The sequence below is a fragment of the Epinephelus lanceolatus genome, chromosome 4, assembly GCF_041903045.1.
Source record: "Epinephelus lanceolatus isolate andai-2023 chromosome 4, ASM4190304v1, whole genome shotgun sequence".
In the NCBI taxonomy this organism is placed as follows: Eukaryota; Metazoa; Chordata; class Actinopteri; order Perciformes; family Serranidae; genus Epinephelus; species Epinephelus lanceolatus.
The window spans coordinates 19,917,691-20,039,586 of record NC_135737.1 but is presented as its reverse complement, the minus strand read 5'-3'; the positions used below and the strand labels follow the sequence as shown (position 1 = coordinate 20,039,586).

The window sequence follows — 121,896 nt, the reverse complement described above, 5'->3', positions numbered from 1 at the left end:
GAAATTGGAGGCCAGATCGATGCCCTTAGCTTTTTGTCACATTCCTTAGGACATTCCTGAGCAGTTTCTGAAGTGTGGCATGGGGCATTTTCCTGCTGCCATTAGGAGCGAAACTTGATCTGCAGAGGTGTTTGGCTGAGTGGAGGGCGTCAAGTAGCATCCACATGAATGCCGTGACCAAAAGTCTCCCGGCAGAACGTTGCTTTGTAACAAAATGATCAGTGTTACTCACTTCACCCACCACTGGTTTAATGTTTTGGCTGATCGGTGAATATTTCAATGGCTTTTTGGCTGATAGGTTGGTACACTGTAAATGGTCAAAGAAAAGAGGTGAGTATACCCCGTGTATTTACATATACCTTCCACTACACTACTGCCCTACATGAAGTTGTGCAGGAGGTTTCTCCTACTTTACCATTTGTTGCAGCCGAGGTAGTTTCCTGTTGTGAACACTGAGTGGCAGCATAATCATAGGAATAGATCTGGTTTGACCCCAGACTTATCTTTTTGGAATTTGCGAATTTTAATATTAATGTGCCAGATAAAGCCTGTTAGATAAGCAAATCCCAAACATTTAATGAAATACAATGTCATTTTGAGTTGAAACCAAAATCCAGCTGCTTTTATTTCGAAATTTAAACAAGTTTGAGGATATAAAAAGTGTAAAGTCAGACATTACGATAATTAAACTGAATTTTCTATTCCTAACACATTAAAACCCCCCACAGAATATAGTGACAGAGAGTCATCTTTGTAAGTATAATAACCAGATGTCATGATGAAAGTGTGCTTTGGGGGAAAAGAGCGCAACCGCTGTTGCAGTCAGGGCGATTTAAGCGGAGCGCATTCCTGCACAGCGCTCACACCGGAGGACGAGTCGCGGTGAAACACAGACCGCAACGCCTCACAGGGGCTGGGAGCTCACCTAAAAACCTCACGTCTGAGGTGGAGGAAGTGCTGGGTGTCGCCTGAACATAGCGGTTACATGAGCAGCAGCCTCGGCTGAGGGAAACGTTGTGTGTTCGAGGACTGTACGCCGCGATGTCGGAGTTTCTGGTGAGTCTACTCGGGGAGCGGCTCGTCAACAGCGAGAAAGCCGAGGTGGACGTGCAGTCGCTGGGCGCCAAGCTCTCCTTGGTCGGGCTCTTCTTCGGATGCAGCCTGAACGCGCCGTGCAAGCAGTTCAACGGCAGCCTGTGCGAGTTTTACAGCAGGTTCAAAAAGGCGTCTGAACACAAGGACAAATTGGAAATCGTCTTCATCTCGTCTGATCAGGACCAGAAACACTGGCAAGACTTTTTGCAGGAGATGCCATGGCCTGCGTTACCTTTCAAAGACAGACACAAAAAGGTAAGATGGGCTGTGGTGATACAGAGGAACACCGACAAATCAGTGCTGACTCTCTGAGGAGCTTTTACTGTGTTTAGTGGGCTGGAAATGACTGAAAACCACCCTGTAGGCCATGTCTGCTTCTTCTGTCAGTGTACAGGTGTATATGCTTTAATTTGGGTCATTAAATTGGTTTCATTAACCTCCTTTTAATCAGATTCCCTTAAAGCTGACTTTAATCAGCTGGACTTGTGTCATCTTAAATTAATCTCTCTAAGTCAAATAAATCTAATTATTGATAAGACACACATTATGCAGAAAGTCAAATTTAATAAATCCAAGTGTTGTAAAAAAGCCAAATCCAATAGAGTAAAAAGGATCTGTTTACAGAGACAAACATATAAGAAATTTACTTTTTAAAATCTTCTTCCACCCTATGATAACAACACATGCAGCTGGCAAAGGCACAATTTGTCCTCAAGTTATTCAGACTTAATTTTATCAAAATAATCTAAGTGTGGCAGAGCAGACATTCCTAACTTATTACCAGCAGAGGAAACAGAAAGAAATACTTACTTTCCTTTTGTCTCCACTGACTAACATTTCTGCTCAGGGAATAGTTATTGGCACATAATACAGCCAGAGAGCACACCTCATATTATCCATGTTGCTGCATGTGTCATCTGCCCAGTGAAGGCCTTCTAGTTTGCCATTATCTCATCTATAGCTTTCCTAATGGTGTCAACAGTGCAGAGCTTGGAGGATTTTTAGTTCAGTACTTCGATGTATCTCACTTATTAAGCACCATTATGTTTATCTTTTTTTTTTTTTTTGTAAATCATAAGGCAGCTTGGATTTTTTTTTCTGTGATGCTTATTTAAAAAGAAGTGTAAATTTTCATTGGAAATAGGCAAAGAAAATATTTTTTAAATTTTATTTTAGGGTGTTAGTATATTAAATTGCATCATTTATCTCCTTATCAATTTGAGTGCAATCTAATATTTGATAATGTAGGAGTTTTAATAGGAATATTTACGACAGATGTTTCTTTGTTCATAGCTTAAACTGCCACAGAAAAAATATGAAGAAACGAGAAGTCACCCACAAACATTTTGTGGATTAAATTACGATTCTTTATGCTAAATAAAAAATGCATATTGCAGAGGTTTCCTTTACTGTTAGTAAGTGATATCGCAGCTGCATAAACACACAGTCTTTTCAAATGATAGAAAGGATGTAACATATGTTGTGTGTGCTGCAGGATGTCAGAGGGCCATCAAAGTGTCCTGATTGTAGCACAGGGTCTCTCTAAATCTAAATCAAAATGCAGATGTGACAAACAAAGATACTGTGCTCACTTGCATCGTATCAGTCATGCATGTCAGTGACTGAGTGAGGTAAAGTCGATGACTGTGAATTTAAAATACTCACAAAATGCTAAGGAGGATTCTGACCCCATTTTTTTTAGATAAGGCCTGATAACGCTTTTTAAGAGGAAGTAATATAAAAAAAGAAAAGAATAGCCTATAAGGCAAATGAAAATATTGTAACCTTGTTTACATCACACAATATGTGTGTAAACTCATACTGGCCAAAATGTTTAGTATCCTACAGACTGTATTTTGCCAGACAGGATGCATTTTTCCAGTCTCGCCACGTTCAACCCTCGCTGCTCTTTGTGTAGGTGAGGCATGACTTGGACTGCATCATTGTCTTGTAAATTCTTTCAGATTGCCAATGATGATTTCCGTTACACCTCATAATGAAGTCCAGGCGTGAATAAGGCACGGAGATGACAGGGGGAGTGGGGGGTTGTCTTGTTGTCGTCTGGGGCGGAGCACATCCATCGCCACGGTGCAGCGTTATTGTGTTTCTGTCTGCTTGTGGAAAATATCTGTGGCATCAACATAACCATTGTTCATGCTCTGGTCGGTGGTCTGTTGGCTGTCTTGGCCTTGTGAGAATAGAGGCAGCGCAGTTGTGCATCTGTTTTGCAGAGGCCTGCAGTTTTGGTTCAGTTTGGGCTTCATCCAACCTCTCGGCCTATTCTCTCTCAGCATTATAACACAGCAGTGGAAATACATGGGAGCACCAGCAGCTTAGTCGCTATGCTGTGAATGTGACATCTCCAAAGGCCTGCAGAGCGTGCCGTTACCCCTCATTATCCCCTAGTTAATTTATGATTTATGCATGTTGGCATTTCAATTTTATTATAATGGAACAGAGATATATGCTGGAGTCTGTGCATTAATATATACTGCAGCCCCTCTCCTGTCCAAATGGGTGGTGTTAATCTCCAGCGGACCTGATTATAATAGCTGATTCTTCCTTTTTCCTCTAGATGTGGTAAATTGTAAATGAACTGGCATCTATTTTGATAATCAGTTCAACATTTTAGTCATTTTTTTAAGCAGAAATGCCAAATATGTGCTCGTTCTGGCTTCTCAGATGTGATGATTAGATGCTTTTCTTTGCCATAGCTGATAGTAATCTTAATATATTTAGGTTTTGGACTGTGAGTTGAACAAAACAGGCTACATGAAAACATCAAATAGGAATGTGGGTATTTAAAGCTCATTTAGTCCACTAGATTCTGACATTATTTTTTTTTAGACGCAACAATGGATCGACTCATGGAAACATATGAATGCAATGATTAAGTGCCTATTGTGTGGGGAGTTATGTTTCTTGATAAAAGACAAGGTGCACACATTTTCATTTTTTGGTCACAATTAGATGTGTCTGCTTCAAGTATGAGGAGGTGTGATGTCAGATGGTGATAAAAAATGGATAAAATAAACTCTGGATGTGAACTTAACATTATCTAAAAAGGAGCTGCTGTCTATTTGTGTGCTACAGACAGACCTAATTGGTGAGTGATGTTGACCCAGTGGAAGGCCGTGGTGACGTTGTTGGTCCGCAGAAACTAAGTGGTCCTCTTACTTCTCCTCTCAGGCTCCGTTTGACTTGGTGCAAGCTGAGCTCATCACCCTGAAGGATGCAATCCCTCTTCAGTCGTGTCTTTCAGAGCCTCGCCGCCCACCTAGGAATCTCCGACTGTAACTCACCCCCTCCTCCCCCTTCATCTGCACTGCACTGACTTGGCTATCTGTCTCTCACTGGAGGCTGTCCTCTTTTCTTTTCAGTCAGGAGTTATCGAGGCCTTCCTGTTGCAGGAAATGTTTGTTATTTAATCCAGAAGGGATGATAATGTTGATTAAATACAGAGAGAAAATAAAGTCGACTGTTGTCAACTTAAAGTCAAGGCCAATCTTTATTTAATCTCTCCTTGGGAAAAGGTGAAAGCGGTCATGCCGTTCTCTGGTGGTTTTGCAACCAACATAAACAGACTGAAAGGTGTAATTGGCCTTTACAATTTGGTGCCAGTGGATTTAATTTTGTTATTTCCTCGTGTGTGTTTGACTGACATATTTTGTTTCTTGGGTCAGTTACAGACTGCTTAATGGGGTGGAAAATGTCAGTAGTCTTTCTTATTTGATATTTTCCATTCTGAGGTGGTTTTACTCCTAAAGCCAGGCAGACCAAGAGGTCAGAACACTGTTTGCGCACAGCATAGAGGATATCCACTAGTGTTTGTCTCGGGGAATCCTTGAATACCCTGTTCTCAGTGAGTGGACGTCTGCTTGTTGTCCTGGGACGGCCAGCTGTCGGCCTGTCTTGGCTTGCTGGCACTGCCTTACATGGACTTGTGCAGCAGGAGTGAGAGAGTTCCATGTAAATCAATTAAGGCCTCGGCCAACGCGATGTGACAACCCAACTTGACTGAAGGGGGGAGAACAAGCTGAGATGCTGCCAGTGCTGTTCTTGCAGGAGTCGAAGGGGGGAGGATCACATCGCGGAGAGAGAAAGGCCTCTTGTACAGGTGCTCCTGGTTGGCGGTTCTGCTCTGTAGCCAGCCCCCAGAGGCAGGACGCCCGCTCACTCGGCTCAAAGCCAGGGGCTAAGGGTGCAGGGGGCTTCGGAGAGGGGCTAAGGACGCCTTTCATCAATATGTCACTGATCTGCTGAAAACTGCAGTGTGCCCAGCCTATCATAGCTCCTTGCACTGTGACAGTAGAAATGCTTGAAAATGGGCCCTGACTGATATATATATGCAGGTGGTAATTCCCTCCTCTTGATCTGTCAGTGTTGCGTTTGGTTTTTGTGGGTCTGTATCGTTAGATGTTTTCCTCTTTGTTGTGTTCACTCGCACAGTGTGGGCTAATAACATCAACAGAATGTGACATTTTTGAGGCTTCTGTGATGTGGAACATCTGCAATTGAGAGCTTTAAAGTTAATTGTAGGATTCAGAGAGGATGTATTCGTCACCAGTTTCTGCTGAGCCAGCCTGTGTGCTTCAACTCATGGGAGCAGACTTCCTGGATTGTATCAGTTGGATATCAAACTGAGGTCTTAGATTACCATGTTTCTGACTGCCTCTGCTCCTAATTCAAAAACAGTCGTAATTCAAATTTGGTCATCCTAAAAACATGCAGAATTCACAAGACTGACCACCCCAAACAAGGTAAACCAAGGATGATGTATGCAGAGTGGAAACTAAATCACTCAAAACAACAACCCTACATTGGACACCAACATAAAGCAGATGAAAAAGCAGAACAAGGGCAGTCTAACATGGCCTAATCCACCAAATAAAGCTGTGAACTGGAAAACAGTGGCACTCTCTTTTAGATTCCTAATTCTGATCAAAGTACAGGGGCTTTAATAAGTAGCCTAATATGAAGTTGGCTCAGGGACTAAATGGAAAGTAAGATAATCCTTACTTCAAGGCGTTTGACCCCAGCAGATTAAACCCTGAAACGACAGTTAACCTAAAGTTTCATGCTGTGTGAATACTTAAAGAGGTATGATTTACAATTTTAATGACTACCGGGTATGAGGGAAAAAAGGTTATTAACCCCCTAGAAACATTTAAACAGTACTTTGTTCTATATACATGCAGACCTTTAGAATAATTTATTCTGTACGCTTTACTGAAGTTTCTAATTGCCAAACTCAACTGTGATGCAGGGGTTTTCTGCCTTAGATTTAGCCAACGGAAGCAGTGTGTGGGCATAATACCTCTAACTACATACTAATTTTGTTTAAATTGCATATTGTGACTTTTTTTTACAGCAAAAAGTACAGGAAGTACTTTATTTAATTAAGATTTGCATTTTGCACTTCAGGTATGATTGTGTGGGTTTATTTTTTTAAATAGCTGCCTGGATATTTTGTGGATAATGTTTGTTTTGCCAGCCTCAACACTGGCTGTGTGAATATTATTTACTCCAGCAACAGTATATAATTTGTTTCCTATGTATAAAGTGATGAGAACAGAGATTTTATATCAGCTAATGTGTTATTATTGAAATGCAAATACTAATATTTACGCATTCTAGTTCACAACATTGGGTTTTGTGTTTAAGTTTTGTTGAGGTGACCTTGTAGAAACGGTTACCTTGACTCCGGCTTGAAGTGCGCATGCCAGGCTGCAGTGCTGTAGTTTAATGTGACTCCATTGTCCTGCAGCTGTGAGGCCTTGTTGCTGTGCGCCATGTTTGACAAGAGCTTATGTAAAGAATGTGGGCAGACACCTGCTCCGCTGAAGCCGCTCAGGGCCAGAGGGCATGGAAACAGTGTGTGTTTGTGAAGGCTCAGGATACTTGGCAATGCCAACTGTTACATCTCACACCAGCAAGCTTGTGTTACTGTCTCCTTTCACTGCCCATTATGTCCTCTTTACTGGGAGATCTGTAATATTGTGAGAGGCGACAATAGGGATCTCATCAGAGGTGAAGTTCGGTGGCTTAAGTTACCCAAGTGAGAGTTTAGGGAACAGTCGCACAGTGTGTCTCGTAAAACCCATTCCCTCTTGCAACTCAATCTGTTTTTACTTCCGTTATCTACCCGTTAAAAGACAACACACAATAGCTGTAAGGCTTCGACCCCTTGTCTGTGGTCCACGAACCACTGAAACGATACTCTGGGATTGACTTTTCTTCTTTGTCCCTGCGTTCTTCAGCTGGACTGCCCCTGCACTCTGTGGTTTTCAGTCAGGACTTTCCAAAGCAGAGTGACGTTAAAGATAATAGACATGGCTAATGTGTTCACCGCAGTGTCTGCAGTAGCTCTCGATGAGAACAACAGATGATTCATCCGCTTGCGCACATTATCCCAAACCAGCCCAATTGTCACATACTTGCCAGTCAAATCATCCAAACCAGTGCAGCATAAAGTCCAGAATGCAATCGCTTGATATTAATTTTGGATTCTACTGATGACAGGAAAGCAGCTTACCAAGCTTCTTTCCATGGAAATAAGCAGATGGTTGTTATTTCAATTCATAAATCCACCATCATCTGCTATTTCTTGCTTTATTTATTTTTTTCAGTGCTACTGCTGCCGTATTCAGGAGGTTTGTTCTTGCTTTTCTCTAAGCTGAGATCACTTCACGGACTGGTTGTTGTGCCTGGACCCTCCCCCACTCAATCCTCCGGTCTCTAATTGCCCCACACCGCAGCTCAGCAGCCCCCTCCAACATAATAACAGCATAGTCGCCCCAGGGGCATCCTGCCATCCAGAGCTGTCTTTCGTCTTCCTTTTGTTATCTCTCCTAGATTGAATGTTGGCTCTTTGTGATTGCCCAGTTTCCCCCCTCATCATCAGCACTGATCATATTTCTTAAGCTAAATGAAAAGGACAGAGTGATGGATGCACACTTTAGACTGTCCACACTCACTGCAGATTTTTTTACCTTTATCTCTGACACTCGATGAAACCTATCTCCTTCAGGAAATCTGCTCTATCAGTGAGTGGCAGCGCTGATTTGATGTAAATTTATTCATAGTATGAAAATTTCTGGCATGACAAGTTTCCCCTTGGACGATAACCCTTTCCCTTCCATGTGACCACCACCCCGCTCCCAGGATGGAGGCACTGTTGTGTATATGCAAGCTGTAAACCCCCCTCACTGTGGTGTTTTCATCCAAGTGTAAGTGCTCCTGCAGCTCCTGCTCCTGTCTGAAAAGAAGCACGCCGTACAAAGAGACCCACTGTCTCAGCATGTAGCATGGCACACTGGCACCAGCCCCGCTGTCTTGCCTACAGTTGAGCTGTTGCATGTGGTGAACTGATTTTTATCCAGCAACTGACAAGCATGCACTCCCGACAAAATGAGTAAAGGGGTAGCTTGATTTCTTAGAGTGCAAAGCTGTTTTCTGTAATGTTGCTGAAATGATTGTATTCTGTCCAAGATCTGAACATCTTGTCTTTGTCCTTTGCTTCAGTACACTTGAATTCTTGACAGTGGTGCTTCCTAACCACTTACCCAGGGGACCTCTGCAGTTGTGGAAAGATTGTGGAGTAGCTCAACTAATGAAAATTAAAAGACATATTCATGTATTCATGTTTTAGAGAGGGAAAAAAGGCATCCAGTTTGGATTAAAACTGATGAAAGTAATGTAACGAATAAACAGCTAAAATACTTAGCTAAAGTAATGGATAAATGGTTGGAAGAGTTTGCTGAAATTAATTCAATTCAATTTGATTCGTGTAGCCCAACACCAGGGGGCTAACAACAACCACTTTAACTATAATAATAGACATAAATAATAATAAGTGTATGTATATGATGTAACAATATTAGCAGAAGCAGTAGGCATCAGGTAGGACCACCACCCAACTATGACCTGCAATCCAGGTGAAACCCCAATCTGTGTGAACCTGCGAAACGAGAAAGCACAAAAGCTCAAGGGAAGTAGCCAGGTTAGTAACATGCATGTTACTAACATGCATGTGACATGAATGTTTGTAAACTGACAAAGGACAAAGAGAGGAGCTAAGTGTATCATGGGAAGTTTCCTGACACACTAGGCCTGTAGCCTGACTAGGGGCTGGTTCAAGGCAAGCCTGAGCCAGCCCTAACTATACACTTCATCAAAGAGGAAAGTCTTAAATGGATAAACGGTTGGAGTAGTTAGCAAAAACTAATGGATAAATGGTTGAAAGATCCAGATGGTGCCACTCTGAGAGTTGCAGAAATGTAAACTTGACCAAACCTTAACAGTTGAACTAAACACAACTGTATGAAAAAGTGATTGTAACAGAATTATATGTAGGGTTACAGCGTTACAACGTGTAATGTATTATTGTAGCACGTTTCTGCAGTGTGACTTAACAACCACACTGAAGCCAGCTAAAATGAACACATGGTCGTTGATGAAGTGTTGATAGGGATGCGGTTGGATATCAGAGCCACTGATGTGGTGTGTACATGTGTGGCTGGGAACCACTGATGTTCATTATCTGTTGTGCTGTGTTTGAGGGTAGGACCAGTAGGTGTGTGTGTGTGTGTGTGTGTGTGTGTGTGTGTGTCTGTCTGTGTGTGTGTGTGTGTCTGTCTGTGTGTCTGTGTGTGTGTGTATTCAAAGACAGACAGGAAAAAGAGAAGTGGTAGTCACTCCCTCACGCTAAAAGACCATGTGGAAGGAGAAATGCTTCGCTCTGCTCTGATGGGCTTTGTGGGCAGCCCACATCTTCTTGAAATTAAAAGGATAAATTTAATGTAGTACGCAGGGGCAGTGCAGTCTATCTTATTCATTGTCTGCCACTGTAATCACATTGTGGAATTTTAATATTGTGAATCGATCTGTTAGACAACTTTATGTGATTTTTCCACACCTTAACATTTATCAGGATATTCTGTTTAAGGGTGAAGATCATCTGGCTTTCATTTTATTTTTTTCAACTTATCCAAGTTTGTAAATGGCATGAGTGGATAAGGATGAAAAGAGTTATAAAGCTGCAATATCTTCAGTATGAAGGATGCATATAAGCATATTTCCGCAAAATGTTAAGCTTTTTCTTTAATGAAGTATTGACAGTATAACTGAATAGTATTTCTCAATATTCTCATCAGTGACATCCTGTGTCAATCTGTCAGCATGTGTACGGTGTGGACTCACACACCCGCCAACCCCAGTCACTCAGCAACAGACAGACTGAAGATGTTCACTGAGCACCAGAGGAAACCGAGCGATATTAAAATCCAGAAATAGCACTTTGTCACAGTGTTTTTGACAGTTGAAAGAAACTTGCACTCAAGCACAGAGTCTCCACTGGGAGATCAGCCCAAGTCACCCATTCTTCTTTTTAATTTTAACTCTCTAGTTCACATATGCCCTTTGTCATACTGTTTCAAGGAATTTATGCACATATAAAAACATTTTTCCACATTGCTGATTTTACGTAATTCAGATTAGTTGGACCTAACTGTTGGCTGATTCTCACTTTGCTCCTAGGCAGATGCTATGGTGCGCTGTTAATCTGCTACAGGATAATGAGCCAGCTGAGGATATATCATATGTCTAATAAGGTCACAGACAGCTACGCAGAGAAATATTTTCCATAATATCGAATCAGCTCTTTCTCGTTTTCATGACATAGCATGGTAGCAAGTTCGGAGTTTTAACAGAGAGAGCCCAGAATTATAAGTAAGCATCTTCAAATGCACTTTTTGTTGGAGCTCAGCAACTCAAGAATTGTGTACCTAATTTAAATGCTGTTGGCATGTTGCGTTGAGAAAAAGTGGAGAGAATTGTGGGAAGTCTGGCTGAAGCAGATCTCATGGCCTGTAGTTAGCTCATTATTTTTGTAATAACCAGAGAGTCACTTGGAATCATTTCCAGGCGCACCCATCCCCTGCTCCTCCAGGAGATTGCAAACAAACAGGCATTGTTGAATTCAGATCATTTAAATGTGTTTCTATTTTGATTATTAATCTAAATCACCAAAACCGTCTGCACCCAGGTTTACTGAGTTTACTGCGCCTGTGTGTGTCATTTGACACCACTGCAACAACACGCTCCCCACATAATTGCACATTATATCTACTTGGACAAATGGATATGTTGATATTCCCTGTTGGTATCTGTCATGGCGTGTGTGTGCACGCCCAAGTCACATGATTCTTTAGAATACATTTGCGAGCTATTACTCAAGGTCACTGGTGGGCAAGCTAATCTGGAAAACAAATAATGGTGCTGCAGCGTTGCCAATAAATTGATTCATGCTGTTGTATTATCAGTAACATTACATTAACAATATGAAGCTGGGCTTACTTTTTAACGGGCTGCAAAATATTTACTGGCACTGAAAGCCTATGGCGGAGTACAATAATGATAGGTTAGAGAATGTCCTCCCTGCTTATGCCAGTTACTTACTATAGGTAATAATTAGTGATTTTAGTTTCAGTAATTTTAAAGTCAAGTCACATTAATTGTAGTTACATTGCCCAATGTCACAAATCATATATTTGCCTCCAGGGGCTTTACCGTCTTACAGAATTCTACACCCTGTCTTTTGATCCTTTACTCGGATAAGGAAAAACTCCCCAACAAACCCTTTCATGGGAAAACATTGGTAGAAACGTCAAGAAGAACAATGGAGGGATTCCTCTCCCTGGACAAGCAGGCATCCGATAGATGCTGTGTGTACAGAATAGACCAACATAGTAAATCTGTAGTATAGACAATCAGGATGACAAAATTATAGATAGATGATCAACATATAAAGAATGGATCTGGCAGGATGTCTATTTGTAGATGTTTCATCCAATTATGTGCTATTTTTGTTTTGTAGAAAGAAATTTGCCATCCTGGGGTGAAATTAGTCTCTGTATCATCTCTGTGTCTGCAGTAGTACCCATTTTGATGCTAGGTCTGGGCGCACTATATACGTACATATCTTGATTCTATAAATATCGGCTTTAACAGTAACCTTTTTTTTTTTTGTTTTGTTTATAAGCTGTAAACAAAACACTGTCATATTATTACCTTAAAAAAGATGACATGGCAAGGCAAACATATTAGCAAAACAGTCTGTGCGTTCCAATACTCATACTACTCAAATACTAACAAAAGGAATATTAATTAGTTAAGTGAAAAAAATGGTCATAAAGATAACCAACAACAGAAAGACATAGGATATTAAGAGATAAGGTTAATCAAGAAGGTTAAAGTTCAGGGTGCACGTGGTGTGTCCCAATTTTATGCATCGTCCATGCAACAGTACTAACATTATAAGGGCATCAGTATGCACTGATAGTAAAAAGAAAATGTGATTAGGAATACAGGGAATTAAGTATTTACACATCCAGGAGACATTAAGCAACATTACGCTATTGGAGTTGTATTTCTGACCACCTAATGAGTCCAATGTTTACTCTGTTTTTTGCTCTGTTTTGGTCTCCACCAGCTCCTTAAGAAAGTATGTGGCTCCTGAGCTGCTAAATGTTCCACTCTGTTCATCAGCAAGTTGCTAACGTCTGTGTGCTACATGGTGGGCAGGTTAAAACAATAAGCGAAGACACTACAGAGCTCTGTATAGCTAAGAGGGTTTTCAGAGGTGGGTGATAATTCCCTGAGGGTATTGCACACTTCACATTACATGATGTCATTTGATCTGTTGTTTGTATGGAAATACTGCTTAGTGATTAGATTTAAATACTTAGGTTTAAAAAAATACACAATTTGTAGCATGAATCTGTTTCTAGAAAAGTTAAGACTCTGTAACTTAAAGCTTTGAGACTGTGTATATATTTTTATAGTAGTTGTACAGAATGTAGGGGATGTAGAAGTCCGGCTTGTTTGTTCACTTCAGCTGCAGCAAGTTAAGTAAACAAGCACAGAACCTGACCTTGCTGCAGAGAAACACATGGAGTCTGTATAACATACCAGAGCAACAGGCCAGATGATGTACGGGTGGTAGCCCATATGGAGGTATTGGCAATGTTGTTGGCTGTAACAAGGGGAAAAATCAGAGGGAAGAGTCAATGAAAGGCTGGATAACACTACCTATGACAGGAAGCAAGGGTGTTGTGGGAGCTGCTGGTTATCTGAAAGAGAGGCTTTCTCATTGAATAACCCTCTAAGTGAAGAAGTAGCCTTGGATTTTAAGTAGTGGGACTGGAGTGTTTTCCGTCTCTGGAGGCTTGCTTGTCTGCATTTCTACAGCCATCACATCCAGTTTTAAAATTAACCACGCTACGTCTTTGTTCAATAAAAACCCCACCACATGCATTCCACACATATTCCAGCTCATGTAGTGGCACTAAGGAACGTGCTTGTCCGAAAAGCCTTGCACAAATCATCAGACACTTTTAGTGTTTGAGGGAGTGGACCCCCTGTTGAGGCTCCACCGTGGCTTAGCTCTGCCTCTGTGTTGGGGGCTAATCGCTGTTTTGATTAGTCTTTTTTTACCCAATCTGTTTGCATGGAGCACCGATCCCACGGCCATGTTGAATGAAAGGGTTTATCAGCTTAAGCCTGTTGTAAGGAGCACGAGAGGTCTCATCTTTTCACTGAGGAAAGAGAGCGGCCCTCGGACACAAGTGTCCAGGCAATTAGAGACGCCGGGGCCTCAAAGAGAGATTACTGGCACACAGTTGTGGCCGGCGTCTTTCTTGTCCGGCACATTGTTCATGCAGTGTTTAGACCAGGGCTGCAACTAATGGCTATTTTCACTTTTGATTAATCTGTGTATTATTTTATCGATGTTTGGCCTATAAAATGTCCAAAAAAGGGTGAAAATATCGATCAGTGTTTCCCAAAGCCCAAGATGACATCCTCAAATGTCTTGTTCAGTCCACAACCCAAAGATAGCCAGTTATTGTCATAGAGGAGGAAATAAACCAGCAAATATTTACATTTAAGAAGCTGGAATCAGAGATTTTGGACTTTTTTTCTTATAAATTACTCAAACCAATTAAGTGATTATCAGCTTTGTAGGCGAGACGTCTCAAAGGGCAGAGGAGGAAATAACTGACCACAGTCATGGAGCTCTAATCTTGGGGGGATTCTTTGAATTCAGTGTCAAATTAAAGACTTTAAAACTGTAAATTGTTTCCTTAGGGTGATGCCAATCATGTTGTCATGATACTGGAATATCTTACTTCGATACAACGGTGAAAAATATCTATCCGATAACATAATTGATACCACAGGGACAAACTGACATAAAGGTATGATAAAGGTAAAACATGAGACTTTTCTTGGTAGCAGAGAACAGCAGAATGACAGTAGTCAACATTAACAATAAGAGAGGAAGGCGCAGCTGGTATGGTACTGAAACTATTTAAAACATTTACAATTCACAATCAATTTATCAAAAAATGTATATCTTTGACAACATAATGGCAATGGTCAGTCTTTCATCCTAACGTAGGAGCATTAGCCACATTTTCAGAGGCAGTATAGTACCTCTTCTGTCTTGTTTTTGTCTTAAGACCTAATCAGCATAATCTTATAAACATTTGCTACTGTAATGTAAACATATCCTAATAAGAAGTTAAATTTGGTGCAGCCTCCATCATGCTTTGTTTTGATTTGGCTAATTACATGGAAACATAACATCAAGATAGCGTTGCAAAGCTGTTTGCATGCTAATTAGTGGTAAGGCGAAGTGTAACCATTGCTGGTGAGCCTCAGGGTGCCAGGCGCCCATGTCTGATTGCTGTGCCCACCCAAATGAAAATTACACTAACAAATAATGAAGGCTCTTTAATGGACCTCTCTGGATTCACTTATTTGCCCCTGTGGCAGCTAGATTAGCTTTGTGTTCGCATAGAGTCGTACCAGCATTACTGAACCAGTGCGAATGTCGAACCGGGCTGACTGCATTGGTGCCCATTAGGGTTGGGGCGGTGTAAAAAATTTCAAACCGGTTTGACTGGACCAGACTGGTATACCGATTCTTACCAGGTGTGACACTTAACTTAGCAGCTGCTCTGTGGAGCGTGGAGAATATCGTGGAAAATAATGACACCATGTCCACCGTGTCAGCTGTTTGCTGGAGATCAGACTTGAGACATAACATCTTAATAAATGGTTGAGTAGGCTTCTTCCTACATTTGTAATGTTACTTTTTTAAACAAAAAATCTGTTATATATTGTGATATTTACCCTACTGAAAAAGACATAGCCTACAATATAGCCAACAAAAAGTAGCCCAGCTTTTCATTAGTGAGGGTCTTTTAGCTCACCAGAAACCTTCAGCTCCCTGGTGATCTTTCTCCAGTCAGCCTCGACCTTATTTTGGCTTTTGTAGTGAAATAAGAGTGTTTTATGTAGATAACTCCCTGTCTTAACTTTATGTATCAGCCATTCCTAGTCCACTGTGGCACTTTCAAAGTGAGCGACAGAGAAACAGGCCGTCCGATGAAAGTTGAGCTCACAACAGCAGTGTGGCATCACTCGCGATTATTTTGGACACCTTTTTCATCAGCTTCAAATCCTAAATGTTGCTTTATTGGTGCAGTTTTAGTTTTCTTGCTATGTCTCCTCATTTCACCCAAAAACACATTAGGTTGTAAACATACACTGTTTGTGCCGCTCTGCCCCTCCCATCTCCTGAAATGTGTTCTCCTTTATATTGCCAACACCACCTCGTCTCACAGCCAGTCAGACACTTGTGGCTCCATTAGTCCATTTACAAACTACAAAATATTATGTTGATCAGCCATCATATTGCTTATAACTGATGCAATACATGTTGGATTTAGTGCCGTGATGCCATCAGGGTGCTGATTTAGACTACTTTATAATTTGCAGAACTTGTTACAATGACAAATAATGGTTCAGTTGGTTTGCATATAATCAAACTGGTTTAAGCTTGAACAGCGGACCCATCCAGTAAAACATTCTAGTGCCCATGGACCACAAGCCAAAGGGACCTCTAAATCCTGATAATATCTAGTGTATTCTTTTGTGAGCAAAATGGCAGGAAGATACAAATATTGACTTAATCTGTGCCTGTTTTGCTTTTAATCCGGTGTGCTGCTTTGACTGGTATTAGTCATCCTGATTGTGATATTAGTAACGGTTGTTAATATGGGCAACAATGATTGGTTACATAGGGTTCTGTGATATGTCTATGTACTGTGAGAAGAACTCCCTTTAATATCTCTGTTTGTATTGGACCTGACATTAATAAGCATGACTACAGAATTGGAATAACTTAATTTGTGAGGTATTTAATTTGCTGGTTTTTCCAAAACAGACATTCCCATCTGGTTATTTTAGTCATAGAATAGCAAATGGAGCCGTCAGCTGAGGAAAGCCTTTGGCTGAAACATGTCTGTCGTCCTCTTCTGCCATACACCATGAAAGTATCATATACTCATGTGAGCACTGATGACCTTATGCGGCATTTTGTGATTTAAAAAAAAAAAAAAAAAAAAAGATTTTTTGGGTGGCACCCATTATACTTGGAACATATTTGAGTTGAGCACGCCAGCTCTTTTGTTTGAGTTATTTCAGTCATAAACAGTTTCTCACTTGATTCACTACATTGATATTCTATTGAGCGATATAAAATTACACACCCACTTCGAGTTTGAGCTTTAACCAAAAAATGTACATCATAAAAATGGTGCATTATGATTCCGCAGATGCAGTGAACCTTCATAATATTTATGTTAGCTATAACTCAGCATTTGATGTCTGAATTTCATCCAACAGCCTGACTGAAGTGAAATAAAAATGTAGCATTTTTATGCACTTTATTTATAATTTTCAGCTTACACCCACGTACTTCACTTTTTATGATTTGAAAAAATAAGTCTTCAAATCAAATTTTGGTAGAGTTACTCCTTTTTTGGCACCAGGAGTAATTGTCACTTACAGTTTCATGACTTCCTTTCTTATGGCAACCTTTTTAAAGAGCATCTCAAGAGATAGAAGAGTTATGATATTAGCACATAAACCCTGTGGTGTTCACCTGAAGGTTAAAGCTTAAAACCTTTGGAAGGCCATAAACTTATAATGTGCCATTGTTGCTCAAGCATTCACACCGTGTTTGCAATGATGTACATTTTGTCTTTATATCCAAAAAAGTTCTCTCTCCAAAAAAAATGTTGTAATGTTTAATGTCCTCACAAGAAGACAAACCGATTACATTTTTCTAGTCATCCTAGATGTGAAGAAAACTTCTTTTATGGTTTATACCTCTGGAGGAAATGAACTCGCAGAAAGCACACAAGCTTTAAAGTGAGACCCTTCCTGCTGATGCGACTCGTAGCCTGTGAGGTGTTAAATTGAGTCCGGAGACCGTGCGAGTGCAGGGAGTGGGTAAACACAGACAAAATACTTAACCCTCCCTCTGCTCTGCAGCTCACCAGTATGTCACTCGCCACCTGCTCATTTGACAGCGCTGCTGGTTTTGAAAGCAGCAGGTGTGCTCTTTAAGTCCAATGGTAGCAAGTTCCACTCTGACAACCTCAGTCTCTGTGTTGTGGTCAGTAAACCTGCTTTTTCCAAAGGTGGAATATAGACTGGGATCACTTGGTGTTGGTTGTGTAGCCGCATTAGAAGCAAAGTGTTTGTTTGCACACGGTCCCCCATAGAAGCTTACAAATCTGAACTGAAGCAGAAAGAAAATCCAGATGATGAAGGTTTCATGTCAGGAATGTGAATGTCGTTCTGCCAAGTCATATACCTTTTCCCCCTCTCTCTTTTCATCTATCATATAATTATGGTGAGCTGCGAGAGCCAGAGGTATGTACTATGTTTTTAAAAGGCAGGGGGGAATAAAACTAAAGAATTATTGTTGTAAATGAAAATATGACTGCAGGTTTTTCTGGTATGAATGAAACCAGGCTCAAAGAGAAAGGTGAGACCAGTTTTGATTTGTGCTCCTTACTCAAGAGTGCAAAGAGTAGCTCGCTGTGGCTGAAAAACCCTACATGTGGAATCATTTCTCTCCTGTCCGCCGAGTTCTGCTGTGTTGCCGAACCCCTTGAGAAACAAAGGCATCTCCATCACTTCATCGCTTCCCCCTCAACGCTTTGTTGCTCCAGGTGTTCGCTGTCCGAGCAGTCGAGATGAACTGCAGATAGAAGCACTGAGCAGAGATACAGTTTAAAAAGGGGGGAAAAAAAGGCAGCCAGAAGTTTCTGCAAGGCTGTCAAAATTCTCACAGGTACTTAATGAAACTCTGCTTTCCCTCAGTTAGGCTTCTTTAAGCGTGAGAGGCTGAGTGAGTGCGAGGAAATCTTCTTAACTTTGTTGTGGTGAGAGGAAAAATCTGGGTAGGGATCTGCCACTGGGGTGGAGATACGGTATGTTTTTAATGTATACTGTAATTACACTCTCTAATTACTGGCATCAGAGCAGAATCACAAAATATGAAAGCAGTATTTGACATCAGTCGTGCTAACAGGCTATTATTGGTTGTCTTGTTCTGTTTTCTAAGGTACAGCCATTCCCACAAGGCAGAGCAGAAGGATTTGACAGTTTGAAGTACAGAACAATGTCTAATGCTTTGGGAATAAAACTGCGGCTGCCTGTACATTCTCCTGCTTTCAAGGCCCCCTTTAACATGTTCTTCCTTTATCCATTCTCAGAAAGTGAAAGCAGAGCCAAGTTAAATACCTGGCATGGCCTCAAAGCTCTGAATATTTCTGCGGAAAGCAGAGCAGTTTGTGTAAGTTCGTGGATAGAGATAACAGATTGCATGTCTTCTGTGGCCGGTTGGTTGCCAGTTTTTGAGAAATGGGTGTACCACACACTGCCCTGGAATATTAGGTAATAATACACTGGGGTTTCTCAAGTGTGACCACTTTGAACTTGGTAATATCACAGTAGTGCTGTGAATCTCGACAAAATGGAGCAATTTGTTTATTAGACCAGTGGTTCTCAACCTTTTTCATGTCAAAGACCTCTACATTAATGTAAATTAGGTCATGGACCCCCATTTGATAAGAATTCACCACCAAGACATCCATCTGAAAAGATTTTGGTTGTTAGATGTGATTTAAGACCAGAAATTTATAGCTGTCAAGCAGAGCCGAGACGAGTAGTCGATTAATCTTTTAAATACTCTAGCAACAGAAAATTATTTGGCATCTATTTTGATTTTCAAGTAATCTTTTTATTATTTTAAGCCAAACATTTGCTGGTCTTATGCTGCTCAAATGCATAAACTGTAAAAAAAAAAATGGATGTGGCTACCATGACGTCACCCATTGGTTTGTGGACTCCCGTTTTGAAGTGTCAAGTTCGGCATTTCAGTAATCTCTATCTTAGTATTTTTTGTAGTCAGAAGTGACCGTATTTGGATAAGAGGCTGGAGCCGTGGAGATGGGAGGGGTGGATCTGACTGAGAAGGACAAACAATTCTATTGGCAGACAGCCTGTCACTCAAAGTGGCCCATCCTTAATTATGCATAACGTTATGTCTTAATAAAATGCAAACGGTTGAATTATATAAACATTCACCCCTGCACAGATGTCATGACATGGGAAATTAGCTATAGAGACCTAAACTGTTTTTGTATCAGGCTGTTTATTTGTGCTGTTAAGTTGGGAATTTTAACATGGACGTCTATGCGGAGTGATTGGCTTCTAGAGCCAGCCTCAAGTGGTCATTCGAGGAACTGCAGTTTTTGGCACTTCCATCTTAGTTGGATAGAACAAACCATTCAAAGATGTTACCTTGAGCTCAGAGACATTATACAGGGCATGTTTCACTATTTCCTGAAGTTTTATTAATAAAGTGATTTTTCTATTCATGGAGAAAACAAGGGGCAAATTAATTGATATTGTCAATAATATTTGCCCCGTTGTTAACAGCTGAGGAAATAGCCATGAAGGAAGTGAAACATATGACCAGAATAGTCACTGTCATGACTCTTATTCACACTGGGATCCCTTCTTTTGTGAATTACATTGTAAAAATACACTCTTACTCTTTTTTCTGGGGACCCTGTGGAACTCCCTAAAGGACACTTGGAGACCCCTGGTTGAAAACCCCTGTATTAGACAATATATTAAGAGTAGTATTGTTTTTGTAATAGTGAGGTGTGAGCTTCAGATTGGTCTGATTTTATTGTGCTTCAGTTAGATGTCACTTCTATAATTTCTTGCTCCTGACAGCCTCCTGTCAAGGGTTGTCTTTTTTTCTCCCTCTTTTATCCCTTCAGCTTCCCCTCCATTGTGAGACCCTTGAGTTATTTTGGCCCCGAAAGCCAAACCTGCTGTCCTAGAATCATCTTTTAATTAGGCTGCCTCCCCTTCATTGATGATTCCTGTTTTACAGTATAGCCCACAGGACGTCAGAATAAGCCAAGAGAGTCAGAAGCAGCCCTGCAACCCTTTTTGCCTTTAGCTGAAAGACAGCGATGAAAAGGAGGAAGGAAATGGTGCGTTTTCAATGATCTGCACCATCTTTGATCTCCAAATTGCTGCCATTACGTGTCATAATATTCCATGTAAAATTCCTCAGATTACCATGCTTTTGATGTTCATTCAGACTCGGCTTTGATATCAGCCTGCTGTGATTATGAATGTAACTTCTGATTTTGTGCAGCATTTATGCCATACAATAACACAACTGCTTCTCATTATGCAAACACCCAGATAACACTTCTTTATCTGAATGATGGAAATCTGTTCCAGTCACAGTCTGTTTGTATAGATGCCAGGGGGGAAATATGTTGGTGGTTTTGGGGTTTAGCGATGCAGTCGACGGTTGGTACAGTTTGTGTTCTTGGCACTGAGAGAAAAGCAACAAGAGCAAGGCTTCGGCCACGATCCTAGGCCTGCTTTTGTGTTTGCCAGTGGTGCAGCGTGAGCAGCTGTAGGAGGATGCCAGCATGAGGACTGAAATAATTACTGCAGTATGCTAGTTTAGTCAACACTGTTCAACTGCAGCTGTTTCCTTTTGCGGTTGAAAGAATTTCAAAGGATGTAATGTAGCTTCAGGATTTTTTTTTTCTGGAAAGCAGAGTCATAACTACCTAGCAGGGATTTGCTGGACTTTGGTGCCATTTTGAAAAGTAAATATACTTAAAGTTTAATGGTCACAGCCTGTGACACGGAGTGGGAGCAGACACTTAAGTGTGGACAGGACCACTCCGAAGATTTATTATCAACCTGATGGGCTTGGACACACACTTGTGCACTCACACCATTTCGCTATGTTGTTTTTTTATAGACTCCACCCCCACAGCAGTGTCCTCTTCCCACCGACACAAAAGAGAGCAGGACGAGCAAACTGGGTCAGGTTCCTTTCTATTTATGCCATGTACGTGTTTTTTTTTCCTTCCTGATGACACCGTCTTCAGTGGTCGTTAAACATTTGGACAGTTTGTTTCATTTTCTATGAGGTGCGGAGGTGTGAAGAGCTCTTAAAGGGGAACACCACCTAGATTAAGAATTCCAGTATGTTATTCCCATGGCCTGGTAAAGTTTGATCAATGTTCGTGAGCATGAGCTACTCTCTCAGAAGAAATTAAGTCTTAAACTTGTGATGTCATAGGTTATAAAGTCTGGAGTCGCTCCATAGACAATAAATGGGACCCATAAAATGTTTTTCTTTTTTATACACAAATGAGTATGTTCTCAGTTCTGAAACAGAAAATGTCCCCATATACTCAGAACATCAACCTGGGTGCTCTCATTGTCATCCCAATTCATTGTCTGTAGAGCAGCTCCAGATATTATTCTTAATGACATCACAAATTTGAGTTTTAGCACTCTAGCTTTTGGATTAGGGAGAGAGTTTACGAAATTCTTTGTACTGTCTTAGACCATAGGAATAACATGTATGAATTTTAAAAATGGGTGTACTTCCCTTTACACTATTATCAATCCTTAAAGTCCCTGAAAACTTGGTTTCAAAACATTTCTCCATTACATCATGGCCCAAAGGGATACTTTGTGAGTTTTCAACCAGCTTTGTATCATAACAGTGTGGGTCGTATGTGTAAATGAACTATAGTTAAATTTCTCTCCATCTTGCCATCGTTCAGATCTTCCTGGACATTTTTGCTGTCTCTCGGGCTGTAGCTCACACTACAGATTGTAAATGCACATTATCGAATCCCTGCCACCACAGACACAGAGTATAGAAGCGGATTGAGAGAGGGGATCCACCTCTCTCTGTGTCTATCTCAAGCTTGGATCAAACCATAAAACTAGATAGTGCTGCGCAAATATAAACCAGGTTTCAGTTACTGTATTGCCCATTTCTCTCCTAAACACATTAACACATTTTAGTGTACTGTTTGGCTGTAATATGAGACTTTGTGAACAGGAAGTGGGCACCATACTGTTTTCTGTATTGTAAAAACAGGCTGAAAACTCTGAGATCAAATGGAAACTAAACAAAGCATTGCTGATCAAATATGAACCAAGATTCTGTTACCGTGTTGCCTAGTTTACTAACTGTAATTCAAGACTGTTACCAGCTGGCCGCCATATTGTTTCCTGTGTCAAAAAGGACAAGGACGCATTTTGTCTCCCACCAGCAGGAGCGTTTATTGGTCTGGTGTGGCTCAGTGCATTCTTCAGTTTGAGGTTTTCTACCTCTTGAGCAAAAGCAAATACCACAGCCATTTCCATCTGTTTTTTCTGGTCATGTAGCACCAATTTCAGAAGTATTGTGTCTGTCTACTGCATGAACAGCCCAGTTTTATGAAAAGACATCCTCAGTTAAGATTTATTAAGCATTATTTATAAAGGGTGTAACACTCAAAAACAGGACTGTGTGAGTGTGGTTTGATCATATTTGACTGACAATGGCCCAGCAGCATAAGAAAACAACCCCACACCTGTTTTCATATTTTCATTTAAATCCGTGCATGGAAGTATGTCATGTCCCCTTTTCCCACCTGAGCCCAGCCCACTTTAGACTAGTGTGAAGAGGTGAAAGAAATCAGCACGGGCAGAAATCCCTCATGTAAAATGATCAGAATCATTATCACTAGTGCAGATAAGTGTGTGTTCTTGTAGGACCCCGTCGTTCACAATAGGAAGATAACTGAAAAAAATATGTTCTCAGGGCCTTTTATGTCTAATAAAAACAAAATTTGTCAGAAATTTGTAGTGCTTTAATGCAAGCACATATTCATCATTCATGGCCCCAGCTCAAGGTCTTTTTGATAATTGCATTTACAGACATGGTGGGTTTCGCCTCTCAGCAACATCCTCCTGCCCAGCCATTTCCCAGATGAGCAGCACTCTGTCATCTCTGCCTGCCAAACGCAGCCGCTGAAAAATGGAAACACTCCAACAAGCAATCGCTTTGGTCAAAATTATGCTAAAAAGGCAGTTCGCTCACATACTGCATTGCTCCCATGATATGTATAATTTTTTTATGCGCAACACATCTTGCAGATTGCCCATCTTCATAAATTTTTCTGTGCACAGACAGAGACGTGAACATTAAAGTCATTTCAGTGATTATGAGTGAGGAGTGTGTGCATTATTGTGCAGACCTGCATGTTACAGTTTCCTGTTATTCATCGGGGAGGCCAGAGTTTCAAGTTTGTTTCCAGAGTGTGTGCCACTCTCCCTGCACACTTTCTCAGGCTCCAACAATAGTCCCCTCGTCGTTGGCCCCTCGTAATCCTCTTTACCGCCCCCCTCCTCCCTCTTCCAACCTTTTCCTCTCTCCCCTCATAGGCCAGGCACCCCGCTGTGTTGTCAACATCAGCCAATCATGCTGAGAGCTGCTGCAGATTTTAAATGTTTGGAAATACCACAAAGCTGCTAATATGGAAGTTAAATACTTTGACTTTGAAATCTTGAATTCTTTTAGATGTTTAACTGAACTTTGTACATGAACACTAGAGGATGCTGAATTGTACTTATGAGCTGGATTTCCCAGTGTGTGGAGTGTGCCATTCTTGCTCACATAAGTACTTTATTTGTACACCTTGATGGCAGCTGGCATATTCGACAGCTGATCACAGCTATAACTCCACTACTTCCCAGGTTTTTTATGTTGTTGTTTGAATGTTTTATTAATATTGTATGGCAACAAGATAGCCATCACTGTCGGCTCCACTTCAGGATGTAGTATGTTTGTCATGCATTGTTTATCACCTGACTGCCTTGATATTGCTCACCGCGTTCTTTGTGTTGAGAATCCATGCTGAACAGAGAGAATGCTGAGAGGAAGAAAAAGAGGAAGTGCACGTTCCTCATTTGTTGCCTTTGTTTACGCAGAGTCCGTTTTTGTCCTAAAAATCAATACAGGTTTTTTTGTGTGCAGCATGTATTCCATCTGTGTTTGCATGACTCAGCAGAGATACACTTACATGGATATTTATTGGCTTTACAGAAGCACTTTAAGGTTAGGCATCTCAATACAGTTAAAGCTTCTTATCACTAATGTTTGCTGCTTTACAATGAAAAGTTAAACTACATCCAAACAGCATCATAGGACATGATCACAGTCTGAGTCTCAAATCTCATATTGTTGCTAGGCTAGTTTGATTTCGGGACTAGGGCAGGCCAGTCCTCTCTTAGGCAGCCTGAAGATGTGTTTTAAGGAGAGGATAGGGAGGAACTGTTGGGGTGGAATCAGGAAAATGCATAACTTTTAGGGAAGTTCGTAGTATTAGATCACATCTTGATTGCAATCCAGAGGTGATTTTAGTCAAAAACTGTGGCCAATGAGCCGTGGCATTGGCCTTAATATATGGCGAAAAACATAATGAGAATACTATTAATATGTAGTTTGTAATTAACTATATAAAGTACATGACCCAAAGTAGTTAACCACTGAAAAAGCAACTGAGATTTCAATGTAAAAACTGCCACCCTACTGCTGGTAAGCAAACTACATGGAGCTAACACTGCTTATCACACAGGGGGGTCTTCAGATCTTTTATTTTTCCTTCCAAAGGAGCACATCTCTCCTCTCGTCATCACTCTTCCTTGTTTTATTGCTGAAGCAATTCTTTCAGCATGATTCTAAATGCAATCATTCACCCATTTATCCCTTTATGCATCAAACTGCCTTTTTGCTTTAATGGAATGGCGAGTGACGGGTGGTAATTGTAGATCAAGGTCGGCCGGCTGGGGGGCTGGCGCTCAGTTTCTGGCTTTGGCGGCCGGCAGCCCCTGGACCACCGATATGTTGCTCGTGGTGGGAACTAAAAACACTGCTGCTTATGAAGTCAGCCGCTGTGGCGGTTTCCCCCGTGCCAACCGTACAAGGGCTGCTCTTTTCATTCCAGCCCTCACCAAGTGATTCCTGCCCTCTGCCCCAGGCCACAACAAGCGTCGTCGTCACTCAAGTTGAGTGAGTGCGAGCGCTTCAGGAGGGCCTGAAAGCCAGTGACACTCCAGAAATCCACTTCAAACAAACAATTAGAGCATGCTGATACATGGGGCTAATAGGCTTTTATGAGTATACTTAGAGGTAGCTTTGCTGTTGAGATCATATTAATTACTAGCAGGGTGTAGGGTGCTGCAAGTGAAATCCATTTAGCTTTTTACAGGTGATGCATAAAAAGTAGTTTCTCACTGTGGATATGTGTGTGTTTGAATATACTAGTGGAATGTGAACCCTGTTCTTCCTGACTGCTGGAGCGCTGCCTCATCAGCTCCCACAATGCTGCTCAATATATGCAAAGCCGTCTCTTGACAGGGCTTGTTAAGCATCAATACTACACTCCTGCTCCAGAGATTTATTTCAATATGGGCCATTACTGTTGATAAAGTCCCCGCTCAACCCGACTGCTCACTCCCTTTGTGACTTCAGGATCTTTAAAGGAGCCATGTTTTTTACAGCTGCAAAGGTGGATAGTTTTGCCATTTCTCCTTAAAACCAAACAATCTGGCGTTGTCACACTTTCATAGACTGCTGTGGGATGCTAGAGATGACGTGATGTTAAACATTAAACCACAGCATTACACAAAGTGTGGCGTGGATGTCTCATTTCATCATTCAGCAGATGGAAAAACATTAATGTATTTGCGAAAGAGCACAAACAGCAATGACATAAATTAATTCATTACGTGCATAACTTTATCACTATCTTTTGTTTTGGTGTGTGTGCGTTTGTGTGTATGTAGCAGAGTAAGGAGAAATCTGAACTGCAAAATGATCATCTCTCTAAAATATGCAGAGATAAGTGTCCAAGTGCTCAAGAATCAGCAGTTAGCCAAAGGAACCCAATAAAGTCCATTTTAACTAATTTAATGTGCATATTACCTTGCAATGTTCTTAATTTATTCATTTAAAGACTACAGTATTGATGAGTTAAGCAGAGCTTCATATAGAAATACAGCAAACAGTAGCTGTTACTCTTCTGCTTCCACCGATCTCTTCAAAGTTTCTTTTTTTCCTCCCCTCCAGGCAGACGCCTTTAGAGTTTAGAGATATCATTAGTACAATGAAAGGGATCTTTGACCAGGATGTCTGCCTTATTTTTCACTCCTCTAAAGCTCGGCTCTGTGCTGCTCATCACGCTCTAATGGAACACAACTCTGCAGCAATTAAGCAGCTGTTTGGAATTAATCAAATAAACCTCCCGATGCTTTTTTTCTAGATGTTTCCCAGAGAGGAAAAAGGGGGATGGAGACGCAGACGTTTTGCAGTGCTTTAAGGTTCTTCGAATTAGGAGCATAGGTCGTGGTTTTCAACTGATGAGTGCCTGCAACGTGTTTTTATTTCCTGCTGTCCAGTGGCTGTGCTAAGAGGTTTATGTTGGACACAACAGTCTGAAAGAGGGATGGGTTTAAAAGTTAAAATATGTATACAAATAAGCATTGTTGTCCTAAAACATGATGTGAACTGTTGGTGTTTTACTCAATCCACAAACTGTACTCCAAGTCAAAGGGCTGTATAGCTCTAGTGGATATGCTCTCATAATGGATAAAACTCTGTGATTGCAATTTGACTGACACAGGAAATCATCTTCAGGCTGCAGATCTCTGTTGCTAAGGGACCAGACTGGTGGGCTCCTAATGGCTGAGTGGACCCTGAGCAATCTTGGGCAATTACTTCACTTAATCATTAAGATCTGAAACAGGGAGGGGCGCTGCACTGCGCTTCGCTGTGAATTCATTACGGGGTTGAAGCACGAGATGAGCTGTAGTTGTAGAGACATAAGGAAAAACTGACAGAGTGTGAAGGACATGGAGTCATTACGAGCCAAGTGCTCATGTTTGGAGGAGCAATTAGTGGTTATTGGATTTCTGTAGACCATTATGGAATGGTCTGTGGAAGAAAATCAATTATTAAAGCATCATGTCCCTTTTGTCTTCATTCCACTGTAATTCCATGTAGGCCTGAGTGGGTTTTTTTTTTTGTTGTTGTGTGATGTATGAAAATTGCTGACTGAATCTTATTGTGGAAACAGTAAGGCAATTCAGGATGTTTGTGAGCTCATTAAAAATGGGGAAAAAATGGCATCATTGTCAGGTCTGTCATTTCACAGGAGAGAAATGCGTTGGAGGGAAAAAGAAAGTGTCCCATACAAAAGTCCAGTCTGGGCTGAACCAGCCTAGGCCGGTCCGTTTGCTTCCCTCTTGGCTGGACCACCCAGATGGATCTGGTGGGCTACACAAGTGAACATTGTATTCCTCTGGGGAAAAGATCATGTAGCAGAACTGCTTCCCAGATTCATCTCTGGCCAGAGACAAAAGGATTAATCAACAAAAAGATGAATACAGTGTCAAGACACGTAATTGCCTCTCATGTCAAATGATTGTGACGAGTAATTATAAAGTAAGATAATGGATATGTTTTAAACTGCTGGCCAGGTCTCCAGATGATGACTCTTGCTTGACCAACATTTTGGGACATGAAATGATGTCTTAAATTTTCTGTAGATGCTCATGGTCTCCAGACAAGGAATGCCACACTTTTGCTCACCCCTTGTTCTTTCACAGATACCCATTTTCCACCACATTAGCTTTGGTTATTGAACTGTTTCCATTCAGGATTCTTGGAACCTTGATGCTACTTAGCAAACCAGCTCACACTTCTACTAGTTTTGCATGGAACCATTGTAATCAAGGGTGTGTCGCCAACATAGGGCGTTTCACAATGCACAACGTAAGTAAACAGAAGTAGCAAAACCTGGATCACCTTGATTAACTACGAACTTTTGTTCTGTTGTTACAGATGTTTGTTTTTACCCAAAAAACAAGCCTTCTGATTTCTCACTTGACTTCTCCATTGTTTCCTTCTCTATCCTCTCTGTCCAATCCGTAGAATATGAGAAGCCCACTGATGTTGTCATTGTTCACACTTAATCCTAGGTGCACAACCTAACGCATTGATGGATTGACGCTGACCGGAAGTCATTCATTCCAATAGAGGTGAAAATGATGGATAGTAACGAACTAGCGCGCAGCACGACAGCAGTTCCATGACTATCAGACCGTGGAGGCGTTGGATTTTTCCTACTCGGGCGTTGACAACATGGGAGAAACGAAGAATTACGGTGCCGAAAGTAGGAAATAAATTGCAATCGCAGTTGTAAACAAACAATACCTCATTTATTTATGCAAAAGAAAAATAAGCATAAGATTTTTTTTCCATTATTAAAAGTATTTGTTGACCATAGGTTGATTTCTTTGTGGTTGATAATTAATCTATGTTTTCGAATTTTGCGCTCATTTCCATAGCCCATTTCGCATCAGCTCTTTCAGTAGTACACTACTCAACTCGTCTCAGTTCAGTTGGTACAGTGACAGTCAACATGAGAGATCTTCACAGGAAGATACTGCTAGCTCTTCTGCTAGATGACTTCTCTAACAGCTCTCGCTGACAGCATGCTAGCTAGCCGCCCGCATCTGGCCAGGTCCTCGCGGCGTTGTTCTGGGGGTGGGGAATGCGTTGGGGAAACGCTCCGTTAAAACAGGAAAAATAGGTTGTGCACCCGGCGTAAGGATAAGAAAACTGAAAACCAACTTTTCAGGGTCTGAACCAATTTATTCATGGTCAAAATGCTCTGAACGTTTACATCCGGAACGGAGCCTGTTCCATTTTGGCAGATAAGGGCAAATAGTGTCACCATCTGGCCCAAACAGTCTGGCTGAACACAGAGTTAATCTGCTGGTCACACAGCAATAAAACCTGGTGAAGACACTCATGCCCCCCAGAGGGTGACCCTCATTTTTTACAAAGACTTGTTAACTTTCGTCTTCGGCCACCCTCAGGCCAACATGCCTTTACACACAAAGCAAATCCTTGCTGTGAAATTTCTCTTTTCTTGGCTCTTGAGGCTCTCTCCTTTAGTCCCACAGTAAAGACTTGCACAGCATGATGCTGTGCACAGTTTTGCAAAGTCCAGTTTGTTTACTCTGGAATGCGAGTGAATCATCTCTCCAAACATCCTGGGAAAGCAGGTGACACAGGACTGACCAGAGAAAGTTGAAAAAATGGAACTTTATGCAAATTAGGACGCAGTTTCCCTGGAAGCTTTGCAGTAATTTGCACAAAAAGTATAGCCTTTCAATATGAAGATGAATGTTTCTGAGGAAGAGATTATTGTTAGTTTTTTGGGTTCCCTTTTCTGTATGTTCTTAGCTTCCAAGAATACAGATGCTTACAAAATTAAAATGCTTGTTGGCATAAAAGCTTCATTTATTACACAGTGTTTGCTCACAGGGAAGTGAGACGTTACGGAAGCTCTAATACTCATAAACAAGCAAGCCACTAGTATTTTTGTGGCATATATTATGATAACATTATGTCTAAATTAGGATCTATATGGGCTACATCTTGGCCTTTTTAGTCTCATCTAGTCTTCTGATAGAGAAAATGCCAACAAACCACCCATTTATTTATGTATTTATGGTAACTTGGTAACTGCATGGATTCGGTTTGTTTGTTTTTACTCAGCACACTCATTATGGTTTACTTGAGGCATGCCTAAGGGTGCACATTACAGTCATTGCAGTGATACGTAAAAATAATACAGACATCATTAATGTCAGGACCTTAAGGCCATTTCCTTTACGTATCTCGTTCTGGTCACCCCAGGAGATTCAGAGTGAACTCAAGCTGTTTTTAAGTGGGCTGTTATGGTATAGGGGTAAATGAAATAGCAGGAGAGGTTTCAGGTCTATAAATTTCAGGGTGAGCAGAACTGACACGCAGCGGCAAAGAGCGGGCTGTGCGGTCTCCTTGCGGTAGGTTATCTGCCAGAAATTATAAATATTATTTGAGCAAACTCGTTTCTAGCACAGTCCTCGCAGTCTGTCATGTGAAGCAGCGACTGCCGAGATCTTGACCAGTTGTCCTGTTGTCTCAACAAACGTGAGTGAGCACATAAACAGAGCCGGTCGTGCGGCAGACTCCCATATGGACTCCCTATTTGTAAGAACACTGGCCCGCTGTTTATATCTCAAAGCTCTCAGCTTAGATGTCGTCATACTTTTATTCCATCTATTACACTGTTTAGTTCTCCAGCTGGACACAAGTAGATGTGAGTTTGGAGCCATAATTGAGTTTACTCTGAGTAAAATAGAATTGATTTCACAGTGATGCCTGTTAATTAGCATGTAGCATTGTCTGCTCTCATTGAGACATTCTGTATGCGACACGAGCAAACCCACATTCAGCACTCAGATTCAGCTGGTAGTTTACGCTGGGGAATGCAACCACTTACAAAGCATGTGCTCTGTAGGCCACCACATATACTATGTGTTTGACAGACCACAGTTTCCTGGTTGGTATTTGGCAGCAATCGGAGCAAAACATGAGCAACATGGGTTTTTGATCCAAAGCCCTAAAGCCCAGTGACAACAAAATGACTGCAGGCAAAGATGGAATATATTAAGTTCAGTACAGATGAGTGAGGTAGAGCTAAACCTGTAATTAGAGATTGAGAGTGACGTTACAGGTTACACCTCTAGATATTGCCCAGGGCTACATAAAGACCCTAAGCCTTGAAAAGCAGCTTCACCGTGGCGATCTCTCCTCTTGGCCATTGTGCAACTGTAAGGTTGCCGCCACACCGCCGTGTTCCACCACCCCAAGGCACAATGTCTGCTGGTCATCTGTGTGTATGGATGTCGGTTTCGCTTGTGTCTGGCAGGATGTGTGTATATTCTAGGAAGCTACTTCGTCCGGTTCCTGCTCGTATGCATTACACCGAGTGCCACTCACAGGCCGGAGGGAGCAGGCAGAAATCTGTAGGTTCGCTCAATCCTGTTAATGTGGAACAGCATTTAATTAGATCCGCTCTGCATCGAGCAGCTGCATCTGTGTCTGCAAAGTAACGACACTCTGCATGTCGCTAAACACTGACGTTAAGGCGCAGATCGCTTTTAATGGACGTGTAAAAGTTAAAAAAAATGGGCTCAATGGGAGTGAGTGTAAAGAAGAACATTTTATGACAGCTTTGTGTGCAGTTTTATGGCCTCCCTGATGACATGGTGTCATCTTATCATCCCTGAACAAGTGATACACATTACTTATTGTGGCTACAATAAATAATACAATTTTTGACTCCTTTTTTTACTTATGTTTCGGATTATTCAATTAATTATTGGTCTAAAACAGTGAAAAATACCTATCACAGATTCCCAGAGCCCAAGATGACTGAATTAGAAGTCCTCACAGTATTTGTTTAGTCCAATGACTCATTTGTAAAAATTAATTAAAAGGCTTGGTCTATAAAACATCAGCAAATGGAGAAAAAAGGTCCATCATAAACTTCCCAAGGACATCTGCAAATATCGTCCTTTTTTTCCAATCAAAAAGGTTGTCACACAAGAGAAGAATGTTTGGCGTTTATTTATTAAGAAATACCTCAAACAACTATCAGCATAGTTGTTGATTTTCTGTCAATCAACTAATCGATTAATTGATTACTCATTTCAGCTCTAGTCCAAAGCCCAGAAAAATGATGTAAAATAGAAAGAAGCAGCAACTTCCCTCATTTGAGAAGCTGAAAGGAACCATTAACTGCATTTACATGCACAGAATATTCCAGTTTTTGCCTCATTCCATTTTGCTTAAAGTTTTCCACTGGTGACTGACTTGTTGGACTGCAGGAACACAGCCTCCCTCTTCTATTCCCACGCAGCTTCTTGAAAAGGTCAGCGTTGTGATATTTGCGCACATCCATAACCTGTTGTTATCAAAGTGTTCATTATGTTTAAATTTAGGTTTATTTCTCTATCCAACCTGAAATGTGGCCTTTTCTTTTGGACAGGCATCTCTAACCTAGCCTTGCAAACTGTGGGTTGGTTTGTGTAAAACACACAGAGCTGACCATAAACAGGCAAGAGGCAATGTGTCACAAACTGCAGTAAAAAACCCAACTGAGATGCATAATCTGAATGTGCTGTATACATGTCCAAATAAGTCATGTCCATGTCTTAATCAGAAAATATTACATTTGGAACAAAATATGCTGTTTAAATGACCAGTATCAAATTCAGAATATTGTCATTCTGAATAATAGTTGAATATTAGTGTGCATGTAAACATGGTTACTGCTCCAATATTTTACTTGCTAAATGTTTTTGAGCACATTGATCTTAGATGAAGATATGAGGCCTCATTTTCCAACCTTCAGAGGAAGCTGTTGCCTCTTTTTCACAATTTTTTTTGTACTGTATGAAAAAGAACCACCACCAAATAGCCGGTAGATAATCCATCACATCAAACATTAAGGTTTGGCTTGGTTTAGTCAGGAGTTCCCCTGTTGCTTTGTAATTTCACTTCGCCCAACTCGACTTGTTTTCACATCAGTGCAGTCTACACAGTTGCACTTGCCTCGCTGTCAATCACATCACACCCACAGCAAGAAATGGAAATGTTCTCCAGGAAATGTTTCCCTCAAAAACATATTTCCTTACAAACACTGTTGAATCCAGCCAGTGCAGAAAACATTAAGTCATCCTTTTAAATATGTCACAAGTTAACATTTACATGAGTACTTCTGAATGATTTGTATTCTTTTTTAAGATGGCTGACCGAAATTGATGGTTGAAGTCAAACTTTTTGTTTGAACTCTTAAGTAAGAACCTCCTGGGAAAGATGTTATTGAGATCTGACTGATTGTAAATGTCAGTAGGTGGCTTCTTGCTGTGGAAAATATTTCTCTCTTTGATTTAAACAGGGAAAAGGTTGGATTGAAGTGTTAACAGACGTGATCAATTTGAGGCAGATGCATCTATTTTCAGTCTCTATTGTTTTCCTTCCATGTGATTGTTGACTCTCTGTGTTAGTGCCCTAAAAGTAGAGGAACCTTGCGTCCTGGCCAGGGAAAACAGAACTGGTTTGGATGATGTATTTTCTTTGTGGTGTTTTTGAGAGAAAACTGTGTCATTGACAAATCACACTGGAGAGCAGAATCGGCATCACAATCCAATTTTCCACAGCACGAAGTACAGGACGTACATAAGTACATATTGTCCAGCCCTCCTCACTTTCCATTTCTACTGTGTGTCGGAGAAAAGCATTTAAATGCAGTGTGACTGGCTATTGTGCAGCCCATCACCTTTTCACCCCCCATCTCCTCCCTCATTCCCTGCCTCTCCAGCGTGCTCAATGCGTGCCATTACAGTCCTTCATTTAAAAAAAAAAAGGGTGGAGAGAAGGGAGGAATGGAGGACTGGAAAGGTGACGAAAGGAGTGAGAGATAAAAAACAGGCTGATTTCTATCTCGGTCGAGCTCCAGGCGCAGGCAGCAGCAGGCTTGTGCTCCCCAGCAACCAGGAGAAAAGGGATGAAGGCTGTAATGTGGCAGCACGGATTGATTCTCGTCATAATCTGTTCCTATCAGCTCTGGCACAAGGCAGAGTTTTGCACAGAGGCATTCGTCGCTTTTCAAAAAGACAGCCTGACACTTTTCATGCCATTATGCCATGCAACCACATCCTTACAGCCGAATTGTCTCATTATTTCCAAATCTACCTCATTGCTGTTTGAGCTGACATGTAGTCTTGCAGTTTGGTCCCAGTCAGATGGGGTGTAGCCTATCTCTTAACTGGTGCCAATTTGGATGTGGAAACATTGTGGAGTAGCTCATATTGAAAAATACATCAATTACGATTAGATTAAAGTATATACCCACTGAGTCATCTGTAACACAACATGTTGAGCATGAAACAGTCGGCAAGCCAAGTCTGAAAATGTTTAGACTTATACCTGCCCCTGACGGCAGATGGAAACTGGCTGGTAGCTGAATCTGGTACAATGCAATTTTTTCTTTTTGTATGAAATTGATGTTTTTGATACATGGTCCCTGAGGGGAAAAAATACAATAAATTAAGCTAAACCTCTCTGCTGGCATTTAGCGAAAGAACTGGATAGATGGTTGACGTCAGCTAAAATAAGCTAAGAGATAAATGGTTAGAATAGTTTGTTGGAAGAAATGAATAAACAGTTTGAATAGTTAGGGACTGTTTGTTATTTATGAGGGGGGAGGGGTAGTGCAAAATGAGGAGGTATGTCAAATGATTTTTTTCAAGCACTGAGGAGGGACATGTTTTTTCTTTTGACTCAGGAGAGGGATATAAAACTTTAAATGGTTGGATTTTTTTTTCTTAAATACCATCTGAACCCCTGAACTTGCTGGGAGGTTTAAAATGTAAGTTTTCTTTATAAAAATATGTGCTGTGGGTTTACTGAGACACTATTCATCAACGCCAGAAACTGTAACAGTGGAAATTAATGCCAGAAATTTGCTAGAATACATCATGTGAGACAAATGCTTCCGTCAGCATCTCTAAACCTTTAAATAGTTAATCAAAATAACTTTTTCTTGCAGGTCTCATTTTATATTTTGCCAAAAAGAAACTGTTTGCACCAACAGCATCCTGTAAAACACGTCAAAATCTCTGTGCCGTTTCTTTGTTGCATTGGCTCCAGTACCTACATTTAGTATGAACATATAAAAATATGATCTAGACCTATTTAGGGGGTCATGCATTTTCCCCTAGTCAATTTTTTTACATCCAGGGAGGGTTAAAATAAAAGCAAAACCAAAAACAAAGTCACACCCTAGCCACCCCTCTCCCCTGATAAATAAAGAACAGTCCCTTAGCTAAAAGTAATGGACAGATGGCAATAATTAACCAAAGTAAAGATAATAGGAGAATTGTTTTAAAATAGATAACTGGAAGCAGACAGAGGTTTGGAATAGTTTGCTCAAAGTAATGGATAAACAGTTAAAGTTAGCTAAAATAAGCTAATAGATAAATGGTTAAAAAAGATAGCTAAAAGTTAGGCCACTACTACCAAAACCAAAACAGTAATGGCTTATTTATATAAAAAAATACAGTGATAATACCATTTTTATGTGACAAATAGTGTTAAAGAGTACCCAGTTTAAAACTGATTCAAATGAATGCATGGAAGAAGACAGGTGGTGTCACTGGACGGGTGACTTCATCTGACATCATCATCTGTGGGAGTACATCAGACAAAAAAAAAAGGTCACGGACCACTAGACTAAACAATTATTGATACATTATAAAAAGTACTATAATCATAAAATTTAATTGAGGTTACAGCTATAATTGGATGCTGTTTCTCCCTCCTTCCCAACTCAACCTACGTCCCCCCACATACACTACCACCTTGTTTGCTCTTAAAGGTTGCTTTGACTATTCTTTTCTGTAGTCAGACTGAGCAGGATTGGTGATGCTGGGGCTGCAGGGATACACACATGCAGGCAGGCAGGCAGGCAGGCTAGGTGGGTGGGTGGGTGGGTGGTTGGGTGCGTGGGTCGGGCACTGGTGCTAACTGCTCCGGTGAGACGCTGGTAGTAACCAGGAGGGCGGAGAGAGGTGCTCTGAAAGAGTGGTCCAGCTTAGAACAGCAGCGCCTTTTGTGTCTGCCTGTTTCTGACGGTTATTTATAAACCCAGTAAACCCACAGCACATTCCTGGCCGCCACAGACGCAGGGAGAGCTGCACCTCACCCATGTGTGTCCTCTTTGTCTCTGCGCGGAGCTCGATCCTAGCTGTCAGGATGTCGGGATGACGTTGCTCTGTGCCGTTCACATCTGGCCTAATGAAGAGGACAAATAAAATGTGATTTATTCCTGATTCTGGAGGTGCATGAAAAACCACTTCACTCCCTTTTTTCTTTCTTGTTTTAGCATTTAATTTGCTCTTGGCTGTTGCATTTTTATGACTGCTGCTTGTGGTCTTCCATGACTCATATTAATGGGAGGGCCTCCTTCCTTGGCAATGGATTCTTTAGTTTAATGTTAGCCTATTACTGAACTTGACTACTTTTGAAAAGTGCAACTCTCTTTCTGTCTCTCCCTCTGTTCACATCTCCTGGGAATTCCTCTTCTGAGTTTGTGGAAAACATTAATCATATTTCCCTGGACAGCTTTTCAAAACCAGCACAGGACAATAATGCAAGGATTTTCTTGTTTGCTGGACGCCATATTTATCTTTAAATTGTGGATTGCCCTCAGGAAATTTGGTTTAATCATGTTTCCTTATGTAAGATGCTCAATAAATTGTTTAAAACACGGCAGTCACTGATGATGGCAATATAAAATATGTTTTTTTTTCTTATGCTAGCAGTCCAAGAGAGGCAATTGAGGTTCATCCTCTTCTTCCTCCTCTCCCATTTTGTTTCTGGCTCCAGTTATGTGCAGGTTTCCTGTAGCTGAGTCCAGAGAGCTGTTGGAGGAAGTCCAAGCACTAAAGGACACCCTTCCCCACCTTTTGAACCAGACTCCATTTTCTCCTCACTACAAAGGTCCCATGAGCTAATGGTTACAATTGTAATGGAAGCGGTATAATCCTGTCGTTAATTTTAGTTCTGGATTTGTTTGTTTGCTTGTATTGTGCTCACCAGAGGATGCTGTTGATTCTGACTACAAACATACAGATAAAGATCCATTGCTCCTGCACTCATGTCTCTCCGTGCCTGTAAAAGGAATGAACAGATCTGGGTTTTTTTCATTACCTTCGTGATTATTGGCAGGCCTTAAAAGCATTTTCCAGTCTTTTTAAATGTTAAGCCTGATTACAAGTGCTGCTTTGCTTTGCTCTGTTGTGCAGCATGAAATGTTTTAAACATTGCAGATAGGCTGTAATTAAAAAAAGGAGAGTCTTGCCATTTCAGCAAAGGTAATCATGTCTTTGTAGAGCTGCAGGCAGGAAAATATATTGTTTATGAGCTGCTCAACAGTCAGCTTCAGTAGGACCTTGTATCTCAACCCACTGCTGTAGGATTGAGATTCAAGCTTCATTTGGGGGGGATCAGTGTGATTGTCAGTGACGTCTCATCCAGTGAGGCATTCAGGTAAAATGTCAGAAATAAGCAGCTACACTGTAAGGCAGAGCGAAAAGCCAGCCATCATAGAGAGGTGGGAGATGTGAAATACGGGGATAATGGTGCACATTTTCAGACAGTCTTTCCTGGAAGGCATTCAAAGTTTTGCACACAGTTGTTTACATGAAAAACTGCTACAAATGGTTGTGTCAAGAACAAAAAATACAGAGCGTGGAGAGAAGTTCAAACCCTGGCTCCCTTCCCACCTCCGCACAGCTACCAATCACAGCGTGAGGTGGATGTAAATACCAGATCGTCGGTTTCAGAAAGGTACAGAAATCATCCAACACAGTCTCCCACCCAAATTGCTGTCATAAACATGTGGGAGGTTTAACAAAACAAAAAAATGAAATCAAGAAAAGGCTCTGGACACTGCCGAGCTCATCGCTTGTTGCAACACTTTGACCAAGTGGTCAGCAATTCCCATAACAAGTAAATGCAATATAATATGACCTCGTCCAGTCCAAAAAACTGTAATTGTACATCATATATCAAGTGTGCGTGTAGGTGTCATTGTAAATGACAAAGGGATGTCACAGAAAATGCACATCTGGTGTGGAACACATTCTAAAGAAACCTTAAAAATCTGTTTTTTACAGCACTGTTCGGCTACTAACTATTTTGGCCAATGTGAATATGAGCCAGTGTTTGGTTTGTCCATTCGGGGCTAGAAATATGGCGGTGCAACATGGTGAACTCCATGTTAGAGAATCTGCTCCCTAATCCACTCATTGTAAGGTAACAAAAAACACTACAGTTTGTGTTTTCAGGTGATTATACACTAAAGAAAACATGCTTACTCTATTATATATTTCATTCCTGCCAACAAATCCCCCTAAATCCTACACACTGGACCCTTAACTCAACAGTGTAACCAAGCCATGTTTGAATTTACACACAGCTGGTGCAAGCGGCTGCTGGAATTTAAATTATATGGTATCTTAGAAACAAGAAATCTGATTAGTGCTGTTGGCTTATTAGTCTGAAACCCCTGCCAACTATTTGCAGTGTTAGATCCATGTCAAGCTTGTAATTTCCTCCACATTGTCCTTTACTTCCTGTCCCCACTGCTTTCCAAACATCACAGCGCCAATACACTATTTAATTGCCAGTGGCTCCGAGTATTTCCAGCCTTAAACAGTAAAACTGTAAATGAATAATTGATATGTGTTGGATTGAGTGGGGAGGATTTGTGCCTGAGGATTACATCATCTTGTCTAAAAAAGCCCTTGAACTGCTGAAATAAGATATCAGAAGAGTCTGTAGGAAGCCAAGGCTTAGCAAGGGCTGGTGACCTCTGCCTGCATCTGTGGGAGGCCTCAGATCTGTATGTCAGGCTTGTGGAGCTGAATTACAAACACGCCGCCAAGCGCACACTTTCCTCTGATGCTGCTCATGTTTTTGATGCAGTGGAAGCTTCGAGCTCAGACGCTGGACGGCTTGCCTTGCCTTCATGAATGAAAATCACTCGGTGAAAAAAAAAAAAAGCTGTTTTATTCTTGGCTTTGTTTCCCTCTGAGAGTCTTTACAGGTGTGTACAAGACAAATCCCCCTAAAAGAGGCCCTCAGGTTCGCAGCATGGGAAGGTGGTGAGTGGGTAGATTACTGAATGTTTACGTAAAAGTTATTTTTTTTCTCGGACGAGTTTCATTTAAAAGCTGAGACGGAGGTGTCAGGGAGGATCAGGGGTTGCATGGAGGTTAGGCATGAACGGATGACATGAAGGCCATGCTGTTGCAGCCGGGCTATTAAAGGCTTGAACTTTGAACCTGTGCTCTTCCCGGTCAGGCAGCCCTCCACCAGGGTGACGTGACCCTGAAAATTGACACTCATGCCTCTTTCCCTCCTCTGTGCGGCCATCTGCTCCACCCTGCTGCCATTTGCTCACTCTCACCGCCAGATTTTTGTTTACAGTTTTAAAACCCTCATGTTACCTGTGTGTGTGTTACCTTTCAACACAGCTTCTTTTAGCAGCATGTAACAGGAAAGGACTTAACAGTGCTTATTTGAGGTTTTTAACTAATCATGTGTGAAAAGCAGCACAATGCATTGGCCCTGGAATAAGCCAGTGTTTAGCTTTGCTACAAATACAGACATGCTTTTTTTTTAAGTGTTTAGTTGTTTCTTAGGGTTTCACCACATCAGACCATGCCAGCTCTGACAACAACGTGCTCTCGTAAATCATATCGGCTCTTCAAAATAAAGCAACGCTGGTTATATAGTAACCTCACTGTCAGAGTGGTGTTTATTGACTTGGCAGGAAAGAGGGATCACTCAGCCTCTCAGGGTAAACTATAGCTACAGTATTATTGGTTGCACTCACTGCTTGTGAGTCATAATATGATTTCCTTACTGCATCCTGATGCCTTAAGAGAATTTAGCTTCAGAGCATTACTGCTGGTTTTTACCAGTTAGCTACGAAATCAGCTTTATTTTCCTGCTGACTGCTCTTAAAAGCATACTGTCATTTATTTTTTTAGCAGTCATTCCAGGACTCTAAGGATTGCCTGATTGCGTGGGGCAAGTAAAAAAAGGCCACGTTGGGCTCGTCAGTCTCGCAACTCGCTTGATCGGGCAAGTGGTAAAAAAGAATTGAATACACTGTTTTTTACTGGAGATGATGATGGAAGTAGCTAACAGTGAGCCATCTTGCTTTCTTCTCATCTCTGTTCACAGTTGCACATGTGCACTACCAATTGGACACTTGCAAGAAAGTAGCAGGGGAAGGCAAAGTTTACGAGTTGCAAGCGAGCATTTCAGTTTTCCTGTGAACAGGAGTTTTGTGTCAGAGGATTTTGGCAGAGCAACTTGCACAGTTTGCCACAAGTTTGAAAGCAAGGTGGATAAAACAGGGTTGTTTTTCAAGGGAACATCAAGCTTCCTAAAAATGTCACTGGAGTGCCATAACAAGAGCCAACGGCGTCCCGTTTGCATGACAGCTAAGGGAGGTGCCAACAACCCCACCTACAAGGCCTTGCTGGTGCTTGTACGATACATGACAATTAGTCTGCTTTGTTATTTGATAATCTCTAATAAATAAATTAATTTGTACAGAGGTTAGTAAAAAATGGACTTAGGGCAAGTAGTTTTCTGCTCCACCTGCTTAACCGGGCAAGTGAAAAAGAAGCATGAATGTTGAACCCTGTATTCACTGGAAATCAACTTGCAGAGACATGTCTGATACATAGTCTGTCACTATAAACATTTCATCACCTTTTATTTTCACATTACTTATAATGTTTATGGTTATTTGGTCGTGGGCAGGGACTGTTGATGCAGTCACAGACAATCCAAAACTGAGATTTTGCTTTTGTTACACACTGACGTCTTCAGACTTAAGGTGTTCTAGCAGACACCAAGACACTGCTTTGATAGACTGAAAGGAGCCAGTTGAGGTGGGTGAGGCACCTGATTAAAAAAACTCCCCCAGTCTCTCAGCTGTACTGGGAGCTCTCGCAGATCCCCCAAGAGAAGCTGGAGGAAGTTGTAAGAGGGGGAAAAAAAGACTCAGCTCGCTGTGCTGCCACCACAGTCCTGACCTTAAGTATCTAGAAAATTGATGGATGTTTATTTTGAGGCTCAGCGGGGGTTTGGCTCCGAGCTACATATCAGACCTTTTTATAAGTACTTATGAGGGGGAGCGTAGCCTCGGGTCCTCTGGCAGAGCACCACAGCTTGTTCCAAGGACTGTGCTCATAGCAAAAGGTGACTTGGTCTTTGCTGTCGAGGCTCTTGAGGTCTGCAGCACTCTGCCAGAGCTGAAGCTAGCCAGATCAGTAGCATCTTTTAAAACCACTACTCAAAGTACAGTTGTACAGGGGAGCATTTTTACAATGGGCTTTTATGCACCGTTTTATCGCTGCTCCAAGCCTGTCTGTCTCCTCTCCATTGAGTTTTTATTTCCATTGTCTTTGTTTCCTTTTATCTACTCTGTCTCACTACTTTTTTTAAAATCCTATTTTGTAAGACACTCTGTGGTTGATGTTAATGCAGTGAAATAGTATCCCCAATGTCCCAATTAAATTGTGGGAGTCAAGATCAAATTTAAGGACATTCAAACTGTTAGACATTTTAACATTTTTAATTTTTACCTGCATTAATTACAGGCAATAATTAACTGGTTGTTCACTGATAACATAACAAAAATAGATGTATTTTGGTTACTGATAGTGTGTGCCTGTCTACAAGGTTTTTCCCCAGTGCAAACTTAGACGTGTGGCCCAGACTTGATGGATATTTGATTTGTATAATGTTTTGTGAAATCCCTAATCTGGATGAATTGAAATCTGTACCCAAGAGTCTCCTCAGCTGGCCAATATGGGCTGATTCTGTTGGAGAGGGAGCTTATGTGGGTCTGAAATCTGTCGCCCCTGCTGTGAAAAGTGTCGGGGGATGAGGGGGGGTAATAAGCCGAGAATAAGACGTGCATGGAGTGAAGCGGGCGTGTGAGGGGAGGAGGGCTTGCACGAGATACGAGAGGGGTCCAGCTGTACAGCTCAGCTATAAAATTGCACGGGGCCAGTCTGCAGCAGCAGCCAAACAGATGTGACTTTTAATGAGCGTAAGACTGAAGGAGGAAACAGGCTAATAGATGGATATAAAGTGTCACCGTGGAACCAAATGTCACTGTAGAGATGCATGTAGCTCAGGCAATGGGCGTAAAGATGGGCGAGAACGTCCTTCCCCACAGGAAGCGGGGACCATTGTTGAGGTGGCATCATTGTGCATCACAGCCCACAGCAGCAGAAGCTTTGAAGATATGTGAGAAGTTGGACTGTGTTTCCTGGGACAGAGGGTGGTTGTCAGGCTCATAAGGCTATATATAGAATATATACTGTATGTGTGAGTGTGTTTGTTAGTGTGTATGTTCACATGCTGAGGCCAGGGAGTGCTACTTGTGTCAGAAGTGTTGTTTTATGAGGCAGAGCAGGCACAGGGTGTCATTGTGATTTATGGGGCTCCTCGCTGACTGTGGTGGGCACAAACGGACCAAATATATACCATACCCTGCCAAGTACACAGTGTCTCAACATCATGGCACTTATTGTGTATATTATGCTTTATTAGATATGTTCAGAACATAATTCAAGATCTAAATAGACTGTCATGCTTTCTAAGGATGACAGTAAAATCCCTCTGTGGTTGTCGGTCAAACAGAGAGCTCTTAGATCGTACTGTGAGACACGTCCACCCACCAGAGACAGGCTGCATCAAAATTCTGACTGTGTAATATTGCTGCTACAACCCACATTTACAAACAATCAGAATATGACTTTAGATGATGCAGAACACACTGGTGAGCTAGCATTTCATGCTTCCCTATGTTTTTTTCTTGGCTGTGATCAGCTTCTTTTCTGAGGCCTCTCTCTGAGGCCGTTTGAAGCATTGATGAGCCAGCGCTATGGTCAAAGCTTGTTTATGGAATTATACTGAGAACATTCGCCCAGGACTTCATTAGAGCCATCTCACACAGTGTGACATGCATTGAATTTGCAAGATTGTTGTTGTGGCACAGTCTAAAGGCGCCTTTATTTTGACATGAAGTCTTTCCTTTGCGTGTCGTCGGTTGTCTGGTTTGCTTCTGTTCAGTAATGCCTGGATGCGATGATATGGTCCCCATTTGAATACCATTATAAATCTGTTTCATACTGGAATTACATGCATGCAGTTTATTTTCTCACTACAGATTGGCTAAGAGTGTGAGCTCAGACAGAATATACAATGTCATGCTAAGCAGCCACCTAATAAATGTAAAGATGTGTTACGTCGATTGCCATATATAGAATTCAGAGCTGCCCTGATTATGCACAAAACGCTGATAATGTGTCTGAAATGTTTCCTTCAAATTTCCATAAATATTAATGTGTTGTGTTGTGATGGGATCAGGGATTGAGCTGCAGCTCGAGGAGGCTTCCCAGGGCTCCAGCACGAGGAGGAGTGGTGGGAGTTAAACGTGGGGTCAAACAGAGGGCACAACAGGGAAGCTGTCTGAACCCGACACCCAACCCCCACCCTCCTGCGCCGGCACGGCTCTCCAGGAAACCGGGGTACCAGAGAAACGGCAATGTTGAGGCTTATGTGTAGAATTAATGCGCGGCTGCTGCTCTGGGTCTGTTTGCTGAGTGGAGCTAATTGAGCAGCAAGTGTAAAAAGCACATGCATGGAAATCAAGTTGTGCTGAAAGGCTGATTCTAATGTGTGTTTTGTCTCATTATTAATATGTAATAGCCTCAGATTCCCTAAGTGCAGAGGCATAGACTTAATGAGGCAATACAAAGTGCTTTTCTGGCGCATATCTGACCTTATTTGATGCCAGAATCACTTCATACTGTACTGAATTACAGTTGAGAAAGAGTTGAGTGTGTTGTATTACCTTTTGGCAGAAAATATGAAAAAGAAATTCGAAAAAAATGCACCAGGCTTTCCAAGTCATGAGTTGGCAGATGATTGCGAGTGTATTATGCCAGTCTCTAAGGGTCATGTTAAGGTAACTGATAGAGAGAGTCCAGCTGGTCCAGAGCCAAACCAGCTTTATCGTCTCTATCTGTGCCGTCCGTTAGACCCTGAAGGCCTCCACTTGATGAAATGCAGGCTGATGGTAGAAGGTGTGAGTTACAGCTAGCTGAGAAATCATGACACAGTTTTCATACAACAGCCTTCTGTCATCCTGTGAACAGCGTGGAGGTAAATCATTACCGCTGACTTTAGTTCTGCAGAATGTAATGATTGACTTGCAGAGACTGACCTCAATAAGGATGTTACCATGATGTTACTTCTCACATACAGTGCACTGTTTGTGGATGTTTTGGTTGTTTTAATTTCTTGTACTACTGCTACTTGACAATAAACAGGATTCTGATTCAGGAAGACAGAGTCATTCTGATGTTTAAACTATAAACTGTATAAAAGTAATGGACATAGCCACGGTTACTTTACCTATTGGTTTGTGGATTTCCATTTTGACGCCTTGAGTTTGGCATTTTGGTCGTGGCCATCTTGGATTTTTGGAGCCAGAAGTGACCCAAGTTGACCATATTTGGATGAAAGGGTGGTGTTGGGAAGGAGCAAGGTGTGGTTCTGACTAATATGGTGCGTTCCATTTGCACTAGTTACTGCTAGATAATAACACTATCATCATGAATGTTGAAATTAGCTACAGAGACTAAAACTATTTCTGTACAAGGCTGTAAACATGTTTATTTCTGCTGTAAAGTTTGCCATTTTAACATGGAGGTCGCTTTTGGTGACGGCTTCATGTGGCCATTAGAGGAACTGCAGTTTTTAGCACTTTCACATCAGCTTTATTATTCAGCCCTGGAAGTTTCTGCGTGGTTTAAACATCATCACGTCCGGCTAACTAGCTTTCTGTAGTGATTCTAACCTAGCATTAGCATTAATAAGGTCAGTGTCATAGCTAACTACATTTTGTGCGGTTACAAGTAATTTATTTAAAAAAGCCCATGTTACTGTGTAGTGTTTCTGTACTGCGTGGGAACTGCTCCTTGATGCTACTTGTGTAACGCTAGCACCTCTCCACTACTCTTTATTAGATCTGGGGACGTTTACACTGTAGCAATTCAAGGTAGCATAGCATTAAATCCAGAAGCCACCATTTCAATACGATGAATTTTATCGTTGTACACTGCATGTGATGCATGCCATGCAAGAACGGGAAGCTTTGCACCAAAAGTGTTTTCTAGTGATTAGCTGGCATCTTCACCACATTACTTTCCACTGGGTTGTTATTAACAACAATAAAGCATGAGAACTGAGTGCGACAGCAAATCAGGATTCTCAGAAATCTATCACATGACAAACAAATACCTCAAATCACATGATAATCAGACATCAACATCCAGAAGACTGATGTTTTTAATTTTGTTCTCTTCGGACAGAGATGCATTTTTGTGGTTGAAAATGTCGGTTTAGCATGCTTGGATGACTAAAGTGGAGCGAAAAGGGTGCAATTAAAATGTTTTCCACATTAGTGTGGATATGCCTGTGTGTGTGTTTGTGTGTTTGTGTGTGTGTGTCTGTGTGTGTAATAGGTTTACACTTTGCTCTTTGTGATGCATCATAAAGAAAGAGGGATAGACAGAGGCTGAAATAAAGAACAGTCTATGGGGAGGCAGGCAGACTGGTCCAAACACCACTGGGAGTGAAGAATGCACCCCCTGCCATCTTGACCTTTGGCCTTTCCGAATGTAGGCCTCAGGGGCAGCCCACGCCTGTGGAGAGACAATGCTGCAGATACCTATTGAGCCCTGGCTTTTTACTCCTTTACAATCCCCCCTGCTTTTTTTTTACGCCGCGTTCTTTACTACATAAAAACTTCTCGCCATACAGGGTCCAAGTTTGGATTTAGAGCCTGTATTCAGGGGGTCGCTTTTGTGCCTCCACACAAGGCTGGAATGGGGAAACACCCACACACCTCCCTCCCTCTCTCCCTTGCTCCCTCTCCTTCTCTCTCTTTTTCTCCCATTTTCCTGCCGGGTTATTTCCCCTAAGCCCTCTGACATTCTGGCACCTGTTTTCCTCACAAAACCGTTAATTTATCACTGAATTATTAACTAAGACCCCGCAATGTGTCTGGCACTCGGTGACATGTCCTGACTTTGTGGAAGGAAGGGGGAGGTTGCCGGGTTGCTGTAGCAACGGGGGCCCTTTTATCGAAGAGAAAAAAAAGCAATTTAGCCAGTGTCTCCTGTCTGCGTTCTGGAGGATGCACCACCCAAATGGCTCGGCTGGAGAATGTTATAGGCTTAATAAAATACACCAGATAGCAGCAGCATTTCGCATTGAAGAGGCATGATGCGAAAGCCCGCTGTGCTCTTTCAGCTCAACAATTTTCGTGGAAGTGCATTTGCCCATCAGAATGGATGTGTAGTGCAGGATGAGCCTCTGTAATGAGCACAGTGGAGTAGTTTGGAGTGAGTGGCCTGTACTTTTTGTATTTTAGGAATATAGCTGACACTCGAGAGGAAAAATGGAAGTGGTTGGAAAATAGAAAAATTGGGTAACATTTTTTAAAAATCATGTGACAACAGTGGTGCAGGAACGTGTGACGGCAAAGCCCTGAGGATGAAAGCATATGGTGCTTTATGTAATGCAAAACGAGATGAAGCATATTAAGAGAGAGGTCGTCAGTCTAGCATGGGGAAAGGGCAGCGACTGTGCAGCTGTCACAGGGTTTGAGATGTGTATTTCACCACCGGGGGAGCTGGCGGTGAAGACTCTTGACTGGGTAAAGCGATAGTCGGGTCAGAGCAGCACTGATGGAAGCGCGAAGTAACACACACTAGCCCGCATAGTGTTGGCTGAAGTATGGCTAAGAGGTGGGAGGGGAGGGTTCCCTTTGTAGCCATGAAGAGCAGCAACAGGGTTTTTAAGTGGATACAGGCAGTTACTGAGAGCCTCGGGAGCAGACTGAGCAGAGGCGGGGTGCAGCATGGAGGAATGTAAGTCAAAGCTGGCTGCAGGGGCCCAGCCAAAAGGGAATTACAGCGGTGTAGTCGGGAGATGTAAGGAGCAAGTAATGAGTTAGCAGACAGGAGAAGTTTGTTTCTCATCTGTCTTCAGCCATAGACTGCAGCAAGGAACACAGAAGTTAACCTAAAAACGTCCTGACACATGATGAATGAACTGTCGCTGCTGCTGTGCACCAACATGTTGGTTTGACTCCATTTGCAGATTGAGTTATCCATGTTGCACAGGGGATGGCTTGATTCCTAAAGAAGCTCCTGTTAGCACCTGCCAAGAGGCAAACCAAGAGTCCATTCCAGCCTGCTCTCCCCTGCTCACAACTACAGTAAATGTTTACGGTCAGAGATCACACCGCCTGCAGGCAGTCTCAACAACAAAAAAAGTCCCAGTAAAAGACAAATGCTTTTGTTGAGCATGTCTTGTGGGGGCTGGTCAGTCCATCATACTGACAAGGCTCCATCTTCTAACAAATTGCTTCACACACTGACAACCAGGATCTATGGGAAGAAGTCATCGATCACCGGACTGTTCTGTGCAGGGGATCGCTGTATGAAATATATTTTTGAAAAACTCCTCTTTTGAAGATTTAAATCAGATCAAACTGGAACATGATTCTCTCCGTGTCCCTAACGTGGAACACATTACTTGTTTTTTCCCAAACGGTGCTGTAAACTGTCCCAATAAATTCCCCCTTGACAGGAATGAAAGGATTATATGGGGAACATTTTTGCTCGATAATAAATGCCATCAAGGTTTCCTGCGTAGGTTAAATTAAATTCCACAAATCTACTATGTGCAGTTATGAATTATGAACACTGTAGGTTGTTTATCTGGATGAAATGTAATGAATAACATGAACATTTGGTTTAAGCCCTCTTTTTTTCCAAGATAAGAATTGGATTATCACCATTTGTCTCTTGTATAGTGCTCAGAGATAAAGGACTACGCTGCTATCAGCATCACAGCAGGATCCCTCTCGTGTCCTCTGTTGTAAAGGGCTGACTTTCCTTTGTAGTGGCACTGGTGTAATGAAGCAGTGAAGGGAGCGTCTGGCAGATGCCTCAGGCCTAACCGGCCCAGTGATAGCAGATCTGTGAGGAGATAGGCCCCGAACAATGATGGGTGAATTGGGCACGTTGAGTGATGAAATTTCTTCCACTCTAGTTCTCTCAACAGGGTGACACACCACACCAGAGCCACTGCACAGACCTACCAGTTACTGACTGAGGCTGAATTTCTCAGCAGGACAAGGCTGCAAGGGGTTTCAAAACTGAAGCAGATGTGTGCACATTTAAAACTTTTAGCCCTCAAATCTGTTGGGGGGTTCTCCATGTAAGCTAACCTCCTTTTACAGAGCAGAATGTTGCCATAAAGTGCAAAGAGGCATGAAAGCGATCGCCATGGACGACATTTAACATGGAAATGTGGATGTCCCTGGGGCGTTTTGTTTCTCTCCATTTTTCATTCTTGCTCACTTGCAGTCCAGAATGTCCAGGTACAGGTAGGCCGTTAATGCCGCCATTGATCCCATCAAAAAAAAATGTAGCTACATCTCAGAAGAATCAGCATTTTCTTTGATCAGTGGGGTGATAAGATTTGCAACCTTGGTATGTCCATGCACACTGATCCACTGGCCCCACAGTGGGCTGATTTGCTCGTCTTCTGTATATGGATCCGCAGCCATGCGTGATCCAATTAGCATGATGAGCACCAGGCATAGAGTGAGGCTAATGTCTGCATGTCCAAGAGAGTTAATGGATTGTTAGTATGGATTTCCAGCTTTCCCTGGAGTCTTAACAGTTGGTGGGCTCTCTACAGGGGTTATTGACATCCTTAAACCAGTGTGTAACTATATAGCCAGGCCTCCTGCTCGGCTATATGGTTACACACTCTGTTGATATTGATAATGAATAGAGGCGCCCTTAGAGAAAGCTGGGAGTTGCAACATGCAATCTTGATGCAGTGAATACAATCTGCAAGCAGTTTGCATGTGAATTAGCTACAGAATGCTCTGCTGGACAAAATGTTTTGCATTACTCGAAGAACAAGCTTAATGAATCAGTAAAGAAAACAGCCAGAGCTGCAACTAATGATTATTTTCATGATTGGAATATTTTCTAAGTTTATCTAGCCACAGTCTAAAGAGACATGTTCAAATGATTTGTTTTGTCCAACCAACAGTCCAAAACAAAAATATATTCAGTTTACAGTGGAAACACACAGAAAAAGGTCTTCATATTTTAGAAACTGGGAAATGGTTGAAATATTTCATCGATAAAATAAATTATTTATCAATTATCCAAAAAGTCAGCAATAGTCTGACATTTTTAGAAATTTGCTCTGTTCTCATGTCCTCATGATAAAAACAGGCCCACAGGGAAGTGCTTCAGCCTTGCCTTCAATTTTCCCCCTGTGGCCACTTGCGGTATTGCAGGGAAAAAAAATCCCCTTCAGCCCAAAAAGCATTTTCTCCATTGACCACCAATATAAAAGATGATTGTAAAACTGTTGACGGGACACCTCAAACTTTGAATAAGGTCAATTATGGCTCTTTATATTATATTTTGTTTTATCCACAGAGGTTTTATATTTGTTAAACTTACCTTGAGCTGAGAAAAACGATTTAAAATCTGTGATGTCAGCACAAGGCTATGTGCCAAGCAGGAACTCGCAGGTGGAGCCAGTGAGAGAAACACAGTGTGTCACCTAATGCTGAAGTAAAACTTTAAAGTAAGAAACTATTTTCAGTGTATGCACCAGGTGAGCAACTCCATTGCACTGAATAGGCACCATCTTGGGGTTCGGTATCTAGTTATCATTATACATCTATAGATAAATATGAGCAGCATCTTTTCATCTAACCCTCCTGAAGAAAACAAACGTATGTCCCAATATGTCAAACTATTCCTTTAATCCTCTCAGCTGGACATACAGCAGCACATCCAAAAACACTTATGTCAAATGAGTCCCATTACAGACTAATAAAAACTTTTAAGATGACAAAAATATCTTTAACACCACTTCTAAAAGGCAGAAGCTCTTTCTCAAGCCAAGGGATGAGGGTGGATTTGACAGAATGATTTATGTGTATTTTTCAGTATCATGTCACATTCTGTATTTATTGTTTCAGCTATAATAGACAGCCTGCGGCTCTCGACAATGAAACAGTGTTTTTTGGGAAATGGATCGCTGTGGCATGTGATCCTCATGTTCTCTGTTCACGAGGAGGACGTTCTTATTGTGAGAGCTATTGTCTGTGGTGTTTTGGAGGAAAATTTTGGATTTTGGAAGTACAATGAAAAAAACTCAGCTGTGACAAGTGTGAGATTCCCCCTTTTCCACCCCACCCATGCACGATGAATTCACATCTTTCAAGGTGCTGAAATCCATTTGTTTGTTTGCGACAGACTCCAGGACGCACAGCTTTGTGTAGTTACAAGGTCAGTCCAATCATAACAGCTCTTTCATTGTAAAGGCAGATCTAAACCCTCGAAGGATTTAGCATCTGGGGCTACTCTGATCTGCAGCCAAATCACCAGGCAGACGTGAATCAAGGATGCAGTAAATTAGTGGGAGACAAAGAGGAGGAATCGGTTCTGCCTCTGAGGTTGCTGCACAAATCTCTTAGCTGCTTTCTTGATGCTGCAGCATGAGAGCGCTGAATGACTTAGAAAGCCTTAGATTTGGTATACAGCTTCCTCTACTCTTAAAAAAATTATCCCTGCACTTTAGTTATCTTGATATGATCGTAGAAGATGTTTACTAAACTGTAGTGTGGTTTCTATTTTTAGCCATGCCAGCAGCATGTTTTCAAAATCGTATTACCTCAGTGTGATTCCTCTGGGCCTTGACATGAAATACATTTCTTGACATTTTAGTGCAGAACCAATCACCCTATCACTCTGCTTTTTTTATCCTCTTGTGTCCCTCTTACACTCTTTCAGTTAAATCCAGCTCTCAATCTCACATCATCAGCCCTGGATGACAGCAGCAGGCGGCTGAGTGAAATGGCTGCAGATACAGATGCAGCGTCAGGCACATTAGCTTTCGGAGACAGTCACAGTTAATGCCCCTAAACCCCATCAATTTGTGAGCCGGGATTGAGTTTCCAGAGCAGCGTGGAGCGTGTGGTAAAACTGTTGACCGTGGCAGACGCTGAAGTTTGCTTTTGAGGGACTTCCAGACCAACATTGTCGGGAGGCTCCGGGTCGTCTTGTCCACGGGACGGGATGTCTGACCTGCTGTCAGAAAGGGCCTGTGGTTGACCTCTGATGAGTGTGTGAACACGTGCAAAGAAGAGACACAGAATATGAGTAAAACATACACTGCACCATTTCCCCTCTCTCATTCAGTGTGCATATCTAAGTCTTTGTGCTCAGCTCCTGCACTGAAGTCACTGTTTTCATAGAAAGAGCAACAAAAGGTTTTCGTCAACCTGTAACCGAACTCCACGCTCACTTCACCGACTCCCAAGAAAAGCAATGCTCACTTCATTTGGCACACAACCTGTTAGAATAACCACTGCAGCATCCAGACAGCGCAAATCATTATATTATATGGCCACTTAAGCATTTGGCTGAATACAGCAGGCAATAAATTGGATGGTACAGTGTTAAATGTGTTCTTTGGCAAAGATTAAAACCGTTGTTCAAATAACTCCTTGCAAAGTAATTTAAAGGGAACCTATTAAGTTTTTCCTAATTTTCTGTCATATATATATAATGTTACAATGTCAGATCTTCATATTAAATGTGACCAAAGTGGCAAATAATGAGGTAAACGTATGAAAAAGAAGTTCCTGTGAGCAAAAACCTAAGGCTTCAGGCTTTTGTGATGAGCTGAAGTCAGCTCGTGATCAATTTCTTTAAATGGTCATCATCTCCAGGCACCCTACTGCAAGTGTTTGCATTACATAGCCTATGATGCTACATGTAGCAACATGCTAAAGTCATGTTGTAAATTTCTCCCTGATTCTGGATCATATTCCTGCTGGAACATGTCCAGTTGTGTTTGGACTCTTTTATTGGTGAATTTTTAACAGGAAAAGGAGCACTATCCTCAGTTATTCCCTGGCTGCAAGAACACTGCTACATGTAGCAACATGCTAACATCAGGGGAACATGTAAACTTGGCTGCTGATGTTGTTAATTTCCCTCCAATTTTGGATCATATTCCAGCTGAAACATGTCCAGTTGTGTGTAGAAGTTTGTATCTGTGATTTTTCATGATAGAAGTGCTGCCGTTCTGTTACAGGCACTTCATGGCTGCTGAGATGCTAAGATTGCAGGGAAGACCCAGAAGTGCTGACCAGTCAGAGCAGACTGGGCTTTTTCGGGAGGGGGGTTTAAAGAGACTGTTACTAAAATGGAGCATTTCAGACAGAGGGTAAATCCTGCTGTTGTAGGACAGACAGAATGAGGAAATTAAGCTGTCTTTTGAAAATTGAAACATGTAAACATGTTCTAGTGGAAACTAAAAATGAGCATCATGTGTCCCCTTTAAGGCATTTTGATCCAAGGACTCCAAAAAAAAGGGGGTCAGAACCTGGTGGATATAGGTCAAATAAAAGAGGATGAAACACACACTGACATTATCGTCCTCTGGAGACCATGTCTCTCACTTTTGTCCTCCTGTCTGATCTTTTTCTGATCTGGTATCTGGATTTCATGCGAGGGATCCCCTTCTTCTTCTGCACTTGCTGAAGCAGCAACATTGCACAGCGCAGTTTGCCGCTCTTTACAAGACAAGGCTATTTTCTATTCACGGCGTAGGGCTCTTCCCTCTGATATGGAAAGTAAGTCTCAGATATGTGAAATGCTTGATCTGGTCTTTGATGTTAAGGACTACACTGATCGCTGAACTCTATAAATAGCGTCAGTTCATGCACAGATTTCTGGCTGTAAAAGATCTTTTCTGACTTTATGAGGCCGTATTAATATCATCTCATTTATTATGATTAAACTTAGGCCAGTGGGCACTCATAAACGCTGTGGAAGCTTGAGTCGTCTATCCAGAAAGCTCCAATAATTTACAGTGCTCAAAACTTATAAAAAGATTCTGAAATTTTTCTCTTTACTGCGGAGCAAAAGTGGTGCCTTTTGCAGCTGCTTTTACTCTTATTCATGACACAGCAGGGACGGCACAAGTTTGCTCCTATGCAGCCTCTTTTAAAGCTTCTTACCCTCTGCTAATTCACCTCAGGGCTGACTGTACTCCTGTATTTTTTTATTCTACCTCCTTGTCTTCTGAGTCTCTTTAAAACAGCAAGGAAGGTGTTTGTCCTGTAAAATACATATAGGACTCAGCTGACATTTGTTTGGTTTATACTGCAGTATTTCAGGTGAACATTGTTTCCTATGCACCGCGCAGCTGCACTGAAGACTGAAAACAGTTTTTCTAGTTGAAATAAATAGGAACGTCATGGTCTTACTCATAAACGTTTTTTTCCAACCTCTCCTCTCATTTTTTTCTCTCTGCAGATGAAGCTGTGGAACAAGTACAAGGTTACCAGTATCCCATCTCTGGTGTTTGTGGACGCAGCTACGGGGAAGGTGGTGTGTCGAAATGGTCTACTGGTGGTCAGAGATGACCCTAAAGGTGCAGCCTCCACAACCACACACACACATGCACTTGCGATATTATTAGCGAAGACATCTCACTGATTTATTTCTATCCCCTGACCTCAAGCTCTGACCTTAATCCTTTTTACTAAATGGTTAACCTCAACCTCAACCGCCAGCCATTCTGCCCCTAAAAATAAATATCACTGTTAAATGAGGTAATAGGAAGACATTTTAGGGTCAAAAGGACAGAATAACATAGATCTATTTCTCACCCACTTTGTCTGTCATACCTGTTTAACCCTGAATTCCTTAGTCTGTGTAGGCTGTGGGTGATGGACGGGATACCACTTCTTCTCTAGTGATCTTACAGTAACACACCCAAATTGACAGACTTTCTACTCTACTGTAACACCTGCCCCCCATAAAACTAGAGCAGGTAAGAAAATTCCCCTGAGGCAAGGGGGCATGACTGCGCAAATTAAATGTAATTGGTTTTTTTATTAGCATTTGTACCCTTTTTTTATGCACATTTTTATTTGTGCATGAAAGAAAAAAATGGAGGGAAAGGCATGTTACAGTGCTGCGAGTAATTCTAAAATAATAACAATTGGAATAATGATTTAAAAATGGGGTTTCCAGTCACTCGGTGGGTAGAGCCATGTTTAAAGGCCTTCAAGTCCAACCTGTGGCCCTCTGCCGCATGCCATCTCCTGCCCCTTTCGTGTCGGCCACAGTAGTTAGCATCCGAACAGCATTGGAAAAACACAGATTTTAAACGTGAAACTGCTTTAAACAGTATTTATACCGGTTTAAATCACCGGGTCCATTTGTTTTGGTGAGAAAGATACCTCTTTAGATAATTAGGCTCATGGTTAAAACCTCCTGAATGTCTGGATCTTAAGTTATCAGAGAAAAAAGGCGAGAACACATTATCAGGTACAGATCAGTGTCACACTGGCCCTAGATAGGGTCATTCACCTTTTCACGTCAGCCACCGTAGTTAGCATCCCCTCTGCAATGAGCCAAAAAGCATTGGAAAAACAGATTTGTAACATGAAACTGCTTTTTTCAGCGGTTTTACTGGTTTTAAATCACCTGATCTGTTTGTTTTTGGTAATTCAGCTTCTGGTTAAAACCACCCAAACAACGAACACTGAAGGAATCCTAACCAAGAGTTCATGCTTGCCACATGGGAGAAGTTTCAGCTGGTTGCAATCTGCAGTCCTCACCACTAGATTCCACTAAGTCCTACACACTAGACCTTGAACTCTGCAACAATGCAAAATAATATGTTATTCCACTTAAGATATCTAATTTACCAGTATATTGTTCAGCTTAGTTGCAGAACATGAATGAATAAAATGAATTTCAGGAATGTAAGTAAATCAACATGTAAATGAGTGCAGAGGTCACATCTGCATACATATAGACCCAACACTCATTCTCTGTAATGATGTTTACCTGCTGAGATACTGCAACACCACATCATTCAGCATTTGGCTAAAACATTTTGCAATAACTCCCCCCCCCCCCCCCCCCCCCCCCATTTGTGTTGATTCTGCTGTAATTATGGTGCTGCATGAATATTATAGTGTGTCCATGTCTCACTCCCTCATCTGCAAACCCTATAATTTCTGCACTTTGAAGCGGAGACACAGAATTAACAAGAGTGAACTTGCATTCCTTTCCCCTGCACAGAGGACGTCCTCTGTGGCTGTGAAGATCTCAATATTTTAAAACGTTGCCTCTTCAGACCGTGTTAGGTCAGCGTGAAAAAAGAAGGGCCATTAGTCATGTGAGGAGGGAGAATAGCGGCTCTATGGCAGCACAGCGGTGAAGCAGAATGGATTTCACATGAGAATTGTGACAGATTCCGCTGCCTGGTTAATGAAAGCCAGCCCAAGCCTGCAGAATTATCCATGATTCATTAACTGTTCTTCCTAACTAGATGTAGCTGCAGAACAGATTAATCTCCGGACTCGGTAGCAAACATAGGCCCATGCAGGCACTTGATTATGCCTTCGTTTTATAACAATGCTCACCACTTAACAGGCTCACATTTTTGCTTTATTGTGCATTTTGATCTATTTTCATTTGAGAGGCAGATTTAGAGCAGTTCCTGACGTGACAAATCAATTCAGCTGCAGCAGCTTTGGTTGGAGCGAGGAAAAGGGCACTAAAAGTTTGCCATACATCCACACTGGGAGGGGCGGGCGAATGATTCAGGGCCCTCTGCCTTTCACTCTCGATGAAAGGCCTGACTTGAGTGGCGGCAGACTAGCTTGCAGCGCAAAGATGGAGTGCACTTTTACAATCAGGACAACAATAAAAGGCTGTGTCAGTGCGGTGCAGACGTGTCATTCCTGCCTAATGAAGCCCTAGACGGCCACGCTCGCATAAAGGGCCCATTATGAACCAGCCATACAAGGTTTTATTTATGATTACCTCCCTATTTAATTTGGCTGTACCAAATGCATCTCCAGAGCTTGACGGTAACAATGAAGACAACCTTGAAAAGGAAATGAAAAGTGTGAAGGAGAGCAGGAAGGAAGTATTTCTGTCAGCCTTCATTTGCTTGAGAGGCAAAGCTTTCAGTCGTCATTAAAACCATATTTTGATTCCGGTGTGTATTTCCAGTCACGGATATCACAAATAAGGCCTGGCTGGAAGTAATGCTCACATGACAAGTACACATGACTGTAATCTTACAGCCGTGTCACAGACAGAAAATGTGTCTGGTTTAGAGCTGGAACGCTTTGTCGATTAATTGATTAATTTTGCTAATCTATCAATATTTTTTTTTTAAAGAAAAATGCCAAAATTAAATGCTTACCAGCCTCTTAAACATGATTATTTTCTGGTTTGTCCTGTATTCTATGACTGTAATGAAATTCTTTGGTCTTTGGAAAATATAAGACAGTTGAAGACATCAGTTTGGATTCTGGGAAACTATGATAAGCATTTCTTTTTCTTTTTTTTTCTTTTTTTTTTTTTTTAAAGATTATTTTTTGGGGTTTTTTGCCTTTAATGACAGGACAGTTGAAGCATGAAAGGGGGAGAGAGAGGAGATGACATGCAGCAGAGGGCCACAGGCTGGAGTTAAACCCACAGCTGCTGCCGCAAGGACACTGCTTTTGTACATGGGGCACCCACTGTACCCAGTGACCTACTGGGTGCCCCATGATAACCATTTTCTGTTACTGTATAAACCAAACGATTAATCAAGGAAATATTTGACAGGTTAATCAGTAATCAAAAGAACTGCTGGTTGCAACCCCACTCTGCTTCTTCGCTGAAACATGTTTTCTTTAACTACTCTAGTGCTGTGGCTTTATGGATGGCAGTGTTGGTCAACCACTTTGGTCCAGACTGAAAGATTCAAACAACTACTTGATGGATTACAATGAAATGTAGTACAGACCATGGAAATATAATGAATAGAAAAGACATTGAACTGTTTGCAGTGGTCATTTGACTAGTACAAGAGAAAATTGTCATAATAATTGTTGTAGTCATAACCTACATCAGTAGAGCTGTAGTGTGTCACACTCACTAGTTTGAAAACTCAGTTTTGGCCTAATTTGACAACTGTTTTTCATATTTAAAGGGAAATTTCGGTTTATTTCAACCTGTCTCCTATCATCCTAAATTTGTTTCAAGTCACTAGTGACATAGAAATAATAGTTAGCATGTTAGCCGTTGGCCTAGATACAGCCGTAGCGTCAGACCTGTTAAAATGTAAGTGAACGGGCATCCTTTCAAGTGCAAAGTTAGTCCACTAAACAAGCTTTTTCTCCACAAAGACCGCCTCATATCGTTAGGATAAATGTCAGAGAACATATGAAAACGACATGTAAACGTGTTGTCTTACCTTACCGGTGTGGTGCCATGTTTGTTGTTTACCATTTAGCTAAGGCTGCAACCGGTCCCATTCCTTGCAACAGAGGTATTCCTCTTCTGTGGGCATTGGGGTACAGCATTCACAGGTAACGTTACACCACCAATCTCCAGAGCTAAAGCCTTCCAGCAGCCATTAATGAACTTTTGTGAATGCTGTACCCCAATGCCCACAGAAGAGGAATACCTCTGTTGCAAGGAATGGGACTGGTTGCAGCCTTAGCTAAATGGTAAACAACAAACATGGCACCACACCAGTAAGGTAAGACAACACGTTTACATGTCGTTTTCTATATGTTCTCTGACATTTATCCTAACGATATGAGGCGGTCTTTGTGGAGAAAAAGCTTGTTTAGCGGACTAACTTTGCACTTGAAAGGATGCCCGTTCAATTAAGTTATAACAGGTCTGATGCTACAGCTGTATCTAGGCTAACGGCTAACATGCTAACTATTATTTCTATGTCACTAGTGACTTGAAACAAATTTAGGACGATAGGAGACGGGTTGAAATAAACCGAAATTTCCCTTTAAAAGAAAAATACAACCACACACCAATACAAATTTCTCTGTTTTATTGAACTAAGTCTAATGTTAGCTTAATTGCCTTGCAAACTCAAACACACTTCATTTAAATGCAACAGGAAATGAAGAAAACCAAAAACCTTCCTTCTTAATTAGTCTTGTTCGTGATCTACTTAGTTAGTCCACTGTTCCAGTAATCAACTCTGGTTTGGTCGAAATGAATCCTTAACTCACCAAGCTAGATGTGAAAACATGCTGATCTGTGGCCTTGCAGTCTCTCTCTCTCTCTGCCTCTCAGCTGTTCACTGAGCAGCGACTTTCACTCATGTTTGGGAGGCAGCTATGGTACATCATGTAATAAACAGGGAACTAACTGTTATAGTAATGATGTACTCCACTGCTCGCATGGTTGTTACCACAAACCGTCACCTCAGAGAGAATTTGTGACTTGCGGTCAGTTCCAACAATAATGGTACTCCTAAAAACGGCCCTAACCCAGTTTACAATCATTTTATAGGTTTATGACCAAATAACCTGCAAACTAATGACATTCTGATCAGCCTCAGCTAATTATTATTAGCACACTAAACTAAGATGGTGACCATGGTAAGCATTAAAGCTGCCAAACATCAGCCTGTTACCACTTTCATTTTGAGCATGTAAGCAAGCTGATGTTAGCATTTAGCTCAAAGCACTGCTGTGCTCATGTGCAGCCTCACAGAGCTGCCAGCACGGCTGTACACTCTTGTTCTCTTATCTTTCTTTTTCTGATTCTTTTCTTTCCCACCTATCCCTTCCCATTGCCCCCTCCACTCTCCTACCCTCTCCCAGGCCTGGAGTTCCCCTGGGGACCGAAGCCTTTTGCGGAGGTGGTGGCAGGGCCTCTGCTCAGGAACAACAGGCAGACAACAGACAGCAGCTCTTTGGAGGGACACTACGTGGGAGTGTACTTCTCAGCACACTGGGTGAGCACAGGGAGCTGAAAAACGGGACAAAGAGGACGCTGAGTTTTACTTTGTTGGCCTCCTACCTCTGTCAAAACACTGAAACAGTGAGAAGAAGGGTAATCGGCAGCAGAGCGGAGCCGGAAGAGACGGAGCAGTTAGTTGAGACAGATAGGAGAGAGGAGCAGGAGGGAGGAAGCGACTCCATTGTGTTGGTGTGTTTCACTAACAGTGGTTAGCTATCCCTGGCGGTGCTTTCACCACCACCTCTGGACCTTTTTAAAAGTAGGCATTGGTCACCACACCTCACTGACATCATCGCTATTGTCTCTTTCTCTGCTGGACCTGCTGATAGCCAGTGAAGGTCATGACTCAGTGATGCATGAAAGGCCTTATGTCATCGGTGGACTGTTCCTGATGAGATGCAGCGCAGGCTTTACAGAGGCCAGTCAGCACGGCAGCTGCCAGATCCACAGCCTCCGAGACCGGCTCTTCAGAACGGCGACGCCTGAAGGCTGGCTCAAACCCCAGACCCATACAAAATTCAAAAGGACAAGTCACAAAAGCCATTACAGTAGTTTATTTGTGGTGTTTGTACACCGCATTCCTCCTGGTTACTCGTGTAAATCTACCCGCTATTAAAGTAATTTCACAAATATGAAATGCCAGCACCTGGCCTTGGCATCCGTTTACACAGAAGCCTTTTTTCCCCTCTTAATGTTCTCGGGACTTGAAATGGCCCGTGGCAGAGGAACATGACCTATATTTCACTGTGCATTTGCTTTTTTTGCCTGCAGTGTGAGAGTGAGTGATTCTTTCAACTCATTGCAATAAAACTTAAGCTAAAAGTTCAGGCTCAAACACTAGCAAAGAAAAGCCGACATAAGACTCCTTTATGATACTGAAGCTTTGACACTAACTGTGATAGTATAGTACAACCACATACAGTGTTTACTTCTATGAGCAACTGAGGAAGGAGTCTGTTAATGAGCTGTGGATTGATCGAGGCTTTGTGCTTCACACTCTCACTCCCACAGTCCCTTTGTGTTGGTATGATGAGAATTCATGACTGGATCAATACAAGTGCTTGGCATACTGTATCCACTATAATCAGCTTGAATGATAATGAATACTGTCTGCTGTCTGTCATTAAATTAGAATGGAGGGATGATTTACTTCGCTGCATGTAAGATGACATTAATGAGAATTTATTTTATGTGTTGTCACATTGAAACATACAATTAATATAAAATATATGTATGTACACAGACATTCATATACAAATACACACACACAAATACCTACATGTACTCACATGTACGTGACTTCAAAACAAAAGCCTGTGCTGGAGAAGAAGGACACCTTGTACAAAGACCTCTCCTAAAGATTAAAGCTAAGATAAAACCAATTACATGATTATATAATACCATTATGTTTAAGACATTACAGCATATGAATGGAATAAAACATAATAACTTGCGAACACACTAATGCTTTGCTTATTAATAATATCAATATGTTTGGCCACATTTTTGATATTCTGCCAATATTTTATAGATTACTGCTGTTGCTTCTCTGAGGTATATGCAAGACATGGATGTGATGAGCAAATAGGTTATGACATGTATTGTTAATTTCATTAAGTGGGAGCAGTCTGAGGTCAGAAAATAACAGCATTTAAGTTAATGTATTTAATTAAAATAACCAAAATCCTAAAGGAAATCTACAGTAATATCTCTGGTGAAAGGAGGTTCCCACCTGATGACCCCAAAGATATGTTAATTATCACTGCTCACTGGTCTGTATAGTTAAGCCTTGCCATAATAGCTTATCATAGGGCTTAGGAGGTTATTCACTGAGTGCTGAGCCTTTCTCTAGAGCACAAACTTCTTGTGTTTATTTGAACTGAAACACAGTGCAGAGAGAGTTTTTTTCCCACATCTGTCTTTAATCTTTATTTTTTATTTGGATCCCCGTTAGTTGCTGCTAAGATGGCAGCCACTTTTCCTGGGGTCCACGCATAACAAAACAAACATAAAAAGACATATAACATATAAATGGTCTTGATAAGAATGTGTTCAAGACAAGTAAAAGTCAAACAAAAACGCATATCAAATTATATTCTAGGATGGCCCCAGGATATGATATTATCACGATACCTAAGTAACAATACAATATAATTGCGATATAAAACATGTTGCAATTTGCTGAGTGCTGCGATAAAATATATTGTGATTTATGACTTTACTTCAACTGCAGATTTCAGCCTCAAAAGAAAAACATCTGCATTATTAAATAAGATAAGTTTTTAGTCTGCTCATCTTACTTCAATATTTTTCATTGCAGCAAAATGTTTTTAGAGGACTGAAAAAGCAATTGATTGTATTCTTCTAGAAGGCTAACAAAAGCATTACCCGTCTTTGTAATATTACTAAATCATTTAATAAAAAAATCTATACGTGGCATCCATGTAAGGATAGCGCTTTACATTGGGGTTATTGCTGATGTCTCTCTGTAGTAGTTCATTAAAACATGCCTCACAGAGCGCGTCAATGATCACCTTCGGTAACATGTTCCGCATTGCGTTTGCTCTATACATTACCAGAAGGCAAACTTCGAGGAGGTGGTCCAAAACTGTTTCCTTCCTAAAGAATGAAATGCCTAAGTTCTTCACCCTGTCTGCTGTAAATAGATCCTGATGTCATCCTAATGCCAGCCATACCACGGCTCCCCCTGCCTGCACAGAGTGTAGGCTCTTCAAACACACAGAACAACAAACAATTTCTCATGCCGGAGATTTACAGCAGGATTAATGGTTTAAGAAGGTCTATATTTGAAAGAAGCTGGATACAAAACAAGAGAGAATTACTAGTTTGTGAAGAGGTGTTTGCCGCCGTGGTGGAAGAGTTTGGAAATACCCAAAGTAATGGAAGCTGCAGCAGTTATATTTGTGATTATGTCTACTCTGTATTCACTCCCTTTTCATTCTCTTTTTCCCCTCCCTCTGGCTGTGTTAGTGCCCGCCATGCCGCAGTTTGACCCGGGTCTTGGTGGAGTCATATCGAACCGTGAAAGAGTCGGGGCAGAAGTTTGAGATCGTGTTTGTCAGCGCTGACAGGTAAGATTTATTGAGCCAGAGCAAACACGAGGTCATATTTATTGACACATCTGTCTGTCAAGGACACAAATAATCAATCCTCTCTATTCAGCCGTTAAATGAAATCACCAAATCACCATCTGCCTGGTGCTTTTCCTTCAGGTCAGAGGAGTCCTTTAAGCAGTACTTCAGCGAGATGCCGTGGTTGGCGGTGCCGTATTCAGACGAGGCTCGGCGGTCACGACTCAACAGACTATATGGAATACAAGGTATTGTACAGCCACCTCTTCCTTTATAAATGTTGCTTCGGATCCTCATGCTGAGAGGAGAGAGTGTAGATTTCTTCCTCCGTCACCCACTGAAACACTGGCACAATGGCTGATAGCACTCTGTGCCGGGCAGGCAAACCGTAACACAGATTGCCCTGCAGCCTGAGGAATGTGCGCTGGTTATCAAGTTTACGGTCTTGTTCGCTACGGGAGTGTTGCGCCTCTCCCTCTGTGACTCGCTCTTTTTCTCCTGATTCTTTCCCCTGTGTGTGTACACAGAGGGCTGTGGATGAAGTTAGTGAGAGCTGGCTCTCGGCCTCTCCTGCAAAATATGTGAGGAATGCATGGGAGATGAGTCAACACTGCCCCCCTCCCGGATTTCAAAACCATGCAGTTCATGATCGCCCCCACCTCTGCTGACTTCAGTCCACATGCGCGGACAGGAACACACACACTCACTCACTCACGTACACCGCATGCTCCTGGATGATGTCTGTTTCTGATAAAGCTGTTAATTATAATCAGAAGATGGTGGGAGCCACTGACATGTGAATAAAAGTGAGCACATCAAAATGAAAGCATGCAAAAAGGCAAAAACTGGTCAAAAAGGTCTTAAACATCCTCACAACAAAGCAAATCTCAGTGGGAGAGGAAGCAGTGTGCGTCATAATTAACGGAAATGACTCCAACCATCTCCCACGCTGTTGCCCATTTCCTGCCCTCCTCTCTTTGTCTTCCTCTCCCATCACCTTCACCTCCTCTTTCTCCCTCACCAGGTATTCCCACGCTGATTCTGCTGGACGCAGAGGGTCACATGATCACGCGACAGGGCCGCGTGGAGGTGCTGAATGACCCAGAGTGCCGACTCTTTCCCTGGCACCCTCGGCCCGTGCTGGAGCTCAGCGAGGCCAACGCCGTGCAGCTCCACGAGGGGCCCTGCCTCGTCCTGTTTGTGGGTGAGTAAGTGGGCTATCATGACGCGGCCTCTGCTGCTCCACATGGGGCTCTGCCTGGAGCTGCTTGTATGTGAATGGAGTGGCATTTATGTGGAGCATATTGAATGTCAGACTCTGTGGAAAATTTCTTCCAGTGTTGAAAGGGGCAAAGGTGGGAAATGTTTGAGTATTTATCTATTTATATGCTAATACAGAAGGTGCAAGGAAGCAAAGTGCAGGAGGTTTGTGGAAAGCATTGAAAAATGACATGAATGTAGGACAAATACTGATTTTGTGAGAACTAAATGTCAAAGTTGGACAGTGGTGACCCTGAAAATTCAAGACCACCCCTGCGTCTCTTGTGGTCAAACTGGATTACAAAACAAGACAAAGACCATCTGTACACTTCCTTTCATGTCCTCTCTCATCTGTCCACCAGCCATCTCTCCGTCCTCGCTCACCCTTTCACTCATCTGTGCATTTTTTTCCCTCCCTCAGATGGCTTTTTTTTCTCTTACTTTTAATGTCTTCCTATGTCTTTCTCCTGGTTCGTTCAGACGCAGAGGAGGAAGGTGAATTGGAGCCAGCCAAGGAGCTGATTCAGCCAATAGCGGAGAAGCTTATGGCCAAGTACAAAGCAAAGGAGGAGGAGATGCCGCTGCTGTTCTTTGTGGCTGGAGAGGTGAGATAAGCCCACTCGAGGCACAGTAAGGTGACATTTCAAGCAAACTTGCACAGCACCTGAAGTTGGGTCTATTAACTCCTGACTGATACTGGAATTTGACGATAATTTATTCGTCGATATTCAGTTTTTTACATAAACATGTAACATATATAATAATTTTTCCAACAAATAACCAACAATAATCTCATAACAGCCAATATTTGGCCCAGCCGATATATCAGTCAGCGTGTAATCACATATTTTAAGCCCCTGCTTTGATTCTGCACCCAACACCTTGGTGATTGTTTAGACTGAAGGCATTAGAGGCCCTTCTTTGAACCTCTTGATCCTGAAAAAGTGAAACTTACTCATATCTATGACCCAGAATTCAACTTGGTGCCTTTATCATGATGGGTAGACCCAGAGCGTGCCAGCAAACTTTCTCTACTCCCTCTGTATCCAAATAATCCCTCCATCTCCTACTTTATCTCCTCCCACGTCTCCTTCCATGTGGGACAGACCCTGGAGTTTTCATAACTCGTGTTATCTCGTGTTGTTCTGTCTCGATCTTTCCAGAGCTGGTGGAGTTAGCAGCCGCGGTGGACATAATTACCAGATTAGCTACTTCTCCCCAGTTCCCCCGTTCTCTGCCCTCCAGCTCCCCTTCCTCCCAGTTCCCCCTGCCCAGCAGTCTGGGGAGGACGCGGCTGGTTTTTCGTGTCACACACTGAAGACAGGCTCAGGTTTCGTGGCCATGGGGCTTGCACATGTGCTAACTGTCTGACCCTGTGTGTCTGTCCAAGGTCGCTCATCAGCCTTGAAATGTCACTGACATACGTACACAGAACAAGAAAAGCTTATAGAGAGGCGAGAGCTGACATGATAGTGTTTCGTGTTCATTGTCTGTGTGCCAATATTTATTTGACCTAACACAAAGACACATTGTTGCACTGGAGCTTGTAGTGATTCAGAAGCGTCTTGTGTTATAGCAGATGTCTAAGTTTGCTTTGTTTCCCCTGTGGCACACATGCTAAGGGAAGATATTTTTACATCCACGCAGTGCAGGTATAATTTCCTGGCCCTTGCTTAACCGGCTATGAAATCACCAGTTTTACTTCCAGATCGGATTCACGCTCGGATATCACTTCCTGTTTCAGGCGCTTAGCGAGTGGAGCTTCCAGGCTCTGGGCTCAGACTCCTGCACCTTGGCCCGGGTTAGTCCTGGTAGTCGCACACTGCTTGCCAGGCCAGCTGCTGGGTTTTCTGTGTCCATGAGACAGCAGTATGCTGGCAGCCTCTCAGGGGGGAGAACGACACAGGATCTCCTTACCCTACTGAAAAAACCATACGCCACAGGATAGTGCACTGATTTTATGTATGCAGAATGAAAGATCTTTTGTTCTTTCATTTCTGCTGTGTACTGGCTGTTGCATGCAAAAGTAACTTTAGTGGTATTATCCAATCACAAGAGAATTTAATAGATTTTTGTGGCAAGCAGCAGTGGTTCTTCTCTTCAACATTTCCATGCTTGGATTTGTGTGTAAAGCTCAATAAATATTATATTTTTAGCTGTGCTATTGGTGTGGCTTTCAAAATTGCAATTGTCAGCCTCCCACCTTTGTCTGGGCTGAATTTTTTCAGCAACTATTAGATGAATGACATGAAATTTTGCAGAGACGCTAATGGTTCCCAGAGGATGACTCCCATTGTGTTTGATGATCCCCTGACTTTTCCTCTAGCACCACCATGAGGTTAACTTTTGTGGTTTGAGTGACATATCTGAACAACAATTGGGTGGATTGCAATGACACACAATAAAGACAGTCATGGTGCCCAGCAGACTTGGTCGGCATCTGTTTTTTTATACCTTAATACTTACCTGACATTTTACAGTATACGGTACATGACGATATTTGTGTCACTGTAGCATGTATGTCATTTTCTAGCTAAAAATGCTGTGTTTATAATGTGCAGTTAGCGCACTTAGATAAGTTGTGCTGGGTTTAAATACTTATGGCCATAGAATAACGAATAGATAAGAAATGAGCACCCTTGCTGGAGGACCAGATGACACTTCTTGCCACGGTAGATACCGACACATCAGTGAGCTGAACAGAAATGATGTGTTTAATAAAATTATGTGGCAAATAAACTGCTTTTGTAGTTAGAAAAACTCATCCCAAGATAAAGTTATATGTGGCAGTACTCCCAAAACAGGGGCAGAGCCGCTTTTGGTTTTTTACCAGTCCCATAATGTTATCCCCACCACTCGCAGTTGCTATCTTTCTCAGCTCAGCAGCCTGTTCCACCAATAGAGACTGACCTCTGGTGGCCTGTGTTGTGCACTACACTGCATCGCCTCAATACAGCAGATGAGGGTTTGTATTTTTGACAGTGCTGAAAACCATACTTTCGGAATTCCTAAATACCCCAGTATACTGTAACACCATGACACCGCCTTAGCCTAGTGCCCAGTAGATGAATCCTAATGACTTTGGTGACCAGTGAGTTTTCCTCTAGCACTGCCATGTCAGTGATATTTAGAGCTGTAACAATTACTTGATGTCCAAGCATTAATCAGCAAAAATTTTGATCATTGATGAATCATCTTGGTGAGCAAAAATACCAAAAAATGTGATAGTTTCGAGCTCTGAAATGTATTTTGATTTGAGCATATGGGTTTTTGGACAAAACAAAGCATTTGATGATGTCACCCTGAGCTCTAGAACATTGTGTTTGCCATTATTTACTATTGTCAGATGTTCCACAGAGCAAAGTTTTTGCCAGTTAATCAAGGAAATAATCTGCAAATTGTTCGCTAATGAAAATAATTGTCAGTTCCAGCTCTACATACAGTTGTGGTTGTGAGTGCTTTTCAAAAGAATTAGCATGAAATGTGTTGCAGACATTTATGCCCCCCTCAGGACAGACTGTAATAACTGGGTGATGCAGTAACGTGTTATCTAGTGCCATCATCAGGTCAGAATTGTTCAATACTTTTATGACCAAATAACTGCAAATCTACTGATGTGTTTAGTGCTAATTAGCAAATGCTACTATGCTAATACTCTATACTAAGATAGTGAACAAGTTTAGCATACCTGCTAAACATCAGCACGTTTGCTGTGTCATTGTGAGTATGTTAGTTTTGTTGATGTTAGCTATCAGTACAGCCTCACACAGCTGCTGTAGACTTTTCGTATTGGTCATTTATAAACACATAGAAGGTATTTTTGTCCATATTACTAAAGCTCAATAAAGCTGACATGTTTTATTCCTTTTAGTGTTTAGATGGGGAGTGCAGCTCTTTCTCATATAAAAAAAGATGACTTTGTTTTGATCTTAGACTGAAAGTTTTGTACCTCATGTAACTCAAGAGACATTCTTCAGTTGTTTATCCCTCATTTGCGCAAACAAGGCAAAGATGTTTTCACTTTGAGCAATATAAACTGATGAGCTGTTGCTGAGAATATCCAAAATTTCACAATCATGACTTCTCTTTGAGACATGAAAGCTGGCCGGCGACGTGGACGCAGCCCCGGCTCAGGCCAGTGGGGAGGTTTGTTCATCATCACCAGTTCAGGCCTTATCAGATGATCACCGTCTGTGAAATGCCACAGTGCATCAATAATCAGAATAAGCCTGACACGGCCCAGCAGGTTCCATACACGGTAAACACACGCTGAGCCTTATCACAGCTGCGAGTGCGGGCTGCAGCAGAGAGGCCCTTTGTCTTTTTTGTTCGGAGCTGAGCTGCGGAGGGCGGGGGGCCTCTGGAATGGCTGCACCTCACGAGAAGCAGTTTACACAAGCAGAAAAGCCACACAAAAGAAGATGCATGACTTCCTACGGGGGCGAAGACTGATGCAGAGATTACATCTTCTCATATCGGCGAGCCTGGAAAGGCCACGCTAACAGATTGTGGAATTTGCCTCTTTGTGGTTTCTTTACACTGTTTGCCCAGATGATCTATAATCTACACTTAGAAATGCTGCACGACAGCATTCAAGGCTAAGCTTGTATTTACAGTAGGGGAATCAAGCAGTATTTCACTCCTAACAACATTGTCCTTAGTGACAGCTTACATCTGTGACTATTAAGTGGTCAGTGTACGGTGATTTGCAGCGTAATAAAATGGGCTCCATTCAGAGGAAGTTAGCTGCCTACGACAGAAATACCACGCTGCAACTCATCTGTTCCATCTGTTAGCAGTTTTGCAAAGAAGGGGTCACAGACATCATCTTGGCATACTTATCCTTTTTAGGTAGCAGCACAGCCAAGCTATTCAATGAGAAGTCTGAGGGATGATTGTGTGGTTTGATCCATTTAGCGAGAAGAGCTGCAGATTTTCTGATAACAGAAAAGACACAATAAAGTGGCCTGAAAGGAGAGAACGCTTGAGTGTTATATGTAGCAGGAAATCCATCCAAAGTTGCTTTATCTTTGACTTTGTTTTGACAAAACTCATATTGGCACATAAATCAGTAACAGTATTAACATCAGAGGAGCTGCCTCTCTGAGAGGTCCAACTCTTTGTTGCAGTGCCACCCTCTGGCCCTTTCTTGTTAGTTCTGCATTTTCAGCATAATCTTTTCCATATGAAACTGATCTTTAATCTTTGCGAGTCTCGCTCTGAGCCAACGAAATAAGTGGAGGGGAAACCAGGTCATGCTGTCATGAGGAAAGCAGAATGTCCCGAATGATGCACATCTCACAAGTGAACCACGTGACCTTACAAAACATGACACGTGAAATCTATTTGACTTTGAGATGATATGACTAGAATAATGGATCTCTGTCAAGGTAGGAATGCCAAATGCAGACGCACTCCCAGCTGGAACTGAAGCTGAATTACAAAAGGGTGTGATTTCTTATTCAGTCTCAATAATTAATGGCCCTTTCAAGCTTGTTTGAAAGTTGCTGCCTGCCTGCCTGCCTGCCTGCCAGTGATTCATTCTGTTACCTGTGGCTACAGGGGTTGTAATCCTGACTTGTTGAAGGGTGAAAGGTGACATCAAGCCTCAGGCAGAAAATGAGCGAAGCCCTTTCAAAATAACTGCAAAGAAATGAAAGTAGATTCCCCTCCAAACCCAGCAGCAGTTTATTTGTACCAAATTCCTCCACTGCGCGCTCTCATGCCCACATGTGCCATTCAAACACTCTGCACTGAGACTTACATCTGATGTGAGGGAGCTTTTGAAAAGTGTTGTTGGACCCCCACCTGGTTCCTTCCTGTCTTTCCACTCAGCAGGATGTGTGACTAAGCACCGACGCTCCGGTCTCTCCGGGCAGGCTGCCTGCAGGAAGACGGGAGAGAGTTTCATATTCTCTTTCAAGAAGCGTGCATTAATAAAGATTGTGCCAGGCAGTTATGAATTTTATGGGGTTATCTTAATGTGGCATAGTTCAAGTAATGGGTGCTGTCCTAGTTTCCCTCGCCAAAAGCAAGTCTGAACTGATGAGCAGCAGAGGAGTGTGTAATTTACACTGTCTTCTCTCCTGGAACGTTTCCAGTGTTTGACTTGCATATTTGTCGAAGTTATTCAAATGCCATGTGAACTTTGATTCATAAGACAAGAGCCGATATAAAAGCTCCCCCAACACTTTACATAGCAGCAAGTCACCGAGTTTGTCCATGTTGTAAATGAGGATGGGATGTCTAAACAAGTGGTTGTCAGCTTCTCTTTTTTTGACCTACAACCCTTTTAACCAAAGCGATGTCTCCTTGGGACCCCTTGTCAGTTTGCATATGTCAATGGGTTGTAGCCAGTTCAACATAGATTCCTCATCTCTAGGATTGTTTTGTTTGAATAATAGAGGCCTGAAGAAGTACATTTTTTTTTATTAATTTACAAGAAAGAAAGCCAAGCTAAGTGTTGTCTTATGACTTAAATCAGACTCAAGTCACAGATTTGATGACTTCAGACTCGACTTTACAAAATAAAAAAGGACTTACAGTACAACTCAATTTGGACTCAGTGACTTAACTTGAACTTGAGCCTTTTGACTTGAAAGCACTTGATACCTTCCCCCAAGCCCCAAAGATTTAAAAGTATGTAAGTATGTGCCACGAATCAATTCATTCCTAAATCAAATAACATTATCATTAGTCTTTTTGTTTCATTTGGACATAAAACATGCAAAAACATACATACTATGACATTTATAAATGTCTTACAAATTTGAGAAAAGACAGTTAGAGACATTTTTCATGATGAGATATTATTAATACAACAAGACAGGGCAGACACATACAGAATTCACTCTGTTGTGGTGCTGGCTAATAGTGCTATATGCTGAAAGTGCAATTTTGTTAAAATGGCATTACATTTGGTGAAGAGTGCATTATGACTGGAAACCCAAAGGAAGGACTTAGGGACTCAGGATGTGGGAATTGCCTGTCTTGACTCAGAACTTGAGCACAAACACTTGAGACTTACTAGTGACTTGCAAAGCAATCCCTTGGTCCCATCTCTGTCAACACGTGTGCAAGAAAATGAAATGACGCAAAAGAAAATGTTGAATTCCTGCACACTGTCAGCACTGCAATGTTGCATTTTCAATAAACATTAATTTTTTTTTTTTTTTCAATAAACTTGGAGCTCACAATGTGCTGAAATTCAGTACTTTTTCTACACCTACCTAATCTTTTTTTTTTTGTTAGACAAATAAAAAAGAAAATAGTCTAAAAAAAAAAGCAATTTTATTTCCTGTTTCCTTTACAATCTTCTAATAATAAAATAATAATAATCCCTCAGATTCATGTTACAACTCCTTGGCAGGTCCCCACTCTCACTGTGGGAACAGAGCATATGACACTATACATAATACTACAGGAAACCTTATAAATAAGGAAGCCAGTGGAAAAAGTTATATTTTCAGAGCAGAGCTATTTTATTTTCCAGCATGTTTGAATTACTTTACTGATTTTGATGGAAGCTTACTGTGTTGGCAGATAAAAATGTCATGTGGGTGTGTTATCGAACGGGCCTACCCTACAGGGGCCCAAGGGCTTGGGGGGGGCAGAGTTGTCTCACCTACAGTATAAGCTGGCAGCGGCGGTAGTAACAGTGTGTAAGGACCATTGATGGGCTGTGAGGTTTTCACACTGTATCATGTGCGACCTTTCGCCGGGAGATTTAAAAGCAGCTATCAGCAGTTGGCAGCTAACTCAAAGGAGAACAGCTGCCAATAATGTCCACAAATAGTATAGTATGGGGAGTCTTTTTTGTATCCAGGCCCAGGGGCCCATCTGGTCATAATCTGCCTATGCATGTGAGCAAAAAAAACGAAAAGTGATGAAGACATCCTTTCTTTTGACTGAGCTTTTTGACTCTCCAACAAGATGTAAATAAGTCACTTTAACCAGAGGCTGTGGTTTGGACCTGCTCCCAGTAATCCATCCCAGCATGTGAGGAATGTACCACTGTAACATTACACACTATCACACCTAATCACTGTATCTTTTCTCTCCCACCACAGGATGACATGAGTGACTCCCTGAGGGACTACACTAACCTCCCTGAAGCTGCACCTCTGCTCACCATCCTGGACATGTCGGCCCGTGCCAAATATGTTCGCGACGTGGAGGAGATCACGCCGGCCGTAGTGGAGCAATTTGTCGGCGACTTCCTGGCTGAAAAGCTCAAACCGGAGCCCATCTAAATATAGTTGGGACATACTATATGGGACTCACTCCATCATCGAACCCTGACCACCCTTCCCAGCCTCCCACTCTCTCTCTCTCCAAACCTCCCCCCTGACTCTGTCAGACTGTTAGAGAGATGTCTCGCTTTTTACTGACATTTTAACATTTTTTTTAGACATGTTCCTCTTTTCATGGAGTCCTCTCTTTCTCCTGTGGTGCCTTGCATTGACAATAGTCCCTACAGTAATATATATGGAGATTTTTTTTGGCCTCAAGAAAAGTTTTTTTTTTTTTTCCTTCACTTAATAGCATTTCTGAACTCTAGAGAAAACCAGAGAATTACCCAGTGGACCTACTTATTCAGCTGATTCTTTGCTTTCTCTTTTGTCTGCGAGATTCTTGATACTTTTGGTTTCTGAATGATGTTGAGAAAGAATAAAATGCATTTTTACAGTTGTAATTCACTTGTAGTGCAAATGTGCTGAACCTCAGTTGGATGTAGCCGTAAGCCTTTATGGCCCTATTTAAAGTAAAAAGAACAAAAAAAACAGGTGCACATACAGTAAAGATCACATTATACTTGCTTGTAACAGACCAATGACTGATGTTTTAAAAACCCCTGTGTCTTGTTGTGTGTGTTATGATGTGAGTGAAAGTCATCTCTTGCCAGTTGTTAATGGTGGTTCTCATCTCAAAGTCATTACGAGGATTTTCTGTGAAGGTCCCCTAATGAAAAGGCCAGGTTATTTCTGAAGGCGCAGACATGGCATTTGAAAAGTGTTGAATGTATAAATCCCTGTATTCTGTTACTTCAGTCATGACTTCTCACGCCCATTAAAAATTCACTGGCAAGCACAAAGTTTTGTTCCTTTTAAGTTCTATCAATAAAGTTAGCTCTTGGATATGTAAAATAAACACAATGCAGTGACTCACCAGTTCCTTTGTGGGGTAAGACTCATGGGCTTAATGCAAATGTTGCAGTTATTACGAGACACAGTATGCAGACCCCAGGTGGGATGGAAGTGTAGTGGCTTCTGCATATTTGCATAGACAATATGGCTGCAGACAAAGGATGGACAGTCTCTTCTTTCTAGAATGAATATTCCAGGTGCATGCATCTATTTAAAGCTTTTATGAACTTTTTGAAAATGAGTAACAGGAAGGTATATATGCTTTTAATTTTCTTTGAAGTGGGTGGTATAGTTTTACTTTTTTTAGAGAGCAGGGGAGAGTCATTTAACTTTTCCTAACCCCGGATTCAGTGTTTCTACAGCTTCAGGCAAGTTAGATTTGTTTTTAATGTCCATCAGAAAGAAATTTTAATTTTACAATAACCAAAACAGAATGGGGGGGAAAATGAACAGAGATCAGTTACAGGGAGGTTAGGGACAATTTTGCTGAATGTTTATTGTAACAAATTAACATGATTTGTCTCATGGTGAAGACGAGGGTAGAACCAAATTGGAAAATAACTAACATCTTGGCATTTTGTGTTTCTCACTCTGCATGTGGGATTTCACTGCTTTGATTCCCATCATGCCAACTTTGAAATACCTTTTGCATTACATATACGGAGCCTCATATGGATTGCCTCATGATAGTGTCATCCATTCCATGAAATCTTGGTTAAACAGTCACTTTTCATTGCATTTGCACTTCCCCACTCCACCCAGGGGACAATGATAGCTAGCTGAGCGTTGTTAGTTCCGCTACGCTGATCTGTGTGACATTAATGTGAGAGGCATTTGGTAAATTATTACAAAAAATAAAAATGTGTGACCAATTATTTTGAGATTTTAAAATGCAACATCAGAAAAAAACAATTCATAAAATCCTACTTTCCATGTCTTAGCATATTTAAGACTTGAAAGACTTAAGATTTAAAGACACTTTAATACCAATTAAGGCCTTCTTTTTAGATTAATTCAATGATTTACAAAGACTTTAAGGATATGCAGGAATCCTGTATAATTTATTTCAGCCTTCCCTTGTTAGATTTATTGTATGTCATCTATGGAATTACACTGAAAATCTCCTGAGTTTGGACTGGTGAGTGGATAAAAAATGAATTTGGAGTTGGGCTAGGGAATCCTAATGACCGGTTTTCACTATTTTCTCACACAAAACACACAGGCACTCAACATGGATTCAGACAATCATTTCACAAATGCTTTTGGTTTTATTATTAGCAGGACAGGATGGTGAATGGAAATTTAAATAATACAGTTCAGTCTGCAGTAACAAGGACAAGTATACACCAGCATACACTGATATTAAGAGCTAACATGAAAGCTGCTGCTCAGCTGTAGGTTTCCATTTCCTTCCAGGTGTCTGCATCAGTTTCATCAGTTGCTTCCTGCCCTCAAACAAAAGGATACTGGCAGCCATGGCTGAATTCAAGCTGTCCACATCAGGAGCGACAGGAATAAAGAGCCTGTGACCGGCGGTTTTCTCAGCCAGCTGGACGGCTTCAACACTCAGACCATGTGTCTCTCCACCTATCACAAGAGCAGTGGGACTCTGAGCCCAGCTCTCATGGTACAGCTTTGAGTCCACTCTGGGAAGTGAAAGTCCCTCGTCATCACTATCTGAATCTAAATCAGAATCCAATTCTTCGTAGTGCGTGTTTTTGTAAATACTCCTTGTGCTGACCCAGCCGTAGTCCCCTGCTTTGGATGGTTTGTGAGACACGTTAACTTGTGAAGCCTCTGTTTCTCGGTTTCTGTCAGCTCCACAGTTGCTGTCGGCCACATGGACAGTCACAAGCTTAGGGAGATGTTTTTCCATATCATCCCACCCCAAACTGGAATAGATGGGAAGGCGAAAATGGGCTCCCATTGCTGCACGCAGAACTTTAGGCTCCCATGCATCAACACAACCTGTCGGTGGAAAAGTAAACAAATTTAAAAAACCACAAGCAAACAAGCAAAGCTGTTTTCAAAGGGTGGAGTTCATTTGTTCACATCTTTAATTGAAAGCATACCCTTGGTGAGCAGGACTTCACGGCAGCCAGCAGCAGCAGCACATCGCAACATAGTCCCAAGGTTGCCAGGGTCTCTGATGTTGTCACATATCAGGGACAACGGCACTGAATGACCATTATTTGCGAAGTTCAATCGTGACGGGTTCGGACGAGAAAATATGGCTGCAGAAGAGGAAGCAGAAGTCAGCAACAACAACTCAGAGCACCTGTGCTTCATTTTAAATGAAAACAAAAAATTGCGACCCTCACCTATCACCCCTTGTGGGGCCATGAGGTCAGACCAGATCTTGATGTCCTCAAACTTGACTTTGACGAGCGTGGCCCTTTTCAGCTTGTCTAAGGGCAGCTTTCGGAGCCAATCAATGGTACTGAAGAACACCATCTGAGGGTTGGCTCCAGCATCCAGGGCATCACAGATCAAACGCCGGCCTTCCAGGAGGATTTTACCCTGGTGCTCCCGAAACGTCCTGGAACGAGCAACACTCACTAACCTCCTGAGGAAAGATAGAGAGGCAGAGATGGATTACAGGCAGTGTGAATATGAATTATCATGATTATGATACTGCTTTGGAAACACTGTAAATTGAAATATATATATATATATACAGTACAGGCCAAAAGTTTGGACACACCTTCTCATTCAATGCGTTTTCTTTATTTTCATGACTATTTACATTGTAGATTCTCACTGAAGGCATCAAAACTATGAATGAACACATGTGGAGTTATGTACTTAACAAAAAAAGGTGAAATAACTGAAAACATGTTTTATATTCTTGTTTCTTCAAAATAGCCACCCTTTGCTCTGATTACTGCTTTGCACACTCTTGGCATTCTCTCCATGAGCTTCAAGAGGTAGTCACCTGAAATGGTTTCCACTTCACAGGTGTGCCTTATCAGGGTTAATTAGTGGAATTTCTTGCTTTATCAATGGGGTTGGGACCATCAGTTGTGTTGTGCAGAAGTCAGGTTAATACACAGCCGACAGCCCTATTGGACAACTGTTAAAATTCATATTATGGCAAGAACCAATCAGCTAACTAAAGAAAAACGAGTGGCCATCATTACTTTAAGAAATGAAGGTCAGTCAGTCCGCAAAATTGCAAAAACTTTAAATGTGTCCCCAAGTGGAGTCGCAAAAACCATCAAGCGCTACAACGAAACTGGCATACATGAGGACCGACCCAGGAAAGGAAGACCAAGAGTCACCTCTGCTTCTGAGGATAAGTTCATCCGAGTCACCAGCCTCAGAAATCGCAAGTTAACAGCAGCTCAGATCAGAGGCCAGATGAATGCCACACAGAGTTCTAGCAGCAGACCCATCTCTAGAACAACTGTTAAGAGGAGACTGCGCCAATCAGGCCTTCATGGTCAAATAGCTGCTAGGAAACCACTGCTAAGGAGAGGCAACAAGCAGAAGAGATTTGTTTGGGCCAAGAAACACAAGGAATGGACATTAGACCAGTGGAAATCTGTGCTTTGGTCTGATGAGTCCAAATTTGAGATCTTTGGTTCCAACCGCCGTGTCTTTGTGAGACGCAGAAAAGGTGAACGGATGGATTCCACATGCCTGGTTCCCACTGTGAAGCATGGAGGAGGAGGTGTGATGGTGTGGGGGTGTTTTGCTGGTGACACTGTTGGGGATTTATTCAAAATTGAAGGCACACTGAACCAGCATGGCTACCACAGCATCCTGCAGCGACATGCCATCCCATCCGGTTTGCGTTTAGTTGGACCATCATTTATTTTTCAACAGAACATTGACCCCAAACACACCTCCAGGCTGTGTAAGGGCTATTTGACCAAGAAGGAGAGTGATGGAGTGCTGCGGCAGATGACCTGGCCTCCACAGTCCCCGGACCTGAACCCAATCGAGATGGTTTGGGGTGAGCTGGACCGCAGAGTGAAGGCAAAGGGGCCAACAAGTGCTAAACACCTCTGGGAACTCCTTCAAGACTGTTGGAAAACCATTTCAGGTGACTACCTCTTGAAGCTCATGGAGAGAATGCCAAGAGTGTGCAAAGCAGTAATCAGAGCAAAGGGTGGCTATTTTGAAGAAACTAGAATATAAAACATGTTTTCAGTTATTTCACCTTTTTTTGTTAAGTACATAACTCCACATGTGTTCATTCATAGTTTTGATGCCTTCAGTGAGAATCTACAATGTAAATAGTCATGAAAATAAAGAAAACGCATTGAATGAGAAGGTGTGTCCAAACTTTTGGCCTGTACTGTGTATATATATATATATATATATATATATATATATATATATATATATATATATACACATATATATATATATATATATACACATATATATATATATATATATACACATATACATATACATATACATATATATATATATATATATATATATATATATATATATATATATGTCGTACAAGACAGAAAGGCGGCAACTGAAACTGTCAACTGAAAAAAATGGTTTACAACTTCTTATCATTAAACAGTATTTAGATCATTTACTTTGGTGAAAGTAGTATTACCACAATTAAAATCTCCTCCAAGTTTAAGTCCTGCATTCAGAACTTTACTTAAGAAAAAGTATGAAAGCACTATCAGTAAAATCTAACTCAAACTGTTATCATTAAAAAATACTGGTTAAACCGGCACAGGACTGTTACATATTATCTACAGTTTTCAATACCGCTGTCAAAAATATACTGTCTTCAATAAATATTAAAAAATTCTACAAAATTCTTTATTTTCATCAAACATGGTAAAGACTGTCTAGACACAAGTGACCTTTTCCTGAGTACTCCAAAATGGAGTACTCAGGAATGAAAATTTAAACCTAGCACTATGTGATCAAAGAATGTATAAACAACATTAAAGATCTGATGAGACATGTTGTTTTCAATGATCTATGAACACGTTGTGTGTTTACATTATATCAGTGACATATTCTTACTCATGCATAATATGTGTAAGCATCATTTTAAACCGTAGTGCTGTAATCTAAATACATCATATTTTATAGACTACTCGTCTCTTTTTATGTAAAATATATTAAGCTGGAAAATAACTTGTAACTATAATTGTCAAAAATGTGCATAAATGACATTATTTGCCTCTGAGATGTAGCAAAGTACAAATATAAAAGTAGCATAATGGAAATATTCAAGTATAAGCACTTCAAAACTTCACTTATGTACTTGGTTACATTTCCCTACTGCTGTCTAAACAACTGACTCATGCAGGCTTGACAGTGGCTCTTTTATCCTGAAGAAGAACGATGATAAAATCTCATGATCCATCCGATTTAGACCTTTTCTTTTAAACGCCAGTGTTGTTATCTGCAGTGGTGAAATGTAACAAAGTACATTCACTCCAGTACTGTGCTGAACTGCAATCTGAGGTACCCATACTTCACTTGAGTAATTCCATTTTATGCTACTTTACACTTCTAATGCTCTACATATTAGAGGTAAATGCTGTGGTTTTTACTCCACTACTTTTACTTGACAACTTAGGTTGATTTGCAGATTCAGACTATCAATACAACATATAAAGCAACAAATAAATTCCAATATATTTTATAGATTAAGCTACCCAGCAGCATAGAAATACATTAAACTGAGTTCCCCCTTTACCAGCTGCAAAGTGATGTACACATTAATGCATCACTAATTATAGTCCAGTAATATAATACATAATTGTATGTACTTTTACTTGAATAAGATTTTGTATTTTTCTTTACATGTATCAGATTATTTGTACACTGCAGTATTCTACTTTTACTGAAGTAAAAGATCTGAATACTTCTTTCACCACTGGTTACTGTGACCATCATGACAGTAATTTCCTGCTGCCTTAATGAAGTGACACTTACGCCAGTCTCTTATCTCCAGGTAAAGCCCTCTCGAAGCGCAGACCATCAATGTGATCCTTTGTAAAAGCAGGCTTTGTAACTGACTGCACATTATTCTTCCCTTTAACAAAGTCTCTTGCTTCGGGTTGCTCTGTTGTAGCTGTGACTTTCGCCTCCTTCTTCGTTTTGACATTTAGACCTGGTGACTGAGGCTGTGGCGTCGGTTTGGGGACTTTATCCGTGTCGTTTTCGGGGAACAACACTCGGACAGGTTTCCTCCTCAGTCCACGTACATACCGTTTTGATTCCGCAATAACACCACCTCCCTTTGATAGAAAAGCATTCCGCTCAATGGAAAGAAGACATATCACGCTCCTCATGTACGCTGCCATGTTTGCCCTGTTTCTTCTTCTCTGGTTTCACAGAGCGGTATGCTAACACTAGCTAAGCTTTTTAGCGCCGCCTGCTGTAGTGTTGGGAATACTACATTTCAGCATCTAAAATTCAATTCTAGTTTAATTATAAACAAAATTAATAACTCACTGCGTGGTTAATAATTCGCTGCGTAGTCAGTGTAGAGATTATACTATATGTTTCCTATATTTATCTAGCTATTTCTTTTCCAAACTGAGATAACGGTCAAAGCTGTTGCTCATCTGTAACCTCGCGAGAGAATGTGACACTTTGGGTGATACCATTAATCTGAACGCCTAGGGGTGGCAAACATAGTTTTACTACTTTTTATTTCGCGTAAATTCGTTTCGCTTAGCCACAGTAGTTTAATAATCTTAATTAACTGTCAATAAAGTAAATAAAAAAACTAGGGGTGTTTGCAACGGTAAATGCCCGCAGTTTGTTCATTTGTATTTACCCTCCTTTAATCGACGACAGAAAAATCGATCAGCAAGGAAGTGTAATCGCTATCTGCACACTGATCTGTGATACAGACATCAATATATCTGTAAGAAACATGGCTTTGAGACGAGCGCTGCATTTTGTTTTCAAAGTTGGTGACAGGGCCAAAACTGCCACATTTTACCGAGATGTTCTGGGCATGAAGGTACTTTTTCTAAACTTCATTTGATGGACAGAAGCCATTAATTAACTTTTCTATTGCACAACGTTACGTAGCCTGCTAATTCCTCTTCTGTCGTATGATTGAAACTCTGGGTGTGTTCTCATACTAAATACTTACTGTATAATGTCTTCTTATCAATTTTAGATTTTACGCCATGAGGAGTTTGAGGAAGGCTGCAAAGCAACGTGTAACGGGTAGATATGAGACAACATAACTGAACTTTGTACTCATAGAGCTGTGTAACAGTTTCACAGTATTGTTAATATCCTCATAACAACCTTACTGACTGCTGCCTTCCTCCTGTGTCCACACAGCCCCTACGATGGAAAATGGAGTAAGACAATGGTTGGCTTTGGCCCAGAAGAAGACCATTTTGTTGCTGAACTGACATACAACTATGGGGTGGGGGAGTATCAACTTGGCAATGACTTCTTGGTGGGTCAGAGTTCCACTGGGAACTTACAGAGAACAACACCATGTTGTGGTCAGTGGCTGCAGCAGTCAGTTAAAGGGGTGATATCATATATTTTTTTCACCTTAGGGTCTGACTCTGCAGTCCAGCAAAGCTGTAAGCAATGCTAAACGTCTGGGATGGCCTCTCACTGAGGTAGGAGACGCTCTGTATCTGACCCAGGCTCCAGGAGGTTATCCTTTCTACATTGTGGACAAAGAGCAGCCTTCCACTGGTATGTGTCACAGGTCATTTTGTATGTCTGCATTCAGTAACCTGTTCATGCAGTAACCATTTGATAATTTGTTCCTAGACCCTGTGCAGAAGGTTTGTCTCGGAGTATCAGACCTCCAGAGATCGACCCACTACTGGTCTATGCTCTTGGGAATGAAGCTGATAGAAAAGAACGAGGAAAAGAAAACAGTGCTGATGGGATTTGCAGACACTCAAGTAATTTAAGTATCAAAGAAATAATTAAGTCCATTGTTAATAAATCAGGAATGTCTTTTAGTCTGACTGTTTTCTTTTTTATCTTTATGCAGTGTAAACTGGAGCTTCATGATAACGGTGGGGCAGTAGATCATGGAACAGCATTTGGGAGAATAGCTTTTTCATGCCCACGGGAGCAAGTAAATTATTATTTCATGGTTACATTCTTGTGTTTGTTAATATTGGAGAAAAGTAACTTTCACTGGCAACATTTTCATCATAAATGTTTTTTATTTGTTTTTTTCATTCCACAGCTGCCTGACCTCGAAGCCGTGATGAAAAAGGAAAATCAGAAAATTCTCACTCCATTAGTCAGCCTGGACACTCCTGGAAAAGCCACAGTAGAAGTGGTTATTTTGGCTGACCCAGTAAGTGCATTACTATTATAATCAAGTGAAATTAGTCTCTATTAAAAATTTTTTAACTGGAGCATGTTTGTTTTAGGACGGTCATGAGATTTGCTTTGTGGGAGACGAGGCTTTCAGGCAACTGTCCATGGTGGATCCCAAAGGAAATGAACTCCTTGATAAAGTTGGTGTTGCTCCAATATTTTCCCCTCAACATAAAATATGCAACATGTGTTTGATATTTACTGTGCCTGCTCTCTGTCTGCTTTTAAACGTGTTTTTTTTTCTTCTTTTTTTTTTTTTTTTTTTTAGGCTATCGCCGAAGATAAAAGTGATGAGTGGTTTGCCAAACACAACAGACAGAAAGCTGCTGCATGAGATGAACTGCCTGGAGAATTGTGCACCATGAATATCTCACAGGTTCATATGATGATGAGATGCTGAACAAGACACCTGTAGTGTAAATCTTCTTGTAATGACAACTCAATTATCCTGAGGCTGGCGGCATGAGATTTATTTTCCCCTGGGTGTACGCCACGAGGCACAGTTGCATTGACAGCACTTTGTGAAAGGACCACTAGTTCAAGTTGATGGACATTTTCTCAATAAATATTGTCACTATCAGGCAGGGAGGTGGGCAGAAAAATCTATTTAATGCAACTACTTCTTTTAAAATCATTAAAGAGTCATGTTTTGTTGTTGTGCCCCTGGTGACCCTCCTTCATCCATTGTCCATGCATTGTATATGAACTAATTAATGCACTTAATTACTTGGCTGCAAGATTAATTTGCAACAGTTAAAAACAACTTTAATTAGAAAAATGTAGCATGCATGCACAAATTAATCTAGAATAAAAAATGTGCACACATCATAATAATGCAGGACCTGACTTATTGATGATACTGGACTTCAGAAGTATAGATTCCTTAAATTAGCAGCCAATCAAATAACCAAAACCCAATTGCCTGTTGTGTACCTGGAGCTTTTGAGAGTCTGGGACCTTGAGTCCAACCTTGAGTATTTACCATTAAAGTATGCTTTGAAATGCATCATGTTGTAAGAGCACTCTCTCTACAGATAAATGCATTCGGTATCATGCATTGTTTAGTCATGTTGAGTAACACAGAATCTTGTTACTTGTAGAAATTACATAATGGCACTCATCTGGTTGAATAAATGATTTTTATCTTTTCATCTTTGTGAAAGAGTTTGTATTTTCTGTGTATGAATTGTTTTATTCTTCATGATGCATGTAAAGTGGGGTGTGAACTGCTCAATAACCTTCCATGTTTGAATGCATTGTTAAATATTAATATTTGCTTGAGCAGTTTTTTGTTGGCGGTGCCCCAGCAACTCTCCCACTTGTCACAGTTCTGTGCTGCAAGTGAACTGAGCTGCCAGCTGAGCAGCAGCAGGGCGGACCAGGCAGGCAGCACAGAGCCGGAGTGTTTACTCTGAGCGCAGAGTGAACTGTCAGATGAAACTGCTCTGTGCTACGAAAACAGTTGAATATGTCCGGGTAAGTCATCTTGAAGATTAAGCGGAGTCAACGGAAGGTAAAGACATTTACAGTAGTTACAAAAACAGCGCTAACTTGTGCACCAGTCTCGCAGCTATGCTAGCTAAGTTAGCTGTAGCATTAGCTTGTTAGCACGGATTTGCTACTGATTTTCGGATGACGCGGCGACCAACATTTTTAACTATTTCATGTTTGATTAGTTCGAGCTACTACCTCTTAACAATGAGCCACTGTGTTGCCACTGTTGGGTTGTTAAAAAGGACTGCTTTAAGGTAACTGTTTTACACACTATAATGATAAAGTTTAGCTACATGCTATTTCATGTTCGGTTTGTAACTACACTAGTAAATTAGCAATGTTAGCTCTCTGATGCTAGCTGTGACTGTTAGCTGAAAAACACAAACTAACGTTCGTGAATTTGCATAGCAAATGTTGCGTCAGCCTATTACAGTGATAGACAAGTCACTGATAGCTGTTTTCCTGCCACCAGTCAGTCACACACCTGACTGTAAGGTGTGGTAACTGAAGTGCATCTCTTCCTCTTTGACAGCAGCTGATAGCTGATATTGGAGCAGCCAGACTCATGTCCGAGATTTGGGTGTGAACAACTTGGGACACAATGTCTCTCTTGCTGATATCCTTCCTGCTCATACTGCTCTGTGGGATTGTCTTGTTATGTGTCATTTTCAGGTAAGAGAAGCATCAGTTTCTACAGTGTGTCAGTGATTGCAAATTGCAGGCGACATTGATGTAGTTTGACTCATATTTAACCCATATGTTTCCTGTCAGTGAGTTTCCCTATTTATGTGCAAGATCTCTGCTTTTGTCTGTTACTTCTAGATGGCTCATATGCACCCTGGCTGTGCGATTCTTCCATACTGCACTGAATGCTGATCTAAAGATCAAATCAGTCGGGCTGTTTTCTGTCCAAGGAGTCAGTATCCAGTTTCACCCCCAGCATACTCTGGTAAGACACACTGTGTTTACATGACATTTATACAGTGAGCTCACTCAAGGAGGCTGCTCCTATTTCAGGGGTACATGTTTGTCTCACTAATGGCCAGTGGTACTTTTGTGATTTGTTATACTGTAACAGTGACTCTCTTTATGACAGGAAATTGACAGAATATGGATTTCAAGTAAACTTCTAAACCAGGATTTGCCGTAAGTTGTCACAAATTTTAGCAAATCAATTCCAGATGCTAAACCCTTAAATATGAGGATACATAACTCCATTATTTGAGACAGTTTCGGCATGTTTGTGTTTCAGGAGATACCTGGCGTTGTGTGTTGGTGAAACCAGAGTTAGGTTTGACTTGCAAGCACCACTCCAACCTTTGGTGAAGACGAGCCATGGAAAAAAGTCTGGGAAGCTTTCAGTCAGCCCCACAACGCTACGCTTCCTGTCCCAAGTATGGAGCCTCACTGCAGCTCACATTTTTGCTGCTACTGATATGTGTAAAGTGTTAACCTTTTTCTCATCTTGTGTTTTCAGCTGCTGTCGTTCCACATCAGCTCGATCAATGTGATGGTGCTGAACCTGGCTCTGTCAGAGTCTCTGTGGCATATGACCGTTACAGGCATCACCTTGTTACTTGACCACCAGAGTAAAAGGTAACTGCACAGCTCACACTCTGTTTATCTGTCTCCCCCTGATCTCATTTACCTATTAAGTTTAATAAAACTAAAGAGTATCTCGTTAAGGATCATGCTACAAGGTTTTTTATAACAGGCTGGCGTGGGACTTCTCAGTCGGGCAGCTGAGCAGTAAAGTGCTTAAAAGCAGTCAGCTGGTGAGTTCTTCTATTTTCCCTAAAAATAGAAACTTGTGATTGAATGTGTTCGACTAACGTGCCCTCCATTGTAGGATATATGTTTGGCTGAAGTGGCTCTGAGCCTGCTGCTCTCTGGAGATGTGAGCCTGCCTGAGATGAAGCCGGGTTGTCTGTCCCTGAGCGTGAGGACGCTTATAGCAGAGCTGCACGAGGGACTTTTTCTCAGCCAACTCTTATTGCCCCTGTCCCCAAAAAAGAACATTCAGGATGCATCTGGTGAGCAAACGCAAAGTCTGATCTCTGAAACATCAAATTGATTATTTGAATAATTTAACAAAGTAGCGATGGCAATAAAGAATCAGTTCTGGGATATTCATGTCACATCTGGGATGCTGTGTTGATTGTATGAGGTGTGGGGCATGGCAACTTCTATAACCAATCTATAAAGCACAGCTGGTCTGCATGTGAGCTGGATTTGCCCTTTATTGCCCAAGCTAATTGTCTCCACTTGTGTACCCTTAATAAGTAGCTAGAATGAAAACGGTGGTGTCACTATTAGTTGTTTTCCACTGACTTTACATCAGTAAGCTTCTGCTTATTTTAAAACCCCTGCCTACCACTGTCTGTGATATTTTTAGCTGTTCTGCTAACCAGCAAAAAATGAGGACAAGGTCATATCATGGAGCTTGATTGACCTTTGTAGGTGCTTAAAATGTCCACATGCTTAATGATAAATGGATACAGTTTAACCTACCCAGTCAGAGTTATGCAATTATTTGAAAAGCAAGAAGGAGTTTGTCACATTATGTCAAGTATTTTGATGTAATTTGTCTTTTGGGGGTCTTGTTCAATGAATGAGTAATTAAAGAAATATATTGTTGAAACTAGGATCTCAGTCTGTTGACAGTTTTGTCTATATATATCTAACTACACACAGAAAAATGTGGACAAAAAAGACACATGACACAATAATTCACTCAGGTGGCAGTCTCGATGTTATACTGAGATTATAATACTGTTAACACTGTTTCCTTTCAGGGTGTGAAAACACTGACTTCATCCAGACTGAGACTGTGGAACGGTTTCATCGGCTGATTCCCCACAAGGTCAATGTGGAATTTGATAATACAAATGTAACCCTGTCCATGCACAGCCAGAAAAGGTGAGTCAACATTTTTCCGTCAACTGCATATAGTTGTTGTTTTGCACAATTTGATTCCCTATCGAATGACTCATTGATTTAAACGTGTGAAACTCTTTTCTTTCCTTTCCGCACAGACACCTGAACTGGACTCTGAAGTCTTTAAAAGTCTGCTATGGACGTGACGATGAGCAGCTTCCTCTTAAAAGCTTCACTCCTGAGCTGAGCTTTCCCCAGAGCTCCCTGGAGCTCCTTCTGGAGGGTTAGTGGACAGCTGGGTGCCAGACGCAATGCAGAGAGAGTTGGATGAAGGAGAAAGCTATGAATAACACATTCACTTTTTTCCCTTCTCACTGGCAGATGGACTTCTCCTCTCACAAAGTCGGCAAAGAATCCTTTGTGTGAACGCGCTGAAGACAGCCCTGCAGGTGAGGAAGATGCTCGATGATCACATTATAAAGCATCTTGAGTCTATGACTCACATTTGACATTATTTTGACTTTGACTCATGTTTGTCTACATTTAGGTTATGTCATTTGACATCTCGGGGTCTTTCACTGTCAACACTTGCATCATTCACTACCGTCACCAGGAGTTCTCCCATTGGCTAAATCTATTTCCATGGGAACAGCTAATCCACAGGAAGGCAGCACATAGAAAAAGGCAAGTTGCACAAGGAAAATCAAAGGTTTCAATTGCTGTCTTGCAATCAATACTCAGGTTAGGGGGATTATCATCAGATATTTTCTGTGACACCTTTGAACGTTTACAGGAATGATTGTTTTTGTGTGAGAAGTCACCCACTGCAGTGAAAAAAATAATCTAATACCATTTACTGTCTTCTCTTTGTTATCCATGTCTGTGTTTGCGCATCTCTCATTCTGTATTGTGTTGCTCCATGATGTTATCACGGTGTGTAGTCCATTAGATTATTTTCCCACCCTCCTTTTCCTCAGGCGGTTCCCTCACCTGGATGCCCCTGTGATGATCACCTCCTCTGTGTCCAATGTTAATGTGTCTGTTCAGCTCGGAGACACGACGCCTTTTGCTCTAGGCTTTCTCTCTGCCAGTGCAGGTAATGTAGGCCTTTAATATGCTGCACACGTGCACAGAGAAAGGCAGGTGAACGTCATATGATGTTACTGCTACAAAGCAAAATGAGGGCATGGTTGTGTTAAAGTATAACCTCAACACCCTGTGCTCAGCAACAGCACTTAATGGGATGATTACTTAACATCACGTGCAAGTCCTGTGCTATTGTTACAACATATTTTCCTTCAGTAAATATTCTTGATTCTTATTCTGTAGGCAACTTTTAGGTCAACCTTTTTCCAAACATGCCAAAGTAGATTAGATAAGGACTTTTCTTAAGAGTGCCCTTTAAAGTTACACATTAACTTGTACATGTTTATACCCATGTTGGCTTTTGTTGGCAATTTAAATCTCTATACTGCAGCAAATTTCAATGTATATCCACAAAGAAATGTTTTCTGATGACTCATACGTCCTGTATCTGCAGAACTGCAGCATCTTCTTGACAGTAAAGTTGACCCAGAGAGCACAGAGATCCAGAATGTGCACCGGCGTGCCTCACTGTCCCTGGACAACTTCTGGTGGAGAGTGGGTCAGGGGTCTCATATCCAACAAGCACCCCACCCTCCTGGTAAACATGTGTGGGGTGAAGCGCTAATTTTAGACACGCTCAGTCTTCAGGTAGGAGCGCTAATTATTAGATGTTTTATTGGGTGCATAATGATTCTTTTTCACGTTTTGTTAAGTAAATGAATTAGAAGATTTATTTGCATCATACCATTGTTATTGATTGCTAATGTTATTGTATTTTCAATCTCATCTCTCCAGGGGAGTCTAATGCGACCCCATATGGAGTCGAGTAGCCACCCTTCGAGTCTGAGTGTGAAATCCAGTCTGAAAGGGCTTCAAGTGGAGCTCTCAGAGACCTGTGCACTGTGTCTGTCTCGCCTGCTGTCCCTCATCTGCGTTCCTCATGACACAGGGTTACAGCTGTCAGATGTGGCCTCAGTGTCTCCCTCTAGTGACGATACCGTCCAGCCCATCCCCTCCTCACAGCAGCAGCTGCTGTTTAAACTGGACTGTTGTCTGGAGGATGTTAATGTGTTCACACTGTCTAATCTGGCAGGTGAGGTATTTTCATAACATGCAAGAACAAAATAATCTATTTAAAGACGTATCCTTGTGCATTTAGAAATTGTGATCATCTTTTTGTCACAATTTTCTGACATTTTAATAGATCAAACAGACAAGGAAAAAGTGAAAATAATTGTTGATTGCCACCTCAGACCTCTGCTATGTTGTCATTCATCTTAAATGCTGACAAACACATTCATCTGAGCAAAAAAAAAAAAAACAAATGGCCAAAAGTATTGCAGTAGTACATTTCAGAGCCAGCCCAAAAAGTTGCAGGCGTTCTTCTTACAAATGTCTCATCACATCTTCATAATATTGTGCAGCCAAAGACCCCCAAAAATTCTCAATTCTTTAGTTTTTTTATCAGCATTATTAACATCTTATATTCTCGTGTGTCCTCTACAGGAGCTGTGTCTTTGCGGATGGACACTGTCGAAGTTCAGAGCTCTGCAAACAGCTCCACTGTGTCTCTTCAAGGTGTTAGCTTGTCAGCCATCAAAGCACTCACAGAGAACATGGAGTCATGTTGCCCCGCCTCGCAGACCCCCAGCCCTGTGCTCAAACTCACCAAGATAGCCTTTTCTTACTTCATCACCACCCACACCTTACAGGTAATCAGATATTATCAGTTTTATTGCTTTGGACTGAATGAATCAATGAAGGGGTAAGTATTCATTTTTTGTATCTTAATCAGGTTCAATGTGAAGAGGAGCTCACTGTCGAATGGACACCACCAGACCACATGGTCTTATATCAGCATATGAGTGAAGCTCAGGCTTGTTGGCACATGCTTCGCGGAGAGAAAGAAGATGACGACGGTCCAGTCAAACCTGAAGAGAGTGAAGTCATTTCAGGCCAGACTCGAGGGCTGCGTGTGAGTGTTGAACTGGGCTGCACTCGTTTGACGGCCCACGTGAGTGAGCAGAACTACATTCTCCTGCACACAGAAGCCCTCACACTCTCCAAGCACACTGGGTCCATGCACATACGTTCTCCCTCCATGATCTTTAACTTTGATGGCAACAACATTGTGACCTTTAAAGATCTAGATGTGGAAACACACACAGAGCTGACTGAGATGCAGCTGCACAGAGACACCTTCCCATTCCTCACCACTCCTCACAACCGTGTCTGGGTCCTCACTTGCCCATCCATGGCTGTTGAGTTCCCCTACCAGTACAATTTCTCAAACACCTTTGACATGGCCATTAGTGTGCAGAAGTGGCTGAAGACGCTTCATCGCTCCACAAGCGAAGTCACCACAGTCCAACGCCTACCTCCTGACCTTGTGTTCAAAATCAGCCAGTTCTCGTTTGTCTTCCTGGATGACATCTTTGAAATCAAGCTGCGAGACAACTATGAGCTAATGAAGGATGAGAGCAAGGAAAGTGCAAAACGTCTTCAGCTTCTGGATAAGAAAGTGGCAGATCTACGCAAGCAGCACGGAGAACTTCTTCCTGCCAGAAAGATTGAAGAGCTGTATAGTTCACTGGAGAAAAAGCACATTGAGATCTACATCCAGCGCTCACGCCGCCTCTATGCCAACACACCCATGAGGAAGTCTCTGCTGACCTGGACTGTGTCAGACTTGGAGCTAGTAGCCCTGGCTGATCAGTCTCTCCATGGGCCAGAGAAGGTGAGAGAGCAGCTGAGGGACATTGACAGGATCAGTCCTTTCCCCAGAGATGGACTCCCTCTGGTGGTCCAGTGGTGCCGTGCTGTCAAGTTTAAACTGGCTGCATTTTTGGGTAAGTTGATAAAAAAAAAATTACAGCAGTAATTTGCAGATATGAGACAGGACTTAGAGACTAAGTCAGAAATAACATGTACTTAAACTTAAAGGCTTCATAGAGAATAGTTTACCTCTACCATGCAAAAATTACTTATGTCTTTTCAACTGTTCCACTGTGCCAGTGAGAATTAGGGATTATCCTCGCTACCTGTTTGAGATCCGGGACTGGGATCTGTCAGGACGTCTCATTGGGACGGAGCAGGATGGACAGGCCAGGGCTCACCGCAAAGAGACTGTCCCACTTGGTCCGCCATGGGGAGACGTGACGGTCCACAGGAATATGCCACCGCTCAAGTTCTACTATGATTTCAAATGTGAGTTACAGGACTCATGCTGTCACCATGCTATTCTCCAAGCACATTACTCGGTCTGTTTGTTTTTTATTACCGGTTCCCAGCAGACATACACAGCTCTTTGTTATGCCTGACCTCTCACAGCTTTGGAATATGCAGTATCCATTCATGTGACCAAAACAGAAGTTAAAAAGCAGAAGTAAGCATTTTCAGGGGCAAAGTAAGAGAGAAACCCTGCATATGTGTAACACTAAATATTGTAAAATGCCCACACCCAGTTTTAGAGAACAAAGTATAAAGTTTGCTACAGTAGAAACACAGTAATAAGCTAGTTTTAAAAATTCTTGTGCAAAAGAGAAGTGCAGTGATTTTGTTTCCTAAAAGCAAGACATACCATTGTGATTAGTTCATGATGCTGGTAAATCTTAATCAGTATTGAGCAATCATTTTAGCCCCAGTTGTGCAATCTTACTGTTGGGAAATGTGAGGTTTACTTTTTTTTATTTATTTATTTTTTTAAAAGATGAAAGCTAATATCTCTCTCTGAATATTCTCTTTACACAGCAAACATTTCTCTGTACACTATTGTGTGGGGGCCATGTTGGGACCCTGCTTGGACTTTGATTGGCCAGTCTGTTGACCTGCTGACCAAACCCACAGTTGATCCCTCGCCTCCTCTGGCCTGGTGGGACAAAAGTCGTCTCCTTCTGCATGGGCGCTGGGTTATGGACATTGACCAGGCCAATCTTCATCAGCTGGCTACAGAGGTAAAACAATGTACAGCTGACAAACTCAACTGTTGTCAATCTGAGGTAGATCTATGCAGGAAGAAGTTTAGCAAAGTTAGTGACAAATCAGTAGATCGGTTGGCATTTACACTCACTATGTGTTTAATGGCACATCCTGCACCCTCACAGTTTCTTATGTTTTACATTCTTGTAACTGAGCTATGTGATGCAAAATAAAATGATTCACGTAATCTAACATAAGGATGAATCTCACTGTCACAGGATCCTTACAACACTACAGAAAACCTTCACTGGGAGTGGAGTAAGCTGAACTTTGACTGGAACCCCGGCCAGTTTGTTTTTAAAGGAGATTTAGACGTAAACGTCAGGACAGCATCAAAGTAAGTGGAGCCGTCAGAGGGGAAAACAGCTGTTAAATGCTTTTAACTGTGTTTTTTATAGAATGGTTAAGTAATACACATGCTTTTTTTCCCACACCAGGTATGATGACATCTGTTTTCTACACCTGCCTAACCTGTGTATGACTCTTGACCTCCAATGGCTCTGCCATGGCAACCCCCATGACCACCATGCTGTAATGCTCTGCTGTGCGGAGAACGTTGCAGATGTGACCTCAGGACAACCTCATGACTCCTACAGAGCCTTTCGCTCTGAAAACCTCAATCTCTCCATCACCATGGACCTTAACCAGCACTGTGGCACAGGTATGTGCAACTCTGTTACATACGCTGTCTAGCTAAGATAGGCCCACTGTGTTTTAAAGTAAGTATCATATAAGTATTTTGTTGTAGAGAACTATATATTTTGTCTTTGTAGAACCCTACCAGCCCAGAATCCTGCTGTACAGCAGCACTCTGCGCTGGATGCAGAACTTTTGGGCCACATGGACGGGTGTATCTCGACCTATCTGCAGAGGCAAGCTCTTCCACAGCCTCAGGCCTATCCGCAAGAAGCTGGGTCAACACTACAAACAGATGTCCTACACAGCTGCCTTCCCACAACTACAAGTAAGTGTTTTTTTAGGCTGCCTTCCAGCAACAGTCCACTGAAAATCTGCTTTTTGTTTTGCCGTGTAATCTGCATTTGTGGTCACTTCCACAGTACAATATGTACCTTGATTTCTGACAAATAATTTACTGAGGTCCACGCCTTTATTTCTCTACACCTAATATCTACCATATGTTTGTATTTCTACATAATGTGTGTCCTTCAGGTGCATTACTGGGCCTCCTTTGCCCAGCAGAGAGGTATTCAAGTGGAATGCAACAAAGGCCATGTCTTTACTCGAGGGGCACAGAGACTTATTCCACAGGGTATGGGTGTTGAAAGAAACACAAATTAATAATTCATACAGATGTCTTAATTTAGTCTTTAAACAGAACATCAAGTAGTTTTTTTATATGGATGCATGTGTGTGTATCATATTGTCTTTCAGCTGGCACTGTGATGAGGAGGCTGATCTCTGAATGGAATGTGACTCAGATGGTTAGTGAGCTATCCCAGGTGACCGTTCACCTGATGGCCTCCACCTGGGACGAGACAGCAGATCACCAGATCAACGCTCAGGTGAAGAAGACTCACCTGCTCAGCCTGTCCTCCCTGAGCTACCAGAGACAGAGTAACCGCATGGAGGAGGTAAAAGCCCAGAGGTGGCAGTAATAAGCCTGTTCCTTACTTTCAGAGAATTCATAATGGAGCTCTTTTTGAATATTTTTGACAGGAGGTGAACCAGAAAGATGAGACTAACGCCTCTTACACTCACAAACTGCGCCTGGTGGACCTGCGTGCTTCCTGGACCACCACTAACAGGAACATAGCCTTTGGGCTGTATGACGGTTATAAAAAGGCGTCTGTGCTGAAGAGAAACCTCTCCACTGAAGCTTTGAAGGGTCTGAGGATCGACACACAGCTGCAGACCAAAAAGCTCAAACGTTCTCCCTCCAACTACTCTCCCACCACAGCCCCAACCACACCGGTTGTGCCCACCGTCAGTCGAGTAGAAAAAAGTCAAAATGAAGGTGAGGAAATAGCTTGAGTAGGACAAAGACAATCGCAGAGTCTTTAAACATCCACTAACCTCCTTTTTGCTTTTCATTCCGTAGGAACCTCGATGCTCCAGAAGCTGATTGAAGAAACAGACAAGTTTGTGGTGTTTTCAGAGGAGGACTCAGGTGTCAGCGACCAGCTGTGTGGCATCGCAGCCTGTCAGACTGATGATGTCTATAACCGCAACTGGTTTATCGAGTTGGTCAACTGTCAGGTGCCTTGATAGTTTATTTTCCTCATTTCTGTCTAAGATTTGTTTAGCTTTCATTGTTGTAAGGTCATGTAAATTCCTACTTATTGTCACTTCAAAAAGCTTGTTTACTCTAGTGTTGTTAGTTTCCATCTTTTAACCTCTAATTGAAGTATATGTATATATGCTATTATGGAATGAGAAAATTCAGCAATTGTGGCCACAGCATCCTACAACAGGGGCTGATAAAGCTCTTTCAAAACTAAAATGTGGTCTGTGATCTTGAAAGGTTTCTTTTTACCAAATTGTAATTTTCTTTGAATGCAGATTGATCCAGCCCAGTGTTTTAATCTCTGTCTTCTGTGCTTTATTCAGATGATGTTGCGCGGCACAGAGACTGCAGGCTGTGTGCTAGTGTCTGCAGCAAAGGCTCAGCTGCTTCAGTGTGAGCACCATCCAGCCTGGTACAACGACACCCTGAAGCAGAAAACCACCTGGACCTGTCTGCTGGATGGCATGCAGTACTTTGCCACCATGGAGCCCAACCCGTCTGAGCAAGAGGACAGACAGTTGTGGCTGGAGGCAAGCACAGCTCTGTAGTTGCATCACGCTGTCTTAAAGGCCTGGATGAGACATAAAACACCTTTTGTAAAATACAAATTAGCCATTAGTCATTTAGAACTAAAGATTATTCTTTTTTCCCTCCTTCCAACTGTGTTTTAGTGGCACAATAAATGATTTTACATTTTCTTCGTACTGATATCAGAGATAAAACAAAGTTTTCAGTTGGTTAGCAATGCATTGCATGATATCCTATTTTGCATTCTGATATAACACACCTAGTTTGAACACAAAGACAACTATCTATTCAACTATTCAACTCTATACAACATCACAGCCAAGACTTTAGAGTAACTAATCTATTCCTGCTCTGATTTGCTTCATATTGTTGTGTTTAGGTGAAAAACATAGAGGAGCACAGGCAGCGTAACCTCGACTCAGTGCTGGAGCTGATGGAGAGTGGCCAGGCTGTGGGAGGAATGGTTAGCACCACAACAGGTGAATGACTTCTTAAATGCAGGGTTGTTCTGGATAAAAAAAAAAGTGGTGCATTGTAGGACAGTGACCACGCAGCCTCTAAATTTTTCTCTCTGTGTTTTTTTTAGACTGGAACCAGCCAGCTCAGGTGAACGAGACTCAGCAGGTTCAGCGAATCATCTCACGGTGTAGCTGCAGGATGCACTACATCAGTTACAGTCACGACATCAACCCAGAGCTGGCGACACAAATCAAACCACCGGAGCTAAGGAATAACCATGAGAAGGAGGACCTGCTGAAAAAACAGGCTGGTATGTCTGGCCACCTACATACTCTATATTTTCTACCAGCAAGGAAGGATGCATCTGGGTTCTTTTAAAAGGGACAGATTACTATGTTTATCATTGAAAATGTCAGGTGAAGAGGGGGATGTTATTGTCATTTTTACTAAGTTCCCATATTCAAGCTTTAAAGAGTTTTATTATTTTGATTCAACAGGGGCTGTGGACACCTTCACCCTCATTCACCACGATCTTGAGATATCCACTAACCCTGTTCAGTACGCTATGATCCTGGACATAGTCAACAACCTGTTGCTGCACGTGGAGCCCAGACGCAAGGTAGGCTGCAGCATCAGATGGTCAATGGTCCCAATTTGCAAATTATTTCTTTGTCCTTAGCTATGTTTTATCTCTAATTTTTAAATCTTCTCGACATGTAGGAGCATAGTGAGAAAAAGCAGCGTGTGCGCTTCCAGCTGGAAATTTCCAGTAACCCCGAGGAACAGCGCAGCAGCATCCTGCACCTCCAGGAGGCGGTCAGGCAGCACCTTGCCCTGATTAGACGCCTTGAGAAACAGATTTACTCCAACATCAGGGTGAGTCACAGAGCGCTTTACTCCTTAAATCTCCACTGTTTTTTAAAACTGAGGGGCAAATTCATAAAGAATGGATTGCAACCCCTGTTTGCCCCAGCTCAAGGGCCATTTCACAGCATTTGCCCTTTTTTGCATCTGAGTACAGTTATCCATGTGACCAAGTATAACTGTTGCCTTAGCACCAAGAACAATGGCAGGCAGAGAGAAAAGAAAACAGACATTTTTAGAAAGTGAGCTACAGGTCCTGACTGATGAAGTATAGAAGTTTTCCTCAAAACTTCAGGCAAGGAATTTAAATGTGACAAAGAGAAACCGTATTTGAATTTAATATCCCAGCCTGTCAGCACGCCTCAGTAACCGCCAGCTCTCTGAAGAAGCTAATAATTTCACTGTAACTGCATGTTACTATTGGCACGGATCTTTCTGAACTGGACTGTTTTTGCAGTGAGGCTCATTTCCATAGAAAGGGGCCAATTTTGCATATTACCTAATTTAAATATGTGCAAATAGCACAGGAGCACTGAGGCGCTATTTGTTTGGCAGCGCAGCTCAGGGTGGGTGCATTTCCCCCTTTACATGTGCTTTGAGATTTCCAGTTTGTTTTTCTCTTTTCTGTGCAGGTTTAGTGGCCACAAAAGCCACGCATCATGGAAAAAATAACTATTATTTTTCAAATTTGCAGGCACAACCTGAGGAGCTGAGCGGAGATGAACTGATGGAGATCAACACAAGACTGCAGAACCAGCTAAACCAGGAGAAGAACGACATGCAGATGAAGAGTGAAGAGCTCAACATTCTCATCAGGTCTCACATCAGCACCTGTTCACATCCAATACTGAGAAGATATGACACACAGGTCAAAATAAAAATATCCTTGTACTTTCAGGTGTTTTAAGGACTTCCAGCTGCAACGGGCAAACAAGCTGGAGCTGCGAAAACCCCCAGAGGATGTGAGCGTGGTGAGGAGAACAGAGATCTACTTTGCCCAGGCCCGCTGGTGTTTGACTGAAGAGGACGGCCAGCTTGGCATCGCTGAGTTGGAGCTGCAGAGATTTATGTACAGTAAGGTGAGCACTGACGATTGTGCTGCAGACAGGATGGCAGAGTCTGTTTTTAACTTCCATTAGGGGCTGAAAACTTACCTGAAGACTTATGATATTATCTATCCGCTCTCATATCCTCTGTTAATATTGCACTTCAAAAACCATTACCTCTGCCTCCCTCTGTAGCTCTGATTTACTTCAGCTCTTGCCTTTATTCCGCAGTCTGTATTCCCAAGATCCATCCCAGGATAGCAGGGATATTTAACAGATCCTATCTTTGCATTTGTTGTATTTTTCTCTTTAAAAAAGCATTAGCTAAATGCAAAAAAATGAACTGCAAAAACACAATTTGCACCTCAGTATCTGATGATATCTTACCCAGACACATCCATTATTATACTTAATCAGTGCTGGATGATAAATGTTGGCTTTCCTCCCACAGCTTAACAAGTCTGACGACACAGCAGAGCATCTTCTTGAGCTGGGGTGGTTCACAATGAACAACCTGCTGCCCAATGCAGCATACAAGGTACATTTGACTCTTGTTATTGTTTGTATTTTTCATCAGAACTTTTCAGTGCAGATGTTTTCTTTTTCGATGCCAAAGCTTACTGTCACTGTTCTAGTTCAATACTTTTGATGCTGACTAACTTGAGAGAAACTGTTGTGTAAGTATTTCCAAAAGCCTGAAGTATCCAATATTTATGACTCTCTGCCTGGTTTTCTCTGTGCAGCGTGTGAGGGTATGTACAGCGCTCATACAGTGACAAGACATAACGTCTGTGTTGACTCCATCGTGTTTGTCCAGATGGGATCACTCTGTGGCTCTTTAGGCTTTCATGTTCAGTGTTGCATGCACGTTGTCATTGATGCATGTGTGTCCGAGGACTCATTGCAAGATCATTCAAACATATTGGGTCATCCATACTGTGTTCAAATCATTGCTAAAATGTGCTGTTAACTATTTATCATTATTTTGTGATGTCACTGAGGATGAAATTAACGCCCTCTTCTTTTATAGGTTGTACTTCGTCCTCAGAGCAACTGCCAGTCAGGACGTCAATTTGCTTTGCGCATCTTCAGTAAAGTGCGCCCCCCAGTGGGAGGAATCTCTGTGAAGGAACACTTTGAGGTGAGGAACATCACATTCAGATGCAGCCACGTTCACTGGCACGTTAAGATTGTGTTTTATATTAACGATTGATTCCTTCATCAGGTGAACGTGGTGCCTCTCACCATCCAGCTGATGTACCAGTTCTTCAAAAGGATGATGGGATTTTTCTTCCCAGGAAGAAATGTTGAGGAGGAGGAGGTCACTGATGAGGAAGACAAGTTCAGATTGGTTACTACAGGTATGTTGTTGTCAACAGTGGTGATATGACAGCAGTAAGCTGAGTAGCTCTCAGTCTAGTCTCTCGGTGGGGTGACCAGGCTGTAATCTATACCAACTCACGAATCAATAATAGTTTCCATTTTCTCTGACAGATGTGTGTGTGTGTGTGTGTGTGTGTGTGTGTGTGTATGTGTGTGTGTGTATCAAATAGTCTATTACTGTGTTATGTCATCCCTCTGATCCCTATTAAAGGCTCTGTCACGTTGGATATGACCTTGAGATATGTGTGTGAGAGAGACTCAGTGGGAGTATAAGGTGTAGCGCGCAGAGTCACCCAGAGGCCACAGCGCTGATGTCTGTGCGGTCTTTGTCACAGGTATCCCTGTCAAGCCTCGGCAGTCATCAGAGGACACCATGGGTGCTATGGGCCCCAGCAAAGGTGTCGCCCAGGGACTGAACCGCACTGCGGGGGTCAGGAGGTCATTCAGGAAACCTCCAGAGGTATTAGTGCTGTTTGATAGTATGTGCTTAGATGTCACGAATAAGAAAATAAAGAAATGTCATTGCATTTAATAATTTCCGCCCACCAGCATCCTGTTGATGATATTGATAAGATGAAGGAGCGAGCTGCTATGAACAACTCCTTCATCTACATCAAGATTCCCCAAGTGCCCCTCTGTGTCAGCTACAAGGTGGGTTTTCTGTGCACAACAGCTGTTAGTGAGCTCTAAAATTAACTGTTATTTTCTATTTAGCGCCTGTTCATCATTATGGATAATGAGGTTGAATTAAAATAAGACCGAAAAGGATTATTCTCTTAATACCTTGACCTCAAGACAGCTCAGGTCATTCATACAAAACAGTCTCTAGCTGTGGAAAATCATTATTTTCCTGGCTTCCTAGCACTTTGATTATTAACCAAACTATAACTATAAATCATTAACTACAAAGGCTGGTGTGCAACTTAACTTTTTAACTAAGTAAGGCACTTTTTTATGTCCAGACTGATGCTGTTTTTGTAGACATTGAACTAATCTTTGTCTGTAAAATCCCTGTTCTTTAGGGGGAGAAGAGTAGTGTGGACTGGAAGGACCTGAACTTGGTTCTGCCTTGTTTGGAGTACCATAACAACACCTGGACGTGGCTCGACTTTGCTATGGCTGTGAAAAGGGACAGCCGGAAAGCTCTTGTAGCACAAGTAAATAACATTACATTAATTGATAACATTACTTCGGCTGTTCTCCTTATTAAATGTTCACAACTTGAAGCATCAGTTGTGAGTGAAGGTAGACCTAGATGTGGTAAAATCAATCTATTGTTTATTAGTTATCCTTTGTTGCAGCGTGCCTTCAGTTGTTTTCATTTATTTATGATTACCAAGAATGACTAGGAGCAAAAACGGCATGAATTTGACCTGGCAATGAAAAGTTCTGTAATAATGAAGTTGTTCTTTTTGCTCTTTGCTGCTCAGATGATAAAGGAGAAGCTGCGTCTGAAGCCAGCTTCAGGCTCAGACCTGCGGGGGAAGGCATCTGAAGGGAAGTCAGACAACAGTCTGCAGCAGCAGGAGGAAGATGAGAAGGCTCGGCTCCTCATCGGCCTCAGCACCGCAGACAAGAGCTCCAGCAAGAAGAGCATCTTCAGTCGACGCAAGTGAAGCAAAAAACACTCACACATTCAAGTCAGAGCTTGACAGCTCTGCAGCGGCTGCCGCACTCCCCTCGGCATGAGGATCAGGGAAAAACTGCCTCGCAGGGGTCAGAATATCAGTCTGTCTTTGCGAATCTCAATGAAAAAGGGAGCCGGTCAAGCATTTCTAATAGTTTATGGGGGATACCTTACTGTATCATGAGCCTGCTGAACTTTTTTGTTGTGTCTCAGATTTGAGTTTATGGCCAAAATCCGTGCAGGGAACTGGAACAGCTCCAGGATTTAGAAGGGTGCCATTTTGACCAAATATATATATAGTTTATTTGTGTGCCATTAAAATTTCACTCTGCATTTCACACACAGAATGATGACCACTTACGTTGCATTGAATGTAGCGAGGAAGATTTACAGTGCGTAGCTAGCACTTCACTGTTAGTTTCCTCTGCTTCTGTAAATGCAAGACTGAGAGCACCTTCTCCTGCTGGCTCAGGACCACTGTATGTTGCTAGAATAAATAGGACTCGACTGGAAGCACCTTCAATGCTGTCAGCTGTAAGAAGATTTTTGCCATAAATAAATATATCAGTATATGTTTTATCAATTAAAGAAAAATGGCTGTATGAGTGTCACTCTGACAGGAAAGCCTTTTCACACACATGACCACAGAAGATTTTATATTTTGTCTTTAAGTGTTTGTGCACCCCTCAGCTAGCTGTGTGACTGTACCTCACCCCAGTGCAATATATATCGAAAACGGAGCAGCAAAAACAGTTTATGTGTTGTTTAATGTCGCACTTGGTTTGATGGTATTGTGGCAAAGAAAAAAAAGAAAATATGTTGCAGCTAACTGCTGAGTGTATGTTTTGTAAATTTTATTACTAAAGCACTTTTTTATGCAAAGTATTTTGATATTTTTGTAACCACGGTTGTTTTCTGTTGAATTACCTGTATAACCGTGCTGCTTATTTCTGTCACATTTTTATTCTAAGAAGAAGAAGATGCCCCCCCCCCCCGGAACATTTCAATTAAACGGTTCATATCGCAAAAGCAGATGTATTCACATTTCTATCAGCTCTGTGGCTTTTTTGTTTATCTGTCAATAAAAAGTGTTATAGTCTCTCAGTGGTGTTTGGGTGTTTGTGCAGAATAAAATACAGGGGGCAGGTCTGTGAGTCGCAGTAAATTTGGGAACAGAGGGATGATTGATCATTAATCTGACAGCTTTAACTGGAGCGGAATCGCGCTCCTCGCTGCGGATGACTCCCTGCAAACGCTGCAAACATCTCTCTCTCCTCACACAAAAACAGACGAAAACGTGGATCTCAGCTGTGGTGGTGATGATGATGGCAGCGGGGAAAGGACGCAAGAGGAAGAGCTGAATTTGTTACTTTTTTTTACTCATTTTTGTGCGTAATAGTTTCGCTCTCTTCATGGGCAGCGACATCAGTAAACCCAGGAAGGTGAGTCCATCAAATTCCGTCAGATTGGATTTATTCACATGCTGATATCATGGATGAGCTGGAGAAGTGAGCCGAAAAATACATACAAAGAAAATGTTTGGCGACAGTGACAGAATGCTTGTCTTGCGCACTGGATATTTGTCTAAGGAATATATAGGCTAGAAAAATTCATCTTTCTCTGGATGTTTAAAATTGAAGGTGCTAAACTTTAAACAAATGCTTCCCGTCGATTCAACGTGTTTTAAAAGCAACAAAGTGCGTGTATTCCCCGAAACAAGATGTCCGCAGCATCAAAGTGAAGTGTTGTCAAAAATAGAGCTATTGATTGGTTAAGTGATCACTGACCTTCCTCTCGACCAGCTGCACGAGGGTCAATAGATGCTCGCTTTGATTTTGTGCAGGCAGCGCTGATTGAAATGGCTGCAGCCTGAGGCATCATGAGCACTGGAAAGTGTGTTTGAATTTCTAAAGTCTTATTTGCTACATTTGTATTTTAATTTCAATCAAATTGTGTTATTAAATATTCAAACAAAATAGAAAAGTCATAGCCTAAGTAATAATTGGCTTATATGATTAAAAATGATATTTACTGAGGCAACATAGGTGCATGAAATCATTCCCACTATAAGCAGTGGTGAGAGACATACTAAGTAAAAGTTGAAATGTAAAAGTATTAAATTTCAAGTAAAAGCTATGCATTGAAAAGTTTGATTAAGCAGACCTGTAGAGGTTTATTAACAAAATGTGGTAAATAACAAAATAAATATGCTGCAGAATGGCCTATGATATGATTTTATATTAAACTATATGACTATTGTAACTCATGCATTAATATGTAAGCAGCATTTTAATATTGTAGCTGACTGAAAACGATATGTGGTACTCCATTTTTGACAATGCATCATATTTTACTTAGTCAATTTATAGGTTTATCTTTATCTGCAAAGTAACTTTAGCTTTGAGATAACTGTAACCGTACAATGTTACCCTCTAAAATGTATTGGAGTCATGCATGTATTACTGAATGAGCCTACCGGGTGCAGGCCCAGAGGCCCAAATCTTAAGGGGTCTCCCTTTACCTGCAAAATATTACTCAAGTTTACACTGAACAACCAGGAGAAGATTTGAATTACCACAAAAAGACCACAAAGAGATGCAAATGAACGCAAAGGGACACAAAAGAATAACAAAAATGGGCAAAACCACAACTACAAAGAGACGTACAACAATAAAAAAAGAGCAAAACCACCAAAAAAAGGACACAAAATGACTACAAATACATGTAAAACAATTACAAAGAGACCTAAAATGATGACTAAAAGACAAAACCACAGAGAGATGCTTAACATTTACAAAGAGATGCAAAACAATAGCAAAATGAGACTAAACAGTTATAAAGTCTGTGTGTCTTGCTCCTGTGTAGGAGAGGTGGTGGGGCCTTTTGCATATCTGTGCCCAGGGGCCCACTGTCTCATAATCCGCCCACGATTGGCATGTAAAGTTGCATAATATTAAACCACTTGTGTACATTTGCTTTATTACATTCCACCCCTCATGGCATCATAAAGCATTATTCTTTATTATCCAGAGAGAGAGACCACCTGCTCAGCGTCGACTCAGCCATGGGTTCCTCTCAAACTTGGGGGTCTCCATCCCTCACAGACGCAGACACTCTCAGCCTGTGGGACTGGAAAACAGACCGCCCATTCCCACACTTCTGCTGCCTCCAGAGGACACAGAGACGACTCTTCCACCTTTCATCTCCGTCTTTCTGCCCGAGTTCCCCCAGCGTAAACTTCCTGGGCAAGACCATTTCCAGGTAAAACTGTTCAACAGAAGTGAAAAGCAAAGTGGTGGAACATGTGGAGATAACTGTTTGTCTGTGCTCACAGATCCTGGGCTTCATAGCCAAAGGCTCATATGGACCCATCCTAAAAGTGAAGGACATTTTCAAAGAGAAGACCTTCGCTGTGAAGGTCAGTTCAGCTGTAATAATCAGTATTATAACAGCATTATATGAGAACATAAAATATTTTTTGTGTAATCATTTTTTTATTATTATTGCAAAGGTTCTACCAAAGTCAGAGATACTGAAGCATGAAGTGTTGGAGCAGTCAAAAGAAGAAGTCATCATTCAGGTATCAGTGTGAAACTCAGATGTGGAAAAAGGTACCAGTAGACAGAAGTACTTTTACTTTACTGATCATATACAAAAGCTACAGCGGTAACTATTAGTTTGAAACAACTGCTTTGATAATCTGTGATGGTTTTTGAAGCAAAATGACAAATATTTGCTGGCCCCAGCTACTTAATAATAAGGATCTGTTGCTTGTTTTTATCATGGTATTAATGTCTTTCATAGACCAGTGGTTCTCAATCAGGGGTCCTTATATATATGTATAAATATACGTTCCCCCTCAGTATTTGGAACATATGCATTTGTACACCCAATAAAAACATAAAAGTAGTAGTAGTTTTATTTTGATGAACTGCTAGAACATGACTCATGGATGCAACAAAGCCTCCGGTAAGGTACGTGGTGGCATTATACAACCTAAACAGCAGTTGCAATGCGCTATAAAATGGAAAGAAGATGAGGCAGCTGTGCACAGTGTAGGCAGTACCATGACATTTCCACTGTAATGCAGATAAGACACACATTGTTGCATAAAAATTCACAAGAATGCAGGAAATGAAGTGTGTGATGCTCAAAATTTCTTGGGGGATGACCCTCAGACCCTCTGCCAAAAACATGCCACCCGAAATGCCAACCAAAATCTTATCAAATTGGAATCTGTGATCTAATGTGTATCAGTTTAGGGGGGCTTGTCATGGAAAAGGTTGAGAACCAGTGGCATGGACTTGGCAATTTATTGGTGGATCAGAAAATAATCTGCAGGTTAGTCGGAAAAAAAAAAAGTTAGTTATAGCCCTGCTTATTTACTTAAGTAGAAGTTATATATCTCAGCATAACAACAGAAAAATCTAAATAAAACATTTAAATATGGCTGCTCAAGGTACTCAGGGTTGCAGTATTAAACAAAGCACAAAGAGGAAAATGATTTATATTTTTCTGTCCTCATTCTTCTAATCAGTGTATCATCTGAAACATACTGTAGGACGTTCCCTGTCCATCTCTCACTGTTATATTCACTCTCACTGTGTATGTGTGTGTGTGTGTATTTGTGTGTGTGTGTGTGTGTTGACTGTTGCATTGCAGCGGCAGCTCAAACACCCATTCATCCACAATCTGCGGGACTGCTGGCAGACACAGCGCCATCTCTTCATTAGTGAGTTCATAAGTGTAAACAGTGGCATATGGTTCAACCCCTTTACCCTTTTACGATCCTGTCTGTGTGTCTCAGCACTTTGGTTTCCTCCTTAGTGGTCCCACATAAAGTAGTTTTGCTGTACGAGTGTGCTGCCTAACTGCAAATCTCTGAATCTCAGTGCTGGATGCTGAAGAGGCACACTGCCATCTAATGAGGGTGCAGGGTAAAGCTCACATCTTCAGCTGCGTGTGGCTGCAGATGCTGCACCGCCAACATGACCCTCCCGTCTTTACCAAACATGATCATGAATTCATAAAAGTGGTATTAAAATATGTAACTCAGCTAACATGTCATCAACAAGACAGAAGTATGTGTGGTTTGGACTTGACTTGACTTTGCTTTAATCCCACTGTCTTCCTCAACAGAGTGATGAGCCAATCTTTTTATTTTCTTCTTTGTGGTTTCCTCATTTCTGATATTTTATTCCAGAGGATTTTGGCCTGCGTTAGCTGCTTCTAAGACACAAAAAGTGACTGTGTGTGTGTGTGTGTGTGCTGTCCTCTGCAGTGTGCGACTACTGCAGCACTGGAGACTTGTACACTTACTGGTTACTAAAGGGCCGCTTTGGGGAGGATGAGGTTCGGATCTTTGCTGCAGAGCTGGGCAGTGCGCTGGGTTAGTGTTCATCAGACTTTCACCATTAAGAGTTCAGCACACTGACCTTTAGCATTGACATGTGTCGACACAGACATCACGTTTGAGTTTTACGTGTGTGTGTTTAAGACTTTTTAAACATGGCCCCCTCCTTATCTTGTGTTTATCTATGCGTTTTGTGTGTTTGTCATTTCTAGGATTTCTGCATGACTTGGGGATCATGCATAGAGATGTAAAGGTATGATGTTTTATATGGAATGCATTTATCCATATGTGTATTTATTACTTTAATTTATGACAATAATTTAACTTCTTTTCCAGATGGAGAACATTCTTTTAAGTGATCAAGGTAATGCTTGTCTATAGTTTTTGATTTCTGTCCTGTAAAAACATTCAGACAGTTGTTATTGGTTATTACATTATAGTTTTAACTAGTCCCAGCAGCCCTCCTATAACCACTACATTAAAAACAATGCAAACCACTTAATAAAAAAAGTGCTGACTATAAAGGACACAGCCAAAAACAGGATCAAGAAAATGCACATACACATAAAACTCATGAATTTACTTTTGGTGAATTTTTATGCACCTATTTTTTAATTTTTTTTTGCATGAATTTATTGTGTAAATGTCTTTAACTTTGTCAAAATAAATTGGTTTCAACATATTTTCAATGATTCAGGTCACCTTCGTCTGTCTGATTTCGGACTCTCGCGGCGCCTGAAACGAGGAGGCAAAGCGTTTACAATATGCGGGACGATCCAATACATGGGTGAGATTTTGGTTTAATTTCCTCACATGGAGGGAAGAGTCATTTGTGTCTGTTTGAGCTACGCTATGCTGCATATTGGCTGACTGCATAAGAGCAACATTGGAGCCCCACCTGCGTTTCACTCCCATTGGATTCAGTTGACCCAGTTATGAATGTGATGCACCTGTGATGCAATTTTTATATTGTTTTTGTGCTCCACTGTGCTGTCAGTTATGTTGCATGTGTTGTTCTTTTTTCTTTACATAATTGTTGTCCTGTTTTGTCTGATCAGCTCCTGAAGTTTTAAGCGGAGGTCCGTACAACCACGCTGCTGACTGGTGGTCTCTTGGCATTATGTTGTTCTCACTGGCCACAGGAGAGGTGAGGGCACATGAACTCATGCTTTATTAGCTCTACATGTGGTCCTGTGTGAACTGACTGAGCGCTTTTTTCTCTTGCTCTGTGCAGTTTCCAGTCCCTGCAGAGCCAAACCACAGCACCATGTTGAACAAGGTCAAAGATTTTCCTTATGTCCTGCCTGAGACCTTCAGCTCTGCTCTGAACTTACTGCTCACTGAGGTTTGTAAATGAGATTCTCCTGTCTCTAGTTTATACCCTCTGAGTGAAATATTATCATGTGCATCTGTTTTGTATCTGCAGCTTTTGTGCAAGAACCCAATGAACCGGCTTCATATCCTGGAGAGTTTCAAGATGCAGGCCTTCTTTCGTGGCATTTCATTCGACTCTCTCATCCTTGAAAAGACGCCTGTTGAAGCCATCCTGGAGCTCAGGACTCATCCTGACAGGGCAGCCACAGCAATGAGAGGCCTGTCACTAGACGATTTCGATAGCTTTGACTGTGATAGAATCCTTCATTCTCCTACAACTTCCACTGAACTGTCTCCTACTTTGGCCAACATGGACCTGAGCCCAGCTACACAGCAGACTTGTAAAGCATAAGACTGGCCTGTGTTTATGAGCCTGGATACAGACGTTGGCTAGACATGAGAAACTATGCAGATTATGAACATGTTTCTGATACATGTGTCGCCCCCTGGGACTTGCTCTTCTATTTTTACAGTGTTCAGAAGTTTGATTTCCTCTGTATGTACACTCATAAAAATAAAGATGCTAACTAGAACCATACAGGGTTCTTTTGCTTGTTCCCATAGGAAATCCTTTTTGTTGTTCCTGATAGAGCCTTTTATAAAGGTTCCTGCTGTAGGTTTGCAGCCAACTCCGTTATTACTTCAATCACATGTTGCTACAGTTTATTGCTGTCATTGTGTAATAAAGTTGTGTTATACCTATAAATATAATTGTTGTTTATTGACAATATTGAAATTCTATCAAATCACTTTGAAGGGTTTAGTTAAGATCAGTGGTGCAGTGGTTGTTGATAAGGTAAGTGTGCTACTAAGTAGATGGTTAGGTTACTAAGGAGGAAGTGGGTATATTGTCCTATATATTCTGATGTGTTTTTTGGCTGATAGGTGGGCATTCTGTAAATGGCTAGAAAAAGAACTGCATACCCTGTATACCTATGTTAACCCTCCACTGCATCACTGGTTACTATCTATGAGCTGTGTGTTTCTTTGATTTCCCTTCTTACATGTACAGGTGTTTGAATATTACCTTATCCCCAAAATCACTGGGTATACTGAATGTGTTTCATTACACACTCAAATAACTTCTATTATTTATCTTGTACTGCAACATTCTTATAATATAACATTAAAAGGCATTAGTTTCACAGTTTAAAGAATCTTGACTCAAAGTTCACTTACTAGCTTTTTCCAGAGCTTTCAGTTGTATCTCATGATCTTCCTCGGGGATGGGTATATATGAAGTATGAATTTGGTAAATGGTAAATTTTTCCAATTGCTTTACATTATATGCCTCATTCACAGCCACATTCATACACTGGTGGCCATGCAAGGCTGCCATACAGGGTGCCACCTGCACCACATCACACTCCTGAGCCACAACTGCACATCGGCAAGCACATTTCAACTTTGCATGTGCATTCCATGGAGTTGCTTTGGCACGCTACTCGGCTGTGTGTAATACCTGCATGACTTTATGCGGATGTGTTTTAAATAGTAAGGCTTTTAGCAGAAATACATGTGTTTGGAAAGTTCTGAGCATGTTACTGGATAAATGAGACTTGGATTATACTGCACGAGTAGTTTTGCTGTTGTTAAATGCGGATCTCAATGACAACATATTCTCACTCCGACTTTGTCACATGTTTAGTCATGGACTTTCCATGCTGAGATATGAAGTGCAAGGTACTCTGGGTGCGTTGGTTCCTGACGTTTTGCGACCCCATGTCAAGTTCTGCCAGTTAGATGCATTGTCTGTTTTTGAACTAAACTTTAGTTTTCACAGGAAATGTACAGTTTGTATGGAGTCTCTTTCAAAATAAGTGCACTACATCAGTACAACACTGCAAATTCACATTTTTTTTTCATTCAACAATAAACGCACTAGTTACATTTTGCAAACATACACACGTGGTTGGGTTTAGGAAAGAAGAACAAGGTTTGGCCTTACAATCTTACAGGAAACGAACGACGGCCTCCTGGGTGAAAGTTTGGGGTTGTTGAACCCATCCACCATCCCTCCCAACTGCCCTACTTGGACTTCCACTGCCTAAACTTTTGTTGTTGTCCTGCCACATTTCCTTCTTATGCTGCCGAGTGCCATTAAACAATGATGGCACCCAGCCGCATATCATGCTGATGTGAGTGTCTAATGCCAGAAGTCACTGACCAAGCGTCAGATTTTGACAACTTGGGCAACTCCTATGACTTTAATTTTTCAAGAATGTTTACCATTTTTGGATCCTTGTTTACCCATTCCTTGTTTACCCAAACCCAAGGTAATACAGGGCGCGTAATTGAAATACACATGGTCATTTTGTGGGTGACGTATTCTTTTAACCTTCATCAATGAAATGTACACAGAACAATGACTTCCAAAGATGATTCTAATCTAATGCCATATTGTTCAACTGTCTATTTTAAAAGGCTCTGTAGATACCAGTGTTAAGTAAATCAGTCCTGTTGCTGTTTGACACTTGGGTAAAAAAACAACAACTCTAAACCACTGAGCGCGTGACTGTCGTACCTGGATACATTGTGGCCAACTTTCAGTCTTGGGTCGACCTATTTAGAGCACAAAAACCCATCAAGGACACCCTTAATAGGACAGAAAATTAAAGACCAGATAAAGTAGGCCTATCATCATTAAATGTTTTTAATTAGGTAACAGAGAATAAAATGGAGAGCCCCAGCGGAGGCAGCCACGTATAATTGCTGTACTTCTTGAAGACATGTATCTATTTAAATCTGTATCTTCCTGAAAGGGAGTGCACCGGCTCCTCCTCCCACTGCCTCCTGACATTGAATTCCCTCTCAGGCCCTTGTCTTAGACAGGTCCACCATGTCTGTGTTGTGGCTGTATAGTGGCAGCTAGTCCAGTGACCCATATCTAGTTTCAGAGGCACACTAACCCACAATAGAGGAGAGAGGAGTCCCCCTGAAATGACGGCAAGCTGTCCCACTGAGTCTCACCAAATAGTAACACACACAACAGGAAACATGCAGTTGACTGAATGTAGCTTATACTGTAACAGTGCAGGTCTACACAATTCAACACCCAATTCAAGAGAAAGAGATAATCCTGTTCAGCTCACACTATTGCATAATTTAATTCTCCTGTGTTAGTATTTTAAAAGAAACCTTGTCTCGTACAGTATATAAAATAACCAGCTTTTATATATGTGAGTTGATGTATCATGTGTCTGACACTTATGTAAAAAATGCCTTCTTCAAACCGAGAATGATTTAGCTGACCTCATTTTGGTCTAATTTGGGCCATATCACCATGTTCATTTACACTCACTGAAACCTGGAAATAATTTAACTATTTCCGAAGCCGTCCCATCACATTCCTTACAGTTTAAAGCTCACAGAAAGAAGCCACCGAGTGCATGAATTGCTTTGAGACTGAAACACCCCTGTGAATTCAAGGATGAAGACCGAATTATCAGGAGACTTGAAAGTCTCCTCTGGGCACATTTTTACTAATTAAAATAAAAATAGCACGCCATGGGGTATGGTTAAACGCTTAAATTAGGTTGCTATAGGGGTAAAGAGTGCTGACAGAATACATTATCTCACAATCAGCCTGAATATGGAGTGGCACCTAAAAGTGTTGACATAGTTAAAACATTAAAACTTATTTTTTAGGGTAAATGTGGATATGGATGCCCATTGTATGCCACTGCAATTTTCTAAGCACTATATTGAAGTTAAGTGGCCTGAGAAACACTAAAGTGGCCATTTCAGCATTAAAAACAAGCAACTGCATGACAAAAAAGTCTTTATTTAAATAGAACAATGATTCATCACAAATCTTCTGATTTAAATGGGGCAGAGGTGGGTGCACAAGCACCGCCCAGGGGTGTCGCCTTATTAGGTGTGACATACTTGAGCTGGATACAAACTAGAGCTGACAGTGAGTTTCTTGTCAGTGTTCATCCCATCAGTGGACGAGACACATTTCTGTCAGGTAAGAACTTTATCTGCTCATCTTAAATCTTAAATAACTGACTTCAGTGGGTAAATCTATGCACCTGTATCAGGTAGTGATTGTTAGAAAGTTGATGGCTTTACATTTTATCTAAAACAAAAATGTTATTATTGTAATTATTTTTTTTACTTGCAGCAACTCCAAAAGTTCACACAATAAAAAAATGTTTAGTTAATTTTGCATTTGTCCGTGATTTTAAGAGATACTAAGAAATACTAAGAGAAAATGACATGTCTTATTTATTGGGCCGGGTATTGTTTAAAACGTTCTAATACCAGTGGTATCCTTAAAGTGATACTGATACCTGTAGAGTTAATTTGATACCTTTTTTTCTTCTTTATTTGATACCCATCATGTGAATGGAATCATTTGGTTGTGCCCCCAGAATACCACAGGCTTGTAGTATAGCCATGCTTTCAAATGTTTTGGTGGCAGCTCAGCACACTGAACTGCCAACTGACAACTATATGGATTGTTGCTGCTGCTGTAGTGTGTGATTGGCTGTGATCAAAATCATACAAATAGAAATTTTTGTCTAGATCTGGGTCCAAAAAGATTTGAATGCAAGTTTCATTTGACTGGAGCAGTTTCAATACTACTTGGTAGCCTACTGTATTATTTCAGTTGATACCTTAAAGGGAAACAATGCTTATTTTCAAAATTCATACATTATTCCTATAGTCCCAGACAGTTAAAAAGTATAACCTAGAGTGCTAAAACTGAAATTTGTTATGTCTAAGGTTATAAAGTCTGGAGCTGATCCATAGAAGATGAATGGTGAACGATCTTCTAGATGACACTGATAGCACCCAGGGGAATGGAAGAGTATATGGGTACATTTTCTGTTTCCAAACTGAGAACATTACAATAGAATAAAGCCTTTTGGGTATAAATAAATGTTCAGTGAGTCTCCCATTCATAGTCTATGGAGCATCACAAGTTTGAGACTTACTTCTCTGGTTTTTGAGTTTGAGAGAGAGTAGCTCATGTTCACAAATATTGTTGAAGAGGCTGATACTTCAGCAGGCTCAGCACTCTGTAACACCCAGTTGAGATTATACCAACCAGGACCAATCTGTTGTCACCATATCATACCTCCTAACTAGCAACTCCCTTTGAGAAAGACAGAGGTGGAAAGAAATATGGATGGACCTTAAGATATTTCTGACTTAAACTTTGTGGATGAATAACATCTGTCTTCTTTGGGTTGTCAGTGTGTGAATAATACAATCATAAGGTCACTTCTTTTACCAAAGGCTGTATGACAATCAGTTGCTCAGGATGACACACCAGTTCCCCACACTCTCTGAGGCGCAGAAGAGGGAGCTACATGAGACCGCTCTACGCATTGTTTCTCCAGGGAAGGGCATCCTGGCTGCGGACGAGTCTGTGGGTCTGTAGCACTCTTTATCTTAAACTCTGGAAAAAAATGTGTGCCATTAATGTTGCACTGAAAAACCACACTCAGTCAGTTATGTCACCGATAAAGACAATCCAATCCAAAGAATGCATAGTATGGATATTAACATCTCATATGCATATCACATACGTTAATTGCAGGCAGCATGGCTAAGCGGCTCGCCCAGGTTGGGGTGGAGAACACAGAAGAGAACCGCAGACAGTTCCGGCAGATTCTCTTCAGTGCAGACGATCGCATCAACGGCTGCATTGGAGGGGTCATCTTCTTCCATGAGACGCTGTACCAGCACTCTGATAACGGTGTAGGCTTTGTCAAAATGATCAGGGACAGGGGCATCCTGGTCGGCGTCAAGGTTTGGCATATTAGTTCCAAATATTACAAATACGGAACATCAACTCACACCAAACTTTGTGGTGAAAGGCTGATTTTTTTGATCGAGTATCATTATGGCACTGCAGTCTGCACTAACAATTAGTTGTTTTTGTTCACAAGAAACATACAAGATTGTCACTTCTCTATTGCTTATTCCTCAGGTTGACAAAGGTGTTGTCCCCCTGGCAGGAACTTGTGGAGAAACCACCACACAGGGTCAGACAAAAACAACACTCACATCACCCAGAGTGTATATTACAAACAATCTATCAATCTTTTTTTAAACCTCTTCCACAGGTCTGGATGGACTGTCAGAGCGCTGTGCGCAGTATAAAAAGGATGGAGCTGTCTTTGCAAAGTGGCGCTGTGTGCTCAAAATCAGTGACGCCAATCCATCTAAACTGGCGATCACAGAAAATGCTAATGTACTTGCACGCTACTCCAGTATCTGCCAGCAGGTGAGAGCCCAATATTATAAACCGTGTCTGCACATTTTTGTGATTCATCTATATGTTGTTCTGATAATCTTTCCTTTCTCGGCCAGCATGGCATCGTGCCCGTCATAGAGCCGGAGATTTTGCCTGATGGAGATCATGACCTGAAACGCAGCCAGTACGTAACCGAGAAGGTGTGTTTCTTTTCTTTTATACAATCATGGGAGCTTTCCCATCCAGTCTACATGCGATTTGTGGACTTCGAGAAGGCTTACAACCATGTCCCATGGAGAGTTCTGTAGGGGATACCGCAGGAATATAGGACACTGGGGTTGTTTCTACCAGCCATCTGGGCCTTCTACAATCACAGTGAGAGATGTGTCCATATACTTAGCACAAAGTCAGACATGTTTCTAGTGGGTGCTGGCCTCTGCCAGGGTTATCCCTTGTCACCAGTTCTGTTTGTGATATTCATGGACAGGATCTCAAGACACAGCTAAGGGGAGAAAGAGGGGGTTGGGGACCTCAGAATTGCGGCTCAGCTCTTTGCAGATGATTCGGCTCTGTTGGCTTTATCAGACCGTGACCTCCAGCTCACAGTGGAGTGGTTTTCAGCCAAGTGTGAAGAAGTCTGGATGAGAGTCAGCTCCTACAAGTCCGAGGCCATGGTTCTTAGCCAGAAAATGGTATATTGCTCCCTTAGGGTTGGGAGTGAGTTACTGTCCCAAGTGAAGGAGTTCCAGTATCTCAGTATCTCTCAGTATTTGTTCACGAGTGAGGATAAAATGGGGCATGAGATGGACAGGCGTTTGGTGTGGCATCAGCGGTTATGAGGGTGCTGTGTAATACTGTCTTAGTGAAGAAGGAGCTGAGGGACAAGGCAAAGCATTTGAATTACCCCCGCCCTTGGTCACAAGCTTTGGGTAATGATTGAGAGAATTAGCTTGCGGATAAAAGCAGCCACCATACGGAGTTTCCTCTGCAGGGTGTCTGGGCTTTACCTTGGAGATCTGGAGGGAGTTCAGAGTAGAGATGCTGCTCCTTTGCGTTGAAAGGGGCCAGTTGAGGTGGTTCATCCATGGATGTGCATCGGTGTGTGACGTTGATACTACAACAGTAAGAAGTGAGACAAAGAGGAAGGGAAGTATCTGTCTGCTGTCTCTTAGTTGAAACAATCCACGTGTTTCAGGTCCTGACTGCAGTGTACAAGGCCATGTCAGACCACCATGTGTATCTGGAGGGCACTCTCCTCAAACCCAACATGGTCACTGGTGGACACAGTTGCTCCACCAAGTACAGCCCAGAGGAGGTTGCGATGGCAACTGTCACCGCCTTGCGCCGCACTGTCCCCCCAGCAGTCCCAGGTAACCCAGAGCATTGTCGTGTCTGTTGAGAATTATACACAGATATGTTTGAAGTTTGCAGCAACAAAATAAAAGTCTCTTGTTCCCAACAGGAATTGCTTTTCTCTCCGGGGGTCAGAGTGAAGAAGAGGCCTCTGTCCACCTCAATGCCATCAACAACTGCCCTCTGGCTGCGCCCTGGGTCCTAACGTTCTCCTTCGGCCGAGCCCTGCAGGCATCTGCACTGAGAGCCTGGAGAGGACATAAAGAGAATGAGAAAGTCGCCACTGAGCAGTTCATCAAGAGAGCAGAGGTGCGTCCACCTCTTTTTGTCTTTATATAAAGCATATGATCCCAATCCTTTACCACTAACCAGTGTTTGTTTTCCTTTGTGTTTGTCCGCTTGCTCAATGTCCTCTCTGTCCACAGGTGAACAGTCTGGCATGTCAAGGAAAGTACACTGGTGGTGATAACTATGGCGATGGCGGCCAGCGCAGCTATGGTTCCTGTCATGCATACTGAGTAGTTTGAGAAGCCATGTTTCAATTAGCATCGTGTGTTCTCTCCATTACCATAACAAGGAGGGAATTTAATGAAGATAATTAGGTTATTTTTAGAAATCTGACACTCATGATGATGTTCCATGAAAACAAGTGACAGCGTGTTTTCTTGCCTTGACAAATGAGGACAATCAGAACATGGCCTTGTGTATTTCTAATGCATGTATTACCGCATGGAGGTTGCTTGCTTTACCTTTGTTTGGATGCACAGTGTGCTCTTGTGATAGTGCCATAACTAAAGCTTTAAAGGTATTGTATCATATATTGTATGAATACTAAGTTGCCATGTGCTGAAAGTAAATAGAATTTTCACTGCAGAGCAATAACATTAGTTTGTATCACAGCACAGTTAATTAAAAATGTGTTTGAGTGTGTGTACTTTAGTTTTGTTGGTAACCATGCACAATTAGAAATATTGCACCAGAAATTGGCTTCAGGCTAATTAATCTCTGCAGTCCCTGGACAGAAAACACAATCAACACAGCAGGAACTTACAACACAGAGTGATTTTGTGTGTGTTATTATTCTGAGTAGCGTTCTCTAACAGTCGGAGCGTCTAATAGTCTGATAGTTCAAATGTAAGCATTCGAGCAATAAAGCTGTTCAGGTTCAGTCTGGTGTGGGCATTTTGATTTATGATAATTCATAGTTTTGTGATGTCTTCATCCTGACAGGAGTGTCTGCCAAGCAACAGTGGACCACATGTTTCCTACACAAGAGACATGCAGGCTAGAGACACTTTTCCCACCAACAGTTTGACTTCTTTCATCCTCTCAGTCAAAAAGATAAGAAAGAATTGTTTTTATCTCAGGGGAAATACATTTGAAGCATTTTCAGTACAAAGTAGGACAGAGTGCAAAATAACAATAAAGGTGCAAGTATAAAAAATAGCAATAAACAGATATCCAAAGTCCACAAATCCAATTTATAGAACATTTACATAATGTATGAGAAGTGGCTTATATTAATGTATGTACAAAATTAAATTTGAAGTACAGCTAAGGTTAATTGAAAATGTTCAATATGCCTATAACATTGCATGTAATGTCCCATTACTGCTCCATTATGTCCCATTGTGTCTCCTAATGTTCCTATCTTATAGACAATGCTGGAAAGTAGCTAAGTAGGATACTTACTTGAGTAGGCCTGCTGTATACGATTTTGAGGTACTTCTCTTGAGTGCTTCTCTTGTGTAATTCTATTTTATGCTACACAGTACTTGTACTCCACTCAAATTCAGAGAAAAATTGCTCTTCATCTACTTGATAACTGGTTACTAGTTACTTAACAGATTTAGATGATTAATACAAAATATATGATATATTAGGCTACACAGTGGTAAAATTAGTTCTGCCATTACTGGCTGCAACATTTAAGTGACATAATGAATCCAGTAAAATAATACATGTTATTCTGAAACAGACCAGTCAGCGTAACAAGTACTTCTAACCAGGCGTGTCATAGTGGCAGGAAAAGTGGGACTGATTGCCCAGGGCCGTAATGGGAGAGGGACCTTCAAAAAATCCTGGAATTAAAGTTTGGTTTTGTTTGCAGTTTCTTAGTAATTACTGCCGTAACTAAATTAAAACAGAGGAATAAATCTGTTTAAAGACTAATATTAACACTGTATAAAAAAACAGTTGAATCTCTCTAAGGGCCTCTCTTACCCCTTAAAGGTGCAAAACGGTTTAGTCTGCCCCTGCACTAGAAGCTGTCTCAAAAGCCCCGTTTCCACCAAAAACTTTCTGTATGGTACCTTTGGAACCAAAAGTAACCCTTCAGACATGGTACCTAGACCCTAGGTCCGCTCAGTGTTTCCACCACAAAAACAGTACCCATGAATGTGGACGTGGTTGTTGTCGCTCACTGCTCTGTCCAGCACTCATTGTATTTCCTCCTTTATCAGTCTGCACCTCGTTTATCGTCCACAGAACGAGGCTGCACGCCGACATTTTCAGAACAAAGCAGAACAGGCTGGAGTCAGATTCTCCCATGGCATATTTAAAATAGTGGGTTTGTGTATTTAGTCCTCCTAAGGCAAGCTGGAGGGTTTATTGTTGTTGGAGCCCACAAGATTGACGCTCCACAGTGCTATGTAAGGATTAGAATATATGCGGTTCACATAATCCGGTCGAAATTGATATATATAAAGGCTTGAAGATCCACTTATTATTAAAAGTATATGTCATGTAAAAGCTAAAGTAATGGTCAGAGTTGTCACAGGGATTTACTGTGACAAAGTTGTCACAGAAGGTGTGTTGATGGATTCATGTCGTCAACTCATGCATTGAGTAACATTACAAGTAAATGTTCCTGGGCAGTGAATTAGGTTATTTCTTCTCCGACTACAGCTGCTGAGGCAGCAAAACATATTTTCATTTTGTAGTTACAGTAATAAAACTCCCCACAGTATGAGCAGTGATTACATGAGTTTCAAAACCAGCCACAACTCGGCCCTGAGCAGAGTGACCACAGCCACAGTGTTCACAGCCCCACCTTTTGGTACCAGATCTTTGTGCTAGGTACCCAAACAGAAGGGGGACCAATAAGGGGACAGTACAGAACGGTTCCATTGGTACCATCCACAACTTTTCACAGTGGAAATGGAAAAAAAAAAGCGTACCAAACTGAACTGTACTGTACTGCTCGGTTGAAATGAGGCTATAATAAAGTGTGCATCTCCTGCAAGCTCACCTAGCACCACTGAGCTAGCAAAAGTTACAGCTCAGCCGAGGAGGACGCCACTAATGTTTACATCTCATAATGTCACAAGCATGAGCCTCTCGTCAGTGAATAGATGGACACTTCTCTCTGAGTGGTAATACAGGTGTAGTTCAGTAGAAAGAAAATAGTTCCTCTATGAAACTGCTTATAACAAGGTCTGTGAATTATCTTGAGTAACTGGGTCATGATTTCTGGAAAGAGACATTGCTGTTGAGTTTTGTTAATGTGTTTTTTGGTGCTTTGACTGCCATCTAGTTTCATTATATCAGAGAGAAGGAAAAATATGTACGTGTCTGTTTTGGGGTGAACTGTCCCTTTAAGGAAAAACATCTTGTCTGTTAAAATGCATTTATATTATTATTATTCTCTATATAATAATATAGAAATGGAGTTTCATATTGCCTACAATATTAGCACTTTAAATTACCATGACCTGGATGACTGAGAATCTTCACCGACAGGGAGTTTCATATTATTTTGTTTTATCACCTTTACTCGAAAACATGCAACATATTCTCTTCAGAAATCTGTTCAGAAATGCATATTTTAAACAGAGATGAAGGACTAATTAAATTATTTTCATACAAGATATTTAAACAAGTTTGATCCCTGGCTTGATACTGAACCCCAAATTGCTCCTGATGGCTGTTCCATCGGTGTGTGAGTGTGTTAAAAACTGAGTAGCAAGTGACACATAGCCTCAGCCACCAGTGTATGAATGTGTGTGTGTGTGTGTGTGTGTGTGTGTGTGTGTGTGAATGGGTGAATGTGACTCGTAGTGTAAAAAGCGCTTTGGTGATCAGAAGACAAGAAAAGCACTATACAAGTGCAGGTCCACTGAATGCATTGAATTTTTTTTTTTTTTACTACTTTACAAACTGTTGTGGAGTTTAATCCTTGGAAATGCATCACACTGACTGGTTCATTTCTGTTTGGAATTCAAATGAAAACAGTAGAACCTGTTCCATCTTTGGTGCATCATGGAACACCAGAGTTTGCAAATACAAGTGGGGACAGAGCTCCAAGCTCATTGCTGCACAAACGCTTGGAGAGGTAAGACACTTTTTACCAGAGTTAAAAAACTGTTTTTCACTTGATTTTTTTATGTTCAATTGTGTTGGGGGATGAGTACATTTACTTATCAACCATTTCACTGTCAAGTAAATTACCTGTTCATTAGTCACAATCAAAATATCAGCACAGTAACATGTGCTGTAATCAGGAGATAAAAATGCACATTTTATCTTGCAAAAATAAACTATTTAAATTTGTAAACTGTAAAATTTTACAATTACTTAATAGGTATTTTACTAAAAATGACTGCTCCCTTTGTTATTTCTGTGAGCAGTTTGCAGATCACAAAAAAGTTTGTCATGTTACAGAAAAGCTTCTCTTGAAGTTATTGTGGAAAACAATTATTTCATTGTAGCGCTGAAATTCATGTTGTTTTGATTTTCTGAATATTAACACCAATATTATAATTATTATTGTTATAATCAGTATTATGTTACTGTAACCAACTATTTTAAAAGTGAAAGTCCAGTATCATTTGTTGTATTAACTGCATTAGTTGCAACAATGCTGTGTTAATGAATGTAATGATTTTAGATGTGTAACGTGTCGGTTACAGTTGTGCATCTGAAATACTTTTATTTTAATTTGAAACAACACTATGGTATTTAGTCTCTTCAGTGTGAGTTTTTAGTGTAATTATAGTTTTGGTAGACCTGCTTTTAAAAATGAACCTTTTCTTATTTTGCTTATTGCAGTGTCATGACCCAATAAATATTTCTCTAATTCAATTTCGGTTCAGTTAAACAATTCCCCTCATCAGGTCTTATCTTAAGGTTTAGTGGAGTTACTGAGTGTGCTGCTTGAAAAAATCTGATTGTAAGTGAAATAATTGTTGTGTGTTTTTGTCTGCAGTTTTCCTACATCAGTGTGTGAAATCGTCATTGAGACAATGCTCAGGTCCATTTTTGGACAAAATCTCTTTTCAAGAACTCGATCTTTGGGAGATAGGCACTCTTCTTCGAAGAGATCCAAATGAAGGGGTGAGAGACCTTCGTCTCCTAAAGTCTTCAACCCTCCCACCGTCTGGAGGGAACACGAACGAAGGGGTGAGAGACCTTCATCTCGTGGAGATAACAAGCCTTCTAAGACCTTGAGGCAGCAAGGAACGAAGGGGTGAGAGCCCTTCATCTTTTGCACAGATCAACCCTTCTACCATCATGAAGGAGCACGGACCAAGGGGTGAGAGCCCTTAGTCTTGTGAAAACAACAAGTCCTCCGCCACGCCGAGGCAGCAGGGACAGAGAGGCAAGAGCCCTTCGTCTTCTGGAGACTTCAACCCTCCCACCATCTGGAGAGAGCATGAACGAAGGGGTGAGAGACCTTCGTTTTGTGGAGGTATCAAACCTTCTACCATGAAGGAGCTTGGACCAAGGGGTGAGAGCCCTTTGTCTCGTGAACATAACAAGCCTTCTAAGACCTTGAGGCAGCAGGGACGAAGAGGTGAGAGCCCTTCATCTTTTGCACAAATCAACCCTTCTACCATCATGAAGGAGCACAGACCAAGGGGTGAGAGCCCTTGGTCTTGTGAAAACAACAAGTCCTCCACCACTCAGAGGCAGCAGGGACAAAGGGGTGAGAGCCCTTCGTCCTCTGAAGACAACGAGCCCTCCACCACCCAGAGGCAGCAGGGAGGAAGGGGTGAGAGCCCTTTGTCTCCTGCAGATTCCACCAACCAGCTCATCAAGGATGATTCCTTGGTTTCGTTGTGGAATTGTAAGAGAGAGAGAAAATGAGAAGAGGAGGAGGAGGAGGAGAAAAAACAAGAGGAACAGGAGGAGAAAGAGAGGATGGAGAGGATGATAAAGGCAAGAGACGAGCTGTGGGGGGAGATGGCGAGATTGGATGAGTTGAGGAGAGTAATACAGGAAAGACAGAGGAAGGAGGAGAAGGAAAGACTGGAAAGAGCATTTGGAGATGAAAAGACAGGAAGGAGGCGAAAGAGAGAGATAAAATGGAGAAGGAGGAGAGAAATAGACAGAGGAAGGAGGAGAAAAAGAGGCTGAAGATGGTGAAGAAGGAGATAAAAAGAGAGTGGAAGGAGGACAGAAAGACGGAAGGAGGAGGAGAAAGAGAGAGAAAAAGACAGAGGAAGGAGAGGATCGAAAAAGAGTGGAAGGAGAGAGAGATTCAGGAGGACTGGAGAACTGTTGTTCTGTTTAAAAGAGTACAAATTGCATGGCGCAAATCCTGGAAAGACAACATCCAAGTACTCAATCAGCAGGAGCAACACCTCCTACAGAGAGGTAAAAAAGTCAACTGACATTCTTTCATAGAAAATGCCATGGATTGCCTGTGATAGATACACAATCACTTTTCACCTCTCTGTTGATTCTTTCCTGTTAAGAGGTGTGCAGGTTTACATCTCGACTCCAGACTTAACCTTTATATGCTGTTTACTTCAGGTGGCAGCAGTCCGGAGAAGGAGACAAAAACGACTGCAGAAACAGAACAGGACGTGAAGTGGGCAGAGGTTAGGCAAGAACCTGAGAGAGTGAGGAAGGAAAAAAAGAAGGAGGAAGGCGGCAACGCCCCTGCAAAACTCTCCGTGCAGGGCATTGTCTTACTTTAGGACACACAGACGTGTGGCACTCATGTAAACCCACCTTTTCCTGCCCACTTACTCACCTGCATCACCCAAGAACCTGCCTTTCTCCAACGCTTGTGTCCACCACCAGTTTCTTGAGTTTCTGTCACAACAGTGACTGCTGCTGCTGAAAATAAATCAATCCATTAATCAGTTTAATTTTTTTTTTGATAAGTCCAGTTTTTTCATTGACAGTGAAAGGCTCACAGATCCGACCATGTCTCAACCTTACCATCAAAACCTGAGGGCTGTACCATGAAGCCAGTTCGCCAGAGCCAGGCTCTCTTTGCCTGAGTTGGCTCGACAAGCACTAAAGCCTTGATCAGAGATGACGGGTACCACGAACGGGTTACCAACTTGCTCTGTTAACCCAGGCTTTCTCTCATAAAATTAGTCAAATGAAGTGCTTCAGTGTGAGTGACAACAACATTGCATGTTAAATAAAACAACATTCTAATTCAGATTTTCTGTTGTACTGTACCGTACCACACTGCTCGGAGGAAACAGGGGTTAAATGCAGCTAGAGCTAAGTGAGTTACTACTTATGGGACTCGAGCACCAACACTATCATGATTTTCGCCAAGAAAGGGAAAGTTTGGTTTAAAAAAAGAAAAGACAAAAGCAAAGGAAAGGAGAAGAAAGCAAAGTGACTTTGTAAATTAATAAAACAATTCAAAAGGTGTGTGAGAGAGACATGGATCAAGATGGGAGGGGTAGGGGTCCCACAGAGACTGCTTTTTTTTTTTTAAGGCCCAAAATTTGGTGCTGCGCCCCAAGCTTCTAACAGTGTTTCTACTGTGCTATTGCTACTTTTACACAAAAAGCTGTTCTGAGTCCTTTTTGCACACACATATTCATTGTATTTGCATTATCTTTTCTGTGACCCAGAGGGAACTTACAGCTTTATATCTAAGTCATCGGTTTCCCATTGATCTTCAACCTGAAGCCTAATTAAGGTTAGAATCAGTTTCAAAGAAATAATGTGTCTTTGAGGATGGAGAACCAATTTCCTTCTTACCATTTTTTAAAACTTTCAGAAGTATCACATATTCATTGAACAATAGTTTGTTGTCTGTAACAAAAGGCGGAAACAGTCTCATGAGCCACTGTCAAATTAAGTATTATTGTAGGGTTGGCTACATATCCAGATATACAGCTCTGCATTTTAGGTGCAAGCCTTCAGTGTTGCACTTTCATATTTTGCTTAGAGTCAAAGTAAATACTAAAATGATAAAGGTGACTGTCGATGACACAATATGACGAGAGTTTATTTTATTCTTATCTGCTGTACCAAGGATGTTGTAAACACAGTTACTTTAGAAGTATAACCCTGCCTACCTTTGTACACCACCGTAAATGTTATGTAATGTTACATCAGCATGTGATATTTAACTACACATAGCGTCAAACCTTTTTCTAAAAGCACGTTATTTGAGTTTGCCCTGTTATTTCTCCCCAAATAAGGTGGCTAACTATGGACTAACAGCCTTTCGGTACATTTGCACTGTCCGTGTTAATAAACGAATGAATAAATATAGTTAATATGGACTATCATTATCTCTGTCACATGTTATTACGTTTCTATTAGAGAAATTATTATCACTACACCTGGTCATTTGGCGGACTATTTTGTCAGGCGGAAGTGTCAGCGCTGGCTGCAGTGTTTCCGGTATTCATGAATGCTTCGGTAAAGGAGCGCGGTTCCTGAAGAAATACAGGAGTAGTGACCGCCTCGTCTAGTAGTTGTCGACCCACTAAATATTCTGCAGATTGCAGAATAAAAAACGACTCGGATTTCCTTCTCCTCTCTGCTCGACGATTTACAAGCGCCTGGAGTCTGATCTCGGTGTAGCTCCGCCGACCTTATCGTTACAGGATCTTACAAACAACAGTCCGTTAGCTTAAGTAGCGAGCTAGCAGCTAGCAGCCATGTCGGGTGTTGTGCGAGGCCCCGCTGGGAACAACGACTGCCGAATTTATGTGGGAAACCTCCCCCCTGATATTCGCACAAAAGACGTGGAGGACGTGTTCTACAAATACGGCACAATCCGAGATATCGACCTGAAGAACCGGAGAGGGGGACCGCCTTTCGCCTTCATTGAATTCGAGGACCCAAGGTAAGGAGCTAACGTTAGGCCAGAGGTAGCCCTATTGTGTGGCTAACCAACGCGTGTGCTAACGCGGGCTCCGACTATTCCCTGGTCTACCACTACCTTGTTGTCGTACAAAACGTGGTGTGTGCTGTTTCGGTTTCGATTTCGTGTTTTAAAAGTCTCATATGCACCTAAAAATCGCCCTTGTGCCTGTATTTCCTCTGCGTTCTCAATATGTAACGGTAACATAGTTGACGTTACCCTGAGCGCGCTGCATTGTTGATGGCTACGGTTCTAACGTTAGTGAAATTTAACTCAGTGCACCAATAACGTTACGCTT

At 41.6% G+C, this 121,896-nt stretch overlaps 7 protein-coding genes across 13 annotated transcripts in view; 6 read left to right on the top strand and 1 right to left on the bottom strand.

Annotated features, from left to right (window-relative positions):
- Positions 1 to 862: 862 nt before the first annotated feature.
- nxn (nucleoredoxin) lies at positions 863 to 72,335 on the top strand. Its single transcript, XM_033632208.2, has 8 exons — positions 863 to 1,350; positions 53,356 to 53,473; positions 58,692 to 58,825; positions 61,822 to 61,922; positions 62,064 to 62,170; positions 62,947 to 63,126; positions 63,663 to 63,787; positions 71,252 to 72,335. Exons 1-8 carry the CDS (start codon positions 1,042 to 1,044, stop codon positions 71,432 to 71,434), a joined length of 1,257 nt encoding a protein of 418 aa, XP_033488099.1. The 5' UTR covers positions 863 to 1,041; the 3' UTR covers positions 71,435 to 72,335.
- Positions 72,336 to 73,576: 1,241 nt separating this feature from the next.
- mrm3a (mitochondrial rRNA methyltransferase 3a) lies at positions 73,577 to 78,673 on the bottom strand. Its single transcript, XM_033630876.2, has 4 exons — positions 78,260 to 78,673; positions 74,650 to 74,894; positions 74,401 to 74,562; positions 73,577 to 74,296 (listed from the first exon to the last, which is right to left on the bottom strand). Exons 1-4 carry the CDS (start codon positions 78,628 to 78,630, stop codon positions 73,698 to 73,700), a joined length of 1,377 nt encoding a protein of 458 aa, XP_033486767.1. The 5' UTR covers positions 78,631 to 78,673; the 3' UTR covers positions 73,577 to 73,697.
- Positions 78,674 to 79,135: 462 nt separating this feature from the next.
- Positions 79,136 to 81,796, top strand: glod4 (glyoxalase domain containing 4). The gene is made up of 9 exons (XM_033630771.2): positions 79,136 to 79,298; positions 79,461 to 79,510; positions 79,631 to 79,751; positions 79,858 to 80,002; positions 80,081 to 80,217; positions 80,310 to 80,396; positions 80,511 to 80,624; positions 80,701 to 80,787; positions 80,916 to 81,796. Exons 1-9 carry the CDS (start codon positions 79,209 to 79,211, stop codon positions 80,979 to 80,981), a joined length of 897 nt encoding a protein of 298 aa, XP_033486662.1. The 5' UTR covers positions 79,136 to 79,208; the 3' UTR covers positions 80,982 to 81,796.
- Positions 81,797 to 81,981: 185 nt separating this feature from the next.
- Positions 81,982 to 99,338, top strand: LOC117259780 (bridge-like lipid transfer protein family member 2). Of its 6 annotated transcripts, none has more exons than XM_078167002.1 (40): positions 81,982 to 82,123; positions 82,677 to 82,813; positions 82,964 to 83,090; positions 83,238 to 83,287; positions 83,394 to 83,535; positions 83,619 to 83,737; positions 83,856 to 83,916; positions 83,991 to 84,174; positions 84,937 to 85,060; positions 85,177 to 85,301; positions 85,400 to 85,467; positions 85,566 to 85,702; positions 85,960 to 86,114; positions 86,559 to 86,752; positions 86,900 to 87,197; positions 87,611 to 87,816; positions 87,900 to 88,953; positions 89,120 to 89,311; positions 89,855 to 90,057; positions 90,301 to 90,419; positions 90,520 to 90,743; positions 90,856 to 91,046; positions 91,253 to 91,352; positions 91,475 to 91,674; positions 91,760 to 92,057; positions 92,142 to 92,299; positions 92,651 to 92,857; positions 93,235 to 93,334; positions 93,442 to 93,624; positions 93,812 to 93,933; positions 94,035 to 94,190; positions 94,873 to 94,994; positions 95,077 to 95,257; positions 95,676 to 95,762; positions 96,255 to 96,365; positions 96,450 to 96,585; positions 96,943 to 97,067; positions 97,157 to 97,258; positions 97,630 to 97,764; positions 98,038 to 99,338. In XM_078167002.1, exons 2-40 carry the CDS (start codon positions 82,743 to 82,745, stop codon positions 98,221 to 98,223), a joined length of 6,753 nt encoding a protein of 2,250 aa, XP_078023128.1. In that variant the 5' UTR covers positions 81,982 to 82,123; positions 82,677 to 82,742; the 3' UTR covers positions 98,224 to 99,338. The 6 variants fall into 6 exon arrangements, with proteins under 6 accessions (XP_078023128.1, XP_033487375.1, XP_033487373.1 ...); XM_033631484.2 differs by having other exon boundaries at positions 81,985 to 82,123; positions 82,674 to 82,813; positions 85,996 to 86,114; XM_033631482.2 differs by having other exon boundaries at positions 81,985 to 82,123; positions 82,674 to 82,813.
- Positions 99,339 to 99,453: 115 nt separating this feature from the next.
- Positions 99,454 to 105,672, top strand: LOC117259103 (ribosomal protein S6 kinase-related protein). The gene is made up of 12 exons (XM_033630328.2): positions 99,454 to 99,676; positions 101,265 to 101,495; positions 101,569 to 101,652; positions 101,746 to 101,814; positions 102,897 to 102,966; positions 103,516 to 103,623; positions 103,800 to 103,840; positions 103,924 to 103,951; positions 104,285 to 104,374; positions 104,646 to 104,734; positions 104,822 to 104,932; positions 105,014 to 105,672. The coding sequence occupies exons 1-12, from the start codon at positions 99,647 to 99,649 to the stop codon at positions 105,311 to 105,313; spliced, it is 1,251 nt and encodes a 416-aa protein (XP_033486219.1). The 5' UTR covers positions 99,454 to 99,646; the 3' UTR covers positions 105,314 to 105,672.
- Positions 105,673 to 108,821: 3,149 nt separating this feature from the next.
- On the top strand, positions 108,822 to 113,693 carry LOC117259104 (fructose-bisphosphate aldolase C). Its single transcript, XM_033630329.2, has 9 exons — positions 108,822 to 108,931; positions 110,209 to 110,345; positions 110,513 to 110,724; positions 110,906 to 110,960; positions 111,042 to 111,202; positions 111,289 to 111,372; positions 112,368 to 112,542; positions 112,635 to 112,834; positions 112,951 to 113,693. Exons 2-9 carry the CDS (start codon positions 110,234 to 110,236, stop codon positions 113,041 to 113,043), a joined length of 1,092 nt encoding a protein of 363 aa, XP_033486220.1. The 5' UTR covers positions 108,822 to 108,931; positions 110,209 to 110,233; the 3' UTR covers positions 113,044 to 113,693.
- A 7,455-nt stretch (positions 113,694 to 121,148) lies between these two features.
- Positions 121,149 to 121,896, top strand: part of srsf1a (serine and arginine rich splicing factor 1a) — a 4,133-nt gene continuing 3,385 nt past the window's right edge. For both annotated transcript variants that reach the window (XR_013490957.1, XM_033631455.2), the window contains exon 1: positions 121,149 to 121,580. Coding sequence is in view for 1 of the 2 variants with exons in the window: in XM_033631455.2 (XP_033487346.1) it covers positions 121,393 to 121,580 (188 nt within the window). In the remaining variant the exon portion in view is untranslated. The remainder of the gene's footprint in view (positions 121,581 to 121,896) is intronic.

What these genes read in the sequence shown, in the direction of transcription:
- LOC117259103 (XM_033630328.2), top strand. Translation starts at nt 99,647, where the DNA reads ATGGGCAGCGACATCAGTAAACCCAGGAAG. An exon ending in AAGAAGAAGTCATCATTCAG is followed by an intron (nt 101,815 to 102,896) that starts GTATCAGTGTGA and finishes GTTGCATTGCAG; the next exon opens with CGGCAGCTCAAACACCCATT. An exon ending in CATTCTTTTAAGTGATCAAG is followed by an intron (nt 103,952 to 104,284) that starts GTAATGCTTGTC and finishes TCAATGATTCAG; the next exon opens with GTCACCTTCGTCTGTCTGAT.
- nxn (XM_033632208.2), top strand. Translation starts at nt 1,042, where the DNA reads ATGTCGGAGTTTCTGGTGAGTCTACTCGGGGAGCGGCTCGTCAACAGC. An exon ending in TCAAAGACAGACACAAAAAG is followed by an intron (nt 1,351 to 53,355) that starts GTAAGATGGGCT and finishes TTCTCTCTGCAG; the next exon opens with ATGAAGCTGTGGAACAAGTA. An exon ending in CTGCCTCGTCCTGTTTGTGG is followed by an intron (nt 63,127 to 63,662) that starts GTGAGTAAGTGG and finishes TGGTTCGTTCAG; the next exon opens with ACGCAGAGGAGGAAGGTGAA.
- glod4 (XM_033630771.2), top strand. Translation starts at nt 79,209, where the DNA reads ATGGCTTTGAGACGAGCGCTGCATTTTGTTTTCAAAGTTGGTGACAGG. An exon ending in GAGATGTTCTGGGCATGAAG is followed by an intron (nt 79,299 to 79,460) that starts GTACTTTTTCTA and finishes TATCAATTTTAG; the next exon opens with ATTTTACGCCATGAGGAGTT. An exon ending in CAAAGAGCAGCCTTCCACTG is followed by an intron (nt 80,003 to 80,080) that starts GTATGTGTCACA and finishes ATTTGTTCCTAG; the next exon opens with ACCCTGTGCAGAAGGTTTGT.
- LOC117259104 (XM_033630329.2), top strand. Translation starts at nt 110,234, where the DNA reads ATGACACACCAGTTCCCCACACTCTCTGAGGCGCAGAAGAGGGAGCTA. An exon ending in GCCAGTACGTAACCGAGAAG is followed by an intron (nt 111,373 to 112,367) that starts GTGTGTTTCTTT and finishes CACGTGTTTCAG; the next exon opens with GTCCTGACTGCAGTGTACAA. An exon ending in AGTTCATCAAGAGAGCAGAG is followed by an intron (nt 112,835 to 112,950) that starts GTGCGTCCACCT and finishes CTCTGTCCACAG; the next exon opens with GTGAACAGTCTGGCATGTCA.
- mrm3a (XM_033630876.2), bottom strand. Translation starts at nt 78,630, where the DNA reads ATGGCAGCGTACATGAGGAGCGTGATATGTCTTCTTTCCATTGAGCGG. An exon ending in CCTGGAGATAAGAGACTGGC is followed by an intron (nt 74,895 to 78,259) that starts GTAAGTGTCACT and finishes ATCTTTCCTCAG; the next exon opens with GAGGTTAGTGAGTGTTGCTC. An exon ending in TGAAGTCCTGCTCACCAAGG is followed by an intron (nt 74,297 to 74,400) that starts GTATGCTTTCAA and finishes TTCCACCGACAG; the next exon opens with GTTGTGTTGATGCATGGGAG.
- LOC117259780 (XM_078167002.1), top strand. Translation starts at nt 82,743, where the DNA reads ATGTCTCTCTTGCTGATATCCTTCCTGCTCATACTGCTCTGTGGGATT. An exon ending in AGAGTAACCGCATGGAGGAG is followed by an intron (nt 91,675 to 91,759) that starts GTAAAAGCCCAG and finishes TATTTTTGACAG; the next exon opens with GAGGTGAACCAGAAAGATGA. An exon ending in CATTCAGGAAACCTCCAGAG is followed by an intron (nt 97,068 to 97,156) that starts GTATTAGTGCTG and finishes TCCGCCCACCAG; the next exon opens with CATCCTGTTGATGATATTGA.